This window comes from Alexandromys fortis, unplaced genomic scaffold (assembly GCF_014885135.2).
Source record: "Alexandromys fortis isolate MF-2015 unplaced genomic scaffold, M_Fortis_MF-2015_v1.1 scaffold_263, whole genome shotgun sequence".
In the NCBI taxonomy this organism is placed as follows: domain Eukaryota; kingdom Metazoa; phylum Chordata; class Mammalia; order Rodentia; family Cricetidae; genus Alexandromys; species Alexandromys fortis.
Window position 1 is genome coordinate 695,372 of NW_026068165.1, and position 123,315 is coordinate 818,686.

General features: G+C 47.9%; 6 protein-coding genes across 22 annotated transcripts; 5 read left to right on the forward strand and 1 right to left on the reverse strand.

The window, feature by feature from the left end:
• The first annotated feature begins 2,083 nt into the window (after positions 1–2,083).
• On the forward strand, positions 2,084–29,650 carry Dgka (diacylglycerol kinase alpha). Of its 5 annotated transcripts, XM_050128078.1 has the most exons (25): positions 2,089–2,621; positions 11,684–11,817; positions 12,739–12,880; positions 13,412–13,485; positions 13,770–13,902; positions 14,129–14,206; positions 15,091–15,140; positions 15,565–15,639; positions 15,946–16,065; positions 16,167–16,281; positions 17,418–17,506; positions 17,618–17,737; positions 17,937–18,035; positions 18,532–18,600; positions 18,838–18,911; positions 19,081–19,152; positions 20,696–20,781; positions 20,876–20,965; positions 26,245–26,402; positions 26,673–26,737; positions 27,300–27,390; positions 28,496–28,694; positions 28,790–28,910; positions 29,085–29,145; positions 29,347–29,650. In XM_050128078.1, the coding sequence occupies exons 3-25, from the start codon at positions 12,817–12,819 to the stop codon at positions 29,428–29,430; spliced, it is 2,187 nt and encodes a 728-aa protein (XP_049984035.1). In that variant the 5' UTR covers positions 2,089–2,621; positions 11,684–11,817; positions 12,739–12,816; the 3' UTR covers positions 29,431–29,650. The 5 variants fall into 5 exon arrangements, with proteins under 5 accessions (XP_049984034.1, XP_049984033.1, XP_049984035.1 ...); XM_050128077.1 differs by having other exon boundaries at positions 2,084–2,621; positions 11,663–11,817; positions 17,418–17,737; XM_050128076.1 differs by having other exon boundaries at positions 2,084–2,621; positions 17,418–17,737.
• A 182-nt stretch (positions 29,651–29,832) lies between these two features.
• Pmel (premelanosome protein) lies at positions 29,833–39,875 on the reverse strand. 3 transcript variants are annotated; one of them, XM_050128082.1, is made up of 11 exons: positions 38,721–39,875; positions 35,256–35,366; positions 34,969–35,115; positions 33,901–34,035; positions 33,582–33,743; positions 32,703–33,368; positions 31,642–31,758; positions 31,359–31,443; positions 31,057–31,262; positions 30,875–30,962; positions 29,833–29,993 (listed from the first exon to the last, which is right to left on the reverse strand). In XM_050128082.1, the coding sequence occupies exons 1-11, from the start codon at positions 38,866–38,868 to the stop codon at positions 29,852–29,854; spliced, it is 2,007 nt and encodes a 668-aa protein (XP_049984039.1). In that variant the 5' UTR covers positions 38,869–39,875; the 3' UTR covers positions 29,833–29,851. The 3 variants fall into 3 exon arrangements, with proteins under 3 accessions (XP_049984039.1, XP_049984040.1, XP_049984038.1); XM_050128083.1 differs by having other exon boundaries at positions 30,875–31,262; positions 34,969–35,035; XM_050128081.1 differs by having other exon boundaries at positions 30,875–31,262.
• A 186-nt stretch (positions 39,876–40,061) lies between these two features.
• Positions 40,062–46,605, forward strand: Cdk2 (cyclin dependent kinase 2). Of its 2 annotated transcripts, XM_050128084.1 has the most exons (8): positions 40,062–40,369; positions 41,077–41,154; positions 41,233–41,353; positions 42,342–42,512; positions 43,124–43,225; positions 44,492–44,635; positions 44,936–45,139; positions 45,359–46,605. In XM_050128084.1, the coding sequence occupies exons 1-8, from the start codon at positions 40,254–40,256 to the stop codon at positions 45,461–45,463; spliced, it is 1,041 nt and encodes a 346-aa protein (XP_049984041.1). In that variant the 5' UTR covers positions 40,062–40,253; the 3' UTR covers positions 45,464–46,605. The 2 variants fall into 2 exon arrangements, with proteins under 2 accessions (XP_049984041.1, XP_049984042.1); XM_050128085.1 differs by lacking the exon at positions 44,492–44,635 and having other exon boundaries at positions 40,064–40,369.
• A 1,607-nt stretch (positions 46,606–48,212) lies between these two features.
• On the forward strand, positions 48,213–68,549 carry Rab5b (RAB5B, member RAS oncogene family). Its single transcript, XM_050128065.1, has 6 exons — positions 48,213–48,329; positions 59,034–59,292; positions 62,755–62,906; positions 63,152–63,274; positions 64,430–64,523; positions 66,148–68,549. The coding sequence occupies exons 2-6, from the start codon at positions 59,130–59,132 to the stop codon at positions 66,261–66,263; spliced, it is 648 nt and encodes a 215-aa protein (XP_049984022.1). The 5' UTR covers positions 48,213–48,329; positions 59,034–59,129; the 3' UTR covers positions 66,264–68,549.
• Positions 68,550–70,985: 2,436 nt separating this feature from the next.
• On the forward strand, positions 70,986–74,762 carry Suox (sulfite oxidase). 2 transcript variants are annotated; one of them, XM_050128062.1, is made up of 4 exons: positions 70,986–71,135; positions 72,319–72,381; positions 72,638–72,815; positions 72,962–74,762. In XM_050128062.1, exons 1-4 carry the CDS (start codon positions 71,095–71,097, stop codon positions 74,369–74,371), a joined length of 1,692 nt encoding a protein of 563 aa, XP_049984019.1. In that variant the 5' UTR covers positions 70,986–71,094; the 3' UTR covers positions 74,372–74,762. The 2 variants fall into 2 exon arrangements, with proteins under 2 accessions (XP_049984019.1, XP_049984021.1); XM_050128064.1 differs by having other exon boundaries at positions 71,127–71,193.
• Positions 74,763–74,992: 230 nt separating this feature from the next.
• On the forward strand, positions 74,993–120,764 carry Ikzf4 (IKAROS family zinc finger 4). Of its 9 annotated transcripts, XM_050128067.1 has the most exons (10): positions 74,995–75,491; positions 100,903–100,954; positions 104,713–104,862; positions 106,613–106,706; positions 107,875–107,979; positions 109,314–109,574; positions 110,780–110,947; positions 114,515–114,664; positions 115,268–115,399; positions 117,119–120,764. In XM_050128067.1, exons 3-10 carry the CDS (start codon positions 104,776–104,778, stop codon positions 117,880–117,882), a joined length of 1,761 nt encoding a protein of 586 aa, XP_049984024.1. In that variant the 5' UTR covers positions 74,995–75,491; positions 100,903–100,954; positions 104,713–104,775; the 3' UTR covers positions 117,883–120,764. The 9 variants fall into 9 exon arrangements, with proteins under 9 accessions (XP_049984025.1, XP_049984024.1, XP_049984023.1 ...); XM_050128068.1 differs by having other exon boundaries at positions 74,993–75,491; positions 100,903–104,862; positions 114,530–114,664; XM_050128066.1 differs by having other exon boundaries at positions 100,903–104,862.
• The last annotated feature ends 2,551 nt before the right edge of the window (positions 120,765–123,315 follow it).

The window sequence follows — 123,315 nt, forward strand, 5'->3', positions numbered from 1 at the left end:
CCCCCACCCAGAGAAGGAAGAAGAGGCTGGGAAAACAGGCTTGTTTTTTCCTTTCCCTTTGTTCTTTGTGGTCTCTTTCTTTCTGACTTTTATGATGTGGTTGATTAAAGACCTGAGCACCTGGAACTGTAGGCATTAGACGTCTCCGTGGCGCTGTTCTGTGCCCGCTCTCCCACCTCCAGCAAGAGCTGACTTGGGCTATGATGATGATGAAGCAAAGATCCTAAAGGTACAGGATGGCTGGAATAAGACTGATATCCTCTTACTCTGCATTAGAGAAGCCATATTCCAACGGATGTTTTTTAAATATAGGAGTATTTTTATGTAAGGACTGACTGGGAGAGTAGTCTGGGACATTGTACCTTTTAAGCAGACTTTGTTTAGAGTGACCAAGAGTTGGAGAGTTTCACATATGTCTATCTGCTTGGTTCAATCTATGTTTTGTTTTGTTTCCGAGACAGGGTTTCACTGTAGCTTTGGAACCTGCCCTGGCACACTAGCTCTTGTAGACTAGGCTAGCCTCGAGCTCACAGGGATCCACCTGCCTCTGCCTCCCGAGTGCTGGGATTAAAGGCGTGAGCCACCACCCTGGCCAGTCTATGTTTTTGCTTATCCTAACTAAGAATGAAAGTGTTTGTTGACGCCAAGAGGGGTGGCGTACCCCAGTAATTCCCAGTAAACTTGAGAGGCTGATGCAGGATAGCAAATTCAAGGGTAGCCTAGGCTACATACACACTGAAATCTTGTCTCAGAGAAAAAAATAAAATAAAAGTTTGTTGACTGTGAATGAGGGGACTGTAAAATACGGAAGATGAAGCTTTACCAGCAGTGGAGAATTGGGGCATTGGTAGCACAGTCGGGAGACAGAGGCAGGGGGATCTCTGTGAGTTCAAGGCCAGCCTGGCCTACAGAGCGAGTTCCAGGACAGCCAGGGCTACACAGTGTGGCATGGGGGTGTGAGTCATTGGTAGAGCTCTGGGAAAGCATGTTCCAGACACTGAAGTTCATCTGCGGCGTGCTGGTGACAATGACGGTGGAAGACAGAGAAAAGGAAAAGCAGACAATGAAGAACTCGGATGCAAAACAAACAACAACAACAAAAAAAGATCCGGAACAGAGACAGATCATTCTCCAATGCCTGATCTGAAGACCTGGCACAGAGACAGATCTGGTCTAGAGCTACGGTTAAAATTAATAATAGTCACAATAACACAAACCCCATTTACTCTAGAGAGAAGTTGTTTCAACAAGCTTGTCTCCAAATATTTAAGAGCTGCTTAGTTCTCTGTTTCCACTAGAGGGCCCAATGTATTCTTTTTTTTTCCCCCCCTCTGACCCTCACTGGGCCCAAATATTTATATATATGAGGTGTGGGTGTGTACACAACACACTCAGACAGATACACACGGTTCCAACTAGCAGAGTCTCCTCCCACAGCTCTCTACTCCCAGATATGAGGAGGCAGTTCCAAGAACCCAAGGCTGTTGACTTCAGAGAAGGGTAGGAGGGAGTTAGTCAGGATGCCTGGGTCCCCAGTTGCTACCAGTAAATCCCGAGGCCTTGGTCTCTTCTCCCTTACTCTCCCAGTCTCACACCATCCAAGCTGCCCCAAGAATCCTGACAACTCCAGAGTACGGGTAGGAACTGAAAGGCTTCAGAGCCTTCTGTGCCATCTGCCAAGGCCAGAGAGTAATGTGCCAGGCTTGGGTATGGAGAAAAGGTGAACACAGACAATCAATGGTGCTCTAGACATCCAAACGCCCACCCTAGTCTTAAGGGAAGGATATGGATTTTGATAGAAAGAAGTGTGCATAGACAAGCCGGAAAGGTGCTGAGGAACCCGGAGGAATTGTCTCAGACAGAGTCAAACAATGTGGAGCTATGTGGAGAGGCAGATGTACCTAGGCCTTAAGTCGTGAAGTGTGTAGCTCTGGCCTTTCCCCTCAGGGTTCTCCTGAGTGTAGAGTCACTGAGTTGGGCAGGTGCGTCCAGGATGACGTTGTGGACACTGGAGGGCAGACCAATTGCTGACCAGTTGCTGGGTAGCTCCAGTCAGCACCCTGACCCCTACCCTTGGCCACCCAGGGGAGAGATAATGGGAGAGACTGTGAGTAATTAGGGGAAAAAAAGGAGAAAATTCAAAGTAGAGCTGCCCCACGCGTGGGAAGACAGAAGCGTAGGAGTGGAGAAAGTGGCACAGACCGGAGAGCCCTGAGATACTCTGGAGCCCAGGAGAAGGTCGTGTTGGAAAGCTGGCAACAGCGGGTGGTCTAGGGAGCGGCGGGAGGGCAGGCTAGGTGGGGGGCGGGCAGTGTGTCGTCAGGAGCTGGGCGGCCCCGCGGCGGCCGGGCCGCGTCTGCCTAGCCCGTCCCCTCCAGCCCAGCTCGGGCTCCTTCGCTCCAGCTCCGACGGTGAGCTCTCCCGGGGCAAGGTAGAGCCCCGCGAGCCCCGCCCCACTCCGCACACTTTCGCACCCGGGCAGAAGGGCCGCGGAAGGGGCCGCTCCGCCGGCTGGGTGAGGGCTGCGGCGTCCGGAGGAGGAAGCGTTGACAGCTGGAACCGGCTGCTGGAAGGGTTTGCGCTGGATCGCGGGAGCTGCCAGAGGGCTGCGCAAGACCCGGGTAAGCGGCGTTTCCCCCAGACCTTATCCCCCATCCCGCTTGGTTACTCCGAGAGCTGGGGAAACTCAACTCCTGGGAACTCGGAAAAAAGGTCCCTTATGAAAGCCACGGTACCGCCACACGGGTGAAGAAGGGTTCTTCTGTGGCCTCCCACCCTTTCCACACCTGTCGCGGGGAAGTTTCTGAGAAGACTGGGTGGGAATCCTTCTTTTCAGCTTTAAATACGATAAATGAACCTAATTATCGAGGAAGAAAAGCAAATATTATTGGCCATCTCTCCACCTTCAGAAAACACAAGCCCTCATCCCCCCAGCTATGCCAACATCGTAACTTCCTCCTGTACTAGTAGCTACGACACCCTCCGTACAGGAACATAACGTGCCCCCCTCCCAGGCTAACAATCATCCCTGATGTTTGTGGTTGATTTAATGAATTCTGATGCTTCAGCAACAACAAAAATTCCCCTTGGCTAGCACAGGGATGGGGAGGAGAGAATGGACCGTCAACCCTGTGCAACAGGGGGCACCATCCCTGATATGGTTAAGTCCAGCTCATCAGGCCTGGCGCTGAAACTGGGAGTGCGTGCGTGCTTGCTCTGTGAAGTGTCTAGGACATCCTGAATGTCCTAGAGACACCTCTAGTTCTCGACTAATGGTGAACTTGGAAGGGAGCAATGAGGTGAAAAGGAAACTTTAAATGTCAGTGCCGGTGGTGGAAACCTTAGCTCTTTGATCATAACTGCAATTTTAGTATTCGATGTTTAAAGTTAGATCGAGAGAATGAGAGGCACCGAGACTTGGGGGTACTGTCTTTCTGAACCCAGGATGTTGTAGGATTCCTTCCCTCCCTCCAAGTCGATTTCTTCCGGTCTCACCCTAGGTTGGTAGAGGTAGTCGGGAAACCAGGGGAGGGAAGGGACGGGTGAGTCACAAACAGCTGGGGGTAGGGCTACGGTAGGGACCCCACCCTTCCAGCCTTGCAGTGTCTGGACTAGCCCAGGTTGTAGCCTCAGGGTCGTGTTGGAGCGACAAGTTTGGACTTGTTCCGGGTCTTAAGGCCCCAGGATCCAACAGTTTGCTCCAACCGCTTCAAGTCCAGGAGCAAAATGAATAGATTGCCCCAGAAGACCCCATGTCCAGTGTTCCAACCCACAGATGCCCCTGACTCAAATGTTTCTAGCCACCTCCTTGTTTCTCAGAGGCAAATTCATGATCTTGATGCTACTACATGTCTGTACCTGACACAGGTATTTCTACTTTGGGTGGAAGGTACATAACTGCGCTTCACTAACCGTGGAAATCACTAGAATTTGTGAGTTCTTGGCTTAAAAGTATAATTTTTCCCAACATCCAATGTATTTCTTTTTTTCACTTTTTTTTGGGGGGGGGGGTAGGTGGAGGACAGGGTCTCAACAAAATTCCCCATGCTAGCCTTGAACTTACTCTGTAGTCTGAGTAGGGCTTTTAGCTTTTCATCTCAGTCTCCTGAGTAGCTGGAACTGCCTCTCCCACCCGCGTCACCAGACATAAACTTAGTTTCTGAGTATTACTTTATGTGAGCTGATATTACGGAGTTCTTATTCTGTATCATGCAGTTTGCTATGTACACTTGCTTATATAAACTTACTTAAAATCCACTCTGTGATTAGGTACTTATTCATTGATGACGTTGAGCTAGTGTGTATAGCTCAGTAGCTGCCTTGCTTTGAGATCGTTTTGTTTTTGTTTTTCGAGACAGGGTTTCTCTGTAACTTTGGAGCCTGTCCTGGAACTTGCTCTGTAGACCAGGCTGGCCTCGAACTCACAGAGATCCGCCTGCCTCTGCCTCCCGAGCGCTGGGATTAAAGGCGTGCACCACCACTGCCTGGCTCCTGCTTGAGATCTTAAGGCCCTAGGTTCGGTCCCAGCTTTAAAAACACTCATGTGGTTCAATGAATCAAATGACTCACCGGAGAGTTCGGATTCTAACCTGATTCATTCTTGAGCAGGGTGTGGTGGCAGACGCCTGGAATCCCAGCGCTCCAGAGGCTGTGATAACTGCTGTATAGTAAACCCTGGCTCAGAATCAAACAATAAAATAAAATAGGTGTAAGACCTGGGCAGCCAAGGAAGGGACTAGAGAGAAGGGTCGTGGCCTCTCCCCTTCTCATCGTCCCTTGTTTGCTCTCCCTATCCCCCCCCCCCCGTCAGTTCCATCTCCCATATTCCATCCTCAGCAGTAATCAGAGATGCTAATTAGCTTAATTAAGCTATAAGCTCTAATGATCATAAAACTCATATTCCTTAGCTCTGTTGGCAGCAGAGGACGGATTATAGTCCTTGACGAAAGCCAGAAAGGCAAAGTCCTTTCCTGGGATGGGTGTCACCGTCCTAAAAGATGCTTTTCAAGTGTTCTCCGGAGTCTTTGGAACATGGATGTTGTGCTGCACAGGTCATGGGACAAAGGTTTCAGAGGAGACCTGACGTCGTCAGAAAGGAACCGCCTGAGCTATTCTCATAGCCCCCAAGGGCTTCTCCGCCTCCAGACCTACGTTCCCTAAATCAGTGGACAGAGGTCACAGAGGTCAGAGTGTTTTGTTTTAGAGTCGAGGTCTCCTGTAGGCCTCTCTGGCCTGGAAATTCTGATCTTTCTGTCTCCACCACTTCCCAAATGCTGGGACTACAGGCATCGTTGTGACGTATCATCATGCTTGGTTTATGTTGTGTGGGGGATTGAATTTGTGCATGCTGAGCTCATATTCTACCAGCTGAGCTACCCCTCCGGCAGGACCAGAGTGTCCAATGGAAATACCTCAATGAGTGTCTTTTAGCTCCAGTCCCAAATTCAACAACTATTTATTTAGTACCTACTATCTACCCTCCAAATTACCTCATACTTCTCCGGCTGCCAAGTGGACATTCTGTGGTATCCTATTTATCTAAAGTTGGATTAATGGTGCCCCCCCCCAAAAAAAAATGACTACTCGGGTTTACACAACCAATATTGAATGCCTGAGTCCATGCTGAGTCCTGTTTTAGGTACTGAGGACAGGATAGGAAAGAAGACCGACAAGTCCCTGCTTTTGTGAAACCAACGTTTTGGTAGATGATAAACACTTAAAGAGGGAGCCACGGCTGAGATAGAACAAGAACATGAAGAGACAAGGCAGGAGGGTTGGATGAGTTTCAGGCTAGCTTGGGCTAGCGAGACTGTCTCAGAAACTAAACTGGATTGAACATCTGAGAAGTTCTCATGAACTGGTGTTTTAGGGTGATGGCTCTGCCAGGAGTAGGGAAAAGTATCCTAGCCGGGCAGTGGTGGTGCACGCCTTTAATCCCAGCACTTGGGAGGCAGAGGCAGGCGGATCTCTGTGAATTCAAGACCAGCCTGGTCTACAAGAGCTAGTTCCAGGACAGGAACCAAAACCATAGAGAAACCCTGTCTCGAAAAAAAATCAAAAAAAAAAAAAAAGAAAGAAAGAAAAGTATCCTAATCAGGAAGGAGAGTGGATATCATGGTGATAATGAGGCAAACGTTGGCGTCCCGTAGATCCAGAAAGCAGTGTGTGACAGGGAGAGCAAAACAGAGTGAAGACAGAGACCTTACTGTGCTGTTGGGAGCGAGAGCCTCACTCGGCTGCTTCCAGTTCTCCAAGGTTATCCCAGCCCATGACTTCCTTGAGCTTCAGGTGTATCTTCCTTCTCCTCTCTTCCGTTTCTAAGTTCTCTTTATAAAGTTTTGTTTATTTTTAGTGTGTGTGTTTGTGTGCCTGCCTACCTGCCAGTGTGGCATCAGTGTATAGGTCAGAAAACAACTTTGTGGAGTTTCTTCATTTTTCCTTTTACTTTTTCTGTTTCTCCAAAACAGCGTTTCTCTGTAGCTTTGGAGCCTGTCCTGGAACTCAGTCTGTAGACCAGGCTGGCCTCGAACTCACAGAGATCCGCCTGCCTCTGCCTCCCGAGTGCTGGGATTAAAGGCTGCGCCACCATTGCCCAGCTGGACTTTTTTTTTTTAATCAGGAACCTCGGCTCCCTGATAATGACATAGAGATTTATTAATTAGGAAAGCTCAGCTATAGTTTAGGCTTGTTTCTAACTAGCTCTTATAACTTAAATTAATCCATTTCTATTAACTTACATGCTGCTATATGACTCTTGGCTTTTACCTGTCTTCCTGCATGCCTTGCTGCCTCTCTGCTTAGCTGTCGATGACTCCTTCTTCCCAGCGGTCCCTCTGCCCCGGAAATCCTACCTAGCTATTGGCCATTTAGCCTTTTATTAAACCAATCACAGCTATGCATCTTCATACAGTGTAAAGAAATAGTCCACAACCTTTCCCCCTTTGTGTCTAAATAAAAAGCAAAGGTTTTGCCTATAATAAAAATATACAATAAGAACAATTATCAGGTAAGAATAACAGTTACAATGTCCAGTCCATTTGTATTTGACATATTTGGAGAAAATGCTCTGTTATTTATTCTATCCTGATGAATCCAAAGCTCTATACCTAATTTACTTTCTATCATAACCAAGGAAAACTATAACTGTCTAGTCTTGAACTCCATCGAGGACCCCAGAAGGATATCATATTACCTGAATAATAGGTAATAATAATAATAACTGGAAGTGCAGAGCAAACAACTTTCAAAACTTTAGACATGACAGAGACAGCCACTGCCTGGACAGTCACCCAAGGTTCCTCTGTAATAGTGAGCTATTCACTTCAGCCTACAGGCTTGGAATGTCTGACAGACGTTTCTGGGAAGCAGCAATTTTGAAAGATTTTCCTACCTTGTCTTGACAAGGTTTGGCAGATGCTTTCCTTTATGTCCTGCTTATGCAATTTGAACAGCATACTTCAGCAGTTGAGGCAAGGGCAGTTTCTTTGCCCAGCGATAAAGAAAGCAAATTCTTTTTTTTAATATTTATTTATTTATTAAGTATACAGTATTCTGTCTGCGTGTCTGCCTGCAGGCCAGAAGAGGCACCAGATCTCATTACAGATGGTTGTGAGCCACCATGTGGTTGCTGGGAATTGAACTCAGGACCTTTGGAAGAGCAGGCAGTGCTCTTAACCTCTGAGCCATCTCTCAGCCCCAGAAAGCAAATTCCATATGGAGTTTCTTCAATGCCCATTGTCCTTTTTTTTTTTTTTAAAAAAAAAAAAAATTAAATTGGTGCTGCCAGGAGCAGATGTGTCTCATTGTCATGAAAAGCCTTATATTATCAAAACATTTTTAAATGGCATATTCTGTAGATCTCTGACATGTTTGAAGACCACCTGTCTATCTACAATATATGCTTGACCTTAAAAATATACCTAACATGACTCTGTTTGATTGTTATAGGTGACTAACTACTAGTATGAATTTCTTTATTAACCTAAATGGTTTGTATTAATCGCTTTCAAGGACTAGAAATTTACATTATATTGCTAAATGAGCTGTATAGGTATAGTACCTTAAACAAGAGTAGAAACATGGGGCTGAAGAGATGACTCAGCGGTTAAGAGCACTGACTGCTCTTCCAGAGGACCAGGGTTCGATTCCCAGCACCCACATGGCAGCTCACAACTGTCTGTGACTCCAGTTCTATGGGATCCAATACCCTCACACAGACATATATGAAGGCAAAAACACAAATGTGTATAAAATAAATAAAAAAAGAGTAGAAACATATGTACAGTATGTTTTAGCAAAAATAACCTTAAATTTGTATCAATATACAAAAATAACTTAAACAAGAGTAGAAACATTTATACAGTATAGCAAAAATATTCTTTTTTTTTTTTTTTTTTTTGGTTTTTAACTAGCTCTTGTAGACCAGGCTGGTCTCGAACTCACAGAGATCTGCCTGCCTCTGCCTCCCGAGTGCTGGGATTAAAGGCGTGTGCCACCACTGCCCAGCTCAGCAAAAATATTCTTAAATTTATATCAACATACAAAATTCCATACCAATGTAAAATATTTGAAATTAGTGATTGTTCAAAAGTAGACTCAACCATCCACCCTCTTATCCTACCATTTCTATATTATATCCCCCCTTTTTCTCTTCAGAAAAAGATCCTTGAATCGAATCTCCTCTGTTCAGCTTTTTTTTTTCCTGACCATGACCAATACTTAACCCCCTAAACAATGGCAAATATCCATAACCCACTGAATGGCCAAAAACCATCCACCCCATCTCTTGGGAATGTGAGTGTTGTGTTCTCTAGACTGCTTCCTGTTTTCTGGGGGCACTGGTATCTTTTAGGGGACCCTGAGAAAATTGGGATAATGGTCAAGTCCTGGGAGAGCTGCTATTGTCTAGTCTCAGTGTCATGGGAAAATGAAGTTTATATAAAGTTTGACTGGAGTAGTAGTCAGTGAGGTTGTACCACCTGGGCCACCCATTTTCCTTGGTGTCTGGTCCCCTCGCTCTGAAACATACAAACTTTCAAAGGTAACATACATATCTTCTGCGTTAACAGATAAGTGTGGAGTGTGTGTTGTACACAAGCCAGCCAAAGATGATTTTTGTCTTATGTTCAAACAGGTAAAATATACATCACCTGTCTTGTAGTTATTTTAGGTTTAGTTCTTTATGTCTGTAGCCAGGATTTTCAGGGAGTCTTTCCTGATCAACTCTGATCTCCATCAACCTTGAATGAATCCACAGCCTTTCATTTCCTTTGGAAGCAAAAGCATAACCTCTTCCCCAATGTAACATACTTTTTTACTTCCATTTTGAAGTTAAGACATTTTAAAAATATACAGGTTGGTTTAATTTAGTAGGGTTTTTTTTTTAAGATTTATTTATTTATTATGTCCACAGTGTTCAGTCTGTCTATATGCTTGCATGCTAGAAGAGGGCACCAGATCTCATTACAGATGGCTGTGAGCCACCATGTGGGTGCTGGAAATTGAACTTAGGACTTCTCGAAGAGCAGTCAGTGCTCTTAACCTCTGAGCCATCTCTCCAGCCCTAATTTAGTAGTTTTTATATTACAATGTCTCTCAGCAGCTATTCTTTGCTCATCAACAATCAAAACATTTAAAGATAACAATCAATCAGGATCCAGACTCCCTGTGTATTTCCTGTCTCTACATGACTTATCCTTTTTATGTTATTTTATTTTCTTTTTAAGGACTTTGTCTTATGATTTATAAGACTATTTTTTCTATGACCATCTATACCCATTCTTTTCTTTTTAAGCCTACAAATTTTTTTTAAATATTTATTTATTATGTATACAATATTCTCAGTATTCTGTCTGTGTGTACGTCTACAGGCCAGAAGAGGGCACCAGATCTCATTACAGATGGTTGTGAGCTACCATGTAGTTGCTGGGAATTGAACTCAGGACCTTAGAAGAGCAGGCAATGCTCTTAACCGCTGAGCCATCTCTCCAGCCCCTGAACCTGCTTTTCTGTGTACTGTATACTGTTACCTTTTCTGTCTGCATGAGCTAAATCTTAAACTGCTGTGTGGCTTAGCTCATGGCACTGGCAGCTCAAACCTGCGAGTAGTGGCTGAGAGATGTCTTTGTACTGCAGCCTGCATGAGAGACTGCAGGACTAGGAAGCCACGTTTGTGTATTTGGAACCTTTTTTATAGCTTTCTCAGGGCTTGTGTGGGAAATATGTGCCCCACGTTAGGTACCATTTTCATGGGACCCGTCAGCTCCTCCGTAATGACAAGGAGACTTATTATTAATTATGAAAACTTGGCCGGTAGCTTAGGTTTGTTTCTAATTAGTCCTAATAACTTAAATAAGACCATTTCTATGAATTTATGTGCTGCTACGTGATTCACTATGTAGCTCTGTCTAAAAGTGTATATCCTGAGCAGGCTATTCTCACATTCAGAGATCCACCTGCCCCTTCCCCTGCCCATGTTAGGATTAAAGGCATAGGTCACCAAGATTGATGGATGTTTTTTAACTTATGTGTATATATTTGAGCATTCGCTATGTGTGTGCAGTGCCTATGGAGGCCAGAAGAGGGGCATCAAGTCCCTTAAAGGTAGAACTAATATTAGGCGATTGTAGGCCAACAGTTGTATGTGTGTGCTGGAAATCAAATCAAGTTCTCTGAAAGTGAAGCAAGTAGGTTTTTTCTGTTGTGGTTGTTTGGTTGGTTGGTTTGAGACAGGATCTCTAAGTAGCCCTGGCTGTCCAGGAATTCATTATAGACTAGGTTGGCCTTGAACTTACAGAGATCCTCCTGTTTCTGCTCCAGAGTGCTTCAATTAAAGACGCGTGCCACCTTTCGAAGCTTAGTTGGAATTTTTGACACACAGTCTCACTACTTAGCCCAGACCATCTTCAAGCTCGCCATCCTCCTGCTTCAGCCTCCCCAGGCTTTAGGGATTACAAGCATGAACCACTACACCTGTCTGACACTGGAGTTTTTTTGTTTTGTCTTTTGTTTCTCAAGACAGGGTTTCTTCGTGTAATAGCCCTGACTGTCCTGGAACTTGCTCTGTAGACTAGGCTGGCCTTGAACTCATAGAGCTCCAACTGCCTCTGCCTCCCAAGTGCTGGTATTAAAGGCATGCACTTTTTTTTTAAAAAATACTTTTTGTTTGTCATTTATAGTTTTTGTTTTGTTTGAGACAGGAGAGATGGCTCAGTGGTTAAGAGCATTGACTGCTCTTCCAGAGGTCCTAAGTTCAATTCCCAGCAACCATATGGTGGCTCACAACACCGGTAATAAGATTTGGTGCCAACTTCTGTCTGCAGGGACACGTGCAGGCAGACCATTGTATACATAATAAATAAATAAATTTTTAAAAAATGTTTTCGCTGGGCAGTGGTGGCAAACACCTTTAGCCCCAACACTCGGGAGGCAGAGGCAGGAGGATCTCTGTGAGTTAGAAGCCAGCCTGGTCTACAAGAGTTATTTCTAGGACAGGCTCCAAATCTACAGAGAAACCCTGTCTTGGAAAAAAAAAATGTTTTCATTTAAAATTTTAGCTGTATTAATACAGTGATAGTTGCCATTTCTTGTAGGCTTCACTTATGCCTGTCATTATTTGTGCTATTTTTAATATATTATTTAACTTCTCACCTGTGAACCATAGGTGTCGTTTTCCCTGTTACAGGTGTAATTATTTCAAGCCACAGGCCCGTCACAGCAAAGTGTGGAACCCAGTTAGATCTGACTCCTCAACAGCCCTGAACGACTTACTTCTGTAAAATATGTAATTACTGTTGTTGCTGATATTAAATAATTAAGGTGAGTGTAGCTCGATTGTAAAAACATTTGCCTCGGAGACTCAGGGCCCTGGATACAATAGCTTATCAGGACCAGTGACTCAGGCAGGCTTATTGCTGGACCAGTTGGATGCAGCCTTGGTTATACAGCTAGCTCTAAGACAGCCAGGGCCACATAGTACCGAGACCCTAGCAGACAAACAAAATAAAATCGTCTAGAAATGTCACCCTCTACTACTTAGTCCGTCGGCAGGAGTTAGGACTACGTGATCCCCGCTTGTATCCTGGGATCTGTACCAAAAGGTGGCGTTCCATAAAAGCTGGTAACCTAGCAGGGTGGGGAATCTGGCGTCATAGCGGAACCTGCAGCTCCGCGTTCGGCGCCCAGGAAATCCAGGAAGTCTCCTGTCCAACCTTCCCCAGTCCCACGAGCCAAGTTCCCTCCCGTCCCTAGTAGAGCCCCATGAGATATGAACAGAGCTAGGTCGCTCCCCGCTAGTTCAGAGCCTCGTGTCAGATGCGCTAGAGGTCGTTGTGGGGCGGGGCGGGGGCGTGTGGGGCTCGGGGGGGTGGTTGCTGGAGGGAGAGCAAGATGGGGTCCTGCCATATGAGGTGCCCTAAGGTGAGACTCTCAGGACAGTGGGAGGAGATGGGCAGAGGCCACAGAGCCTGAAGTGAGGGCAGGGGACTGAAAAAGGCCAGGCGCTGTGTGTGTGTGTGTGTGTGTGTGTGTGTGTGTGTGTGTGTGTGTGTGTGTGTGTTTTGAATCAAACAGATGGGAGAAGTCTGAGTGGAAGAAGGACCCAGAAATGTCAGAGATGAGTCAGAGAAAGGAAGACGGAGAACAGTCCTTGTCGGGGAGAGTTAGAGACAGGCACAGGGAAAGCCGGCACAAGATGTAGACAGGTAGCCACTTTCCATGACCGCTCCCTTCTTCCCCCAGGTTTACCCTCAGAAAAACAAACGCAATAAGCTGTACTACCGGGCTCTGTTTGTACTCTACCTTAAAAAGAGAAAAAGGATGGCCAAAGAGAAGGGGCTAATCAGCCCAGAAGACTTTGCTCAGCTGCAGCAATACATGGAATGTGAGTCTTTCTCCCCGCCTCTCAGTTCTGGAGGCTTCCTTCTCGGTACCCTCCACCCGTGTCCCAGCCATCAGGAGCTGATCCCCTTTTCACACAGCCTCAGCTGTGTGAAAGGCCTCAGCTCTTTCCCCACGTTTCCCCTACCTGACTGCTTGCTCCAGGCCTCAGCGGAGAAAACAAGGGCATGGCTGTGGAGAAGCTGAACGGCTCTTCCCTTCTTGCAGTCTCTCCTCTCATTCAAACCTTTGTTCCTGTAGATGGCCAAGTGGAACTCTGGCGGAAGGCCAGGAGAACCAAGCTATGCTCTTTTTTTTTTTTTTTTTTTTTTTTTTTTTTTTTTTTTGGTTTTTCAAGACAGGGCTTCTCTGTGGTTTTGGAGCCTGTCCTGGAACTAGCTTTTGTAGACCAGGCTGGTCTCGAACTCACAAAGATCCACCTGCCTCTGCCTCCCAAGTGCTGGGATTAAAGGTGTGCACCACCACCGCCCGGCTCAAGCTATGCTCTTAATCTTGTCTTACTCTCTTCTTACAGACTCCACCAAAAAGGTCAGTGATGTTCTGAAGCTCTTTGAGGATGGTGACATGAACAGATTTTGCCAAGAAGATGTGAGTGTCATGGGGCGCCCTCTCCTTGACTCCCAGCTTGCGGGGAATTTTCATGGACCCACTTCTTGCTCTCCCACCTCCAAATACCCCATTGTTGAGTGTTACTGGAGCTGTTGCTTTAGAACAAGGCGAGAGATCCTAGTAACTCAAGAGATGGCCCAAGTAACCATCCATCCACCTCTGGTGCCTGGCAGCAGGGCCTCTATTGTATGGCTTCCCGTTCCTCAGTCCTCAGCTTCTCTGTCCTGCAGACTTCCCAGTGTAATGCTCAACTCTTATCATAGGTCATTGGCTACGTGGGATTTGAGCATTTCCTGAAACTCTATCTGGAAGTGGATGAAGTCCCCCATCACCTCTGCTGGTCTCTGTTTTGGTCCTTTCACGCTAGTCAAAGCTTAGAAATGACTAAGTCAAGAGGTACTTTTAAGCAGGTGGAAGCTGGGCTGGGCCTCTGGAAAAACAGCCAAAGTAGTTTGCATCTGGGGATGAGGACCGAAGCAGTCACTTATTGTGGGCAGGTCAAGAGAAAAGGCGCTAGGAGCTAGTGTAAAGAAAGATAAAGGGGAGAGCTGAGGTAAGCGCAAGAGAAAGACCCAAAGTAGAAGGGGCCTGACCTTGGCTCTGTCATGTTTTCATTTTGTAGGCAATGTGATCTGCCTCAGTGATGTCTCCTGCTACTTCTCCCTCCTGGAGGGTGGCCGGCCAGAAGACAAGCTAGAATGTGAGTCGCCTGCCGTTCTGAACAGGGGAAGGGAAGTATTCTCCAGACCCCCTTTCCTCATTCCTTTGGAATTTCTAAAGGCTGACAAGGGTGTGCCAGAGAGCGGGCCTATTTCCTCTGTCCTCCTTGACTGCCTACACGTGCTACCGTGTGTCACACCAGGTCCCACGCCTTAGACATCCCCATGTAGGTGGCCTTGGATGCTCATGGTGCACAGAAGTGTGTGCTGTCTTTATTATATTTACCAGGGCTGGCATACATTGCTGTTGTCCCTACCTTTTTGTTTTAGATGTATGTGACAGGGTCTCACAATGTGTAAGTCGTCCTGGTCTCAAACTCTCTATCTTCCTGCCTCAGCTTCCTAAGTCCTGGTGTATATCTGGGCTTTCAGCTGCCCATCCTGCTCATCTGTTCTATCAAACCTATTCTTTTTTTTTTTTTTCCTTCTTCCCCAAGGCAGGGTTTCTCTGTAGCTTTGGAGCCTGTCCTGGAACTTACGCTATAGACCAGGCTGGCCTTGAACTTACAGAGATCCCCTTGTCTTTGCCTCCTAAGTACTGGGGTTAAAGGTGTGCACCACCACTGCCGGCCTCAGTCCTCTTCTTGGCTTCCGTATCTCTTTATTTTCCTCTGGTTTCTGAGTACTTGGGGGTTTTGTTTTGGTTTGGTTTTGGTTTTGTGGGTTTGTCTGTTTGTTTTGTTTTGTTTTTGAGACAGGGTCTCACCATGTATCCCAAGCTGGCCTGGAGCTCACTAAGTAGATCAGGGTTGAACTCACAGAGATCTTCCAAGTGCTGGGATTACAAGCCCTTTCAATCCTGGCCTTGGAGTGAATTCTTTAGATCTTTCTCACAAACTGACTGGGTTCCTCCAAAACTTCACAGTCACCTTCAAGCTGTATGACTCGGATAGAAACGGGATCCTGGATAGCTCGGTGAGTTGTGAGAACCCGTGTACTGAGCAAGGGACTCTGTCCATCTGCCTGTGCTCTCCCGCCTGGACTTTCCCAGGGTCTTCAGAAGCAGAGCAAAGGTGGGGGGGGGTGCAGCTCAATGGTGTGGTGCTTGCCTAACACGCACGTGGCCTTAAGTTCATCTCCAACACTACCCTCTCACCACCACCACCACCACCACCAAACCCCGCAAAAAAGAGGAGACAATGGTGTCTAGAGGATTCTTAGTCCACTAGGACCAAATATGAAGGGGTTCCTGAGAGCTTGAACTCTGAAGAGAAGGCTGGAGATGGGTACCTGAGAACAAGGGGTGCATCTGGAAGGGGCATCCAGGAGCCCTGGTTTCTAGACTTGAGTAGTGGTGACAGGAGGTGACTAGCTCTGGCTTTTACCCTCTTTGCCCCAGGAAGTAGAAAGAATTATCCACCAGATGATTCGAGTGGCCGAATATCTAGACTGGGATGTGTCCGAGCTGAGGCCGGTAAGACAGTTTGTCCCTTGCCTTTTCGTGCCCTCTTCCCCACGGTCCTGCATCTGCCTTATCCCATCTCTAATGGGCACTTGGGTCCCTCTGCTAGGATGACTGTGCTGCATGTCCTGAGAGACACCTGAGAGAGTGGGGAGGTGTCTGGGGCCACTCTCAGCCAGGGCTCCCTCTGGGTGTCCTGAGAGACAGCGGGGAGGTGTCTGGGGACACTCTCCGCAAGGGCTTCCTCTGGGTGTCCTGAGAGAGCAGGGAGGTGTCTGGGGCCGCTCTTGGCAAGGGCTTCCTCTCTTCTCCATTCAGATCCTCCAGGAGATGATGAAGGAGATCGACTACGATGGCAGTGGCTCTGTCTCCCTAGCTGAGTGGGTCCGGGCTGGCGCCACCACTGTGCCGCTGCTTGTGCTTCTGGGGGTAGATATGGTGAGTGGGAAAGACTGGTAGGGATGGTCAAGAGCTGTCTTGGCTATACTCACCGGAGAACTGGCCTTCTAAGAAGCTGGCATCCTCTGTGACCCCCCTAGACGCTGAAGGATGATGGGGTACACATGTGGAGACCCAAGAGATTCCCCAGACCAGTCTACTGCAACCTATGCGAGCTGAGCATTGGCCTTGGCAAACAGGGCCTGAGCTGTAACCGTGAGTGATGATACCCGGGGTGTGGGAAGAGGGAAGCCCAGCAATTAGTGGGAACATGATGTTATGAACTCAGAGAAACAAGGATTAGAACTGTAGGCTCCGACACTCCCTCTCTATGATCCTGCAAAAGCAACGTAACCTTTATTATTAATTATTATTTGTGTGTTGTGCTTGGACTCAAACCCAAGTCTGTATGTCTTTTTCTCTTTTTTCAAATAATCTTTTTTTTTTTTAAATTATAAGTAAAAAGACAGGCTCTTGCGCTGTAGCTCAGGCTGGCCTGGAACTCACAGAGATTCTCCCGCCTCTTCCTCCTGAGTGCTGGCACTAAAGGTGTACACCACCATATCTAGCTTGCTCAGCTTCCTGAATGTTGGCCTTAAAGGGGTGAGTCAGCATGGCCAGTTTCATGTATTTTCTTTAAGCTTTAGTTTCTTTGACTCAAAAGAGGAAGTAATTGTAAACAGTAGATATGTTCATACAACTAGCCTTTGTAACACATGGTAACACATGGTTACAGCACTCTTCGGCTGCAGGGAGGGGGATCAGGAGTTCAGGGCTGGCCCCAGTTACAGAGGAAGTTTAAGGTCAGCCTTCTGTACAGCCTGGACTACAGAAGACCCTATCATCTCAAAACAAGCAAATAGCGGTTGGGAAGATAATTCAGTGGGCGAAAGCACTTGTTGCCAGACCTGCTGTCCTGAGCTCAATCCCGAGAACCTGTGAAATGAGGAGAAGATGGACTAGAAAGTTGTCTATGACCTCTTCGTGTACACTGTGGTAATGCTACCCACACACACAAATAAATTCAATTAATTAATTAAAGGGAGACATTGCATCAAAGATTCAATTATTTTATTGATACAAGGTTTCGCTGTGTAGCTTTGGCTGGCCAGAACTTGCTATGTCAGTTCCAGCCAGCCATGGGGACAGTGTAGGGACCGATAAGAGGTGGCATCATTTGCCTTTTTAGGAGACTGAGACAAGGCTTGCCCTTGCAAACTTTAATTCTCTACCACAACCTGGCAGCAAGGGTTGCAGGTCTTGCTCCAGCGAGTGACTCTTCTTCACTCCCAAGAAAGAAGAAGAGGGGGAAAGGCCACAATTAAAGCTCTGCCCTTCTTCCCTCTCCCCAGTCTGTAAGTACACTGTTCATGACCACTGTGCCATGAAGGCCCAGCCTTGTGAAGTCAGCACCTATGCCAAGTCTCGGAAAGACATTGGTGTGAGTGACCCCACGCCCGGTTCGTTCCCACGCTGCCAACCCCTGGTCTCTGTCTTCATTCCCTCCCACACAAGACCCCTCCCAGACAAGGCCCTGCCCTTCTCCCCCAAGGTCCAGTCACATGTGTGGGTTCGAGGAGGCTGTGACTCTGGACGATGTGACCGCTGCCAGAAAAAGATCCGCATCTACCACAGCCTCACAGGACTGCATTGTGTGTGGTGCCACCTGGAGGTCGGTGCAGGAGCTGTCTTCTCCCCGCCCCGCCCAGTCCCGCCCCGCCCCGCCCAGCCCCGCCCCAGGCCGAGACCAGAGCACCCCACCTCTCTGTCACAGTCATTCTTGCTCCCAAGGGCTCTCTTTCCTGTCCAGACTCTCAGGTTGAGAACTGATAAAGCCTCCTGCATGATTTGTTCCCGTTTTGTGCTCCTAGATCCATGACGACTGTCTGCAGGCTGTGGGGACCGAGTGTGACTGTGGGCCGCTCCGCGATCATATCCTGCCTCCGTCTTCCATTTATCCCAGAGTTCTGGTGAGACCGTCCACAGCAGCTGGGAAGGGACAGCCTATCCCTGCTTTTCCGTGAACACGTGAACTGCTTTTCCGTGAACATGTGGGATTTTGTTATTGTTTCTCACTATGTAATCCTGGCCTGCCTGAAACTTGCTGTGTAGGCCAAGCTAACCTTGAACTCAGATCTGCCTACCACTCCCTCCCAAGGGATGGGATTATAAGATAGGTGTGAGCCGCCTTACCCAGCCAGAGGGACATTGAGAACAGAGAGCCAGGACATCCATGCATTTGGTTCCTGCATAACCCACCTTTTTTTTTTTTTTTTTTTTTTTTTTTTTGGTTTTTCAAGACAGGGTTTCTCTGTAGTTTTGGAGCCTGTCTTGGAACTAGCTCTTGTAGACCAGGCTGGTCTCGAACTCACAGAGATCCGCCTGCCTCTGCCTCCCGAGTGCTGGGATTAAAGGCGTGCGCCACCACCGCCCGGCTTATAACCCACCTTTTCTTTCCCTTCACAGGCATCTGTACCAGATCGCAAGCTGAAGACCGCAGATGACGCAAGCCTGTCTACCATTGATGCTCTTCGGGTACAGGGATGAGGGGCTTGGGCCTAAAGGTCATGCCAGCTTTTGACTGGAGCCTTCTTGGAAGGAATAGAAAGCAGGGCTGCTGACTAAATGGTTCACCTTGTTCGCGGAGGAGAGGGGAGATGAAACAGGAGAGGGAAAGCGGCTTAGGAAATGCAAGTCATGCCTCTGAAGGCCCCACCTTTAGCTTTGACAAAATCATGCTTTCTTTATTCTTATGTTCTTTGCCCACTGCAGATTGACCCTGTTTCTAACACCCATCCGCTTCTAGTCTTTGTCAATCCTAAGAGTGGAGGGAAGCAGGGGCAGAGGTGAGCAGATGTACACCGTACACCGTTCTTCCTAGTAGGGCAGGGAGAACCGGAGTGTGGAGGGAGGAGGGAATGTGTGCGGAGGGGTCCTTTGGGGGTGCCATGGAAACAGCACAGAGTATCAGTGCTGTCAGCCAGGCCACATTGCCTGTCTTCTCCTTTCACACAGGGTGCTTTGGAAGTTCCAGTATATGCTAAACCCTCGGCAGGTGTACAACCTGAAGAATGGTCCAGAGCAAGGGTGGGTATAGATGAGGGGCTGTATCTCAGGGCGAGAGGTGTGTGTGTGTGTGTGTGTGTGTGTGTGTGTGTGGTGTGGAGAGAGAGAGAGAGAGAGAGAGAGAGAGAGAGAGAGAGAGAGAGAGTCTGTTAGAGGAGACCCAAGAGCTCGGATTCCCAAATGCTGTCTTCCCTTCAAGTCACTATGATCCCATTACTTCCAATTTTCTGATTCTTGGTTAAGCTCTCAAAGGACAGAGAGAATCCTCTCTAACCACTGAATGATTGCGAGAACTTGTTCATTCTCCTTTCTCCACCCTTATTAAAATCTCAAATCTTTTTTTTTTTCTCAATTTTTCACAGTGGTAGGTTTCCAGGAGCCTATGGTCACCCTTGCTCTTTGTATTTTGTTTGTTTGTTTATTGTTTTAGCATGGGTTCTGGGGATCAAAACTCAGATCTTTGTGCTTGATGAGAAGAAATTTTACCTGGCCACCTGCCCAGCTCTTTACAGTTTCATTTAATTTATTATTATTATTTATTATTATATCATCATCATCAATGTGTGTATATGCCACATGAATAGAGGTCACAGGACAACTTTTGAGAATCGAGTCGTGAGGATTGAAGTCGGGTTGTTGAGCTTGCTCGACGAGCCTTTTTATGTACTTTAAAAATGGCATGTGTGCCCACAAGTGTGCATGTGTGTGTGTGTGGGAAGGAAGGGGAGTTGTTGGGGGGCGGGTGTTTGGGTGGATCAAGGCCGTGGAACAGTTTGAGGTGTCACCTTAGGAATGCCATCCTTCTTTTGAGACAAGGCTGGACTGGTTGACCCTCCGGCTTGCTTCCCTGGCAGCACTGTAGTGAGAACACACACCACCATGTCTGGCCTTTTTATGTTGGTTCCGGGGATCAAATTCAGGTCCTGGGGCTTGGAAAGTCAGTGCTTCCCCAGCTCAGTTAGCCTGTCGGCCCCAAGCTGATGTCTTTTGGCAAGGGGGGAACTGTAACTGCTTCCTTTTGGGCCACTAACCAGCTCCCAAATCATGACACGGAGAACTTGTTATTAGCCATGAACGCTCAGTCTTATCTTACGCTTGTCCCACTAGCTCTCACAACTTAAATCAACCTGTTTCTCTTCATCTACATTTTGCCTTGAGTCTTTTTATCTTTCTTTCATTCTATGTGTCCAACTTTCACGGCTTGCTCTGTGTCTGGTGGCTGACTTCTCCCTCCCTTTCTCCCTCATTCTCCTTTCTTATTGCTCAAGCCTAAATCCCTCCTACTTCTCTCTGCCTACCAGCCCCGCCTATCCCTCTACTGCCTAGCTTTTGACTGTTCAGCTTTTCAGTAGACCAATCAGGCGCCTTAGGCAGGCAAGGTAAAACAGCAACACATCTTTACATAATAAAACAAATGCAGCATAAACAAAAGCAACACACCTTTACACAGTTAAAGTCTGTTCCACAACAGGAAACAGGGTCATAGGCATGAGAAGTGACCTATCTGCTCAGGACCTGGTAGGTTCCAGTTTTCCTTCATTTTCTCTCTTTCCTCCTATCTCAGGCTCAAATTTTTCAGAGACGTTCCTCAATTCCGGGTATTGGTGTGTGGTGGAGACGGCACAGTAGGCTGGATTCTAGAAAGCATTGGTCAGTGCAGGGAGAGGTGCCTCTGGGCAGGGGATGGGGAAGTAGTGTTCCAGGGCCAGCCCCCTCCATCTCTTCTCCTCGCCTGCCTTCTCAGATAAAGCCAACTTTCCGGTTGTGCCTCCTGTTGCTGTGCTGCCCCTGGGCACTGGAAATGATCTGGCTCGTTGCCTAAGGTGGGGAAGAGGTAAGTGATAGTGAGGGGTTTGGCTGGAGCATGGGGGGGAGGGCTGGAGAGATGGCTCAGCGTTAAGAGCACTGACTGTTCTTCCAAAGGACTTGGGCATAGTTCCCAACACCCATGTGGTGGCTCACAACCTTCTGCAACCACAGTGCTCAAAGACCTGACACTGTCCTCTGTGGGCACTGCATGTACGTGGTGCAAACACCCTAAGGGTCTGGTATAAAGAGAGGGCTGGGGAAGAACGAAGGAGAGTCAAGGGTGACAGTCCCCTTCCCTAATCACCCCAAGGTCCTAGGGCCCAAAGGATAAGGGAATGCGGTAGGGTAACAAGGCACAGTGTGGGGTGCTGAAGGGTGTGTGACCACTGAGTGAGCATCAGGCAGTCTCTTAGTTGCTTCTCTTTCTAATTATTGAAAATTCCATACAATACACATATGCTTGTGTTACAGTGTGCTTGCAGAGATCAGAGGACACTTTTCTCCTCGTCCTCTCTCCCCCTTCCTTCCTCTTTCCTTTCCTCCCTCCCTCTGTCCCTCGCTCCTTCCTTCCTCCTCCCTTCTTTCTCTCCCTTCCTTCTTTCTCCCTTTCTTTCCCCTTCCTTCCCTCCTTCCTTCCTTCCCTCCTCCCTTCCTTCTTCTTTCCCTCCCTCCCTCCCCCCTTTCCTTCCTTCCTTTCTCTCTTTTTTGAGATGGGCTCTCTGCGTAGGTCTGGCTGCCCCCGAAACGAAACTCTCTCTGTGGATCAGGCTGGCCTTGGCCTTGAACTCTCCAGAGGACAATTTTCAAGTTTTGAGAGTCAGGTCTCTTCTACCACGTGGGTTCCTTAGATTGACGTCAGACTTGGCAACAAGTGCTTTTACCCACTGAGGCAGCTCACTAATTTTTTTGAATGTTTTATTTTATTTTTTAAATTTTTTCTGAGGCAGGGTTTCTCTGTAACTTTGGAGCCTATCCTGGAACTCACTCTGTAGACCAGGCTGGCCTTGACCTCACAGAGATCCACCTGCCTCTGCCTCCTAAGTACCGGGATTAAAGACAGACGTGTGCCACCACCAAGCTCTTCATTGTATTTCTTTTAAAATATTTATTTATTTATTATGTATACAATATTTTGTCTGTGTGTATGCCCGCAGGCCAGAAGAGGGCACCAGACCCCATTACAGATGGTTGTGAGCCACCATGTGGTTGCTGGGAATTGAACTCAGGACCTTTGGAAGAGCAGGCAATGCTCTTAATCACTGAGCCATCTCTCCAGCCCTCTTCATTGTATTTTTAAAACAATTATTACTCTGTGTTTTACCTACATGTATGCCTGTGTACCATGTGCTTGCCTGGCGTCCATGGAGGTCAGATATTCTAATTGTATTCTCTAGCTCACCTCAATCTGTCTGGCTTCCTGCTATGTTGGCAGAGGCTGCTTGTTCCTTTCCAGCAGCTCAGACCCGAAATAATCACACAGAAACTATATTATTTGCAATACTGCCTAGCCAATAGCTTAAGCATATTTTTAGCTAGTTCTTATATCCTAAACTAACCCATCTCTACTAATCTGTGTATTGCCATGTGGCTGTGGCTTCCTGGGTAAAGTTCTGTTGGGCATCTGTCCGGCGGGGTCAAAGGCTTCTCACTCACTCTGCCTACTCTCTCCTCCTCTGTCTACTTGGAACTCCTGCCTTGTCCTGTTCTGCTAAGCCACTGCCTGAGTCAGCTTTATTCATTAACCAATAAAAGCAAAACATGGACAGAAGGACTTCCCACACCTCTGCGGGCTACTCACCACTTTTCCTTTGCAGCCACTGAAATATTTGAATGTGTAAACCTTGAACCACAGATAGTTCTCAAAAAAATTAAGAATAAAAAAAACTTTCTGACTTTATTTTATAATGTAAGACTTTTTTAGTTTTATGGTGTGTGTGTGCGTGTGTGTGTGTGTGTGTGTGTGTGTGTGTGTGTGTGTGTGTTTACATGGGTACAGCAGCATACAGATGAGGCCAGAGCATGACTTTGGGAGTAAACTTTCTCCTATTACCGTGTGAGTGCTGGGATCAGGTTGGCAGACTTGGCAGTGGGCACCTTCATGCACTAAGCTTCTCTCCAGCCCTCACCCAAGCCTCGTGTGTGGGTGACCAGTTTTTATCTGACTTCTCCATTGTTATATCTGGCACTTCGAAATTATACATTTGAGTCCTCATTGTGTTCTGTCAGTGAGACACTCCTAGAGTTCTGTTTACTCAACCTGAATCATGACCACAAGAATATACAGAACTAATGTAAATTTATGTAGATACTAAAAGCTATCAAAAGGTTTGAAGACCAGGAGGTAAAAGGAATATCGCTATGGGAGCTCTGAGGAGGGTGAGTTGCCTGAGGGAGACAGGGACTGGTAAGGTAGAAGCCACAGTGCTTGGTAACTGGTGGAACAGAGATAAAGGAGGTAGCGATAAGTTTCCTGGTTTGTCTGATCCGATGGGGACGCCTGTTATGATGATGGAGATGTAGAGGGAAGTCCATTTCCAGAAACCGTGATTCAGTTTGGTGCTTGTTAAGCTAAGGTATCAGTGGAACAGCCAGATGAAGATGCCGTGGTGGGTGGTTAGAAATACATCAGGAGCCTGGCGATGGTGGCGCACGCCTTTAATCCCAGCACTCGGGAGGCAGAGGCAGGTGGATCTCTGAGTTCAAAACCAGCCTGGTCTACAGAGTGAGTTCCAGGACAGCCAAGGCTGTTACACAGAGAAACCCTGTCACAAAACAACAACAACAGGGTTGGAGAGATGGCTCAGAGGTTAAGAGCACTGGCTGCTCTTCCAGAGGTCCTTCAGTTCCCAGCAACCACATGGTGGCTCACAGCCATCTGTGATGGAAATCTGGTGCCCCCTTCTGGTGTGCAGGCACACACGCAGGCATGCAGGCAGAGCACTGGATACATAATAAATAAATAAATAAATCTTAAAAAAAAAACCACCAACAACAACCAAACAGTTAAATGGAGAACTATATATGAAGTACTGAATTTGGCAAGAGTCCAAGATAATCTTAAACACACAAACAAAAACCCCCTCTGTGTACGCAATAGCACAAGCGTGGAGGTCAGAAAACAACTTTCGGGAGTCTTGGGGATCGGCTCAGGTTGTCAGGCTTTGTGTCAAGTGCCTCCACCTGCTGGGCCAAGAAGCTTCGCTCAGTAGAGCTGGATGAGTGGGAGAAGAGCTATAGGAAATGCTCTTTCCTAATCATCCTCGGTACAAAAATAAGAAACAATAGAAACAAATTAATATAACCATTCCAGATACGCATGCCCAGGAAGTTAGAAGTTCCTTATACTCCCCGAAGTTTTGGGGTCTATCCCTCTGTGTCATTCTGGATACACGGGTGTGTCAACATCTCAGCTTCTGTTTTGCTTTAATTTACGTGTGTTTACTTAGTGGCGGGCAGGATGATGTCCTGCTGTACGTGTGCCTGTCAGACGGCTGCTTGCAGGAGTCGGTTCTTGCCTTCTAACATGTGGGTCTCAGGGATTGAACTCAGGTCCTCAGGCTTGGCAGCACGTGTCGTTACCCACTGAGCCATCTCGCTGGTGCCATGTGTGTATATATGTGCAGGCATGTTTGCCCACACATTTTTATCTTGGCATAGTGTGTGTGTAGAATGCATGGGCGTGCCTTTGTGTGTGTAAGTACAGGCATGTGTGTGCCACAGTGTGTGTGTGTGGAGGTCGGAGGACAACCTCCATGATTGATCCTCACCTCCCATCACCTTTGAGATTCCTGGCATCTTGTCTTTATCCTGATGGATGTCCCAGGCTAGCAGGTGTAAGCTTCCAGGTGTACAGTAGCCAGCCCTCATCTCCCTAAAGAAGCCCTGGGGATATCTTCATGCAACTGTGTCTAGCTTTTCTAGGTTCTGTGTATTCAAACTCTGGTCACCATCCTGTGGGCAAGCATTTTACCCTCTTGAGTCGCTTTACCCCAGCACGCGTGGCATTTTAACAAACGCACAAGGTCATACTATGTCTAGATTGTTCTAGGACTTTCTTCATTAATTATGTGTCTTGATAGTCTTTCCATATTATTCTATTTCACTGTTTCTAATACTTCTATTGCATTTTTGTGGCATAGATTTTTCTTTTGAGAGACAGGATTTCTCTATGTAGCCTTGGAACTCGCTCTGTAGACCAGGCTGGCCTCAAACTCACAGAGATCTACCTGCCTCTGCTTCCCAAGTATTGGGATTAAAGTCATACACCACTACCGCCAGCATTGTGGCATGGCTTTTTTTTTTTTTTCTTTTAGGTTTTACAAGACAGGTTTTCTCTGTGGAACAGCCTTAGCTATCCTGGAACTAGCTATGTAGATCACGCTGGCCTTGAACTCACAGAGATCTGCCTGCCTATGCCTCCCAAGTGCTAGAAATAAAGGTGTGTGCTGCCTGGCAGTGGCATAGGTTTTTATACTGAGGGATACTTAGTTTTTTTTTTCAATTCGTTCCAAGAATACTTCCATATACATGTATTCATGTATGTGTGTGGAAATTTTGTGTCAAAAAAAAGTTTTAAAGGGCTAGAGAGAAGACTCGGTAGTTAAAGATGCTGGCTGTTCTTACAGTGGACCCAAGTTCAATTCCCAGCACACACATGGCAACTTATGTAACCATATGTAACTCCAGTTCCAGATGATCCAATGCCCTCTTCTGGCCTCTGTAGGCATTAGGCATGAATGTGGTATACAGACATATATGCAGGCAAATAGCCTATGCACATAAAATAAACATTAACAATAGTAAAAAGAAATAGCTAACTAAATTTAACGGCACACGTTTAGCTTTTAGCATTTGTTGGATTGGGGCCAGGAAGGATTAGCTAACTGTATTTACTGTGACGGTTCTGAGGTGTCAGCTCAGGCTGACCTTGAACTCCCATGTAGCCTAGGGCGGTCTTTTGACCAGCCTCCCAGGTGCTGGGGTTGCAGACGTGAGCCACCACAACTTGCTGTCACTCGTCTCTCAGCATTTTCCTGGTGTATCTTGCACTATTCAAGACGTATGTGGAATAATGTCTATATGGACACACATTGGGAATGTTCATTTTTCATAGCAGGCAGAGACAGCCAGAAGCTGACTTGCTCACTGGTTCCTGGGGCTTGGGCATCTTGCCATTTCACTGGCAAAGGCCTGGGGGCTGCTATAGAGCCGAGGCAGAGGATCCCTGGGAATCCATGCAGATGGGCTCAGAGTGGGCTCTCAGAGGCCCAGGGATCCATGCAAGCCTGTCTTTTCCTCCCCTAGGTTATGAAGGTGAGAATTTGGGAAAGATCCTCAAGGACATAGAGACAAGTAAGGTGGTATATCTCGACCGGTGGCTCCTGGAAGTAACACTCCAAGGAAATGAGAAGAGTGACCCCGTCCCCTCTCAGATCATCAATAACTACTTCTCCATTGGTGTGGTCAGTGCAGTAGGGTGGGGGAGAAGTGTGGGCAAAGCAGGCAGAAGCTGGAGATCAGAAAGGAAGCAACACGGGGGGGGGGGGACCACTGGGAGTTAGGTACGTAGGGATTGTGTTGCTGAAAGAACTTGGGATGGGCCTTACTCCAGAGGGGAGGAAAGGAGAGGGGAGGGGCGGGGAAAGGGAGAGCAAAGGGGAAGAGAACGTAGCAGAGAAAGAGTTCTGAGCAGGGAGGAGTCTGGTCTCTAAAATATGCTTGTAACCCTCCAGGATGCTTCAATTGCCCACCAGTTCCATGTCATGCGAGAGAAATATCCCGAGAAGTTCAACAGCAGGTGAGGAAAGAAAGAGGGGAGAAGGGTCGCTCAGCGGGTGTCTCCCTCTAAGCCTGAAGACCCACCTGAGTTTCATCCTTGGAACCCACATGGTAGAAAGAGGGGATCTGACTCTTGCAGGTTATCGCCTGGCCTCCATATGCATGAATGAGCGCACACACAAAATGAATAAGATATTTTTAAAAAAAGAGACAGGGAATGGACATTCAGTGTGGAGACTGGATTTGTGCCAGGCACGGTGAGCACACCTTTAATCCCAGCACTTGGGAGGCAGAGACAGGAGGGTCTCTGAGTTCAAGGCCAGCCTGGTCTCAGATGAGTTCCTGGACAGCTGGGCCTGCACAGAGAAATCCTGTCTCGAAGGAAAAAAAAAAAGACTGGACTTGTGAGCAATTTGACACCGAATGGTTAGGTGTAGGCAGAAGCACCTGCTAGCAGCCCCTCACCAAAGCTGCCACTGTCGCCCTGGAGTCGGAAGTTGGCCCCCTTTGTTGTCGCTGTCAGCACTGTGTGTGTGTAACTTTTCTTTTCCCTTTTGGGCCTTCTGTTCGGGTTGATGAAGAATGAAAAACAAGTTGTGGTACTTGGAATTTGCCACATCTGAAACTATCTTCTCAACATGCAAAAAGCTGGAAGAGTCTTTAACAGTTGAGGTGCGTATGATAAAACCAAGGGAGCCACGTGTTTTTTTTTGTTTGTTTTTTTGTTTTTTGTTTTTTTTTTTTTGACGTAGGGTCTCACGCTGTATTCCAGACTGGCCTGGAACTTGCAGCAATTCTCCTGCATCAAATCCCTAAGTTTTGCGATTGCAAGTTTTTCATTTTCTTGTATTCAGGTTTTGTCCTACACAGAAGCCCCTGGGAATGAATGTCACACATGTGTGGACCTATTACTCCAGTTTACTAAGTCCTTAAGATATACTAGTCTCAGGGCTGGTAAGATGGTTCAGCAGATAAAGGGTTTGCTGCCAAGAATAACCAGAGTTCAGTCCCCATAACTCACATGGCATAAGGAGAGAACTAACTCCTATAAACTGTCCTCTTTACTATAAATGCTCATATAATGCCCCCATTCCCTCACATACAGACAAATAATAAATACATTTTTTATTTTTTTTAATACAAGGTCTCTATTATGTAGATCTGACTGTCCTGGAGCTCTATGTGGACCAGGATGGCCTCAAACTCATAGATCTATCTGCCTCTGCCTCCCAAGTACTGGGATTAAAGGCGTGGGCCCATGCTGGGCTACTAAATACATTTCTTAGGTGACACAAGTCTTTAATCCCGGTACTCAGGAGGCAGAGGCAGGTAGAGCTCTGATTCTCAGGCCACTCTGGCTTACAGAGTGAGTTCCAGAACAGCCAGTGCTATAAAGAGGAAAAAAAAAAAAAACCTACTATCTCAAAAAGCAATTACATATATATTAGGTCTTCTTCCTCCTTCCCTCCCTCCCTTCCTTCTTTCCTTCCTCCCTCCCTCCCTTCCTTCTCTCCCTCCCTCCTTCCCTTCCTTCCTCCCTCCTTCCCTTCCTTCCATCCCTCCCTTCTCTCACTCCCTCCCTTCTCTCCCTCCCTTCTCTCCCTCCCTTCTTCCCTCCCTCCCTTCCTCCCTCACCCCTCTCATCCATCCTTCCTCCCTCCCTCCCTTCCTTCTCTAGCACCTCTCAGTCCCAGCAGGAGCAGCCACATTACATGAGGGTGCTATCAGGTGAGACTCCACACCCTCTCCAGCTATGGTTCTGTCCCTCTCCCCTCAGATCTGTGGGAAGCCGCTGGATCTCAGCGACCTATCCCTAGAAGGCATTGCAGTACTGAATATCCCAAGCACACACGGTGGCTCCAACCTCTGGGGTGATATCAGGAGACCTCAGGGGGATACTTCTTCTATCAACCAGGCATTAGGCAGTACCGCCAAAATAATTACAGACCCCGATATCCTGAAAACCTCGGTGCCAGGTGAGACAAGTCTCCTTGGAGCTAACATCGTCAGATCTGAGGAGGTGGTGTGACTTCTTTAGGAGAACCTGTTTCTTTCTACTTTTAACCCCCAGACATGAGTGACAAGCGGCTAGAAGTAGTAGGAATAGAGGGTGCAATTGAGATGGGCCAGATCTATACCAAGCTCAAGAATGCTGGACATCGGCTGGCCAAGTGCTCCGAGATCACATTCCGGTAAGGAGGACTTGGGCCAGGGCTCCTGAGGAAGGGAGGTGGTGGCTCACGGGAAGGGTGGGAATCTCTTTCCTAGGTCTTTCTCCAGGACAGATGGTCTCAAAGCCAACCTGGGAGTGTTAATGTTTTGGTTGGTAAGAAAACCTCAAACCAGTCTTTCTTGAACTCCCACAGGACCACAAAAACCCTCCCCATGCAAATTGATGGGGAACCGTGGATGCAGGCGCCCTGTACAGTGAGTATTCTATGCCTGCAGAAGCTGGGCCTAAGTCTCCATTTTACAGCTGCTGCTTCCTGGCGCCCTAGGTTCCCCTGTGCACCATTATTCCCAAACTCTGGATTCTCAGGACCCCAACAACTTACCCCAGAACCCTAATGTATGTCTCAGCCCTAGGGCACCAGGACAGGCTTTCAAATACGTTTCCTTCCCTTTCAGATCAAGATCACCTATAAGAACCAGATGCCTATGCTTATGGGCCCGGCCCCCAACTCCAACAATTTCTTTGGCTTTTGGAGCTGAGGATACCCTCTGCCTTGAGCCCGCCTCGTTGTTCCTGGAGATTTCCCTCTATGCTCTGTACATTGCTGCCATGCCCTCCTGTCAGCCCAGAAGGATGTGTCTTCATTTCCACAGTATTTATTACCCTGTACCACCTCACTGTTCCCACACGCTCACTCACACAGAACCAAAAGCGCATAACACTGGAAGTGCCTCAACCAATGAAGTATTTTTTCCACCACTGGGATATCTGTCAAATGAGTAATACATCTCTTTATGTCTTCACCCCTTTAGAGGCAGATTTAAGAGCAGACAAAACAAACAAAAACCCTAGTGCAAGGTTCTGAGAATTTATTTCATGTATTGGTAGTCTCCTGAAGACTGCAGGAGTGCAGCGGGCATCGCTGTCAACCCCAGGAAACTCACAACATGGTGAGGGCGCTCAGACCTGCTGCCCGCTGAGGAGCGGACTGTTTTCACCAAGGCGGGAGGTGCGGAAGACTGGGGGCAGGCGCAGCCAGTGGGTGCTACCATGTGGCATTTGGGAAACAGGACGAACCGAGCCCCGCTTCATAAGTCTGTGCCTAGTATGGAGAGAAGAAGGGAGAGTGGTCAGCAGTGGCAGCGGCCTATCCAGGTTTACCTGGCCACGACCACAGCTCTCTCCCCTCTTCTTTACCCTACCTAGCGTTCATCTTCGTTTGACTCTCTAGCCTCTGCCATCCACTCCCCCTTACCCCTATGTTTCTCCACCTTGAGGTCCTTGGCACCGCTAGCTAGCTGGGGAATCTGCCATCTGCTGCACCCCACTTCTGAGACAGCGTCTACTGTGTAGCTCTGGCTGTCCTGGAGCTCACTCTACACCAGGCTCTAGCCTCACAGAGCTCCATCTCCCTCTGCCTCCCAAATGCTGAAAGAAACCAAGGCATGTGCCACCACATCCTGCTGATGGTTCCTTTCTCACAGGCGAATAACTTGCTTCACCCTACTGCCCTGGTTTTTTGTTTTGTTTTGTTTTACACTTTTAAATTTACTTATGAGGAGTGGGGCAGCATGTGCCATGGTTCACATGTGAAGGCCAGAGGGAAATTTTGGGGAATTTGTTCTTTCCTAGCCTGTGGGCATTGGGGATTGATTTCAAGTGGTCAGCCTTTGGCAGCGAGGGCTTCCCCACTGAGCCCAATCACTGACCTCTGACCCACTCCTAATATGTACAACAGCTCCACATCATTGGTTGTTTCTGCCCCAGGAGGCTTGCCCACGTACCTTCTAATACCAATAATCCTCAGAAGCTTCAAACCCTCCCCAAAGGTACCACAAGACGATAGCCCAGGCCTGTCTGACGTCCCCACGGGGGCTCGCCTGGATACCATGCTTCCTCGAAGGGAGTGATGGTTCCTTCACCCCTAAAGGAAGAGTGGTTGGTGGTAATAACGGATGGGGATCAGGATGGCAGGGCTCTTACCGGTATATCAGAGATGCAAGGACTACAGCCATCAACACCAGTAAGACACCTACAAGCAACGGAGCTTGCCCAAGGCCACCTTCTTGACCTGTAAGCAGAATCCCAGGTACTGTTTGAGCATCTCTTCCCTCTCAGCAACCCTCTGTCCATTCCCTTCCTCCTAGTTCTTGTCAAGTACCTACCAGGAACAACAATTTGGGTGCTGGCCACTGCCAGGCTATTGGCATCAGTCAAAGACACATTGAGGCAGTAAGTCCCTGAGCCTCCTTTCAGTACTTGGTGTAGGACCAGCTGGCAGTCTGGGCTTGGTGGCACAGGTTGGCACAGCCTCTGGGCAGGGAGCTGGCACCCTGGCGATGAGACGTCCACGCAGGCTTCCTTGGGGAGCCTGTAAGAGTATCAGTTTGCATCAAGAGATCCGCGAAGGGGCAGGACAACAGAAAGGATGACAGTCACTCCAGAGAGTGACCAGCAGGACACTCACCCGCCTTGGCAGGACACAGTCAGCTCAAATGCATCACCTCTACTGGATGGTACAGCCTGCAGGATCTCAGCATTTTCGATACCCTCTGTGAGGTTGCAACGTTTTAAGTTAGTGTTCCTCTACCAAGACAATACACAAGAAAGCCCAAGGGATGCTCTTTCAATACTATCTCTGCCGTTAGAGTATTCTCAATTATTTTCTCCCAAGATATGCTACTACTGGCCAGCCCTGGCAGCTAGCTTATACCCTCCCTTCCTCGGTCCCCAACATAGGCAAGACTCACGGACAATGTCCAGGGTGAGAGAAAAAGAACCATATCGGTAGAGAACACAATCCAAGGGAACTTGTCTCTTCACAAGCATTAAGGTGTCTGTGCCATCCAGGAGAGGGGTGATGGACCCTGGCAGGAAAAGATTTGAGGGGGCAAAGTCAAGAGATGTAACGCTCTTGGAGACAGACCAAGCAGGCATTGCCCCAAGTACAGCCAAGGCTACAGGCTCCTGGAGCTTTGAATCAGTGAAGAGGTGGTAGGTCTCACTTTATATATAAGAAAGCTGTGTGAGAATGGGAAAAAATGCTGCTTTTACCCCCACACACAGTCAAGGAAGGAGAAAACACACACACATACACAAATCCAGGGCTGAAAAGATGTTTTCTTGTTACTCTTGTAGACACACACAATCCAGGGCTGGGGAGATGCCTCAGTGGTTTAAAGTACTGGTTACTCTTATAGAGAAACTGGGTTTGATTCCCAGCACCTACATAGTGGCTTACAACCACCTGTAACTCCACATCCAGGAAAGGGGATCCAATACCCCCTTCTGATCTCCATGAGCACCAGGCACACAAGTGGTATACATCAATGCAGGCAAAACATCACACACATTAATTTTTTTTATAAAGAAAGTCTCCAAATATTGGTCATGTCCCACACTGGTCAGGTCCTGGACTAGACGGCTAGCCTGTGTTGATCCATTCAGCGTCAGATCTCACTCCTTTGTTTTGCTTTGGGGTAGGAATCCCAGAGTGGGAAATGGAGAACCAGGCTGTCAGAACCTGGGGCATCTCTGCATTTACCCTTCAGCAGAACGCGAGTTTTGTAAATGACCACAGGCTGTTCAGCTCCCCTGGCTTCCTAGCTGTTCTCCTTGGAGGAAGGACCAGCTCATTCCTTTCCTTGTGGCTAGGGAAAAACTCATTTCCTGAACTCCATGTCTCTTGCATGTGGTTGAGACACTCTGGCTTTCGAGCTAGCGAGAATTCCAAGGCAGCCGCAGTGCTACAGAAAGGACTGGTTAGCATCTAGATCTTGGGGGCAAGACCACCTCATTCACGTGTTCTTACCTGTAGAACTTTCTGTAGGCAGAAATGGGCTGGCATCTGGACCCTCAGGTTCAGGAGTGGATAAGTCTTCAGTGGTAGTTTCTACCAGCACCATGGTCGTTACTTGTGCAACCGTGGTTGCAGAGGGCCTTGTGGCTGTGGTACTGATACCCTCTGTAGTTGACATCTCTGCCAGTGTGGTATCTAGGACCGCTGAGGTCAGTGGCTGCTCAGAGGTAGTAGCTGTACCCTCTGTGGTTGGCATTTGTACAACTGTGGTTCCAGAGGGTTCTGTAGTGGGCATCTGGCCAGCTGTCGTACCAACTTCTGAAGTGGTCCCTTGCCTAGATGTGGTTCCGGGTATCTCTGCAGTTGGCATGTTGCCATCTGTGGTACCTGGGACTGGGGAGGAACCACAGGAAACCAGGGGAATGGCAGCCTGCACTACAACCTGGGCAGTGACTGAGCCGGACTCCAGGTAAGTGTGAGTGACCTCAACTGCCCGAGAGATCAGGGTCCCAGTGTTGTCTCCAAAGTCCCAGGTGTAGGAGAGGTCAGCCTCAACCAAATACCCGCTGGGATCATGGAGCTTGACGGCAAAGACGAGAGGCTGATTTCTCAGGAAGTGCTTGTTTCCTCCGTCCAAGGCCTGCAGCTGGGACACACTCACGGAGAAGGGGACCTGATCTGGGGTCAGAGCCAGAGAAGTTAGGAACCACGTTCTCCACACACAAGCTGCCTAGCCAGGCCTTTATCGTCTCTAAACCCCACACTTCTCCGCCCAAGTCTTTCTACCCCTCCCCTTTGTAGGTTTCGGACCACTTCCTCTTTCTAGACCAAACCAGCCTTCCCACATCACACCCCCTGCCTTCCTGGCTGTGTTCCTTTCTGATATCTTACCAGTAATGGTGAAGGTGGAACTGGCGTGAGCAAGGGGCACGTAGCTCTGGGCCCCCCGTCGGTGGTACACAGTCACTTCCATGGTGTGTGTGCCCAGCCTCGCGTGGCCTGTTGCAATGCTCAGCCTGGACACTGGGCCCCCCAGAACTTGCCAGTATCGTCCTGAGAGGTTTCGAGACAAAAGCAGAGGAGAGGAGGCAACGGGGTAAAGAAAACTGGGAAGCAGTTTGAAAAAGGCTGGAGAGACAGGAGGTTGAGAATTTCTTCCTGGGTTCCCTGGGTTGGACTACATTGGGAAGGGGCTACTAGGAGACCTTACCCCAGGTCTTCCAAACATAGACAAAGCTTCTTCTTGGATGCTGAGGACCAGACGGGCAGGGTCCGCCATCAGGGAAGATGCAGGCATCATCAGTTTCCTGTGGATACACGGGCTGTCCTCCCCACACCTGGCTCCCTGGAAAGTAGACAGTCAATCTCAAGCCCCGGCATTCTTTCACGTGTGCTCACACGGCGCTAAAATACTTCCTCGTGGGTGTGGTACCTCGACAGATTATTACAAAGATGAAAACAGTCTCGTCTATACAAAGTACTCCATAGAGTTGCCCGGACCTACAGTAAATATTTAATGTGAGCTGCTGCTGCTGCTTTTAATCTCACGAGGGTCATCGTAAACATTCTATTCTGTGCATAGCCAATCTTTTACTTATGTTCTATATGCAGCTGTATCTCAAGTTGTGGTTTCCGTACACCCCCCACTCTCTAACTGCCGTCCCACACCCACTTCATAGGCAGGAGAACAAACACAAAGACACTTGCCTGTCCACGGTCATATCTAGTTATGGATTTATATCTCAGCCCATGCAACTTGAGGAATCTGCTGTTCTCCAATTTGGAAACTACAATTTTATCTGCATTTTCTAATTTTAGTGCAATAAATATATATTACCTTGTATATATTTACAGGATGTATTGACTATAATGAGTATAAACATAATTTTTTAGAGTCTGTGAGGGATAAAGGCCAATGGAATAGCATTTGAGGCCCTAGGTTTGAACCCAGCACTGTTAAAAAATAGAAGAGGAGCTGGGTGGTGATGGCACACACCTTTAATCCCAGCACTTGGGAGGCAGAGGCAAGGGGATCTCTGAATCTGAGGCCACTATGGTCTATAGAGGAAGTTCCAGGACAGCCAGGACTACACAGAGAAACCCTGCCTTGCAAAGCCAAAAAGAAGAAGAAGAGGAGGAGGAGGAGGAGGAGGAGGAGGAGGAGGAGGAGGAGGAGGAGGAGGAGGAGGAGGAAGGGGGTTTCCCTGGGTTTGCTGGAGATACCTGGGAATCTGAGCCCCGGGAATAAGGTTCAGGAGGTACCGAGAGAGGAACTTACCATTGAGGACGGTGTTGTTGGCCCAGATAACCTGCCCATCTGGCAGTACCTTTTGACTCTCAGGGAACTGCAGGGCAATGGAAAAGGAGGCATTTGCACCAACCAGCGTAGGCCCGTCATTTCTGACCTCCAGAGACACCTGGCCCCCTGGGAAGGAAAGCTGAATTAGCTGGGACTCTGGCTTCTCCTCTCCAAGTCTCTCTGCCAACCTGCTTATATTTAGCCCAGTACTCACTCTCCTCCTATCCCATTCCTACAGGGCCTTTCCAAGGAAATCTAAATCCTACCTCTCCAGCAGTCCGGCCACTGCACCTCCGTCCACTCGGGGTACAGCTGCCTGTTCCAGGCATTAGTTCCAAGTTGCCGTGGGACACCAATCCAGTCCTGGTCCCTGGATCCTAAAAGTGAAGTGTCGTAAAGATCCTGGATCCTTAGTCTCTTCTCAGAAGACGGCACATGCCCCGTGTGATCTCACTACTACATTCGAAGCACTGTGTGTTAATTTGGTGGGATGGAGGGCGACACTGAGACCGAGCACAGGGCCTAACACCTGTAAGCACTCTACCGTTGAGCTGTATTCTCAGCCCTCCTCTTTTCCCTAAATGCTTTGATTAAAAATTTTTAGCTAGGCATGGTGGTGCACACCTTTAATCCCAGCACTCGGGAGACTGAGGCAGGTGGATCTCTGAGAGTTTGGGGCTGGCCCAATCTACAGAGCAATTCCAGTACAGCTAAGGATACAAAGAGACCCCGTCTTAAAAAAAAAACACAGAAACAAATTTTTTTTGTGTGGTTTTTTTTTTTTTTTTTTTTTTTTTTTGAGATAGGGTTTCTCTGTGTAGCTCTGGTCATCCTGGAACTTGCTCTGTAAGACAGGGTTGAACTCGAACTCATAGAGATAGATCCTCCTGTCTCTGCTTCCTGAGTGCTGGGGTCAAAGGTGTGCACCATCATATCCAAAAGGTTTTTTTCTATTAAAAAAAACCCGTTTTATTTATTCATTTCTTTATTTAAATGATTTATTTCTATGTGTGTGCTCACGTATATACAATCACACACACACACACTAAGCCTTGGGATATGTGTGGAGGTTACATAAATTTAATTAAAATTTGAAAAACTTACAGTACTATAGATTGAGCCCAGGGTTATAAGCACACTAGGGAAGCACTTACTTTTGGTGTTTCTTTTTTAAAAATAAGGTATCGTGTAACCCAGGTTGACCTCAAACTCACTGTGAAGCCCTGGCTGTCCTGGAACTTGTTTTGTAGACCTGACTGGCCTCGAACTCACTGAAATCTGCCCGCCTCTGTCTTGTGCCACCACACCCAGCTTCAGATTTTTTTAAAAGATTATTTATTTTTGCCAGGCAGTGGTGGCATGTGCCTTTAATCCGAACACTCAGGAGGTAGAAGGAGGCAAATCTCTGTGAGTTCAAAGCCAGCATGATCTACAAGGCTAGTTTCAGGACAGTCAAGGCCACACAGAGAAACCCTGTCTCAAAAAACTAAATTGTAGGGCTGGAGAGATGGCTCAGTGGTTAAGAGCATTGACTGCTCTTCCAGAGGTCCTGAGTTCAACTCCCAGCAACCACATGGTGGCTTACAACCATCTGTAATGAGATCTGGTGCCCTCTTCTGGCCTGCAGGTATACATGGGAGGAATGCTAAATATATAATAAATAAATCTTTAAAAAAAAAACTAAATTGTATATATATAATGTGTGTGTGTGTGTGTGTGTGTAATTGTTTTCTTGTGTGAGTGACTTGCCTGCATGTACGTCTGTCCACCAAATGCATGCCTGGTGACCCTTGAAGTCAGAGAGGGCATCTGCTTCTTTGGGTCTAGAGTTACAAACAGTTATGAGCTGCCATGTGGATGCTGGGGATTGAACCTGAGTTAGAACATCCACTGAGCTAACTCTCTAGCCCTTCAGAGAATTTTTTAACATGGTGGTATTTGTATTTTAGAAAGGCCACTGTAACATCAGGATATGGTGGTTCACAAACGTAATTTCAGTCAGGACTCAGGAGTCTTTGGCCAAAGGCTCGCCATGAGGTTGAGATCAGCTAATAGGTAGTAAGTTCCAAACTAGCTGGTCTACACAACCGTGTCTCAACAGAAAAAAGAAGGAAGAAAAGAAGAAGAGGAATGAGTAGACCTAGGCACAGGTTGGAGGAGGGGACAAAGCAGACATAACTATTATAATTGAATTGGGTACAGTGTCTCACGTTTGTAATCTCAACACTCAGAAGACAGAGGCAGGAAGATCACTGCAAAGTAGGAGGCTAGCCTGGTCTACACAGCACGTACCAGGCCAGTCAGGGTTACACTGGGAGACCAGAACTAAAACATATAGATCTGACAAGAGGAGAAAGAAATATAATGGGCTTCGACATCCCTTCATCCAAACTCAATGACTAGCAACATTTTGATAAATTTGCTTTATCCTCATTAGTTGTTCTTGTCTAAAATATGTGTTCAGAAGAAAATCTCAGGCAAGTGAGATGGCTTATTTGGCAATGATACTTTCTGCCTAGCCCAACAACCTGAGTTTGATCTCCAGACTCACATGGTAGAAAAAAATAATAACTAAAGTCAGTCTTCAAAATGTAAGCACAGTATCGTAAGAGGCTCAGATGTGTGGGTATGAACAGAACATTTCAAAAAATACATTAAGAAACTTAGAAAAAGAAAAAAAAAAAAACCTGGTAGCACACGCCTCTCTGTGATTCCGTCCCCCAGAAAGTAGAAGCAAAAAGATCTACTACATAGTAAGTCTAAGGCCAGTCTGGGATACAAGAGACTCCCCATCTTAGAAAAGGAATGAAAAGATGAAAAGAACAACAAAAAATTAATAAAAAGCCTGGAAATTGCAGGACATATGAAGACGCCAGAGTGAGGAAATTTCTAGAAGCTGGTGAGGCCAAGGATCCAGAGAGAGAAAGGCGCTGTGATATGATGGGAATCCTCTAACAGAGCAGAAACTGTCCTTATCCTGATTCTAACGCCCATGGCGAAGCCAGAGATTCTGCTGGGGGGTGGTCTGTGGTCATCTCAGAGAGTGTTCGAGCACTGAAGCAAGAGCAATCATAAGATGCGCCATTCTTTTCTGACTGCCCACCCTCCCTCCTCAGCAGCACGCGACATTCCAGACCCTCTCACCACCCTTTCCTCCCTCCCCTTGCTCCTATCACGAGGCCTCAATCCCCCAGAGTCCTTTCATGTGATGCTCAGCTGAGACCCTTCTGCTCAGCCCTCCCAGAACATAAGGCCTGGCCTGTATTCAGCCATACCCAACCCAAGTGCAGAAGGTGGTATCAGCTTGGTCTTATTGAATACCATATTCTTTCTGTCCACCTTAAATCTCCTATCACAAGCTCTTACCCACAGGATCGCCCACGCAGTTTTACTCTTTGGAGGCTCTGTTTCAGCTGACTGTCCTCCAAGGCCTCAGAATCACTGCAGTGCCTTTTGCCCCTTGCGTCAGATAGGAATACTTTCATGCCCAATCCTAAACTTCACTATTTGTTACAACTGATTACATTCGGAATCCTAGTACTTAGGAGGTAGAAGCCTGAGGTTCAGGAGTTCAAGGCCATCCTTGAACAAATGAAAGCAAACGAAACTATGTCCTCACTAAATCGAATAGGACAAGCCTGAAATATTTTGATGTCTCGTGTGAAGGGGAAACCCGGAGCAGGTGTCCAACTGCTAATGGCACTTGCTCTTGCTCACACTTGCACACTCACCTTCTATGGCCCCCACAGCCAGCACAGCACTCAGCACCAACAGAGGGAGGCAGCACCTTGGCACATCCATCCTGTTCTTCCCTTCAGCAGCCAAAGGTGCCAGGGTGGTGGGAAGGAGCCCTTTATAGGAAGGGATGCTCATTTGCATAGCCCTTCCTCCTGATTTCAGCCCCCGGAGGTCCAGGGCAGGTTTTCTGCTTTACTGGGGTCACATTCGTCAAGACACACTATCACTCTGGAAACAGTTGACTGGTGGGCAGCCACAATCCACAGACATCAGTTACAATTCAGCAAGAGAGAGTGAAGCCATGAATTGAGTCAAATCCCTTAAGACAGAAACTGCTTTATCCAAAATCGGTCCAAAGGGGCTGGGAGTGTAGATTTCCAGCAGTGATTCAACAAAACCAATCAACGAACCACGAATCACTAAAACAGTGAGCCGGGATTAAGCTACAACGACTTTGTTACCTAGCCTAAAAATCCTTTACAGTAAGAGCCCTGACTTTCTGAACCGCATGATGCAGGAGGCCAAGCCAGAGGGATCTCTGAGAGTTCGAAGTCAACCTGAATTTTTATTTTTTAAACGCATTCCAGCTGGTCAGGGTTGCATTAAGAGGAACTGTTCAAAAAAGGGATGGGAGAGCAGGAGAGACAGCTCAGCAGTTAAAAGCATATGCTGCTCTTGCAGAAGATCAGAGTTTGCCCCAGCTCCCAAGCCTGACACCTCATAACAGCCTATATCTTCAGCTCCGGACGATCTGCTGTTTCTGTGAAAGCCAACACACATACACATAATTGAAAAAAATATAATATAAACATACTAACATATAATATATAAATTATTTATGGGGGCTGGAGAGATGGCTCAGTGGTTAAGAGCACTGACTGCTCTTCCAAAGGTCCTGAGTTCAATTCCCGGCAACCACACGGTGGCTCACAACCATCTGTAATGAGGTCTGGTGTCCTCTTCTGGCCTGCAGACATATACACAGACAGAATATTGTATACATAATAAATAAATAAATAAATATTTTAAAAAATATTTATATATATTTTTTAAAAGATTCCCAAGTTTCTGCTTTTCAAAGGAGGCTCTCTTGACCAGGTGGAATGTGAAATCCGAAGACCAGAAACCACACCAGTTCCGGCCGGCGGAGCCCGAACCAGGAACTGGAGAAAGTTGCGCGGCCCGCCCTCAGCTCGCCCGCCCACGGCGGGGAAGCCGCGGCCGGAGCGCGGGGTCCCGCCCACTCTCATGACGTCAGCCAATCCGAAGGCTGGAAGGCGGAGCCAGGGAAACGCGGGAAGGAGGGGCGGGGCCTCGGTTGGCCTTCTGGAGAGGTGGGGGAGGCGGCAACATTGTTTCAAGTTGGACAAATTGTCAAGGGCTGAGCTTTCCTTGCGTTCCATCCCGAGCTGGGGTTGCAGTGCTCACCTTGGCCCCCCAGGTCCTCCGCCCCGAGTGTCGGGCCCGCTTTCTTCAGGGTTCCCGGGCCCCGCTCCCGGGAGCCTGAGCCGCCTCGCTAGCGCTCCATGGAGAACTTCCAAAAGGTGGAGAAGATCGGAGAGGGCACGTACGGAGTGGTGTACAAAGCCAAGAACAAGTTGACGGGAGAAGTGGTGGCCCTTAAGAAAATCCGGCTCGACACGTGAGTGGCCTCCGGAGCCGGAACTCCTTTCCCGCGACCTCTCGACTGTCGCCCCCCCCCCAACCCCCTACCCCAACAGGCGGATACCCGGCGGGACCGGAAGGTGGCGGGGAGGCACTCAAGTGAGGGGTGGGTCGGCGGACGGTAGGCGCTCTCTCCGAGGAGACTGTCGGGGGCTGGAATTCAGAGAAAACTTTCTTCTCGGGTGCGCTTCACCCGGTGTGCTCCCAAATCTGTAAGCGGAGAGACTTGGGAAGAGAAAGTGGGGGGCTGGGGGCTGGGGGCCGTGGCAACGTCCAAGAGTGTTCATAGAGTTGGAGTAGGTGGGAACGAGAGAATAGCTCCTTTCTGAATGGAGAGCTCCTCTCACTGCTCCAGCCCCGTACGTAGAACCCTGCCCCTCTTTCAAAAGAATGGCAGTTGAGACTCACTGGCCTCTAGGGAGGCTGGGAGCTACTCTCAACGCCCCCCCCCCCATAACCTTTCCTCTGCTTCACATTCACCTGGAGGTTCTCCTTACCTTCCACTGGAAAAAGAGGAAACAATGACTTTAAATATGTCTAAAAGCCACACCCTGACTACCCAGGAATTAACTCCTGATAGTACCTTTCCTTTCTGACTTCCTAAGGGGTTTGGGGGATGGTGTCTCCCCGAGAGAGCAATGTTTGTAACCATATTCTCACCTCTGTTTTCCCAACCTCTCCAAGTGAGACTGAAGGTGTACCCAGTACTGCCATCCGAGAGATCTCTCTACTCAAGGAACTTAACCACCCTAATATTGTCAAGTAAGTGTAGTCTGGGAGATGATCACCAAGATGGGTTCTGTTTGTTTACTCTCTCAACTCCTGGACCTTCTCTTACAGGCTGCTGGATGTCATCCACACAGAGAATAAGCTTTACCTGGTTTTTGAGTTTCTGCACCAGGACCTCAAGAAGTTTATGGATGCCTCTGCTCTTACTGGCATTCCTCTCCCCCTCATCAAGGTAAACCTCTCCCACCCCAGCTCACATATTCTAGGGGAAGCTAAAGGCAGGTGATTCTGACTGGTGATGATTTGTGTTGCTTTTCCTGTTCATTTTAGTCATCAACCGTAGGACGGACAGAAGAATCAAAATTGAGCTCCTTGGAGCCAACCTAGTAGCTCAGGCAGATCTGATAACACTCAGATAATGGGATTGAGGGTGGTTGGTGGGTTCCTCCAAAAATATTTCCCAGCAGGACGGAGATGGCACACATTTTTTTTAATCCCAGCACTCTGGAGGCAGAGGCAGATGGATCTCTGTGATACACAGTAAAAGCCTGTCTCAAAAAAAAAAAAAAAAAATCCACCTATGATGTGGGAGAAATAACCAGAGCTGATTGGCTGCTGGAACTAATGGATGTATCAGCAGGTACATATTCATTCAGCACATAGTTATTTAACACCTTCAATGTGCTAGGCACAGAGTTGAAAGGGATGCAAAAAGTGAGTAATCTGGTTTTTATCCTTGACAGACTGAAAATCTAATGAAAGAAATAGCTATTAAGTGTGGTTATATTGTAGTTATGTGTGTTGGCTCCTGCTTATAATTCTGACACTCAGGAGGCTGGGGCAGGAGGATGTCTGTAAGTACAAGGACAGCCTAGGCTACACAGTTCCAGGCCAGGAAGACACTTAAAAAACAAACAGGGCCGACAAGATATCTCAGCAGGTAAAGGTGCCTGCCTCCAAGTCTGACGACCTGAACTCTATTCCCAGGTCCCACATGGTGCAAGAAAACCAACTCTTGCAAGTTGTTCTTTGACTTCCTCGTATGCACGATGGCGTGTTCCCCCCATAAATAAATCAGTAAAAATGTAATTAAATAAACTCCCCCAAATACATAGTGACATTATCATCGAAGTTAAGGCTTTGTTGCATCTGGAGGGCAAAGAGCAAGTTGTATCTGTTCACCATGGTGACTGAACAAACCTCCCTCTCTCCTTTGTCAGAGCTATCTATTCCAGCTGCTCCAGGGCCTAGCATTCTGCCATTCTCACCGGGTCCTGCACCGAGACCTCAAGCCCCAGAACCTGCTTATCAATGCAGAGGGGTCCATCAAGTTGGCTGACTTTGGACTAGCAAGAGCCTTTGGAGTCCCTGTTCGTACTTACACTCATGAGGTGAGTCCTTCCACGGTTTTCTTCTTTAAGGATCTTGGAAGATGCTTCTAACAGCATTCACAGATTAGCAAAATCCCAGGATGGGAGTTCCTGGGTAATGGAATCTGACAACCCAAAGAGCTTCACTTATATATTTAAAGTGTATGAGTTTTGCTTGCATGTGTGTCTGTACTGCATGCCTGCCCAGTGCTCACAGAGACCAGAAGAAAGTGTCTGGTCCCCTGGAACTATAGTTATAGATTGTTGTGAGCTGCCATATGGGTGCTGGGAATTGAACCTGGGTCCTCTGCAAAAACAAGTACTCTTAACTGCTGAGCCATCTTTCTAGCCCTTAACCAAAGGGTTTTAGGATATGCGCTAAATTCATACTTCGAGGTTACCTGGACTAAGATATTAAGCCAGGAAAGCTTGTTGGCATACCATTTAAATGTCTCAGAGAGATCCACCTGCCTTTGCCTCCTGAGTACTGGGATTAAAGGTGTGCACCACCACCGCCTGGTTATATACACATTACTAAAGTTAAAAAAAAATCCTTTTAAAAAAGAGCAGCTGGAAGGTAGCAGGGTTTTGTGGAGCGAGGTCTGTGACCATATTGTTCCCTTGCTCCCCAGGTGGTGACCCTGTGGTACCGAGCACCTGAAATCCTTCTAGGCTGCAAGTACTACTCCACAGCTGTGGACATCTGGAGCCTGGGCTGCATCTTCGCTGAGATGGTATGGAGGCTTGCCAGGTTCTATCCAGCCCACCCTTGCCCACAACCAGGAGCAAAACTCTTTTCTTGGCCTAACTATGGCCCTTTATCACAGTGTTCTCTCAAGTGCCAGCACCAGAGAGGGAGCTGCCCTGATACCAACCACAGTTTTAGACTGTCCCTAAATAGATTTAGCTATCTAGTGTATCTCTTATCCCCAAAAGGAACTCCGTCCATTCTGTACCCAGCAGCTGTTTCATTTTATTTTTTTGTCTCTGCTGTTTTGTTTTGAGATCGTCTCACTGTGTAGCCACGACGGGCTTTACATTTTGATCTGCTTCAGCTCCGCTTCCCGCCATTACCAGCTAACCCCTGGGACTGAGCTGACAGGCATGAGCCACCATGCTGGCCCCACTCGTTCAGCTGTTTCAGCTTTAATCCTCAAATATTTGGAAGAATGGATTCCATTTAGTGCAACAGGTGGCCCACAGGCCACATGCTTCCAATGATAGTTACGAATGTGGCCTCAGCACGCAATCATAAACGTATTTAAAGCAGAATGTGGTTTTGTTTCCCTGGTGATGGGGTATTTTTGTTGTTTTGTTTTGTTTGTTTGTTTATTTATTTATGCATCCCGACCAAAGTTTCTCCTCCCTCCCCTCCTCCCAATTCCACCCCTTGTTTGTTTGTTTATTTATTTTTTAAAAAAAACTTGGTTTTATGGTATTTAAGCTTGAGCTTTGTCACATTGTCAAAAGTTTGGACAGGGTCGGGTGGTTGTGGCGCACGCCTTTAATCCCAGCACTTGGGAGGCAGAGGCTGACGAATCTCTGTGAGTTCAAGACCAGCCTGGTCTACAAGAACTAGTTCCAAGACAGGCTCCAAAACCACAGAGAAACCCTGTCTCGAAAAAACCAAAAAAAAAGTTTGGACAGGTCTGGTTTTTGTCCTTTAATTTATACACCTGTCCTTGAAAACGAGGAACGAAGTAAAGCTGAGTGCATCTATCTATCATTTTTGTGGACTTGGTCGTGCCCTGCCCCCTCGACCTCTGGCTTTCCTGATTCAAGGCCCTTGAAACCTAGCTTCCTATGGGAGCTCCCATCCCATTTAATGCAACAGTGAATGAGCAGATTAAATTTTTTTTGGTCTTTTACCTGGGTTGAAACTGGGGCCTTGGAGACCATTAGCCTAGATATAGATAATACATATAGAATGTGAATTTATCCACCAGTACCTTACAATTGCCCATATTCCTCTCTCAATTCATCAAAAAATATTTGTTAAGCACCTAGTGTGTACCCAGCACCATGCTAAGTGCTGTGGGGAGCACAGAAGAAATGGAAGACACAGTCTCTGCCCGCTGTGCTCCTATCTAGAAGTGGCTGCATCACAAGGAGGGGGGATGACCGCAGTGTCTACCCCATACCCCGTGAGTGGCTTGGGATCCCTTTGCTACATATCAGTGGCACCCCAGACATTCACCCCCTCCCAGCCCCACCCAGCCTTGGGGATCTACAAAGCCATGGTTGGGGGAAGGAAGGAGGGGGCGAGGAGACCGATGAAGGGACTTCATTGTCTCAAGCTCTGTATGACCAACCCCATGCAAAGCCCCGGGGAGGGGAGTCATGGGGCCCCGATGACCTTCTAGTGCCTGTGGGAACCTCTGTACAAGGAGCCGTGTTGACTGACGTCAAGTGGGTCTTGGCCTTTCCTCTTTCCCCATTTTCAGGTGACCCGACGGGCCCTGTTTCCTGGAGATTCTGAGATTGATCAACTCTTCCGGATCTTTCGGACTCTGGGGACCCCAGATGAGGTGGTTTGGCCAGGAGTTACTTCTATGCCTGATTACAAGCCAAGTTTCCCCAAGTGGGCTCGGCAAGATTTTAGCAAAGTTGTGCCTCCCCTAGATGAAGATGGACGGAGTTTGTTATCGGTAAGAGCCCGGAGTAGTTGCCTGTATAACCCCCTCTCCCATTCCCTGGAGAAGAGAAGCTGAGCTCCTGAACTCCGTTAGAATTCCCCTAGTCCTTGATTCCTCTCCTCCTCAGTAGGCTGGCTCAGACGTGGGAGGAGGGAAATGAGAGCTAGGTAAAGGATGCCAGTTTCCAGGCCTCTGAGTCCCCCTGAAGTCAGACTGTCTTTCTCCCTCCAGCAAATGCTGCACTATGACCCCAACAAGAGGATTTCCGCCAAAGCAGCCCTGGCTCACCCCTTCTTCCAAGATGTGACTAAGCCAGTACCCCACCTGCGACTGTGATGTCCTTCCCAAAGCCCTCTTCACCCTTGGTCTGATTTGACTCTGGGCCTTTTGGACACAGGTCAGCCTTCTTCTCTTCTCTGGCTGTCTTAGCACTTTCTCTTGACCAGCCAGTTCTGGGGATTCAGAGTGCAGGGAAAGATGAGATGGAAGGAAAAAGTTTTGGTATTAGATGCACTTAACCCAGCTTCCACTACCTTCTCCTTCTTCATTTCTGAGGAGGATTGGTATTCAAAACAAAACTGACCATCCCTGCCCTCCCCCAATGTCAAGTTTTGTCATCCAAATCTTAGACTATCTCATAATTATTATGTCCCATATTTAGGAAAACAGCCCAGACCTCCTGTTTTGTAAAGGCCAACTGATAAGCAGAAATCGAAGTTGGGACATTTCAAAACCAAGCAAAAGGGGTCTGTTGTGATGAATTAGATTTAAAAAATAGATCCAAACAGTTTATACCTTAGTTTTAGTGTTTGGCCTCACCTGACAATCAAGGAGGCCCAGCTGGAAAAGCAGAAATGTTTCCCTTGAGTGCTTCACCTACCTTCTGCAGGCAAGAGTGTTAGGAGGGGACTGGGATCGGTGTGTTCACCGTGGGTCACAGGGCAAGGTGAAAGTCGCTGGGATCTTTCCTGTTAGCAATTTTCTTCTTTTCTGGTGCTGACGACTGAGCCCAGGACCTTTTCCTCACTAAGCAAATGCACCACCAATGCCGGATTTCTAGCCCTCTTTTTGGAACTCTTCAGTTGTCAGAGGTCCCTGTTGCCATTGTCTTCCAAGAGTCACCCCTCACTCCATAGTGGAAGAGAGGCTTTAGATGTCATTTTGAATTGCTAGTACTTCTTAAAGGCTGTGACCTGGTCAGGTCATTGGGGGAAATTTTCTATAAAAAGAGTTAACAATTATATTTATATTTCAAGTTATAGTAGTTTGGATATTTTAGTGTTTTGTTTTTTCTTTTTGTCAGTGTGGATGGATTTGTTACCATGTGCACTTTGGAATTTTGTAATTCAATTGTTCAAAGAAAATATTTCTTTTATGATCTCCCACCACCTACCCCTTGTCCTCCAGTGTTCTGTTAATATTATTTGTAATTTAGTTTGTAATTCATTAAAAGAGAATATTCTCAGTTGTATAGTGAATCTCTTTCATATTTTGTCATTTGTTTATTTCCTGGAAGAATGGTGTGGGGGACAGCCTGGATGTGAGTGGTGATTTCAGAGCCCTCTTCCTGATGGCTGTGTATGCAGAACATCCTCCCATGCATTTGCCGTGGGATGGTTGTAAGGGTGAGCAAACTGGGTGTTGTCCCCACTTGACGGGTAAGGACACCGAAGCTTCCTTCCTACTCTTTCCTACCAACCAGCTAGCTGTGCTTTTCCCTGCTCACTCATTCACGTGAACAGTTGCTAACTCTGGGCAGCACCCTGACTGAGTGGCCTTCAGGAGGACTCACCTCAACACCCCGTTCCTCTGTAAGCTTTTACTGTTTGTGTAGGGTTTGTTGGTTTTGAAATTACGTGGGCATGTGTAGGTATGTAAACGGGAGTGTCAAGTGCTTGCAGAGGCCAGGAGAGGACACTGGATCTCCTAGAGCTAGCGACAGGCAGTTGTGAGCCTTGTGGAGTGAGTACAGGGAGCAGTTTTCTGCAAGAGTGGTATTTGCGGAGCCATCCCTGTAGCCTAGCCTGTCTGACGCCCGAGTTTCAATCCTCCGTACCACAAAATATCCTCAGCAAAGTTGTCCAGCTAGTTTATTCACGTTTACATACAATTCAGAAAATATCAATTCTATGAAAATTTAGGTTTAAAGTGTCTTCAGACTACCACTTTTTTAAATTGTAGTTTTACACACCATAAAAAAAAAAAATAGGCAGTCCACCCAAAAACTCCTGTTCTTTAATCTTCATTAAAACGAATCGAGGAGAGAAGTTTCCCTGGTTTCAGGCCTTAGGGAGGTAGGGTGGCTTTACTTTCTCAATTGACATCGAAGGCAGGACACTGGGATAAGCCCCGCCCAAGTCCAGGCCGAGGGAAGGAAAGGTTAATACCGGTCTCATGTTTTGTTTTGTTATTTAGACACAGTCTCACTACGTAGCTTTGAACTCACTGTGTAGATCAGGCTAGTCTGGAACTCATGAAAACTGCTAGGGTTAAAGGCATGGGCCACTAAGGTCAGGTTTTTGTTTTTCTTTCTTTCTCTTAAACTGAGACCTTGTCTCCAGGAGCCCAGGCTAGCCTTAGACTCCCTAGGTGAAGTAGGATAGCCTAGAACTCCTCATCCTGCCTCCACCTCCCAAAACTGGGATTCGACTGCGTGCGAAACCACACCCGGCCGAAAGCCTTCCTAGGGCTTCTTTCGCGCTCGCTTTGCCTGTCACTCAAATTCGGAAGTTCCCTGGCACTGGTTAAGATTTCCTTTTGACCCGCCTCCTTCACTCACCTGATTAGATGTTTACGAGTCAAGAGGCGGGGGAGGGGTGTCACGGGTGTCGAGGTCTTATTGGATGACACGGATGTCTGTCAATACTGTACCGCCCTCTTTCTCAGGAGCCCTCTCTTTAATGGTTCTTCCTCCCGTCCATCTTCGGGGCTTCTCGCTTAGCTATTGGCCTGCGGCCCCGCCAGTCAAGTCTCTCACTGTACTGGTTGGTGACAGCCCCCAAAGCCCGCCTTTCTCCAGGAGAATGGCGGATAGGCGCGCATATAGCCCACCTTCCCCAGGAGGCGGGCGGTGTTGTGATTGGCTGGAGCCCTCGCCCGGCGAGGAGGAGGCGGAGGAGAAGGGGGCAGGAGGTTTGGTTGAGCAGCCGCTGTTTGTCTGTTCCACACAGGCTCGGGCCCGACGGGGGAGACGGAGCCCCAGGTACCGAGCTGATGGAGCCCACAAGGGCAGAGGCGGAGGTCCGGAGAGGAGCGCAGCCTGGCCGGCAGCAGAGGCGGCTCGGGCCTGGGCCTGGGCTAGCCAGGCCCCTGGAGAGGGCAGCAGGGGCGGCCCCGACAGGCCTGGGGGGGGCGCTGAGGAGGTGATCGGCGGGGCTGGAGCCGAGCCTCCGCTGGGGGAGACGGCTGGCTTCTGGCTGCGGCCGCTCGGGGGGACGGGCGTGGGGACCGGAGCCGGGGAGGACCAGGGCCGGCCTTGGTGCTCTGAGCTCGGCGGTGTGGAGGAAGGAACTGGGTCGGGGACCCGGCAGCCAGGGAGGGGAAGCCCATTTGGCAGGAGGTGTGGAGGGGTCAGTGCTACGCCCAGCCCCGAGGGTAGCTGAGGCTGGGTCCCCAGAGGCGGCCGGTGTCGGGGCTTCTTAGCTGAGCGAGAGGCGATCTTTTCAGGAAAAGGGAACTGAGCGGCTCCGGTGTTGCCGAGAGGGATCCGGTCGCAGTGAAGGAAGATTGTCAGTAAATGAAGAATGCTTTACTGAGCTAGAACGGCAAAGTAAGGGAGTAGAAGCAGGGCCTGGTATCAGTTATGGGAACTTCTGGAATGATGGTGAGGAGAGGCCCTGAATCTTGGAGTTCCTTATTCCTTACTCTTTTGTTCTTTAGATGAGATGATTTGAAGTTTGGGGGTACTTCAGGAGTAGGGATGAAGACAGGTAAAATCCTGTTTTCCTTGGCTCCTGGTAGCTCCAGGTTCACCTCCCCCCAACTTTGGTTTGCCCTGGCCTCATAGCTGATCTTTACTGCATCTGCTGTCCTTTTGGTTTGTTAGGTTGGTTTTTCCTATCGCATGTACTGTGAAAGAACTAAGAATCTGGGGGTGCTTTGCCCAGTCTTTCCCACTTCAGAATGTGGTCTGTGATGACTACTTTCAACTTTGACCTAGAATCGGGGACTCTGTCATCTGCGTGGAAAGGGGTTTAGGGATCCCCGGCCACTAGAAAAATGAACCATGTTTGTTGAAACTTCTTTGAAGTTTCTGTGAAATGCTTGGGCATTTTCTAGACAGTTAATGGAGGTCTCCAGGCCTGGAACTGTGAGGTGATATCCCTAAGGGGATTTGGGGGAAGAGTTGAGAAGCTGCCTCCCAGAAAGTTGGCATCGGAGCTTTTCCTTTGTCCACCTCTTCAGGAGGAACTGTTGTGTGATTAACTAGTGAGGTCAAACCCTGAGGTAGTTAGGAAAGGATTATAGAGAATGAAGATGACTTTAAAATTTAGTGTGTGTGTGTGCGCATGTGTGCGTGTGTGTGTGTGTGCGCGTGTGTGTGTGTGTGGAGAGAGAGAGAGAAGGAGGGAGAGGCCTACCAACCTGTCAGTTTTCCATATATCATCGGACCCTGTTGGTTTCCCCTTAGGGTCCTACCTCCTCTTTCCTTCCTATACTAATGCTTCCTATACTAATGCTGTTTATCACTGCACATCTTTTTATTTTTATGTGTGTGTGTGCGTGCACATATATACACACATACATATATATGTATACGCACACATATACACCTGCATATGTATGTGTGTGTGTACATATATGTATAGAGAGAGAGAGAGAAAGAAAGAGAGAGATTTAATTTTATGTGTATGTATTTGTACCAGAGTGTGTATGAGCACCACATGTGTGCAGGAGCCCTCAGAGGTCAGAAAAGGTATTGGATCCCCTGGAACTGAGTTATGGACAACTGGGAGCTGCCATGTGAGTGCTGGGAACTGAGGTTGCAGGTCCTCTGCAAGAGCAGCCAGTGCCCTTAACCACGGAGCCATTTCTCTAGTTTGTATCACTACATTTCTTAATTACCAAAGTAATATACACATATTTCAAAATGTTTAAGCTGTACAGAAATGTGCAAAATCTGAATCTTTGCACACGTAGCTTATTTCATTGAGGGCAGTTAGAGATATTAAATAAGACTGATCTTCCTACTGAACGATGTCCCACCAAAGACAGGGTTCTTCATGTTCTCCCTAAATTCTCTTCTGTCATTCTTTCCACAGTATTCTCCTTTTGGATGATAACTCTGTTATTTATTGTGTTTCTTCTGCAGCTCATCTTGTCTTCTATCAATTCAGAACAAGTGTAGAGTTGTCCTCTGAGTTATCATTTGCTTTCTTCAGTGCATGCACGGTTGTGCACTGGGTGGCCGGAAAACTGCCCAGATACATGAGCAACACTTTTTATGGGCAGGAAAGCAACATTCGTGGAAAGAGTTTTGTTGGGGACGGTTATCAGCATCTCTGCTAGCGTGAGAACCGAACTCCTCACGCCACGGCACTGGGCTGCCTCTCCCTTGTCAGAGAGGGATGGTGATGGTTTTGGTCAAGGGTCCAAACAGTGTGTTTGGAGACGAGGGCTTTTTCTTGTTGCCCTTGAAATCATGTCCTGTATCTTCTCTTGCTTTGCTTTAGCACAGAGATTACTCCTTTGTGGTTTCCTTGTCAGTGTGTGTTGATAGAAATTTGCTTGCTTCCAAATCCTAAGGCATTTCGGGTGGGAAGGGATCAGTGGTGTAGATCCTCGTATGCGTGAAGCCAAATGTAACTGCAGTGTGGAGCAGTGGACAGTAAGGAAGTGCCGTGGCTGTCTGGGAGGGAGGGTGCTCTGAAGCCACACATGATATCCTACCTCCCAAGAATATCGCAGGAGAGATTCAGCCATTCACTGAACAGTAACTGAAGTGAAAAAGGAGTCTCCCAGACGGGAAAGGTTGATTTCTGGGCTAGAATGTAGTTTTTGTTTAAGGGTTATGGGTACATGGCTGTATGGTGGTATGACTTTTGTTCCTAAATTTGTTTCTCAGGGCCACGGATAAACACAGGTATACTGACTCAAAACTTTAAAAAAAAAAAAAAAAAAAAAAAAAAAAACGGAGAGAGCTTTGTTTTTAGGCACTAGGAGTTGCTTCAGTGTTATAAAGACACACTGGGTGCGATTAGGCCTGTGAGACAGGAAGAGCAGTTAGCCCATGAGAATTACAACAGTACACCTTGTAGGTGGGGTTCCTCTATCCTAAGAAGAAGAGCACTGTTTCTGAAGCCTACCTGCAGTCCCTAAGCTGAACTGCGGTCTCTTCGGGTGGCACTGAGGGTTGGGAAGGATCACTTTGCCCTTGATTTCAGGAGTACTTAGGAACAACTACTACTGCTCTGAAGATTTATGGTGACATAATTTTTTTTTAAATCCGACTTTTTGAGAAGTTAGTGGTTTAGCAGAGCAAATGGATTGTAACTCCATGTGATGGAAATGCAGTATTGCTGGCTGGGAGATAGCTCCGCAAGAAAGGGCATTTGTCCCAGGACCCACACTATGGAAGGAGAACACACAACTCCCAGAAGTCGTCCTCTGACCTCCACAAATGTCCTGTGACATTCAAGCACACACACACACACACACACACATACAACAAATGTTTAAAAGATTTTTAATGAAATACAATTTTATCTTCCTTTTAAAAATATGTGTAAATATATTATTAGATACATATTTATAATGTGTACATGCTATATTACCATATGCACACATGTGTGTATGTGTTCGAACAGTAAAGAGTTAGTATAGTAAAATACAGCATGTTAACCATGCTGTACCACTGAGCTATATTTCCAGCTCTTGGCTTTACTTATTTAAAATTTTTTAAACTTTTTGCTTTGAGATAAGTTGCCCACACTGGTTTTGAATTTACTGCCTAGGGAAGCCTAACTTTTTTAGAAATTCATCTACTTTTATTTTATGTGTATGGGTGTTTTACCTATGTGTACGTATGTTTACTACAAGCCTACCTGGTGCCTCTGAAGGACAAAACAGCTTATATCCCTTATAATTGGAGTTATAGTTGTAATAACCCAAGTTCTGCAAGAGGCAGTGGTGCTACTAATGCTTAGCCATCTCTCCAGCCCCTCAGTCTTGGTCTAAATTAGCTTTTCTTCTTTCTTTTTTGGTTTTTAAGACAGGGTTTTTCTGTGTAACAGAGAAACAGCCCTAGCTCCCCTGGAACTCACTTTGTGGACCAGGCTGGCCTCAAACTCACAGAGATCCACCGCCTCTGCCTTCTGAGTGCCGGGATTAAAGGTGTGCGCCACCACTGCCCAGCTCTTAGCTTTTCCTTGGGACTCTAGAGCAATGATGAATTTTGCTGTAGTCAGAAGATAATGACACAGTGTCACCGGTGACATTTATACTCAACCCTGTAAGTTAAGTGTTTGCTAGGCAGACAAATTAAGGAATGGCATTCCAATCTTTCCCAGGTCAATAATAGGGAGTTAGTACTACCATGCTGATAAGCGATAAGCATGCTTTTTGCCTTTTGGACAAGTACAAGGGGGCGGTTGGAGGAGGTAGAACTCTTGAGCAGTGACTCACTGGATAATGTTGACCCAACAGAATTAAAGAGCTCAGCTAAGTAATGCAAATCTCAGCTCAAGATTTTGGTGATTTGGGTCTGAACCAAGTTGGAAGAGAAATGAGGGTATCTTTTGGCTTCTGTTCCATCATCCTTTAGAAAAGCTCACACTGACCCCAGAGATCACCAGCTCCTACAGATTGCCAGTTTTCCCTTTGCCAACTATCCAGGCAGGGCTTGGTCAAGACCCGGTAACACAGGAGTAGTTCTCGTCCTATAGGTACAGTGTGAGACCAGATCCTAGGGAAAGCCTGCTTTCCTAACTTGTTTTGAGTTCCATTGAGACAGAAGCTTTATCCAGTGTACACTGATATTTGTATTTTGGTACACTCTCCAAAGTTAAGCATTTCCTGATTGCTTGAGAAGTACAGTGGAGGCATGGGGGAGATAGCTCAGTGGGAAGCATGCTTTCGAAGTCTTGATTTTGGTCCCTAACACCCATGTGAAAGCAAAAACAAAACTGGTATACAGTTGTAATCCCAGCACTAGAGAGGTATAGAGATAGGCAGGTTCCTGAGGCTCACTGGCTATCCATCCAGCCTAGCCTAATTGGTAAGCCAGTGAGAAACCCTGTTTGAAAAAGCCAATTGATAGTGCTGGAGAGACATCTCAGATTGTCCTCTGTCACCATATGCATGCATGGTACAGTAGAGGCTGGCGTGGAGGTGACTTTAATCCCAGCACTTGGAAGGCAGAGACAAGCAAGTCTAAGTTTGAAGCCAGCTGGTTCTACAAAGTGATTTCCAGGTCAGCCAAAGCCAAAGAGAAACCCTGTCTTCAACAACAACAGAAAGTTCAGTAGAGCTGGGTAGGTGATTTGCATCTATAATCCCAGCATCTGGGCAGCTGGGACAGGATGATCACAAGAATAAGACTCTTGTCTCCAAAAATGTTTAAAACAAAATACAGTGGAGGAGGCTGAGTGTGGCGGCACATCTCTGTATCCCGGCACATAGAAGGAAACACCCATGGGTGTTTTGCTGGTGTTCTTCCAGACAGGGTTTCTCTATAGCCCTGGCTGTCCTACTCTGTAGACCATACTGACTTCAAACTCAGAGATGAGTTCTGCCTGCCTCTGCCTCCTGAGCGCTGGAGTTAAAGGCAGGTGCCATCGCTGCTGGGCTGTGAATTGAAGACCAGCCTAGGATACACAGCCACAGGCAAACATTATCTCAGAAAAAAAGAAAAAGTAAGAAAGAAAAAAAGGAAGGAAAAAGTGCAGTGGTATAAAGGAAACAAGAATACTGTATAGCTCCTATACTTATTTAGAGTTTAGAGATGGTCTCTCTCTGGTTTTTTTTTTTTTTTACATATTTATTATATATACAATATTCTGTCTGTGTGTCTGCCTGCAGGCCAGAAGAGGGCATCAGATCTCATTACAGATGGTTGTGAGCCACCATGTGGTTGCTGGGAATTGAACTCAGGACCTTTGGAAGAGCAGGCAATGCTCTTAACTGCTGAGCCATCTCTCCAGCCCTAGTTTGTTTTTCAAGACAGGATTTCTGTATTTGGAGCCTATCCTAGAACTAACTCTTGTAGACCGACCAGGTTGGCCTCAAACTCACTGAGATCTGCCTGCTGTCATTAAAGGCATATGCCACCACTGCCTGTCTTGAGATGGTTTCTCTTTATAATAGATCTGGCTGCCCTGGAACTCAGTTTGTAGATCAGGCTGGCCACAGACTCTGTCTGCTTCTGCTTCCTGAATGCTATGATTAAAGAAAGACGTGAGCCACTGCTCCCCAGCCTGGCTGACTATACTTTTTTTTTTTTTTTTTTTTTTTTTTTTTTTTTAATTTTTGAGACAGGGTTTCTCCGTAGCTTTTTGGTTCCTGTCCTGGAACTAGCTCTTGTAGACCAGGCTGGCCTCGAACTCAGAGATCCGCCTGCCTCTGCCTCCCGAGTGCTGGGATTAAAGGTGCACCACCACCTCCCGGCCTAGCTGACTATACTTAATACCTGATAAATTGACTAATTTTATGAGCCTCAATCTCCTTACTTGCAAAGTGGAGATGGACTATCTGATGTATGGATTGGCTCTGACCTGCGTGACTGACTTACAGGGCTGGTATTTTGGACTGAGCAGAGTATGGCGGCCATGTACCGGCAACTCTTGTTTCCTGGTGGTCTTGTCCCTGAGTGCTGGGATTAACTGCTTGACCCAGGAGGCCCCGTCAGCTGCACTGAAAGTGAAAGGGAGGAATGGCCTCAGGCTTGAAGGTGGTAAAGATAACACCTGCTGCTGTGCTTTGGTTTACTTTTTGCCTTGAGACCTTGAGAGCTTGTTTGGAGGTCCTAGCAGGCAGCGCCTCACACCTTGACTGAAACAGTCCTCTCCAGGACTTGTTCTTTTTTTTTTTTTAATATTTATTTATTTATTATGTATACAATATTCTGTCTGTGTGTATGCCTGCAGGCCAGAAGAGGGCACCAGACCTCATTACAGATGGTTGTGAGCCACCATGAGGTTGCTGGGAATTGAACTCAGGATCTTTGGAAAAGCAGGCAATGCCCCCAGGACTTGTTCTTTAAGAGGGACTCCTCACTTTTAACTGTGAAGGAGGAGGATGGAGGTTGGTGGATGACTTGTTACAGCCAAAGCACTCACTTTTTTTCTTTGCCTTTAAGTGGATCATTTTCCCATTGTCAACTCTAGAAAAAACAAAAAACTGGGAATGGTGGTGCAGCGTGAGGCAGGGCAATTTGGGCTACATAATAAGATCCCCACTCAAAATAAATAGGGAAGACAGCTCAGCAGTTGCTAGCAGAGGACCCAGGTTCAGCTCCAAGCTCACAGCTTTATAATTCCAGTTCTGAGGCACTAGGAATACATACGGCATACATACATGCAAGCAAAACACTGAAACACAAACAAAAGCCAGGTGTGGAGGTGCATGTGGTGCACACCTTTAACTCCATCACTGGGGTGCAGGGGAGGGGCTCACACCTGTGGTGCACACCTTTAACTCCATGCTGGAGTGCAGGGGAGGGGCTCACACCTGTGGTGCACACCTTTAACTCCATCACTGGAGTGCAGGGGAGGGGCTCACACATGTGGGATGGGACACAAAGATACTGGGATCTGAGTTTGAGGCTAGCATGGTGTACAAAGAGAGTTTCAGCCCATCTGAGGCTATAATGAGACCTTTTTTTTAAAAAAAATTAGCAGAATAAGCAATCAGTTGAATTGATGATGGGGCCTGGTGCCCTATCTAGAGTCCTTGCACTTGAGAAAATAGAGGATTATGAACTCCAGCCTGGGCTACATTAGGCCCTTACTTTAAAAAACAAACAACTAAAGAAAGAAAAGAAAATCAATTGAATTTTTAAAAATATTTTTTAGTTTATATATATATGTATATATATAAACTAAAACTAAACAAACAACTAAAGAAAGAAAAGAAAATTGAATTTTTAAAAATAGATTTTTTTAGTATATATATATACATATATATATATATATATATATAGTGTGTGTGTGTGTGTGTGTGTGTGTGTGTGTGTTTAGTTCAGTGCAGGTTCCCGTGGAGGATAGGGGCATTGGATCACCTGAAATTGGACTTACAGGTAGTTATGAACCACTCAACATGGGTGCTAAGAACTGAACTTGAATCCTCTTGAAGATCAGCTGAGCCACTTCTCTGGCCCCAAATGTTTGGTTGTTTTAAGTTTTGGTTTTTATTGTTGTTATTTGTTGTTTTGTTTCTGGCTTTTCGAGACAGGGTTTCTCTGTGTAACTTTGGAACCTGTCCCGGCACTTGCCTTGTAGACCAGGCTGGTTTCGAACTCACAGAGATCTACCTGCTTCTGCCTTCTAAGTGCTGGGATTAAAGGCATGTACCACTCTGCCCAGCTGTTTGTTTTTTTTAATTTAAAAAATTTTAACCTTTATTTTTGGCTATATTTCTTGGGTATTCTGTCTGCATGTCTTTGTACCCCGTGTGTACAGTGCCCTCAGAGGCAGGAGGGTGTTGGTTTCCCTAGGATTGGAGTTACAGAGCCACAGTGTAGATGCTGGGAATTAAACCTCAGTCCTCTGGAAGAGCAACCAGTGTTAGCTGCTTAGCCGTCTCCCCATTACACAGGGTCTCATTGTGTAGTCTAGGCGAGCTTCAGTCTCATTCTCGTGCCTCAGACTCACAAATCCTAGGATTATAGGCATATGTGACCATGCTGAACTTGAATCCTACATATCCATTTCAGTTCTACACCTCTGATCTTTAAGTCTAGTTATTGCATTTAAGAATGGTGTTTTTATAATCACGATGAGATTAATGATGGTTTATAGTTTGGGTTGCCCGTCAGTTACAGTGAAGAGCAAAAACGAACAGATGGCTGAGGTCACCTATTGAAGTGAGAGGTGGTCTTTTCTAACTCCATAGTTATTAATTTCCAACAACCCAAGGTTGCTTAGGAGCAAGAAAGTTTGCTGACCTGTTTCTAAGTGAGCTATTGCTTGACTTCGGTCTCTGGGATATTAAGGCTCTGCAACCCAAGCGTTCTTATGACTCTTCTCCCCGCTCCCCCCTATGCTCCAGCTGTTTCCCAGGGCCAGAGTGACGCATCTGTCTGTGGCTATAAGAATTCACCTGTCGCCGGGCGGTGGTGGCGCACGCCTTTAATCCCAGCACTTGGGAGGCAGAGGCAGGCGGATCTCTGTGAGTTCGAGACCAACCTGGTCCACAGAGCTAGTTCCAGGACAGGCTCCAAAGCCACAGAGAAACCCTGTCTCAAAAAAAAAAAAAAAGAATTCACCTGTCTTAGTGCTCGTGTTTTCATATTTAAAAAGGTAACATTGAGGCTTAATGTTCTTCCCCTTGGATCATATACTTTTAAATAGATAAGTATGAGGGAATAACTGGGAACTTTTCCCTGGTGTGTGTGTATGTTGGGGGATATGTCACCTAGACATTGCTGTGGGGATATCTCTGTTGGTGTACAGCCCCCAATTTGAGAAAGACTGCACAGTTGTTTAAGAAGCAAACTAATTCTGATTTGCAGTAATCATTTTCAGATTTCTTGGGACAGTTAATTGTGTGTGCTGTGTGTGTTTTAAGTGTGTACATGTGTATAGGTGTGCACACATACACATGTGAAAACCTGACTAATTTGGAACTTGCTGTGTATACTAGGCTGGCCTCAGACTTAGAGCCACCTGCCTCTGCTCCCAAATGTGCAGCACTGCATCCACCAGAGTGTGAGTCTCTAAAGAGTGGGGTGAGGAGGATAACGAGGCTTCTGTGTGTAACAGCTCTAGCTGTACTGGAACTCTTTATTTGTAGATCAGGCTGGCCTCAAACTCACAGATCCTCCTGCCTCTGTCTCCCGGGCACTGGGATTAAAGGTGTGTGTCACCATGCCTGTTGATTTAAAAAAACGTTAATAATACTGTGTGTCAGGATTAGTAATTGTCATTTCCGTAGATTACTCTCTCAACCCTCTGTATAATTTGTATGATGATGATAGTGGGTTGTGGGGCTGGCCTGGCCTCAGTAATGCTGATTCTCCTGCCTCAGCGCCCTGAATGCCTGGATTCCAGGTCTCCGTCTCCCACACCTACCACTGAATGTCAGCTGTGGAGGACCTTATCAGAAGTGCAACCAGAGCTAGGCTGTAGGAACAGGGAAATGAAGTGACTTCACATACCTGTGATCACAGCACTCAGAGGCAGGGGCAGGGAGGTCACAGTAATGTCAGGGCCAGCCTGGTCTACATAGTGAGTTCCAGGCCAGCCAAGGCTATGCAGTGGATCCTATATCAGAAAACCAAAGTAAGCTGGACATGGGGAGCATGTGGGCCTGCAATTCTCGCACTTAAGGAAGGTAAAGCCAGAAGGATTAGAAAGTCGCCCTGAGCTGTCTAGATACTGTCAGAGAAACCCTGTTGAGTGTGGTGGCTCCTGCCTCTATCCCCAGTGCTTGGGAGACAGGCAGGAAAACTGTCACCAGTTCAAACCCACTTGGGCTATAGGCCAAAGTTTTTAGACCATTTCATAAAACAAAAAAGCTGGGCAGTGCTGGTTCACACCTTTAATCCCAGCACTCAGGAGGCAGAGGCAGGTGGATCTCTGTGAGTTTGAGGCCAGCCTGGTCTACAAGAGTGAATTCTAGGACAGCTAGGGCCATACAGAGAAACCCTGTCTCAACAAAAACAAAAACAAACAAACAATGCTAAGGGGAAAAGAAGTGACTGCAGTTTAAATGATCCTGTGTCTAATTTTATTTACTTTTTTCCTTACAGGATTGTTGAAGCCTGAAGTCCCTCCCCTTCCCCTCCCCCTTTGCCGCTCTGTGGCATCCCCCTCCCTCTACCCTTTCCTGCTTGGACAACCTGGATATGACTAGCAGAAGTACAGCCAGGCCCAATGGGCAGCCCCAGGCCAGCAAAATATGCCAGTTCAAACTGGTCTTGCTGGGAGAGTCTGCAGTGGGGAAATCTAGCCTGGTGTTACGCTTTGTCAAAGGGCAGTTCCATGAGTACCAGGAAAGTACCATTGGAGGTGAGTGTCTAACGAATGTTCAGTACTTAGTGGGGCTTGAAAGGGCCGTTAGGACTTGATTGTGGAATTGGCTCTCAGTACCATTTGGGAATCTCAGAAATGAAAACCCTGTAGAAAGATTAGGTATTCAAGATGATTCTTAGCAGTCTAGAGTTTGAGGCCAGCCTGGCTTACATGAGCCCCTGTGACAATTAAAAAAAAAAAAAAATTAGGCCAAGCATGGTGGCAGATGCCTTTAATCCCAGCACTAAGGAGGCAGAAGTAAGCAGATCTCCGTGTATTTCAGGCCAGTTTGGACTACATAGTGAGTTCCACGATAGTCGAAGCTATGTAAAGAGACCCTGTCTCAAAATAAATAAATAAATTGCAAATAAAAGCTGGGCCTGTAGCTAATGCCTCTAATCATAGTTCTCAAGAGACCCAAGCCAGGAAGGTTGCTGCGAGACGACAAAGGCCAGTGACATTCCTGCCTTCTTACCCTTTCTCTCGCTCTCCTTTATTTAGTTAGTCGGTTGGTTGGTTTTTCTAGATTTCTAGACAAGGTTTCCCTGTGTAGTCCTGTCCTATAACTCTCTTTGTAGACCAGGCTGGCCTCGAACTCAAAGAGATCCTCCTCCCTCTGCCTCCCAAATGCTGGGATTAAAAGTGTGCGCCACCACTGCCCAGCTCAGTGAAGCTCCATTGAGTGACATCACGAGATAGAAATAGAGCAGGCTGACGTGGGAACACTTTGGAAGCTAAGGTGGGGGACTGCTTCAAGTTCCAGATTAGCCTGAGACTACCTAACAAGACCCTATGTCAAAAAAACACCAGGGACTTGAGAGGTGACTGAGAAGTTAAAAGTACACACTTTTCTTGGCCGGGGGGCCGGGGGGGGGGGGGGGGGGGGGGGGGGGGGGGGGGGGGGGGGGGGGGGGGGGGGGGGGGGGGGGAGGTGGGGAATGAACGTGATGGGCAGAGACACACTGTGAACATACCAGGTTTGGTTCTGAACAAGCCTTTCTCAGGTGGCTCACAACCACCTGTCACTCCAGTTCTCCTCAGACACTAGCACTGCCCACACACAATACATGTCATTTATGAAAATGGGTATTTTAGAAACATATACATAATTTGAAATAAAACCCTTATTTTGTTTGTTTTGTTTTTTGAGGCAGGATTTCTCTATGTAACTTTGGAACCTGTCCTGGAACTAGCTCTTGTAGCTCAGGCTGGTCTCGAACTCACAAAGATCCACCTGCTTCTGCCTCACAAGTACTGGGATTAAAGACCACTGCCTGCTTAAAATAAAACCTTTAAGAGCAAAAGACTTAGGCCTATAATCTTAGCTCCCTGGTTGGCTAAAGCGGGAGAATCCAAGTTCAACACTTGTAATAGAGTGAGTTCCAGATCAATCTGCTTTACAAACAAGACCCTGACTGCAAAGAAGAAGGACTAAGATTACAGCATGCACAGCCTCAGTACCATCCCATCAAAATTTATTTTTCTGTTTTGGAACAGTAATTCGTGATCAAATATGTAATCAGATGAATCTTTTGATAAACCCAACATGCTCTTCAACAACACCACTCTTACTTAGTAACCTTGCAAAATCTGTATTAAAACCCCTTCTAAAAAATATTCTTTTTTTTTTTAAATATTTATTTATTATGTATACAATATTCTGTATGTCTGCAGGCCAGAAGAGGGCACCACACCTCATTACAGATGGTTGTGAGCCACCATGTGGTTGCCAGGAATTGAACTCAGGACCTTTGGAAGAGCAGGCGGTGCTCTTAACCACTGAGCCATCCCTCCAGCCCCCCTAAAAAATATTCTTGGGAAGCCGGAGATGGCTCAGTGGTTAGGTGAGCTTGTGGTTCTTTCAGAGGACCTGAATCCCCAGTGTCCACATCAGGTGGGCAGCTCACACCGCTGTAATTCTAGCCTGGGGTCTCCCATGCTTCTGATTCATGTAGGTGTCTGCATTCAAATGCACACACCCGTCATAGACACACAAATAAGTGGTAAACTATTTTAGAAAAGAAAAATTTCCAGCCGGGCAGTGGTGGTGCACGCCTTTAATCCCAGCAGTCGGGAGGCAGAGGCAGGCAGATCTTTGTGAGTTTGAGGCCAGCCTGGTCTACAAGAGCAAGTTCCAGGAGAGGCTCCAAAGCTACAGAGAAACCCTGTCTCAAAAAAGAAAAATTGACATTTTTACTGGGGGGGGGCGGGGAGGGGAGAGAATATGGGCCAATGAGATGGCTTAGAAGCTAAAGGTACTTACTTTGCTTAAGCTGAGGACAGTTCAGTCCCTAGAACCCCTGTAAAGGTGAAGGAAAGGACTGTCCTAGCACCTGCCCTCAAGCTTTAAAGTGTTGTGGGCTTTGTTTGTTTGGGACAGGGACTCATGTAGCCTAGACTGGTGTAGCACGAATGCTGTTGTTTTCCTGGTCCTCCTCCCTCCACCTCCCAAGTGCTGGAACAAGTGTGTCATGCCCTGAAAATATTCTCACTCTTCTTAAGTTATTACTTTTATTATAGGGTTTCTTTATATAGCCCTGACTGTCCTGGAACTCAGAGATCTGCTTGCCTCTGCCTCCTGAGTGCTGGACCACCCTCCGCCTAGCACTTCATTATTTCTTAGCCCCTTAAGGCTAGAACAGCTGGGCGCCGGTGGTGCACACCTTAATCCCAGCACTCAGGAGGGAGAGGCAGGTGGATCTCTGTGAGTTTGAGACCAGCCTGGTCTACAGAGTGAGTTCCAAGACTGCCAGAGCTACAGAAAAACCCTGTCTCAAAAAAACAAATAAACAACAAAAGGGTAGAATATGGATGACTATGCAAGTGCGAAACGTATTCTCTATCCCTCACAGCTGGCCATATTCTCCATTTCTTAGCTAGAAAACTTTTTTTAGGATTTATATTTATGTGTATGAGTGTTTCACCTGTATACCACGTGCATACAGTGTCTGTGGAGACAGAAGAGAATCAGATCCCTTGGACTAGAGTCAGAGACAGTTGTGAGCCATGTGGTTGCTGGGATTGAACCTCAGGTCCTCTGGAAGAATAGCGGTGTTCTCTACTACTAAGCTCTACTACTAATCCCAGCATTCAGGAAGCAGAAGCAGGCAAATCTCTTTGACTTCAAGGCCAGCCTTAATCAGTTCCAAGAGCCAGTGCTACACACTGAGACCCTTGCTTAAATGAATAAACAAACACAAGGTCTCACTTGGCCCAGACTGACCTCACACTTGTTAAATACCCCAGTATAACCTGAACTCCTGACACTCCTGCCTTTGCCAACAAATGTTGAGAGGCCATCTTAGTCCTGTTCCAATACACACACACACACACACACACACACACACACACACACACACACACAGAACACTAGGCCTATAATTGACGAACCTGGGTGGGAGCTGTAGGGTCTTCCCATCCATCCTCCCACTTACAGCTTCTTTATTTTCTTCTTCATAGCGGCCTTCCTTACCCAGTCTGTGTGTCTAGATGACACAACAGTCAAGTTTGAGATCTGGGACACGGCTGGGCAGGAGCGATACCACAGCCTAGCCCCCATGTACTACAGGGGTGCCCAGGCTGCAATTGTGGTTTATGATATTACTAATCAGGTAAGTGGACTGAGAAGATTGTTTATCAAGAAGACTTACTTATAGAAATTAAATTAGGTGGGGGAGAAGAAACGGGTTCTTGAAATAGCACAATAAAAGTACTGAGTATGTTTCCAGGTAGTCAACTAGAGGAGGTGAGCGAGAGCGGGAAGGGCACCTGGGGAGAGTAGTGAGACTGGGTTTTGAAGGTGGCAGTTGTGGATTAGCACTCATTCCAGCCCATTCTCTCTCTCATGTTTTCCTAGGAAACTTTTGCCCGGGCAAAGACATGGGTAAAGGAACTGCAGCGGCAAGCCAGCCCTAGCATTGTTATTGCCTTGGCAGGGAACAAAGCTGACCTTGCCAACAAGCGCATGGTGGAGTATGAAGTAAGATGGTCTACAGAGCCCCTCCCTAACACACACCACTCTTGAAAAGTCACATGAGGCACTCATTGTTCCGCTTCCTAGTTGTGCACCACATTACATATAGCAACACTGTGGCCATAACGGCAGCCAGAAGATTTTAGAAGAGTTAGAAGATTGCAGATCAGAGGGGTAAGGAAATTTCACTTGTAGTGACCAGGGTAAAAACAGGAAGAAGGGAGCAGTTAAATTTGCGGTAAGGAGGTATTGACATGCCATAACCCACAGATTCCTATCAGTTCACCCTTCTCCATAACGAGAACTCCTTACACTGGGGAGGTGGTTCCAGTTGTACAGTGCTTGTGTGGCCCAGCTGAGGACTTGGGGATCCCAGCACCCACATGAAAAAGGCTTGGTAAGGTAGCACATGCCTGCAGTCTCAGTGCTGGCGATGTGGAGAGTGGAGTATCACAGGGGCTTGCTGGCAGCTACTCGAGCCAAAACAGTCAGTTTCTAGTTCAGTGAGAGATGTGTCTTAAACACTAATAAAGTCCTGGGCGGTGGTGGCTCACACCTTTAATCCCAGCTCTGGGGAGGCAGAGGCAGGTGGATATCTTGAGTCTGAGGCCAGCCTGTTCTACAGAGTAAGTTCCAGGACAGCCAAGGCTGTTACACAGAGAAACCCTGCATCAAAAACCAAAAACAGTATAATAAGGTGGGAACTGGCAAGAAGTCTATCGGGTAAAGTTGCAAGCCTGGAGGCCTCAATTCGATCCCTGGAATCCACATGAAGGTGGAAGGAGAGAACCAACTCCATTGTTGACTCTGACCTTCACTAGTACAGCATGGCATTCAGGCCTGTATGTACAAACACATGCACACATGTACTACATGCATAGAAACAGTAAACTGAAAAAACAAGATGAAAAGCAATTGAGGAACATGTCCAAAGTTAACCTCTGACCTATACATGTGAACACATCTGAACGTTATCTACACACACAGGTTCCTGACATCTCTTTGTTGAACTTAGTGGGTTTATGTTGAGGGAAATCATTATGATATTATGGGCTGGGGCCAACTAGTAGAAAAGGGCTTTAAGTGGAGAAATGAAAAGTATTCCCTCACTCTAGAGTGCTGCATGCGAATGAGAAAGCAATACTACTTTTGTCCTTTTAGGAGGCTCAGGCATATGCAGATGACAACAGCTTATTATTTATGGAGACTTCAGCTAAGACTGCTATGAACGTGAATGATCTCTTCCTGGCAATAGGTAAGGGCAGAGTGACCCGAAGTCTTCCGTCTCTCCTTGTCTATTATGTAAAGCTGCCCTTAACCAGACCAAGGCTAGGGGGTTGTATAGATCACTGTAGGTGCGGGGCTGGAGATTAGCACGGTGGTGTATACCAGCTTGGCCTATGTAATTAATTCCAGGACAGCCAGAGAGACCATATCTCAGGAAATAAAAAGAAAGAAAAAAATACTAGGCCAGCCAGGCTAGCTATGTGTTTAAACTTTTCTCAAAAGAAAAAAAAAAATCCGGGCAGTGGTGGTACATGCCTATCCCAGCACTCAGGAGGCAGAAGCAGGCAGATCTCAATGAGTGCCTGGTCTACAGAGCAAGTTCTAAGAAAGCCAGGGCAACACAGACTCTGACTCAACAACCCTGACTCAAAAAAACAAAAGAAAAGAGGGGGAAAAGGTAAATCAAAACCCTTCAAGCTGGCATGGTAGTGGATGCACGCAGTCTCATTTGGGGCAGTGGGCTGGAGCAGAAAGATTGCAGCCTAAGCTGTTTGTGAAGACGGGGTGAAGCACACCCATAATCATAATTCTTGGAAATGGAGACAAGGGATCAAGGGCATCCTTGGATGTTTAGCAAGTTTGAGGCCAATCTGGCTACATGAGACCTTGCTTAAAAAACAGAAAGTGGGTCAGAGAGATGACTCAGTGGTTAAGAATACATTCTCTGTTTTTTTATTTGCTTGTTTTTGTTTTTTTAAGATGGGGTTTCTCTCTGTAGCTTTGGAGCCTCTCCTGGAACTTGTTCTGTAGACCAGGCTGGCCTCAAACTCAGCATGTATGCTGCAGGCCAGAAGAGGGCACCAGGTCTCATTATAGATGGTTGTGAGCCACCATGTGGTTGCTGGGAATCGAACTCAGGACCTCTGGAAGAACAGCCAGTGCTCTTAACCTCTGAGCCATCTCTCCAGCCTTTGCTCTTGTATTCATAATGATGTGGGTTTGTAAGCACCAAAACCAGGTGGCCAAAATCACCTGTAATTCAAACTTCAGGGGGTACAACAGCTCTGATTTCTGAGGGCACCTGCTCATACACATAGTTTAAAACATAATAAAAAGAAACCAAAGCCAGTGGTGATGGTGCATGCCTTTAATCCCAGCCCTTGGGTGGCAGAGGCAGGTGGATCTCTGAGTTCAGGGCCAGTCTGGTCTGTAAGAGCTAGTTCCAGGGCAGGCTCCAAAGCTACAGAGAAACCCTGTCTTGGGGCCGGTGGGGGGGGGGGGACCCAAAATTAAAAGTGGTGTGGTGGTGTATGCCTGTAATCCTGCCATCTGGGAGGCTAAAACAGGATCAAAAGTTTGAAGCTAGTCTGGACTACAGAGTGAGAGAAGCCAAGGTCAGAGACAGCAGTGGGTTCGCACCCCAGCACCATCAAGCAAGAAAATCTCCAGCTGTAGAAACAGCTTCGTTTCCTCTAGTAACTTCCATCCTCTGCAGCTTTAGCTCCCTGTGTTAGTGAGGTCTGCAAGTACTTGCGTCCTTTTCGGGTGATTATTTGATCTTACTTTGCCCCTACTCAGTAGTCTTTTTGTTTAGGGCAGGAAGTAGCTGAGAGTAAAATCTACCATGCTTTGTTCCATTCTCTTATTTTTAGCAAAGAAGTTGCCAAAGAGTGAACCCCAGAATCTGGGGGGTGCAGCAGGCCGGAGTCGAGGCGTGGATCTCCATGAGCAGTCCCAGCAGAACAAGAGCCAGTGTTGTAGCAACTGAGGGTGGCTAGCAGCAAACACGTGTGGAGTTAGCACGAGAGCTAAGACATAACCTCCATCCCCACCCCTCAGCACACAGCCCCACGGTAACAGCACACTGAGCCCTGGCTCCCAAGGGCTGCACCTGACAGCTCTGTCATGGCACTTTTTAATGCTTCAGCAACCAACACCAGGCAGCTGTTGCCACCACTATGCCCTACTCTGGGGTTTGGGGGTCAAATCTCCCCAGGACCTTCCTTCCAAAACAAACTTTCTTCACTTTGTATTCTAGGTGCAAGACAGTGGCCTCCTCATTGTTACTCCCCCACTGTGTTCTTCCCATGTTTCAGGGAAGACTTTTGTCTCCTGCCTCTTCCCTCTCCCACTTCTCATCACTCCCTGTTCTTGATCCTGTTTCCTCCTCTTCCCAAGATGATGAAAGGTAAACCAGGGACTGAGAAGGGAGACAGTGTAATTTTAGTTACATTAAGGGCCCTGCAAGGACGGTAAGGCTCAGAGCAGGAAGGAGTAAGGAAATACTTGTTTGTTTTATTTATCTGGTAGGAGTTTCTTGTCTGTGAGACACTGCAGCACCCATCATTTGGACTGGTGGACAGTGTTCCTAGGTAGGAGTGAGATAGGGAGGGAAGCCTGCAGGCCCCATCTGGGAGTTGAATTAGCTGACTGGATAAAGGTTGAGGTGCAGTGTCATCTGTGGCTCTGGAACTCATCCCAAAGCTGTTTTCCCTCACCCACTCACCCCCACTCCAGTGTGGGGATTGGACCTCCGAGTGCTCCAAAGAATCTTCACTGGTTGCCTGCACCCTTAGCTCTGCTGTGAGTAATTGGGGGAGGTACCAGTTTCTGGTACCCATCCTCTGGTTATACATAGGCATTTCCCTACCCTGGCCTTGACATGGCCTTCGCCCCAGACGCCATGCCCCTGCAGTTTGCACTTTAATTGATGGTAGTTCAGTCAGCATACATGTTTTACGGGGGTTTTGATTGATTTACCTATCCTTCAACCTTTTTAATTAAATGGAATGTACAATGTATGAGGTTTGGGGGGCACTATGGAAAACTCGAGCCCAGTCTCCACTGCTAGCCTCCTCTGACCGATTCATGCCTCTGTCTGAGCAACTGTGGAGTGGCCTCAGACAGCATGGGCCATGGTAGTGGAGTGAAGGAGGGTCAGGCAAAGGGAGTGTCTTATCTTCCCAGGGTTCACATTCACCTTGCTATATCTCACCGTGTCTTTTCTACTTCCCTGTAAATACTTAGTCTTTATTCCCACTGTACAGGCCGTTCTGTCCCGTTGCCCCTTTTTTCTTAGTATCTTGAGTTAGTTCCTCCTTCACCCACCCCCCCACTCTTACTCAATCCATGCACCACTAGAGGCTCCTGCCACAGAGGCCACTTGTCCTATGACAGGCGCAGCTAGAACTGAAGGTGCCTCATAGCTGCCTTGTGTCATCAGAGGGCGTGGTCCTTCTGAAGTCTCTGGCCTCTACATCCTTCCTTAGGTGTTTTAGGGTGTCTGTGGGAAGCCATCAAGGCAAGAGGGAACTCAGTTGTTTTGTGTGTTAGCCAGAATTTTTGGGAAATTTGCAGAAGGAAGGAAAGACCACAGTAACCTAGAGTTAGAGCCTTTCTGTCCCTTTGGCTGACAGACTACCTTTTGTTCCAGAGAGCTGAGGAATCCATGAAGCCAAGATTCTCAAGGACCCTGCTCAGGGTCTTCCGCTTAGGCTTCAATTCTCTTCCTTTTCCAAGGGCAGCCTTAGTTCTCACAGCCCTGAAACACACATAAGTCTCCAACTTTTCCTAGAACCCGTGAGTCCTCCAAAGCACCAGGTGCATCTGGAGACTCTGGGGTGGCTAAATCTTCTCTGCAGTCTCTATGGGACAAGAGTGAAGGTGTTTCATTGCCTAGGGGCTGGGAGAACAATTCCCTGGGCTTTTCTCCTCCTCCCTCCCTTAGGAACAGTGTTGGCCTTAGCTCCCGGGCCTGGCTGCTGCCTCCCCTCTATCTACTCCTACCAGCTCTTCTGCCTTCTTTTGAGCCCTGTTGGGCTTGAGGGTTCTTGTTGTTCTCTGCCCGCCCTCCTGTTATCTTTTTTCTTTTGATCAATTTTTTGGGGGGAGGAGTCCTTTTTTTTTTTTTTTTTTTTGCCTTCATTTTTTTTCCTAAGAAAGCATTTGCCTTTCTTTCCCTCTCCTTCTAACATAACAATCGTGGTAACAGAATGCAACTGCTGATTTATCGATGTATTTAATGTAAGTAAAAAAAGGAAAAAAAGAAAGTGCACTGGACTCTTGCTTTGTTTTTACCTCTGCCTGAAACAAAATCGGGAAGGAAGCCGGGCAGTGGTGGGCACCGGCACGTTTAATCCCAGCACTCAGGAGGCAGGCGGATCTCTTGAGTTCGAGGATAACCTGGTCTGCAGAGCAAGTTCCAGGAAGCCAGGGCTACACAGAGATACCCTATCTTGCAAACAAACAAACAACTGGGAAGAAAGAACCCAGTGAGATACTATGGAACCTCTGACATACCTTCCTCCCCATCTTATTAATGGCACCTCATTATTTTCTCTAACCTTTTCTTGGACACTTGAAGAACCAATTTGGAAAATAACCTTTGTTTTGTGAACTGTTCCCACTCAAAGACATGATAACCTATCACATCTGACTTCTATCGTTCCTGTGTGCACTGGGGTGGTCTGAGGATCTCTCTTGGAGTTTCTTGAGACTGGAAGAGGAATGGCATAGCTGAGCTGTTGGAAATGCTATGCAATATTTTTTGCGTTTTCCTAGGACTCGTTTGCATATTAGTTTCTGAATTGGAGCTGTAACCTAAACATGAAAAGTAAAGAGAGTGGAGAGATGGCTCAGCAGTGTAAAGCACTTGTTGCTCTTGCAGAGGACCTGGTTCAATAACCAGCACACAGGGTGGCTCACAGCCGTCCACAACTCCAGTTCCAGAGGATCTGATGTCTTCTGGCCTCCACAGGCACCAGGTACACACGTGGGACACATCTGTAAGACAAGACAGCTGTGTATGGTAACCTGTACCTGCTGTAAAAAGAGTGAGTTTGAGGGGATCCTCCTATTAGTTTAGCAAGACCCTATCTCCAAAAAGGAAGAAAAATGACTGAATTAGCTTAGCTTCAGCCCCAACACCCTCCCCAAAAAATCTTGCCTGGATCTGTTTCTTATTTCTGCTTGAAGTCCTTCCATTCGTCACAGGCTAAAGGAAGCTGAAACAGAAAGCAGTGAAATAGGAGAATGGGTAGAGTTACAGGAATCTCAGGTTAGAATGTTCAGAGCACTGGGGTCAGGCAGCCCTTTCTTTCCAAGCCGTCTCTCCATCTGTGAGATGAGTGTGAAGGTTGAGCCAGGTGTGTGGATCCTCAGGCACATCCCGAGTCTGAGACAGCTGAGCTACAGGAGATGCTAGCTTCATCAAGTAAAACTGGGTGGCGTTTGTAGATGGGGGGAGAAACTATACCAAGTAGCATTTACTTGTTTGACAGGGTCTTGGTATGTACATCGTCCAGGATGACCTTAGCCTCCCAAAGCTTACAACACCAGCTGAAACTTGAGCAGCCGTTAGGATGACCTCACAAAAGCTGGAACCTTTCCGTTCCAGAAACTTTAGAGCCAATATCACCTTTTCACCATCATGTCCCCTCTTAAGTACACTCCCTGCTCTGGGTCCCTGATTCCACTCAAAAATCCTGTTTGGAAAACTAAAGGAAAAAAATCTGGAATGTTTGCTTTAAATTGATGTCTGTAGCTCAACCTCTGATCTCTAGAGGGCAGTCTAAGAATGTTTGTACCGGGTGCACGGGCTAAGCGTCAAGTTTTCAGTCTCTAGTAACTGGTTAAGAGTAAAGGAATTTTTTCTATTAGTGTCCTTCACTTTGATATACAAGACCATAATGTTCATACTTTCGTTAAACTGTCATTTTTTTTGTTAAAGTGCGTATTTGTTTTTTGGTTTTTCAAGATAGGGTTTCTCTGTGTAACAGCCTTGACTGTCCCTGAACTCACTCTGTAGACCAGGCTGGCCTCAAACTCACAGAGATCCTTCTGCCTCTGCCTCCGAGAGCTGGGATTAAAGGCGTGCGCTACCACGCCTGCACCCACCCCCCAATACACACTGAAAAATTTAAAAGATGGTTTTAAGGATTGGGAATAGTGGTGCACACTTTTAAGCCCATCACTCAAGAATTCTGGGCCAGCCTGGTCTACAAAATCAGTTCCACGCTAGCAAAGAGCACAGAAAAACCTTGTCTCAAAATAAATAAAAGACGGATTTTCAGTGCTGTTGGTTTCGCACTTCAGAAATTCACTATGGGAGCCTTCGAGTCACCATTTTAAGGCGTCATTTCTTCTGTTATTCTTGGCCCTAAAACAAGCAGGGCTCAACAGTTGCAACGCTAAACAACTGCAGAGGCGAGGGACATACCCACAGACCTGGAGGCCTCCCGGGGAAACTAGCTTTGGTCCCCATCGTCTCGGTCGCCTTCGGGACCTTCATCACCTTCATCAGTGAGGTCTCTCATTGCCCTGCGTAGCTGCGGTCGGCTCTGGTCATCTGTGTGTTCACTGCCCTAGGAGGGAGAGGCCTACACCAACCAGGAGCCGGCGGCGCACCGCCCCCCCCTCCCCGCCCCGCCCCGTAACCGGCGACCCCGTGACAGCTGCCAATCCTTCTCAGGAGCAGCCGCGAAGCTAGGGGCCAATGGCTGCGGCGCGGGCGAGGGGCGTGAGGACGCCTGCACAACCGTGCACGTCACGGCCAGGCCCCGCCCCGCCCCGCCCAGCCGCGCGGGGAGCTCTTGCCCCGCATGGGGCGGGTGAAATTGTTCCGCTGCGGACACCGAGCCAGGTAAGGGGACCCTGCCACCGGGAGAGACAGGAGGGAGAGCAACGGTGGGACCAAGACGGTCAGTGAAGCTCCTAATCTTAGGAGTAGCAAAAGGACCAGTACCTCCTTTTATGTTGTCTGGGTGCTCCTGGGGTCGCAGGGCTACCTTCCAGGTCGAATTCTGGACAGACACACCCTCCCACTTAAAGTATTCCGGAAAGTAAGGAGCTTACACCAAAGAGTGGCATTTCAGTATTTAGCAGGCCACCGCTCCCAAGCCTCGGACCGAGCTGGTAAAATCGGGTTGCAGAAAGAGTACAGGTCCCCAGGACCCAGACATGAAGAGCAGTAGAATTCGCTTCTATTGCCATCTTCCTGACTTCCCCATCCGTAACAACCCCACCCCTAGCATCCCAGCAATCCACAGCTTCCTACCCCTCTCCTCTTTGACCCTCCTGGGTCAGAGAGGCACTGGGCTGTGAAGAAGACACTGTTGCCGGACAGAGAGCAGAAAAATTAACTTCCTCCTCTAGCCCATCCCCTGACACCCTAGCCATTGGCTTCTCTCAGTTCGTTGCGGACACTACCAGGTTAGGGTGGAGATGCTGCATTGGGGTTCAGTTCCTAGACGGGGTATTTATTTTAGAGGGGGTGGAGGGAGAGAACTGCGAATGAATGTTATTACTTGTTTACTCTTCATATCAGGTCCTCTGGGTAGAGATGATACAAGTTCAGAGAGGCCTGCTGTGTAGCCCGGGGAGCCAGTTAACAAGGCCTGGTTGTATAACCCCAAGGCAGTTTGCTTCAAAGAGTTGAACTCCTTCACCCCTTAGGTTCCTGCTGCCTCTCATCTCTGTTTTCATCAGCCACACTTTAGAATAATCACAACCTGGGGGCTAGAAGTACAGAAGCTCAGTGGTAGGGCACTTGTCTAACTAACATTCTCAAGGCCTTGGGTTCAATACCCAGTATCATTTCCTTTTTTTTTTTAATAATTGGCAAACTTTCATCTGTCCTTAGGTGCATTGGCCTGGGGCATTGTTCTAGAAACCGGTGTACTTTCCCCACCCCATTCCACCCCCACTAGCCCTGAAGTGCTCCAAGTTTACTCCCAGAACCCACTGGGACCCCGGATTCTCGGGTCTCCCAAATGTCCCCTCACAGGGATTTTCTTGTTTTGAAACCCAGAATCTTCTTCCTATAGGTCTGCCACGATGCTGCTGCGGCTGTGCAGAACGGTGGTGGTGGGATTTCCGCGGGCTGTCAGGTAGGCTGTCCCAGCCCAGCACTATCACCCAACCTATCTTTTAGTTACCTTATCTGGTAGATATTTATCTTATCTGGAAGATAAGGCAGTACAGAGATGACCCTGAAGGAACCAGAAAGCCGTGATTCACTGGTCCTACCCATCCGGAAGAAACTAAACCCCAACTGAAAACCAGTGACTAAGGAGGGAGAGGCAGCCGCAGACTTTCACTGGTTTTCACTGGACTTTCCTGAGGCTAAAGATCTCTTTCTTCCAGAGTCAAGCCAACCCCCTCGAGGCTCTGCATCCCAGCGTGCTCCACGAATGATTCATTTAAACCGCAGCACCCCAGCCTCACCTGTCCTGATGAGAACTCGCAAACACGGGGATGGAAAGTGGTGGGGGCCCTGCTAGGTCTGGGTGCAGCGCTGGCCTACCATGACCATCGTTGCAGGGTAAGCGGGAAAGGGGCTCTGACTTCGTACACTGCAGAGATACTATCTGCTCCCTCCATTTCCCGGGCTCAGGTGTGGAGGGGGTCAGAATGGCCTAGAGTGATTTCACGTCTCTTCCTTTTGCCTTCTCCCACCCCTGTCTGTAGGCTGCTCAGGAATCACCCCGGGTGTATACCAGAGAGGAAGTGAGGTCCCACAACAGCCTTGAAACTGGAGTCTGGGTCACTCTAGGCTCTGAGGTCTTTGATGTCACAAAATTTGTGGACCTGCATCCAGGAGGCCCGTCCAAACTGATGCTAGCAGCTGGAGGTCCCATAGAACCTTTCTGGGCCCTCTATGCGTCTCACAACCAGCCCCATGTACGGGAGTTACTGGCTGAGTATAAGATTGGGGAACTGAACCCTGAAGATAATGTTTCCCCCACCTTGGAGGCCTCTGACCCTTATGCCGATGATCCTAGCCGTCATCCAGCCCTGAGGATTAATAGCCAGCGCCCCTTTAATGCAGAGCCTCCCCCTGAACTGCTAACAGAAAACTACATCACACCAAACCCTATTTTCTTCACGCGGAACCACCTGCCTGTACCTAATGTGGACCCAGACACCTATCGCTTGCATATAGTAGGGGCTCCTGGAGGTCAGTCGCTGTCCCTGTCCTTGGATGATTTGTATAAGTTTCCCAAACATGAGGTCACTGTCACTATGCAGTGTGCTGGCAACCGGCGCGCGGAGATGAATAAGGTTAAGGCGGTGAAGGGTCTGGAGTGGCGGACAGGAGCCATCAGCACCGCACGCTGGGCTGGGGCACGACTCTGTGATGTGTTAGCCCAGGCTGGCCACCGACCCCGTGAGACTGAGGCCCACGTCTGTTTTGAGGGACTGGACTCAGACCCCACTGGGACTGCCTATGGAGCCTCTATCCCTCTGGCTCGGGCCTTGGATCCTGAAGCCGAGGTCCTCCTGGCGTATGAAATGAACGGTCAGCCTCTGCCTCGTGACCATGGTTTCCCTGTGCGGGTGGTGGTTCCCGGTGTGGTAGGTGCCCGCCAGGTCAAATGGCTCGGCAGGGTAAGTGTGGAGTCGGAGGAGAGCCACAGCCACTGGCAGCGGCGGGATTACAAAGGCTTCTCCCCATCCGTGGACTGGGACACGGTAGACTTCGATCAAGCTCCAGCGATCCAGGAGCTGCCTGTCCAGTCAGCTATCACAGAACCTCAAGACGGGGCAACTGTAGAATCGGGAGAGGTGACTATCAAGGGTTACGCGTGGAGCGGCGGCGGCAGGGCCGTGATTCGGGTGGATGTGTCTATAGATGGTGGACTAACCTGGCAGGAAGCCCAGCTAGAGGGAGAGAAGCAGTGTCCCCGGAAGGCCTGGGCTTGGCGAATATGGCATTTGACAGCTCAGGTGCCGGCAGAGCAGAAGGAATTGGAGGTTGTTTGTAAAGCTGTGGATGACAGTTACAACGTGCAGCCAGACACTGTGGCCCCCATCTGGAACCTGAGAGGCGTCCTCAGCAATGCCTGGCACCGTGTCCGTGTCCGTGTCGTCCCATGAAAGCATCGAGCAGAGCCACCTGTACCCAGAGAACCACCTAAACTTCTTTCTAACCCATCTTTAATCGTCGTCATAGAAAAACATTTCCTTCCGCCTCTTGGGTCACAACCCTGTGTTTGCTGTGTCTTAAGCTGTGCCCAAGCACACGCGCTCCTGGCCTCTGACCCTGTGCCAGGAGAGAGAGCTGTTGGAGACTCTGGAGGTAACAGCAGTTCTGAAGACATGTTTTCTCACCCAACGGCACCTTGGCTTCTGAGGCCTCCCCAGCCAAGTGTGTGGGAATGTGGAACAAGCGCACTTTCCTATCTTCTGCTGCCTGTGGGATGCCAGGGGTTCCCCCTTAGGGCTCTACTTTGAGAAAATACACCAATAAAGTGCCTGTTTAAGATTATGCCTGGGACCTCTTGAGTGCAGTCTCTGGAAATGAAGGAGCGGGTCTCAACCTAGCTGGTTGACCTGGCGATACCTCCGAAGAGAGGTGCGATTGTTTTCAAATGTTTGGTACCCTCAAACCGTTTCGAAGGTTCCTGCTCTCCCAGCAGGATTGACAAATAATGCCAAGAGGTTGAAATCAATATTATCTTGGGGAGGGCAGGGGCAAACCTTGGAACGAGGAGCGGACGTGCCGGGGCACATGGGGCTCCCGTGTGCACCTAGTTTGCAAATTAGATGCAGATGAAGAGATAGCTTTGGCTTAACCTCTGCACGGCAGGGCCTTTTGGACTTAAATCTTTCGGCGCTCGGCTATTCTCCCCTAGCTCCTCTCCCTTTTTTTTCCCTCAGCAGTCTCCCTGGCTTGGGGGCGCTCGGTGTTTGGCCCAGTCGCCTGTCGCCTGGTAGTGGGACCGGAAGTTATTCCGGAGGGGGGGAATGGCCGTAAGAAAGGGGGCTCTGTGGGGGGGCCGGTCCCTCCTCAGGTGAAGCCCCTGATGGAGATGGAGCCGCCACCCCTGAGCGCCCAGATCCCGGCTTCGGCCTGGCTGCCGCCGCCTCAGTGACCCCATCCCCCCCGCGCTGGGCCACCTGGGCCAGAGTGGGGGACTCGCCACCCCTCTTCCCACCCGACACCGCCCTTCTCCCCCAACCCCCAACAGCCTGCGCGCGCGCGGAGACGCCTCAGGTGAGTGAGGGGCGGGGCCCGCGAGGGGCGGGGGCGGGGCCTGGCCTTCGGGGCGGGGCTTTAGCTTGGAGTCGAGGGGGGAGTCGCAGCCTGGGGGAGGGGCGGGCTGGGTTCTGAGGGGATGGAACAGAGGGACCAGAGGGACAAAACAAAGCGACCGAGAACCAGAAAAAGCAAGGTGCCCGGGGGCTTCATTGAGAATGTTGGAGGAAAAGGCCAAGGCCTGCCTAGGACTATCTCCTGGAGGCCGTGACAGGGGGAGAAACAACAGAATGGAGCCTGTCTGTCCTACTGTTTGGGTGAGAAGCATAGGGAACCTGAGAAACAAGGCTGGGAAGGAAAAAAAATCCACAGACGAAGCCCTATGGTATGGCTTCCCAACCTCTGGATGGGAGCTACATAAACGGGTGGCAAAATGCCTCTTTCTAAATATTAAAACCATCCTCATACAGATCTATCTCGGCTTTTTACCCTTTATCTGCTAGAGTTGTTTAGTGGTTTGCTAGGTTGGTTGGTTGGTTGGTTGGTGAAGTAGCGTGTCTGTGTGTGTCTCTGTGTGTGTGTGTGTGTGTGTACAACTGTGTGCCAGCGCCAGGACAACTTTGAAGCTAGTTCTCTCTTCCCATCTTTATGTGAGTTCCAGGGATTGAAGTGATGTCTCCAGGCTCTCAAGGCAAGTGAACTGTGGTTGATTTTTTGAGACAGGGTCTCATGTAACCCGGGCTGGGCCTGAAGCATGAAACTCATGATGGCCTCTAACCCCGGAACTTGTGGTGATTCCCCTACCTTGGCTTCTGAATGCTACAGCTGCAGCTGTGATGTTTTTCTGTGGGGTTTTGTTTATTTGGTTGGTTAATCGGCTGGTTGGGGCTTTGGCTGGTTGATTTGTTTGAGACAGTCTCACTATATAGCCCTCACTGTCCGGAAACTCATGCTGTAGACCAGGCGAGCCTTAAACTCACAGAGATCCATTCATCTGCCTCTGCCTCCTGATTGCAGGAATTAAAGGCAAGTGCCACCATGCTCAGCTGTTGGGTTTTAGGCCAGGATCTCATATTTTCTAAGAAGGCTTCATTTTTGCTATAGCTAAGGATGGTTTTGAACTTCTGAGCCTTATGCCTCCATTTCCCAAGTGTTGGGATTACAGGCCCTCAGCATGTGAGTCTTGCTATTTGTCTTATTTAAATCATGACTAGTAGCCCTTTCGTGGGATAAGTGGAACACTCAATGGAATGTGGACTTTTTTTACGGGGGGAGTATTATTCTTTTAAAAGGCGGGTGAGGTGTGTAGACGAACACAGGATAGACGAGACACGCGGCTCCCACGTGGGTGCACTTTAATGGGGGGGAGGGGGACACGATAAGGGATGGGTGTATGAGACACACAAGGGTAAAAAGGGCCAGAGAGAGCGAGACCTCGTGGAAGCTCGCTTTTTAATGGGAAGCGCAAGGTTATCTGGGAGAAACGACCTGCACCTGTGCACGCCCGAGTGCGCAGGTATTCGTATCCAGGAGGAGTCTGGGAGCTGTAGTTTCCAAAGGAACAACAGGGAGGGGGCTCGAGACAGGGTTTCTCTGTTGCTTTGGTTCCTGTCCTGGAACTAGCTCTGTAGACCAGGCTGGCCTCGAACTCACAGAAATCCGCCTGCCTCTGCCTCCCTAGCGCTGGGATTAAAGGCGTGTGTCACCACCGCCCCACGGAATGTGGACTTTTTGATAAGAAATAAGGTACCCCACCTGCTCATCCGAGCTTGAGAATCTTCCAAGTGCTTCTAGGAAGGTTTGGAGGATCGCCAACTAGTGCCTGCAAAGTTTTGCCCCCCTTCTCTCGGCACACGCGTTTTTCTCAGGAGTGGTAGGGACTGAGACACGGCTCTGCACTGTTGCACACAGCAGCCCGAACAGTTCTTTAATCTCCGGGAAGCTTAAATTCTGGTAAAAAAAAAAAAAAAAAAAAAAAAAAAGAAAGAAAACCTTTTTTTGGTTTCAAGACAGAATTTCCAGATGAGCCAGTATGAAGAGAATTAATGACTGGCAACCAAACTTTTTTCTTTGCTTGATTTTTGGTGTTTTAGCTTTTTTTGAAAACAGGGTTTCTCTGTGTAGCCCTGGCTATCCTGGTGGCTGCTTTGTAGACCAGGCTGGCCTCGAACTCAGATCTGCTGCCTCTGCCTCCCAAGTGCTGGGATTAAAGGTGTGCACCACCACCCGGCTGCTATTACCAAGCTTTCATGACCTAGCTCGAGTTCAATCCCCGGGACTCACAGGGTAGAAGGTAGAGCCAACCCTGAAAGTTGTCCTCTAATCTCCAGATCCATGCTGTGATACACACATGTGCTGTGACCCACACACATGCTGTGATATAGACATGTGCTCTGACACACACATGCTGTGATACACACGTGCTGTTATATACACGTGCTTTGACACACACACATGCTCTGATACACACACACACCTGTTTGCCCTGTGTTTGCCCTGTAAGCCCAAGGACCTGAGTTTGAATCTCCAGCATCCGTGTAAACACCAAAGTCACAACACACCTCTGTAATCTCATTGTGCGGGCGGGGCACAGACCAGAGACAGGTGGATTCGTGGGTTTATTAGCCAGCCAGCCTAACCTCCAGGTTCAGTGAGAGACTCTGTCCCAAAAAATAGGGTGGAAGCTGGAGAGATGGCTCCGCGGTTGAGCGCACCTGCTGCTCTTCTAGAAACATAGGCTCAATTCTTAGCACCCACGTGGTGGCTGGTAACAGGTTGTAATTCCAGTTCCGGGAGTACTGATGCTCTCTCCAGGCCTTTTCAGGCAGTAGGCATGTACTTGGTGTACCGACATCCATCAGGAAAACACCCTGCCTTAGTCACTGTTCTACCGCTGTGAAAAGACGCCATGGCCAAGGCAACTTCTGCAAGAGAAAAGCACCTAACTAGGGTCTTCACTGGGTTTCTGAGGTTTAGTCTACTATCGTGGCGGGAAGCATAGCGGCATGCGGGCAAACCCTGGAGCAGCAGCTGAGAACTGCATCCAAATCCACAGGCAGAAAGAGAAAAACTGGGTTTGGCATGGGCTTTCGAAATCTCAAAGCCCAGCTGGGCAGTGGTGGTGCACGCCTTTAATCCCAGCACTCGGGAAGCAGAGGCAGGCGGATCTCTGGGAGTTCAAGGCCTGGTTTACAAAGTTCCAGGACAGCCAGGACTGTTTCACAGACAAACCATGTCACAAACAAACAAAGAATAGGAAGAGGATGGGCGCCTCAAACCAAAATTGTCCTAGGAGAAACTGAGTTTTCCAGAAGAAGCAGGGGAGGCCTCTCTGGAGCTTCTGCAGTGAACTCATAGGGTGATCAGAGCTGCCTTTGTGCGAGCAGCTTCAGAACTTCATCTTGCCCCTGTCAATAGAAATTGGTGCCACAAACACGCTGATGTCTGAGGGCAGTGAGTTCAAACGCAGCTTCTAAGCAACCCCCTTCATCTCAGAAAATTAAGAGTAATGCATATTTCAAGACGTGACCTTTTTTCCAAACTCATCACTTTTGAAGCCAAAGATTATCTCTTTCAGGTATTTGAAATTATGTAGAAGTCTGGACTAGGGTAGGGTGGCAGGAAATTGGGGGATACAGAAAATACTGTCTTCGGTGGCAATACCAGACAGAAATCCCTGATACATGCTGGTCCAAAGAGTCCACTGTTGTTGTGTTTGCAACTGAATTTTTCTTCTTATTTCCTCTTAGTTTGAAATCTGTGAACTTATACTTTCTTTTCAGCATGGGAGAAACTTACCCCATGTTTCCCCGCCCCCCATGTCCCACCCACAATCCACAAAAGAATTCTTCTCTCTCAAAGTGTCATACAGTTTATCTGCCTTACTTCCACTCCCTCTTTACATACAGTGTGTGGGTGTGCACATCCATGCTGCTCGCTAAGGACGCTAACGAAGGATTAGCCTTGTTGGCAGGTGCATCTAGCCTCGATTCATTCATTTTGCCTGTATAACAAATACGGTGTCAGAGGCTGGGGAGCCTCCCTTTCCCTATGGGTCTTATGCTTCTGCCGGCTGGAGACTCTGCTGGCTTTGAGTGCCAGGCTGTTGATTTGCCCCTTCTTCTCAGAAGCATCGTAGACTTTGTCCTGGAAACGGAGAGACAGGGTCAAAGTTTGCCAGACGAAAACATCTAAGAACGTGTGAGATGGACGTGAACCTGGTCCCTAGGAAAGACAGACCTTGTCGGTACTCGTCGGCACCCACCTTACGCTGGCTGGTGCTGATGTTAGCATAAGAAGATCCAGTGAGTACCGGTTTGTCATTGTTCTCGAGCCCACAGTTTCTGAAAAGACACAAGAAGACTAAGGGGGATTATTCTTTATAAATCTTGTGTTTCCAGTTCAAGGATTTAAGTCCCTGATCAGAGACCTAAAAACCGTCCACCGGCTAAGTGTGAGACTGAAGTTCCGCTCTCCAGTTGCCACAGAAACGCCAGCAGAGGCAGCTCACGCATAGTCCAGCACACGACACAGACGTGGGAACCCCAGGACAAATTGGCTCACACATTGGCTAAATTAGAGAGCTCTGAGTTTGACTGAGAGACCCTGACCCAGTACACATATGGGGGAGAAAGAAAGACACCCAACAACACTCTGGGCTCCATGCGCACGGTACTCACACGCATGCACCCGCAGGAATGTGAATGCGCATACATTCACACATACTGAGAAACAAAACAGAGCTCCCCAAGCTTTCCAGCTGGGACAAGATTAAACGCCACGGCAGAAACCTCTGCTCCATTTCTGCTACTTGTTAACCAGATAAGTGGCTTTGGGCTTGGTTTGGTCTCCAAAAGATTAGGGATCAACTTTCAGCTCTGTTCCCATCTCTAAGCTCTGGAGGCCTCTGCCTTGGGCCTGGTTCAGGAAGTAAAGAGGCTTACCAAAGTAGCTTACCCCAAGCAAGAATCTTCATTACCCAAGAAGCCTGGAAACGTCTTTTCTGGCCCAAGCTACAGTGAGCTCTTCGGAGCAGCACGCACTGAAGACGACGTTTTCCACCTTTTCTAAGCTCTACCACCCTGCTCCAATCAAGGCATCTATGTGATTCCAGCCACCTACTTGCGAAATCTTTGTAGCACAAATCAATGCCAGCCTACTGACACACAGCTATAACCCATCCGAATACTCAGGAGGCTGAGGCAGGACAATTGCTGTGATTTACAGGCCAGTGTAGGCTGTAAATCCCAGACTAGGTTGGACTCCATATCAAGACTCTGTTGAGCAGGTGAGACGGCTCCGCAGGTCAAAGCACATGCTGCCAAGCCTGACGACTTGCGTTCTGTCCTGGAGCCTGCACAGTGGAATGAGAAAACCAACTCCGCCAGTTGTCTTCCGACCTCCACACGTACTCATATACAGTCACAAAAGTAAAAATAAGAACAACGTAATTTAGGAGCTAAGAGAGATGGCTCTGCGCTTAACAGCACAGGCTGCTCCTCCAAAGAACCGGGGTTCAATTCCCAGCTCTGATGTTGTGTGGCTCATCTTCTGTAACTTCAGTTCCAGGAGATCTGACACCATCTTCTGCCCTCCTTGGACACCAGGCACATGTGTGGTGCACAGACGTACATGTATTCAAAAAACACATACACATAAAATAATAATTGAAAAAAATCTTACTGTAATTTAAAAAAAAAAGAGAGAATTCTGCCGCGGACCGTCCCTCTAGGAGACCACCACCCACGGGAGACCAGGGTGTAGGATAGGATAGTCAGGATACGACGCAAGGGAATGACAGACAGACACACTGGTAGTGAAAATCTGCTGCAATTTTACTTCTGCAAAGCTTCAGTTTATGTACAAAACAGATCAAAGAACTTGGCAGGCTCACTGCATCACCCCATTCAGGGTTCCAGACATAAATCAAGGCTAAGCATAATCAAAATAGAACTCCTTCTACGTGCTCAAGGTGTTGGCAAGGACTTTTAGTTTTGTCTCTTAGAATTCTGTCTCACACCACTAACCATATTCTACCGTGGGGGACTAGTTCTCAGAGTCCTGGGTCTAGCTTTTGTCTATATAGTCTTTTATTCTTCTGTTTTATTATTAATAAAGTTTCCAAGGCTCATGTGGCGTGGGGCATGCTTCAGTTCCTCAAGGACTGCTTAAAGAACGGTGGGGCCGAGCCAAGGACATACTTTGATTTCTTGGTGAGCGGTCAGCTGAAAACAGGAAAGATAAGAAATACAGAGAAAGATCATGCAGGGTGCCAGGAGGGCTCGCTCTCAAGGCCATTTCCAGATACGAGATCTGCCTAAGGCATCAGGTCCTATCTTGACCACTGATTGCCAGGGGACCACCTGGGGCTTCGCTCCAGGAAGCTCTAACCCCAATCCTTCAGCAGGCGAAAGCCAGCGCAGAGGCATTTTGTCACTACACGGCAGTCACTGCTGTGGACGTGGCAAGTCTCCCTTTTTTATTTTTAAAATGAAGCTCGAACACCTCCTGTTTCACTGCCTGTAATGAAGAAAATAAGCACTTTAAGAGACAGGGGAATAAAAAGATGACCAATACTATCAAGAGTATAATTACTCCAATGAATACAAAGTACTGCACCCAATCTAAGGGATTAAGGCTCTTAAGTCCACGTTCCAATTGCGAAGCCAAATCTTGCAGTCCCCCTAATTGTAAATGAGATTGACTCATAGCAGAAATATCCTTTTGTAATGCGGCTAGATCATGAGTAATATCGTTATCCCGCCACAATCCCTGTAGGTGAGCCTTAACTTTATCCCATGGCTGTGAAGTGTTATAAGGTAGTGGTGTGACACAGATTGATTTAAAATCATCGTGACAACGTGTTGATAGAGTTGTTTTTAAATTAGCAATGTCCTGACCAAGAACGAGCACTACTTCCTCTAGCACATTTAATTTTGCTTCCAACTTCTTATCTATAGCTTCTTGTTCTAATAATGCTGAAGTAATATTTTTATTCAAAGCATTCACATAATGGGCAGTATGAATTTCCTGCACCAGGGCTGTAGTAGCCATAGCAAAGGTGGTTAATATAGAAATTAATGTTGTAATTCCCAAAATTAATACTGCTACAAATCGCTTTGGCCTAATCAACTCATTTAGAGTGTTTAAAACCTGCATAGCAGAATTATCATACCAGGGATCATTCCCCAAATCTACAGGCAACATCACAAAAGGAGGGCGTCTAACAATGATCATAGTACCTAACTCTTTTTGTTCTGCCGATGTTATACAATTGGTCAATTTACAGGAATGACAAACTATTTTATACGACTTCCCTTCCTGAGAAATATTCACAAAAGTTGCCTGAGCTAACAGCAATGCATTAGGATATGCTATACAGGCTTTCAGTCCGACAGGTTCAGATTTTGTATGATTGGGCTTCTTTTCCAGAAACATATTGGCTGCAGCAACCAGTCTAAAAAGATCAGTATGTTTCCTTGTCTTATTTTCATGTTTTGCAAACCAGTAGGGTTCTACAAATCCTGGAGAAAACCATCGCCTAAGTGGCTCTCCTAATCCAGTCCACGCATAATTGTGGTACTTGTCTTTATGGGTATCAATGTAATCTTCATAAAGTCCTTTGCCATTGCTCCTTTTAACCCCTGAATTAGAATTTGAATAGTCCCATATCTCATAATCATAATCAACAGGCCTAACCCACATCGCAGAATCCGAAAAGCCACAAGCTAGCCATGTAGGAAACTTAGACAAAGAAGAGTCCCAAAATTGATTCTTGTCTCTATATTTTCCTATACAGGGATCTATAGGTAGATCATGAACTTTCGTAAAGTTGTCATGATAATTAGGATTTCCCAAGGTCTGCATCTGAATCTCCCACATCCATCTCCTACCTGCATTCTCTTTGTCTGGCCCGTCAGTGAGAAAAGTACTGTAGCGTGTACTCAGGCAACCCGAAGGCACTCTCCCTTGAAGCGAAATGCAGATCGGAAGCGAGTCTGCCCTTCCCTCAAAGGTTATAAGAGAGGACAAACCAGTTCGTGCGTCAGAATCCTGAGCACCACCCATTCTCACTGAATCATTGGTTAACACTTTCAAAGGCTCAGGATCTAACCACCCCACGGGTTGCAAGATAGGGGGATTCGGGACATACGCCCAGTAGGAAACTCCCTCCACCCTTTGGGGAGCAGAGATAATGGCCAAAAAGGCGAGGAAATACATAGACGCTGTCAGGGATTTTCCTTGTTCAGTGAGCAGCTGTTTCGCTTCTCGTGTCAGATGACGAATCTTCGTCCATGTTATTTCTGCCGTGGGCCGGCTTAGTTTCATTTTCTTCATTTGCTGCTGGAGCTGCTTTTTCTGCTTCCGCCACCGTCTTTTCCTTCTTCTGCTTTGCAACAGCAGGTCGGATGAGGCGATCTGGGATCCAGATGGGGGAGTCGGCATTCTGTGGAAACACACAAGCATACCCTCGTCCCGAGGTGATTAGAACATCCGGCCCCTTCCAGAGGCCGGAAAGGAGATCTTTCCACATTACTAGTGGCAATGGAGATTGTCTTCTATCCTTGTTCCAGTGCCTTATTGCAGCACTATTTTGTTGATCATTTATATTTAAATGATTTAATGTAAATAAACTGTGTGACAACACATGATGAGGAGTATAATACTTGTTGGCTTGCTGTAGCCTCTGTATTTGCATCTTCAAGGTTTGATGGGCCCTTTCAATAATCCCTTGTCCTTGTGGATTGTAAGGGATTCCTGTGACATGTTGAATATGCCACTGCATACAAAACTGCTCAAATGCTTTGGCAGTATATGCTGGCCCATTATCTGTCTTGATCTGTGAGGGAATACCCATTACTTGAAAACTCTGAATAAGATGCTGAATCACATCTTTTACAGCTTCCCCTGTTCGGGCTGAAGCATGTATGAAATGAGAATAAGTGTCTATGACCACATGGACATAACACAATTTTCCAAAGGATGGAACATGAGTCACATCCATTTGCCAAATAACATTAGCCTTTAAACCTCTAGGGTTCACTCCCATTTTTAAGGGATGGTAGGCAACTGGGCAATGCTGGCATTGCTTTACTATTTGCCTAGCTTGTTCTCTGGTAATATGAAACATTTGTTTCAAAGCCTTTGCATTCTGATGATGTAAGGCATGACTCTCTTGTGCTTCTTGCATTGAAAAGACACCTTGAGACCGAGTTAATAAATCAGCCATAGTATTTCCCTGTGCTAGAGGGCCTGGAAGACCTGAATGACCACGTATGTGGCCTATGAAAAACTTCTCTTTCCTTTGGTGTACAAGCATTTGTAATCTTTGTAACAAAGGTAATATAGGTGATTTCCCTGACAAAAGGGCAGTTTCCAATGCTGGAAACAAATTAACTACATATTTAGAATCTGTGTATAAATTAAAAGGCTGCTGAAATGTCATGAAGGCTAAAATTACTGCTCTTATTTCAGTCTGCTGGGCAGAAGTCTGCTCTCCTTCTTCCCAGTATGAGCCATGATGATATGTATAAACTGCAGCCCTTCCAGTGGAAGAACCATCTGTGAAGATTAATATCGCTTGATCTAGAGGTTCTGATGAATACCAGATAGGAAACACAATTTCCACGGTCTTAGCAAATTCTATGAGAGGATGTTTGGGGTAGTGATATTCTATCTGACCTGTATAATTTTGTAAAGCCAAAATCCAATCTTCATTATTTTGTAATAATAAGTCTACTTGAGCCTTCTTATAAGGAGTTATTATAAAATGTGGCTCTCGTCCAAATAGTTCTCTAGATCTAATTCTACCTTTTATAATTAAAAGGGAGCACAAATAAGGAAAGTCAGCCAACATTTTTGCCTGAGTATGTGGTAAATGTAACCATTCCAATACTCCGTGTTGCCACAAACAGGCAGTGGGAGTATAAGCGGTTGGAAACACCAGCAGGCCCCATCTATCTTGATAATTTATTTGGTGAACCCTGGCACAGGCAATGGCTTCCTCAACAATATGTAATGCATTTAATGCTTCTTGGGTTAATTGCCTAGGCGACTTAGGATTTGCGTCCCCATGAAGTATAGAATAAAGAGGGCTTAAAGTCCCAGTGGTAATTTTTAAATAAGGTCTTAGCCAATTGATATCTCCTAACAGCCTTTGAAAATCATTTAATGTTTTCAATTTATCTCTTCGAATTGACAATTTTTGTGAACTAATATAATTAGTGCCTATAGTTTGTCCTAAGTAGCTCAATGGTCTGTCACGCTGAACTTTATCAGGGGCAATAACAAGTCCATACTGGGTTAATTTATAAATGGCTTGTGTTAAAATTTTTTCAACTGTCCTTTGTTCTGGATGAGCCAGAAGGATATCATCCATGTAATGCATTATATAGGCTTCCTTAAATTCCTGCCTGACCTCCTGCAGGGCCTGAGCTACGAATTTCTGACACAATGTTGGAGAATTCTTCATCCCTTGAGGCAAGGTGACCCATTGATATCTTTTAAAAGGCTGCCTAAAATTCACTGAAGGTACACTAAAGGCAAAACGTTCACTATCTTCAGGATGCAAGGAAATGGTAAAAAAGCAATCCTGCAAATCTATAATAATAATCTTCCATTCTTGAGGTATGGCTACTGGTGATGGAAGCCCAGGTTGCAAGGGCCCCATATCCTTCATGACTGCATTTACGGCTCGGAGATCCTGTAACAATCTCCATTTTCCCGACTTTTTCTTTATAACAAATACAGGAGTATTCCAGGGACTGTTGGATTCTACTATATGACCCTTGTTTAGTTGTTCTTGCACCAGCTGCTCAAGAGCCTGTATTTTTTCTTCTGTTAGGGGCCACTGACTCACCCAAACCGGCTCTTGAGTCAGCCATTCTATTTTATCTGCATATAATTTTTCCGCAGTGGCCCCTATGTAAAATACTGCTCATTAAGGTTATCTGAAGTAACCAGTTTAACATTCATGGAATCCAGCAAATCTCTCCCCCAGAGTGTGAATGGTAAGGAGGGTAAAACATATGGTTGGATATGTCCTGTTTTTCCTTCATCTTCCCACTTAAGAATCATGGAACTTTGCATAACTCCTGAGGCTGATCCCAATCCAAGCAAAGATGATCCCGTCTTATGTATCGGCCAAGAGTTTGGCCAGTCCCTGCTAGAAATACATGTCCTGTCAGCCCCAGTATCCATGAGACCCCTTATCTTTTTACCATTTATTTTAATAGTTTTAAATGGTCTCTCATTGAGTTCCTTAACCCAGAAGATCCCTTCAGTAGATCCAAACTGCCCTTCACCTCTTTGTTCTTTTAATATTTTATTGGGTAAATTAATGTATGGTAATAGCAATAACTGTGCTATACGTTGTCCTTTGTGTATTTGTATAGTTTCAGCCAAGGGCCGAAGCATCACTTTAATGTCATTTTGGGTATCTGCATCAATTATTCCTGGAAGAACCTCAAAGTTCTTCTGGTAGTTAGAGCTTCGCCCTATGATTAGTCCCACTGTCTGAGGGAGGAGTGTCCCAGAAACCTTAGTAGGAACTAAGGCCACTCCATCCCATTTGGAGAGGAGCAAGTCCTCTGAGCTTGCTAGATCTAGTCCAGCACTTCCTGGAGTAGCTCTAGGCAAATCATGAATAGTGAATTCTGATGCCTCAGGGTTTAACATGCCCTGGGACGGAGAACCTTCTTCTCCCTTGGGTGTCGGGTTAGGAGAACACCCCTGTTCTAGTTTTTTGACTCTTTAGGTTCTTCCTCTCCTTCTTTAGTGAGAGGTGAACCATCTTTATGATATTTTGAGTTACACTCATTACTCCAATGTTTTCCCTTTTTGCACCGAGGACATATGCCCGGTAAACTTTTTCGTCCTGAGCTTTTGGATTTCTTGCAATCCCTTTGAATGTGCCCAGGTTTTCCACAATTATAACAAGTAGGAGTGGTGATGCCTTTTGCACCCCCTCCATATGTCTTTTTTACATAGGCGCTAAATCTTTGTCCTTTCATTGCAGCTGCATAGGCCATTCCTTGAACGACCGCTGGTGAGGCATCCATACATGCTTTGATATAATCACTTAATGTCCCTGTCTGTCTTAGAGGTCGAATAAGATCTTGACAAAGAGCATTGGCATTTTCCCATGCTAATTGTTTCAATAGCATATCTGTTCCTTCCGAAGGAGGCAGCATTCTGGTGACTGCCTCCTCTAACCTGGAAATAAAGTCCTGATAGGATTCTTCATTCTTTTGCCTAATGCTAGCCAATGCTCCACCCTTGGTTCCGGGAGGTGGGAGCTTGCGCCATGCCAAAACGGCATTACCAGTTATTATTGTCAATATATCACGTGGGATTTTTACCTGATCTTGGGGAAGAGCATAGTCATCTGTGCCCATCAACATGGACATTGTTGGCTTAGGGCCTCTCTTCTTTATAGATTGAACTATAGAATCTTTACATTTATCTTCATATTCAGTACGCCAGAGAATGTAATCTCCTGGACTTAATGTGGCTTTGGCAGTTTGCATCCAGTCATGAGGAGTGAGCCAAAGGCTTGCGACCATATCCAAAACCTGTAAGGTATAGGGGGCAGAAGGCCCCAGACTTTTAACAGCACTTTGCAATTCTTTAAGAGTTTTAAGGGGCATAGGCTCCCATATGGGCTCATCGTTATCTCCAATTTCTGTAACAGGAAATATCCCCAAGGAAGTATCACCTGTTTTACGTGCCTCAGCCAGCGCTCCCTGAAAACCTACAGGAGGTAGGGGGCGGCTGCGTGGCTTTGGAACAGGTTTTCCTTTTGTGATATTCCCAATTGCTGCCCTTACTGGAGGATCAGTGTGGTCTCTAAAATCATCCTCCCATTCTGTTTCCTCCTGCTGATCATCCAGACCCCAGTCGCCATCAAGATCATTCCTTGCTAAGGGCTGATGAGATGAGGCGAAGGGGGGAGCAGAAGGTTTTAATGGTCTCTTTTCTTCCACGTCCCCCTCCTCTTCCCCAACTTCACTATAGATAGGAGAAGCAGCTCCCGTTTCAGAGGCAGTGTCACGACACAAGCCTTCAAAGGGGGAAATTTCCGACAGCAGTTCTCGGATCTGAAACCATATTTGATAAGCATAGGTAGGTAAAGTTTTTTCCCCATTCTCACGCACATAGCGCCTCATTTCCTTACCCACACGCTTCCATTCATCTAGCGATAAGGTCCCTTCCTCCGTGAACCAAGGGCTGACCTTTTTCAGGAACTTGGTAAAAGTTACCATGTCGTCTTCTGCGACCTGAAATCCTGCTTTGGCTAACTGTCGCCGCAGCATAATTACCATCATTTTATCGCTCTTAGTCATATGTTGCCCCATGGTTCCCTTATACTTAGATTACTCACACTTAACCGGTGATCCTTTACCGGCGAACCTGCAGCGTCCTGGTGAGAGTCGTTCCTGACTATTGGAAAGAAAAAGAGAAGGGGGAAAAGCTTACCTATCCTTCACGTCCCTGTTCCGAGCGCCACCTGCCGCGGACCGTCCCTCTTGGAGACCACTATCCACGGGAGAACAGGGTGAAGGATAGGATAGCCAGGATACGACGCAAGGGAATGACAGACAGACACACTGGTAGTGAAAATCTGCTGCAATTTTACTTCTGCAAAGCTTCAGTTTATGTACAAAACAGATCAAAGAACTTGGCAGGCTCACTGCATCACCCCATTCAGGGTTCCAGACATAAATCAAGGCTAAGCATAATCAAAATAGAACTCCTTCTACGTGCTCAAGGTGTTGGCAAGGACTTTTAGTTTTGTCTCTTAGAATTCTGTCTCACACCACTAACCATATTCTACCGTGGGGGACTAGTTCTCAGAGTCCTGGGTCTAGCTTTTGTCTATATAGTCTTTTATTCTTCTGTTTTATTATTAATAAAGTTTCCAAGGCTCATGTGGCGTGGGGCATGCTTCAGTTCCTCAAGGACTGCTTAAAGAACGGTGGGGCCGAGCCAAGGACATACTTTGATTTCTTGGTGAGCAGTCAGCTGAAAACAGGAAAGATAAGAAATACAGAGAAAGATCATGCAGGGTGCCAGGAGGGCTCGCTCTCAAGGCCATTTCCAGATACGAGATCTGCCTAAGGCATCAGGTCCTATCTTGACCACTGATTGCCAGGGGACCACCTGGGGCTTCGCTCCAGGAAGCTCTAACCCCAATCCTTCAGCAGGCGAAAGCCAGCGCAGAGGCATTTTGTCACTACACGGCAGTCACTGCTGTGGACGTGGCAGAATTCTATCAGGGGACACCTGCAAGCCGGCTCAGCAGGTAGAAGTGTTTGCCGCTAAGCCTGACGCCCTGAGTTCAAGCCCTGGAGCCTACATGGTAGGAGGAGAAAACTGACTCTTAGGAGTCAGCTTACAGCATCCCCTCTTGTGCTGTGGCAGAAATGCCCGTGCACATACACACAAAACAAAAAATTTTAAAATAAAAAGATGAAAAACTGTAAAGATAGTCTCAGGGCTGGAGAGATGACTTAGCTGTTCTGAGCTCTGTCAGCTCTTCCTGATGACCTAAGTTTAGGTCCCAGCACCCACAGAGAGAGTTAACAGCCACCTGTCACTCCAGCTGCAGGGGGATATAACACCTCTGGTCTCAGGCACTGACACATAAGTAGACACATACATGTTTTTCTGAATTGTGTGAGGGTGTGGTATATGCATGTGAGTGCAGGCATGTGCGAAGGCCAGACGAGTTGGGTTTCCTGGAATTGTGGTTGCAGGTGGCTGGGATCTGTCTGATATGGGTGCTAGACACTCAGGTTTCTGCTTACCCATCTCTCCAGCCCCTCATATATATAATTTAAAATAAAAAATGGTCTTTTTAAAAATGAATTTATTTATTTTATCTTACGGGTGTTTTGCCTGCATGTCTGTGTGGTGTGTGCATGCAGTGCCTGAATAATCCAGAAGAGGGCAGCAGGTCCCCTGGAAGCGGAGTCAGCTGAGTGCTGGGAATCAAACCTAGGTCCTGTGGAAGAGTAGCCTGTGCTCTTGATCACTGAGCCATCTCTCCAGCCCCTAGAACATAACATATTCTTAAGAGGCTTACTTGGGACTGGAGTGAGTACTTGCATTCAAACCCCTAGGATCTATGTTTTAAAAAATTTAGAATAAACAAATCACCAGGTGAGATGGCTCAGTCCTAACCCCACCACTGGGAGACAGGGACAAGAGGATTCCCGAGGCTCATTGGCCAGCTACCCTAACTTCTTGCCCAGCTCCAGATCAACGAGAGGCACTGTCTCAAAAATCAGGGTACAGCTGAATCAAGGGGTGAAGGCACTTGCTGTCAAGCCAACATCATTTCACTTTTAGGGATCCTGCATAGAAGAAGGAATGGGCCAACTCCTTCAAGTTGTCCTCTGACCTCTACATGTGCCCCCACAACACACACACACACACACATGCACAGATAAATAGGAATGACAGCCAAAGTTGTCCTCGGCCTACCCAAGCAAGCACACATGCCCATGCCCAAGCGTACATACATGCCTAAGTGAGCACACATGCTCATGCCCAAGCGAGCACACATGCCCATGTCCAAACAAGCACACATGCCCATGCCCAAGCAAACACACATTCCCATGCCCAAGAGAGCACACATGCCCATGCCCAAGAGAGCACACATGCACATTCACCACACACATAAATAAGAATTAAAAAGGATTCTGCCATTGGGCAGTGGTGGCACACACCTTTAATCCCAGCACTTGGGAGGCAGAGGCAGACAGATCCCTCTAAGTTTGAGGCCAGCCTGGTTGACAAGAGTAGGTTCCAGGACAGCCAGGGCTGCTTCACAGAGAAACCCTGTCTTGAAAAACCAAAAGAAACAAACAAGCAAACAAAGGACTCTGTCTTGAAAACAAAAAATAAATAAATAAGAGGGCTGGAGAGATGGCTCAGTGGTTAAGAGCATTGCCTGCTCTTCCAAAGGTCCTGAGTTCAATTCCCAGCAACCACATGGTGGCTCACAACCATCTGTAAAGAGGTCTGATGCCCTCTTCTGGCCTGCAGACATACACACAGACAGAATATTGTATACAAAATAAATAAATAAATAAATAAATATTTTTAAAAAATTATTTGTTTGTGATTTATAAAAAAAAAAAGAAATAAGAACTAATCAAGCTCACATTGAGTTCCCCTGCTCTACTTTCTCTACCCCTCCAGGCTTACAGCTGAACAGTAGTGACCCTAAAGGGTTGTTCCATAAACATAGAGGCTGGATACTCAGAGGCATAGCCACAAGACTCAAAAGCGTCATGTCTTGTGCCCTTTACCCTGTGATTTTTTTTTATTTATTTTTTATTATATATACAATATTCTATCTGGCATGTGTGCCTGCAGGCCAGAAGAGGGCACCAGACCTCATTACAGATGGTTGTGAGCCACCATGTGGTTGCTGGGAATTGAACTCAGGACCTTTGGAAGAGCAGGCAATGCTCTTAACCACTGAGCCATCTCTCCAGCCCCTACCCTGTGATTTAAAGTAACTAGTTTGGCCTTTTTCCTTCGTTTCTTAAATTCCGAAATGAGATATGGATTGGGGGGGAGTTACAGTGGGAAGATTCCGTTCCTTCCAGTAAACCTGAGCTCTCTCTTCTGCAGTCTCCATGGCGAGGATAGGGAAGCAGAAGGAATGAGAGGCAAGATGCAGCCATCTGAGATCTAAAAGGAGACAGTGGGTGACAAGTCCCCCTGCCCTGGTGGTGTTTTTACACCCTCTGCTTCTTATTTTAAAGACTGGCTATTCCTAGCATGACCTGGGACTTTGCCCCTGCTGGCCTGCTCCTAAAGCGCTTGGATCCCGACTCGGAACTTCTTTACTGGTTTATACATAAACACACAGGAAGAGCCTGTTGAAGCTGGCTTTGCTCAGCCTGGAAAGGGGTGTGTGCAGTGATATTTCCTGTGTGCAGCCAACAACACAATACATTTGTCTACTTTTATCTCTGTCCTGTTCCGCTCCAGCCCGGTTCTGTGGAGCCCCCGTGGGAAGCAGAGCTAGCTTCAGCCTGTCTTTGCTCACAGTTCATTCTGTTGGGGAGGCACACACAGGGGAGGACAATGCTGTATGTCTGGTCTACTCAAGACTCTGGAAACTTGGTTTGAACTTGTTGAGAGCTACCAAACTCCACCGCAAACTCAGGTCCCAAGGGGAACCACAGAAAAGCCTCCACATCTCCCTGCTGCCCTTTGGAAGAAATAACCCAAAGTATAGCCTGTGGCCATCCCACCTGCCTGCCTTCCTGGTCCTTCCAGCTGCTTTTCTGCCCGTTAGACCACAAGGAGTGTGATTCAAATCCCCAAATTTTGATATCATTCCTTTAAACTGGATTCTCTGGCAGATTTGCTCATTGAAGATAACCTTACTATTTCAGCCTATTAAAGCTAGTCCATTGCAGGACAAAGTGGTTCATGCCTGTAAAATCCCAGAATTGGGATATGTTTGAGGCCAGCCTAGTCTTCATAGTGAGTCCTGGGATAGCCGTGGCTATAGAGTGAACCTCATCTGTAAACAAACAAACAAATAGGACCTGGTGACACACAGCCTGTATGTAACACCAGCATTTAGGAGGTGAGGGGGGGGATTAAGACTTCAAGCCTCCAGGCCAGCCGAGGGTACACAAAACCTTATCTCAAAAGTTTAACGAAAGACCACCAAAAAACCAGCCAGGTGGTTGCATTTAATCCTAACTCAGAAGCAGAAGGATCCCTGGGTTTGAGACCAGCCTGGTCTACAGAGCGAGTTCCAGGACAGCCAGGGCTACACAGAGAAATCCTGTCTCGAAAACCAAACAAGAACAACAATGTCAAGTTTGTTATTCCATGGAGAAAATTTTGTTTTCCCATATTGTTTTTCCTAAATAGTTAGAGCCATCGAGTATTTGGGGAACAGGAATGGTAGGGTGGACCTGCCCTAGGAAGTCAGACCTGGACTGACCTCACTGCCCCTTATTAGGAGTCAGTAGGGAGTTCTCTCTCGAAAGGATACCACTGTCAGCTGTTCCTGCTCACAGGTGGGAGGAAGTCAGTGCCGTGGAGGGCTTTGGTTATGTTGGCAAGTAATTCAGAACACGGTGAGAGGGCCCGTGAGATGCCTCTGTGGGTAAAAATGCTTACTGTCGAAGTTTGATGCCTGAGACCCACATGGTGGAAAGGGAGCCAGCTCCTACTGGCTATCCCTCTGACCCACATAGGCTCACCGCGGCCTCTCTCTCTCTCTCTCTCTCTCTCTCTCTCTCTCTCTCTCTCTCTCTCTCTCTCTCTCTCTCTGTCTCTCTCTGACACACACACACTCACCATACACAACACACTCCATACATGACGGGGGGCCAGGGAGGCTTGCCTGGCATGTCCGAAGACCAGGCTTTAGTCCGTAGCGTGGGGGGAGGGTTCCTCTCTTTCACCCTGAGATCACAGGACTGATATTCATCCCTTACAGAAGTACTTCCTTCTTAGCGGGGAGGAGGTGGGGAGACTGGCTCTTTCTAGTTGCTGCTCTGTATTCTAGTTGCACTGCAATTCACTGAGATGAACAATAATACACTACGCGCATCTCTCTCCATTGCAGCAATGAATTCTAATTGGTCTTAATAAAAACTCGGAGTCAGCTATCGGGGTGAAAGTGAAGGATCAGAGAAGCAGAGCGGCAGCCACTAGAGTTCTTGTCTCTACCAAGCCTGTCCTCAGGCTGACGGCCTAGACTGCAGCCTCAGACTGTTGCTCAGACTGCACTGAGCTCCTGTCTCCTCCCAATTTATATTCCTCTCTCTGCCCAGCCTTACCAGTCCTGTCTCCACCTCCCTACTGCTGGGATTAAAGGCATGTGAGTCCAAGTGCTGGGGTCTCCTTTGTGTGAGCTTTGTTCATCTTTTAGACAGGTTCAGTCTCCAAAGGTCCAGGGTAGCCTTGAACTAACAGACATCCCTCTGCCTCTGTCACCAGAATTCTGGGACCAGAGGTGTGTGCTGTTACTCCCTGGCCCCTAGTGGCTTAGCTCTGCACTCTGATCTTCAGACAAACTTTATCTGTTAAAACACAAACAGAAGGTCACTTCACTCCATCACTGTGTGGCATTGTGATTTTGCTTTGGTTTTGAATCAAGGTCTTGCTATGTAGCTCAGGCTGGCCCCCAGACTCATAGCACTTCTTTTGTCTCAGCCTTTCAAGTGTTGGAAACTCAGGGGTGTGCTGATGTGTGTGTACACGAGCGCACGTGTGTGCGTGTGTGTGCACGTGCGTGCGTGCGTGCGTGTGTGTGTGTGTGTGTGTGTGTGCGCGCGTGTATGGACAAGGCTTGCTTTGTAGTCCTAGTAATCACTATATTGTCCAGGCTGACCTAGACTCATGGCAATACTCTTGCCTCAGTCTCTCCCAAATGATGGATTACAGGTGTGTACCAGCAGGCCCAATGTATTCATGTTGCTTTAAACCATTTTCCTTCCCATTTGAGGTCTTTGAGCCAAGTTTATATTGGATTGCTATCTTCTCTTTCCATATACTACCTATAGCAGTACCTGGCAGGGTGTCTCAGGCAGGCTCTGCCTAAATTCACCCAGTTTCTCTAAGGAGACAGTTGCTTGCCTGCTGGCGTGGGGAGGAGGAGCTTTGAGGGGTGGCGAGTGGGAAAGCAGAGAGTCATGTGATGTGGGAGCTTTGGGCAAAGAGTAAAGTCCATCTACTGTTTGGCTCCTAGCTTTCGGAAAACAAATACCGAGTGCTGGGTGGTCGTGGCGCTCGCCTTTATCCCAGCACTCAGGAGGCAGAGGCAGACGGATCTCTGTGAGTCTGAGGCCAGCTTGGTCTACAAAGCAAATTCCAGGACAGGCTCCAAAGCTACAGAGAAACTCTGTGTTAAAAAAACAAAAACCAGGCCGGGCGGTGGTGGCGCACGCCTTTATCCCAGCACTGGGGAGGCAGAGGCAGGCAGATCTCTGTGAGTTCGAGACCAGCCTGGTCTACAAGAGCTAGTTCCAGGACAGGCTCCAAAACCAGAGAGAAACCCTGTCTCGGGGGAAAAGAAAAAAAAACAACAACAACAAAAAGAGAGAGAGAGAGAGAGAGAGAGAGAGAGAGAGAGAGAGAGAGAGAGAGAGAGAAATAGAGAGAAGAAAAGAGAAACCCTCTCTTACAAGGGTTTTTCTAAAAAAAAAATTATTTTTTTATTATTTTATTTATTTATTTTTGGTTTTTTTGAGACAGGGTTTCTCTGTAGCTTTGGAGCCTGTCCTGGAACTAGCTCTTGTAGACCAGGTTGGCCTCAAACTCACAGAGCTCTGCCTGCCTCTGCCTCCTGAGTGCTGGGATTATAGGCATGTGCCAGCACCGCTTGGCAAGAAAAAATTTTTTTAATGTATTTAATTATTTATTTGCTTACTTATTTATTTTGCTTTGCTTTGTTTTATATTGTTTGAGACAAAGTCTTCTGGAGCCCAGGGTGGCTGGCCTTAAACTCAGTGTTGTATCTGAGAATGACTTTAAACTTCCATCCTCCTGCCTCCATCTCCTGAGCGCTAGCTAAAATCACAGGTGAGCCACTGTGTCAGGAATTCAGCTCACAGCTTTGTGCAGGCTAGGCAAGCACTTCATCAACTGAGCTGTAGCCCCAGCCCTGGCCTAGCTTCTCAAAGGAAGCCATCCAGTGTAAAGGAAAGAGCGCACCTCAGGGACGCGGAGTGGTGAGTGTCTCCGTGGCTGTACTTGCAGAGGACCCAGCGCCTGCATTGGGTAGCACGCAATTGTAACTCCAGCTCCAGGAGAGTCCAGTGCTTCTGGCCTCCCAGGACACCTGCACTCACGTGCACGCGTGTGCACACACACTTTAAAAATAATAAAAACAAATAAATCTTTAAAGGAAGAGCGTGCCTCAGAGAACAGGAGAGTTGTGTTCTAACTCTAGTTTCAGTGTTGACGGACAAGCCTTGGGGCATCGGCTTAACTGCTTTAAGGCTCAGTTTTTCCAGACAGAAAACGGGAACAGCCTCTCCCTTCTGCACCAGGGAGGGGACATTTGAGGACAGTCATGCGTAACACTTTGATCTTTGTAGTTGTTTTTGAAAGAGATCCCAAAGGCCATTGGTGGAGTTGATGGTTTCTGAGCAGAGCCTGGTCTCCTGTGCCTTGGGATCTCTGACCACCTCGAGATTTGTGGTAGTTCCAAAGGGTGTGAGTTGTCTGACCGTGCACACTCCGATTCTTCTAATCATTGCCCCCTGGGGAAGTTTCAGCAACCACTTAGACTCGTGGTGGCTCGTTGGAACTGGAAACGCAGCTCAGAACCGTGGCTTGTTTTAAAATTCTGGTTCCAAAGTTCAGACCATCCCAGGAGGTCAAGACAAGAGGAGTTGGAAATAATCTTAGAATTGTTCCCACACCGCCAGGATCCCTAAGGTTGATGCTAGGAACCTCTGGTGAGATGAAAGGGAGAATTGCTTTGCAAGAGTAAACACAGCCTGCATTTCGTGCTTTAGCAGAAGGTAGGGGCAGGAAAGCAGACGCTTCTCCCTGTGAGCCCGACCGCGTTCCCTTAAGATAACATGACTAACCCACGCCGTCATCTACCTGTGCTCGTGAAACCTTTCCCCGACCCTGGTGCATCGCAGGTTGTTTCCAAGCTTCGGTTCACTTTCATTTCTACAGAGCTGCCCCTGAGGCTTTTATCTCTACTAGGAGAGTGGCAAAGCAATTTGGGATGTATATAAATTTCCTGGGGCTGGAGAGGTGGCCCAGTGGTTAGAGTACTGACTGCTCTTCCAGAAGATATGAGTTCGATTCCCAGCACCCACATAACAGCTCACAACTGTCTGTGACTCCAAGATCTAACGCCCTCACACAGACATACATATAGGCAAAAGAACAATACACATAAAATAAAGATAAATAAATTATATTTAAAAATAAAGTTCCACCACATAGATTATTTTAAAGATGCATTTATTTCATTATATGCATATGTGTGCTTACGTGTATGTAAAGTACACCGTGTGTGTGCAGTGCCCCTGGAGTTCCAAGGAGGACATCTGGGTTTTCTTTGGGGATTTTATTTTTATTTTATATGTAAGAGTGTTTGCCTAGATGAATGTCTGCGCTCCGTGTGTGCAGTGCCCACAGAGGCTGGAGGAGAGCATGCGATTCATGGGACTAGAATCACAGACAGCTTTGAGCAGCTATGCAAACACTGGGGATTAAGCCCAGGTCCTCTGGAAGAGCAACCAGGGCTCTTAACCACAGAGCCATCTCTCCAGCCCCAAGATCTTTTTCTATAGCATTTCTCTGTGTAGCACTGGCTGTCCTGGAACTCCAATTGTAGACCAGGCTGGCCTCAAACTCACAGAGATCTGCCTGCCTCTGTCTCTTGAGTGCTGGGATTAAAGGTATGTGCTACCACCTCCCAGTTTTCTCTCTCTCTCTCTCTCTCTCTCTCTCTCTCTCTCTCTCTCTCTCTCTTTCTCTTCCCCCCCCCCCCAACAGGGTCTTACTATATAGCCTAGAACTAGATTTCATACACCAGGCTAGCCTTGAAATAAGAGACCCATTTATTTTTGTCTCCCAAGTGCTGGGATCACAGGCATAAACCACCATGCCTACCTCTAAATATAATTTTTTCTTGTCCTCCTCCCAAGGACTCCACTGCAATAAATTATCACCTTGATTGTTTAATACTCTGCTATTTAATTTCTCAAAAACAAACTAGCATGCATTTTAAAATTCTCTCTCACCAGGCGGTGGTGGCCCACACCTTTAATCCCAGGACCCAGAAGACAAAGGCAGGCAGATCTCTGTGAGTTCAAAGCTAGCCTGGTCTACGTCTTGAGTTCTAAGACAGCTAGGGCTACACAGAAAAAAACAAAATCAAATCAAAACAAAAACCAACTCTTTCTTTCTTAATTATTTATTTTTTGAGACAGGATTTCATGTAGCCCAAGCTGGCCTCATACTCACTATGTAGCTGAGGTTAGTCTTGAACCCCTGATCCTCCTCCTTCTTCTTCCTAAGTGTTAACAGATGTATGCACTTTTTTTTCTTTAAAATAAACATAGTGGGGCTGGAGAAATGGTTCAGAGGTTAAGAGCAATTATTGTGTTCAGTCCCAAAGCCCACATGTTGGCTCATAAACATCTGTAACTCCGGTTTTGGGTGATTCACTGCCCTCTTCTGGCCTTCTCAGATACTGCACCCATGTGGTGCAAATACATACATACTGGCATAACACTCATACACACCAAATCAAAATTTAAACATATTTTTAAAAATTAAAAAGAGCCAGGCAGTGGTGGTGCACACTTTTAATCCCAGCACTCAGGAGGCAGAGGCAGGTGGATCTCTGTGAGTTCGAGACCAGCCTGGTCTACAGAGCTAGTTCCAGGACAGGCTTGAAAGTTATAGAGAAACCCTGTCTCAAAAAACAAGACAAAAAGAAAGAAAGAGAGAAAGAAAGAAAGAGAGAGAGAGAGAAGTTAAAAAGAAGCCAGGAGGCAGTGGTAGAGGGGTAGATGCTTTTAATCCCAGCACTTGGTAGGAAGAGACGGGTGAGGTGGGGGTTCTCTGTGAATTCGAGCCAACCTGATCTACAGCTCAAGTTCCAGGACAGCTAGGGCTACACAAAGAAATTTTATCTTGAAAAACAAACAAACAAAAATAAATGAATAATTTAAAAATAAAATAAATTGGGCGGTGGTAGTGCATGCCTTTAAACCCAGCACTTGGGAGGCAGGGACAGGTGAAGCTCTGTGAGTTTGAGACCAGCCTGGTCTACAGAGCTAGTTCCAGGACAGGCTCCAAAGCCACAGAGAAACCCTGTCTCAAAAAACCAAAAAAATAAATAAATAAATAAATAAATAAAAGCTGGGCGATGGTGGCGCACGCCTTTAATCCCAGCACTCGGGAGGCAGAGGCAGGCGGATCTCTGTGGGTTCAAGACCAGCCTGGTCTACAGAGCTAGTTCCAGGACAGGCTCCAAAGCCACAGAGAAACCCTGTCTCGAAAAACCAAAAAAATAAAAAAAAAGAAACCCTGTCTTGAAAAACAAAAACAAACAAAAAAAATAGAATAAACATCAACCGGAGGTGGGGGGGCTGGAGAGATGGCTCAAAGGTTAAGAGCATTGCCTGCTCTTCCAAAGGTCCTGAGTTCAATTCCCAGCAACCACATGGTGGCTCACAACCATCTGTAATGAGGTCTGGTGCCCTCTTCTGGCCTGCAACACACAGACAGAATATTGTATACATAATAAATAAATAAATATGAATAGGAAAACCTCTTACTCTGTATGAGACAATAGCAAAGGGGCCTGAGGTGTACGATCTCACACACCACAGTCTCCACACTGTGAAAACACACACACACACAAAAAAAACCCATCAACCAGGGAAAGCCTAGGCATGGGAGTCAGGTGTGGTGATGCAGGACTTTAATTCAGCTCTTGGGAGACAGAGACAGGCAGATCTCTATGAGTTTGAGGCCAGCCTGAAGCCTGGTCTATATAGAAAGTTCCAGGACAGCCAGAGTTATATCGAAAGCCTGTAAGTTTAGGCATGGGGCATAGAGGTGGTACAGCGTTTGCCTAGCATGGGTGAGGCCATGGATTTGATCTTCAGTACACGTAGATAAAATGTTTATTATACCTTCAACAGAGTTGTCAGTGAATCTTGAGGGGGGCTTCTCTCCTGTCCCCTACCTTCTGCTACACACACCCCAAAAGAAAAATACCTATAAATAACTGAGTTTGGCTTTTTCCCCCTACCTAAATCTCATTACATAGTCCAGGCTGACCTGGAACCCAGGATCCTGTAGCCCTCGCCTCCTAGTGTAGGCATTGCAGGCACCCATGGTCCATCCGACTCAGCTTCTTTTCCCTCCTACCCTTTAGCTGAAGTCTGCCCCTTCTGCCACGCTGTTTCTTTGCTTCTCTAGGGCAGAACTGTAACCCACTGAAGAGCAAGGGCACACCCCAAAATCCAGAGCCACTCAGCTAACATGACTGTGTCTATCTCAGAGGCTTAAGAGTCCTAAAGAACTTACAAGGCAGAGACAGGCATGCATACAGTGAGCTCCAGGCCAGCCAGGGCTGCGAGTCTCAGCGAATAGATAGATAGATAGATCGATCGATCGATCGATCGATAGATAGATAGATAGATAGATAGATAGATAGATAGATAGATAGATAAAACGTGAGCTGAAGGAAATCTCTGCGTTTATAAGTCAGGATGCATTGTCTACTTCCCAGGACCAAAAAAAAAAAAAAAAACCCAACCAAAAAAAAAACAGTTTTTGTTCTGTCCCTTTAGATTTATTTATTCCGAAATGTAAAAAACAAAAACAAACAAGCAAAAAAAGCACCTCATCCTTCCCCATCTATGGCTCTAACAGCCAGTCTCTCCTCTTTCAACAGGATCTTTTTAGGATGGACATAGAAGACTGCAATGGCCGCTCCTATATGTCTGGTATGCCTACTGTGTGTTCCGTTCGGATGGGCGTGGGAGCAGACACTGTCCTGTGGATGAAGGCAGAGAGCCTTCAGCCCCCGCACACGACTTCTCCTTGACTAAATGTCAGTCGCAGCTGCCCCTCAGGGCGGCCGTGCTTGGAGGTAGTGTGCAATCCCCTGTGGTCTTATATTCCTAATGGTGGTTCTTTTCTGTACCGTGGAGAGGGAACGGAATAAAGATGGGGACTATAAAATGGACGATCCAGAGCAATTGGGTGGGAGGAAAATGTGGTTCTTTCTCCTGTGTTATAAGGTCACCAGAACAGAATTCTGTCCCATCCAAGTAGAGTGGACCATCTTCAAAAGCCTTAAAGTGGGCTGGGCAGTGGTGGCGCTTGCCTTTAATCCCAGCACTCAGGAGGCAGAGGTAGATGTATCTCTCTGTGAGTTCGAGGCCAGCCTGGCCTACAGAGCAAGTTCCAGGACAGGCTCCAAAGCTATACAGAGAAACCCTGTCTCAAAAAACCAAAGAAAGAAAAGAAAAAAGAAAAATATTGGCGAGGCAGTGATGGCACCACACTCCTTTAATCCCAGCATTTGGGAGGCAGAGGCAGGCGAATCTCTGTGAGTTCAAGCCAGCTTGGCCTACAAAGCGAGTTCCAGGACAGTCAAGGCTACACTGAGAAACCCTGTCTCAAAAAACCACCATAATATTTGTATGGGTGTGTGTATACACATATATATGTGTATATGTACTATCACATATATATATGTCTTATATACATATATATTAACTTTTAGAGTCTCAGGATCAAAGAAACAGGTATGGTATGATATGGTATCATGCAGCTATAATTCTAGTATTTGGTTAACACAAGATCATGAGTTCTGAATCATCCAGAATTGTGAGCCAAGATCCTAACTAAAGTTAAAAATAAAATGGCTGAGCCTGGCAAGGTGGAGCAGAAGCAGGCAGATATCTATAAGTTCAAGGCCAGCCTGGTCTGCACAAGCAGTTCCAGGCCAGCCAAGGGTGTATCACAGCCCTTACCTGAAAGCATCAGCAACCAGCGACTGTGGTAGCCATGATCTCAGCACCCAGGAGCTAGACGTAGGAGGTTCATGAACTCAAGGCTTACACTGCATATTAAGAGCAGGTCTCAGCCGGGCGGTGGTGGCGCACGCCTTTAATCCCAGGAGTCAGAACACAGAGTCAGGCGGATTCTGTGAGTTCGAGGCCAGTCTGGTCTACAGAATGAGTTCCAGGATAGGCTCCAAAGCTTCACAGAGAAACCTTGTCTTGAAAAACCAAAGCAAACTAAACAAACAAACAAAAATCTGTCTCAATAAAAGAAGTCCAGATACTACTGTGGAAATGAACTATAAGGTGTTTTTACTAATTTTGTTTAAAGTGGAACCAATGGAGGGATTGTTGACCTGCACTGATGGAAATAGCAAAGTCAGTCAGACACACCTAAGACCCATGGTCCTCATCTGGGCAATCACAGAGTCAGTCAGACACACCTAAGACCCATGGTCCTCATCTGGGCAATCACAGAGCCAGTCAGACACACCTAAAACCCATGGTCCTCATCTGGGCAATCACAGAAAGATGCTGATTCCTGGATGTAAACTGGATTAGGTACAGGCATGCAGTGCTTGCCGCATGCTGGGCAGAATGACACAGTTCAGATGGGCTGATTCAATTGAAAGAGGCCCTTCAGACCTGGTGGTGTTAGCTTATCACAGCACTTGGGAGGCAGAGGCAGGCGGATCTCTGTGAGTTTGAGGCCATCCTGGTCTACAGAGCTAGTTCCTGGACAAGTAGGGCTACAGAGAAACCTGTCTCAAAACCAAAAAAAAAAAAGGAAGGAAAGAAGAAAGGCCCTTCTGAGGAACTAGCAAATTCTCCCACCTCTGGTTTGGTCAAGTCTATACTACTGAGCAAAAAGAGCATGGAGCATTTAGCGATGAATGGTTACCATCAGATGGATAAAACCCAATTCCTGCCGTATGGTAGGCAATGAGAAGCTGGGGAGCAGGCAGGGGACATGCCCCATGGGCTCTGCCCAGTGAGCAGTGTTTCTGGAGAACGGTGGACACCAGCAGGGAATTGTGGGATCATTTGCTTCGCTGCACCAGGAAACCTAGCTTTCCTTGCTTAAGGTGGTTGACATTGCTTAGCTGAGAAGTGGCCTCTGCACAGAAGGTTTGTGAGTAAGAAGCCCAAACCATGGCGCCTGTGTGTTTTGAGAACTCTAGATGTCAGTAGCTACCCTCTGAAAAGTCAGGGCAGGACTGACATTAAGTCTAAAGAGTGCCCCCTTCAGGGCTAGACAGGGCCAAGATGGAGCAACTGAGGTATCTAAGAACCCATTACTGATCCCCACCCCTCCCAGGCTGATCCAGAAACAGAGGGCTGCCTCCCCCCCCCCCCCATGTCTAGCCTTTAACCGACCCCTTCTTGGGTCATCATAGCTCTGCCTGCGGGTAGATGGATTTCCTTACTGGCCACCCTGATAAACGGGGAGTTCTCCTGTTCTTCAGGGATTTTTATCACCTCACAGAACCTACTGAAAGCCCCTGCCCCCTTCCTTTCTAAAGGTACAGATAATTCCCATGGGGAGGAGGGGGAGGAAAGCAAGATTTACTGCACAGATTCCCACCCTACCCCCACAACCCCCAAACCAGAAACTGAGTTGCCGAAATCAAGCAAGCAGCTGAGGTCTGAGGGAACAGTACTTGCCCTGAGTATCTTGGTGCTGGACAACATTTCAGGAGAACCTGAGGAGGGAAGGATGCAAGGATTGGTAACCCAAAGTTTCATGGCCCCTCCCACCCCCAGATTCTTGGAATCAGAAAATCCAGTCTTCCAAAGTAGGTCAGTTCAGTAGTGAGCAGTTTCTCTGGAAGGGAAGGGAGCAAGGACTTTATCCTGAAAGAGGACAGATTCATCCAGGACTCCAGCGGCTGGAGCCCCAGGGGCACAGGAGGGAGGAGAGGCAGGGAGACGGAACCAGGGAACCAGCGATCAAAAAGAGCTCAGGGTCACAGATCTCCACTAGCCAGGCTAGACTGTGATGCTGAGGGCGGAGGGGGGCCCGGGTGGGATTGTCAAGAGGAGGAGGAGATGGACAGGAGACTGAGTTTGCTGTTGGGGGTGGGAGGGGTGGAGTTTTCTGCCACTTCTAGAGCCTGGAGGCTGCCCCTGTGTCCTGGGCCCCATGACCTCTGGGGCCTTGGCTTCCCTAGCTGGCAGAGGATTGGGCCTTCCCTGGGACACCCCCCCCCCTTCCTCGTCCCCACAAGCCTGCCTCTTCTCTCTCTCTCTCTCTCTCTCTCTCTCTCTCTCTCTCTCTCTCTCACACACACACACACACACACACACACACACTTGCCTCCCTCTCAAGCATTTGTTGTGCAGTCCCTCTTTGTCTCCTGGGCAGGAGGGCAAACACATCTGCCTCCCCTCCTTGTGTGCCTCCACTCCCGCCCCTCCACTGTCTTAGAAAAGAAATGTTGTAGCCTAGCATCCCCACCACCACCACACACACTTGTACATTTTCTCCTGCCCCCTCCCCAAGCACATCCACGCCTCTCTCTCTCCAACACACACACACACACACACACACACACACACACACACACACACACGCCAGGCTCTTAGCACATACACCCTGGGCTGAGCGGTTCTTGCCGGCTGCAGCCGTGGGCCCCTGCTCACCGTGCGGCTGCCACTGCCTGCGAAATGACGGCGGTTCCCCTCACTTCCAGGAATCCACGCTTCCTGGAAGGTGAGTGGCTGGGCTCACCCCTGCCTGCCACCGAGACGCAGACATGCACACACCACCCGCACTCCCTCGCCGTTTCCAAGGCGGCGGCCGCGTTCGCACCCCAGGGTCTCACCGGCAAGGGAAGGATAATGTAAGTTCAGGCAGAAGGCGGCTAGCGGAGGGGGGAGGGGGGTGATGGGGCTAGGGAGCCAATTCAGTAACAACTCCCAAGCCTGAGGAGAGGGAAAGGATGGGAGCTGTGTGTGTAGCGGGGGAGGGGGCGTTCCTCCTTGCACTTGGGGAGGATGGGAAAGGGTGTTTGGTGTTGCTAAGCGAAGACGGTGACTTGGACAGTGGGAGCTTGTGGTGACATCTTGGCTAGGCCTTGGGGACAGAGGTAGAGCAGTCAGGGGTGGAATGCCGAAACAGGCCTGGGTGGGAACGGAGAGTAGAAAGACCTGAGGTGAGGAAGAGGAGCTTTGACAGCAGATGCTTCATCCTGGAACAGAGGTGTGAGGGGCCTCAGCCTCCTGCCCACAATAGAGCCGAGGATGGATGTCTTTCTTTGCTCATGTCCTCACTGGTCCCTGAGAGCAGGCTAGCATCCTGCCACCTGGAGCCCATGGTCAAGAAGAGAAAGCAGGAAGATGAGGTCCCTTCCAGAGAGGTGCCGAGGCTTGCCAGGCTCCAGGCTATTCCCCAGGGGCAACCACTCAAGGGATGCAGAAGAGGGCTGGTCTCCTTCGGTGTGTGAGATGCATTTAGCTGGTAGACTGCTTCCCGATCCCTTCCCTCCCTCTTTTCTGCCCTTTCCCCACCTCCTAGCTGCTCTGATGTGAACCTCACAATTTAGCTTTGCTCCCTGGGGGTTTCACCAATCCATGATGGCTTTGACCAAGAAAATGTCTCTGATACCTGAGAGCAGCCTCAATTCTTGGCTTTGACAGTCTGAGATTTCTTGGAAGTCCCAGGCATTTGAAATTCCCTCACTGGGGTTTCTGGGGCTGAGAGGTTTGGGAACTGATGAGTTTCCCAAATCTGACTTTTGTCCCTGTCAACCCTCAGGCTAAAAATCTAAATCCCTGGAGCCCCACAAAGACCTTCTGGCCTTTGACACAGATTCCAATTCTGTCTTAGATTTTAGTGCCTTGAAAATAGACTTGAGTCTCTCTCCCCTCTCACCTTTATCCTAGGGATGACACCAGCATCAAAGAGCCTCTGTGATTACTGGTGCGCCTCGAGGCTCCTGCATTCCCTCCTGTTTCCAGCCCTTCACTGGGAGGGCCACAAAGAATGCTTTCCTCTCAGTCCCCAAGTATCCCCCAGCTAGCTAGCCCCTAGGCTCAGAGGCAACCTCAGCTCCAGGAGGAGGCGGGGACCAATATGGATCTCCAAGAGGCTCCCTCATCACTTAGGACCAAGGTTTTAACAGGTCCCTCCTTACCCATGTTGAGTGATCTGGAGCAAGCCAGCACCAGCCTTTGGAAAGGAGTGAGAGGCCGGGTGTGGTGCATGTCTGTCATCCCAGCGCTTCGGGGGAGGCCGAGGCAGGAGGACCGTGACTTAGCCGTTTCCAGCCTGTCTAGCCTTCCAACAGCAGTAAACTCAGTTGAAAGGGCACGTGTTAAAACTGGGCCTGAATTGACAATGGTTCGGGGCTGCTCACATCATGGTTTATGTCTGGTGCTGGCTTCAGGCAACTTTTAAAGAAAACCATTATTCGCCTAAGGAGCCTCAGCTGGGGAAAGTCGGACTCAAGCCATACGGCTTTTTCTGTGGCTGGTGAACAGGGTTCCTCGGGCTTCCGTGGGCTAGAATGGGGAAGGGGACTTTAGGAAAAGATGTGAATGGGGAAATGGTCCCAAAGTCCTGAGTGGTTGTTTTCTTCCCACTAACCAAAGCTGGAGAGGGATCCCTCAGGAGGGTGTGTTCCGGATTTCTTGCCTCAGGCCCAGGACTCCAACCATTTTATAATGGAATCTTTATTTTGTGAAAGTAAGTATGGGCATAGTCGGGAAGCGGGGTAAAGCGCTAACCTAGGTGGATTTTAGGGATGAATTTTAGGGTCTCTCTCTCTCTCTTTCTCTCTCTCTTCCATGTTTAGGCCTTTGTGCATATACCCATGCATGTTTATATTAGCAGATAATATAGACGGCTGTGATGTTTGCCCCAGTAGGTATGTTCTCTTTATGTGTATCTACCTATGTGATCTGTGTTTGTGTGTTTCTCTACATGTGTTTTTATTTCACGCACATATTTGTGCAGAGAATTGTGGGGAGGGGGTAGTTTTGAAGACAGTCATGTTTTCCAGGTATGTTATCAGATGTTTAAAAGACGTTAATTGCAAAAGGCATTTTTATAAAGTATTTGGTCAACAAGTTGAAATGGATGCATTTAGGATCATCAGTATTTAGTTGTCAAGAGAACATGAAATGGTAAAGATGGGATCAGTCTCTGATCAGCTAGAAAACTTTCTAGATTCCTCAAAGTTGATCCTGACTCACCCCCAGTAGGTAGGAGCTGGCCAAGCCTTGGCCAAGGACTCAGCACTCTTGTCAGTGGCTCCACCCCAACTTAGGCAGGTAGTGAACTTCTTCTGCATGTCCTAATCCAAAGAATTAAAGCGATACTATGGCCCCTGTTTCATCAGGTGGTCACAAAACATGAAGGAGAACGTGCGTTCTGAGCTCACAGACTAAGCCTGGCATAAGGATATACTCACTAGGTTAACGAGCGTTATCCTCAGGTTCTAGATAGTTCTAGATGCCCCCTGCAGGTTCCAAAGCTGCTACTGGGAGCCTCAGAGAGAGCAATAGGAAAGAATGTCCCATGCCGCCTTCTCGTCGGGTTCCTGTTCTCTGTTCTGCCCTGGCCCGCCCAGCCCTGGCCCCGCTTCCTGCAGAGTTAGGGCAGCGGGTGATGCTCTTCCCCCTCAGGCACAGATAAAGGTAGGGTAGGCCAGACTGCTGAGTTCACGGAAGTCACGGGCACCACTGGGCACCAGGCCTCTGGGGCACAAGGTAGGGTACTCCTGTTCGGCCTACCTTGTACGTGGCTATATAATAAATGCTTGCGATAGTTAACTGGAGCTTTTTAAAGATTAGTTCGTAGACTGTAACGGCTCCAGCCCAAACTTTACCTGAGATCTGTTCTCTCCTCCAAGGTAGCGGGGACTCATCTCTGGAGAAGGAGTTCCTCGGGGCCCCAGTGGGGCCCTCGGTGAGCACCCCAAACAGCCAGCACTCTTCGCCCAGCCGCTCACTCAGTGGTAAGTGTGACCCTCTCTCCACTCCTGGCACTGGGTGGCTGCAGTTTTGTTTGGCCCTCAACTTGCCTTCTCCTGGCCACTGTTTCCCCATCATCTCCTGCTTCCGTGCGCGGGGACTCAAGTGGGAAGGAGCCCGGTGCCTGCTGTTCTCCTAGCTTCTGAAAGAGTAAACGGCTAATGTCAGACCGGGGTGAAACTAAAAGACGCATGGGTAACATTAAGATAAAGGTTCCAGCAGGCACGGAGGCTCACGCCTTTAGTCCCTGCCCTTGGCAGGCAGAGGCAGGTGGCTCTCTGAGTTCAAGGCTAGCCTTGTCTACAGAGCGCTTTCCAGGACAGTCAAGGATACACAGAGAAACACTGGGGGGGGGGCAGGGGTGTGGAGGGGGGAATAATGGTTCCAAAGAAAAATTCTGGAACTGGAGACAGAAGTGGCCATTGGGTAGGGAGAGGTAGAAAATGAACCGTACCAAGATTCCCCCCCCTCCTATCCCTCTCCTGCCAAGCAAGATCCCCCCCCAATGCCCCTCCCCAGCTGGCCCTAGATCTGTGACATTCTCTAAATGGTTGAAATAGCCAAGAATGTAGGTCAGAGCGAGTGCCAAAGCTCTTCCCGCGTCCCCTGTCCCCTCAGGTTCCTAGGGAGAGGCATGGAGGTATGGAGTTCGGTCTCATAGGGGACGATAAGCCACAGCCGTCTTCAGTTCTGCTCAGGTGGCCTGCTGTCCCCTCAGCCTCCCCAGGGCCACTTTCCCGCCACTGTCACTCGCTGGCTTCCTGCCCGAGGCCAACCCAGGCATCTTTCTTTCTTTCTTTCTTTCTTTCTCTTTTCTTTTCTTTTTTCTCCTTTTTCTTTTTCAGACAGGGTCTTGCCATGTAGCCCTGGCTGACCTGGAACTCACTATGTAGACCAGGCTGGCCTTAAATTTACACAGATCCACCCGGCTCTGCCTCCCGAGTGCTGGGACTAAAGGCATGTGCCACCACCACCCAACCAAACATCTTTCTTAATGACAAGAGAATGCAGGCAGAGTTCCTCTAAGTCATCTCTTCTGCCCGCTGACAGAGATACCCTGTGTATTCCTCTCTCTCTCTCTCTTTTTTTTTTCTTTTAAACTCTAGTTGCCTGGTGGGTGGTAGGTGGGGAAGACTGTTTCCAGTTCAGGTGAGTTCTGGAACGACACCTGACATAATAAATAGGCAAGTGCCCTTCCTAACACTGTAAGTCTCTGAGTCTGCAGTCTCCCTGTTGACCTGTCAAAGTGTCATTCTGCCCTGGAAGTGGCTGTCCCTCTGCCTGTCCCTATTCTAAACGTCAGTCCCCTGACCCCCAGCCAACTCCATCAAGGTGGAGATGTACAGCGATGAGGAGTCGAGCCGACTGCTGGGGCCAGACGAGCGGCTCCTGGATAAGGATGACAGCGTGATTGTGGAGGACTCCTTGTCAGAGCCCCTGGGCTACTGCGATGGAAGTGGACCAGAGCCTCACTCCCCTGGTGGCATCCGGCTGCCCAATGGCAAGCTCAAGTGTGATGTCTGTGGCATGGTCTGTATCGGCCCCAACGTGCTCATGGTTCACAAGCGCAGCCACACGGGTGAGTGAGCGGGAGGGTGAGGCCGGGGCTACGAGGCAGAGGGGCGCAAAGGGGCACTAGGACATTGGTAGGGAGGAGTTGAAGAGACCAGACCGGCCGCAGGGGTGGGGGTGACTCAGGAGCATGTTTTCTAGATGACAAAGGAGAGAAAGGGATGTGAACCCTTCAGAACATCTGTACCTTCCTGGCCCTTCCCTTCAGCCGTTGTGACAAAGAAGCTACTCCTCTGCTCAGGATGGAGAGACAGTGGGCATTGGGCCTCTAGAAGGATTCCTGACGCTTCAGTATAGATCAGGGGTGGGGGGGCGCATGTTTAAGGCCTTGTGATTGATCAAAAAATGTTTGTAGACGTCGGGGAGAACTGCCCATAGTCAGTCCAAGAGGGACAGAGTTCCAGGGCCTTCTCATCTCATGATTTAAAAGGCGGTGTCGCAGGGAGCCTCTGCTTACCCTCCTCAGACTGTGAACTCCCTGGACAACTGGACTCTGAACTGATAAGCTTAAATAATTGTTTTTTATCAGTAAAAGATGAGGAGTCGGATATTGGGGTAACAACCTGAAGGATCAGAGAAGCTGTGGAAAAGCCACCAACCAGTCCCTAGTCACCTCCTAGCAATGTCTGACTCCCCATCTTTTTTCTTCCTTCTTTTTTTTTAACTGATTTTTATCGAACTCTACATTTTTCTCTGGACTCCTGATCTTTTACCGATAAAGAATCATTAGTTGGCCAGGCGGTGATGGTCAGGAGGCAGAGGCAGGCAGATCTCTGGGAGTTCAAGGCCAGTCTGGTCTGCAGAGCAAGTTCCAGGACAACTAGGGCTGTTACACAGAGAAACCCTGTCTTGAAAAACCAAAAGAGAAAGAGAGAGCGAGAGCGAGAGCGAGAGCGAGAGCGAGAGCGAGAGCGAGAGCGAGAGAGAGAGAGAGAGAGAGAGAGAGAGAGAGAAAGAATAATTACTTAAATGCTTCGCGGAGTATTTGGGTACCAGTCTTTCGGCAGGTCTTCTAGACTCTGCTCTGCTTTCACACCACACACCTGTAATCCACACCTTTCCAGGGTAAGAGGGCCCCAGGTACCTGACCTCTGTACAGTAGGCCTGGTTTGTGTGACACTCACTGCCCTCCACAGTGTGCTCAGAGAACTTTCCCTTCTCCCTTGGACACACCTCAAGCCAGTCCCCTGGAACCTGTTCTTCCCCCTGCAGGGGAAAGGCCTTTCCACTGTAACCAGTGCGGGGCCTCCTTCACACAGAAGGGGAATCTGCTGCGCCACATCAAGCTGCACTCCGGCGAGAAGCCTTTCAAATGTCCCTTCTGCAACTACGCCTGCCGCCGGCGTGATGCACTCACCGGCCACCTCCGCACACACTCAGGTCAGTGGCTTTCCAGCCGGAGCAAAGAGAGGGGCACCCAGCATGCTCAGAAAAGAGCTTCAAGCCCGCTCTGCCCTGGAGAAGGACAATGTCTTTCACTGAGGGCTGGGAGCACTCACGGAGCACTGCCAGCGCAGATAGCTGACTCAGGAGGAATTTGTGGGGCTCTTCACTGGTTTTTTTTGTTTGTTTATTTGTTTTGTTTTGTTTTTCCAGACAGGGTTTCTCTGTATAGCCCTAGCTGAGCTGGCCTTGAACTCACTGAGACCCTCCTGCCTCTGCGGTTCTGAGTGCTGGGTTTAAAGGCGCACGCCCCCCCCACAGCCTGGCATTCACTGGGGTATTTTACTGCCACATTCTGTGACGAGCATGGCTAATGTCCCTGGCTTGTCCCTGACCTTTGGTTTCTAAACATTTTAGTTTAGTTTAGTTTAGTTTCTAAACATTTAGTTGCTAACACCGTATGTGTCCCCCTCGCCCTAACTCTGAGCCCCTGGGCGGCTCCTTCCCACTCTCATTTGTGCCAGGACCCACTCTGGGACTATCTTTCCTCCCCCGTTACTTCCAGGAAACCGGAGGCCCTCCCCTCCACTTCCTAGTGCTCCCCATGAATATCCACGGGCCCCCAAACTGGAAGGAAGGGAGCTGCGACCTCCAGATAGGAAAGAACTGTCCCTTTTCTGCTCTGCATCCCAAGAAGTGGTGGTTTTCTCATAGACAAAAGCAAATCCAGAGGGAACCCAGGGGCCAGTACTGGAGAGGCAGAGGCAGGAAGGTCAGCCATTCAATCAGTTTGGGCTCTGTGAGACCCTTTCTCAAAATAATGAAATAAATGGAAGACTTTGAATTGGAATATTTTGGAAGGAACTGGAGAAACAGGGCTTTCTGGGTGTTTTTTTAAATAACTTATTTATTTTTACTTTTATGTAAAAATATGTACATATATATCTTGTGAGAGTGTCAATCTTGGAGCTACAGACAGTTGTGAGCTGCCATGTGGGTGCTGGGAATTGAGTCCTCCAGGAGAACAGCCAGTTCTCTTAACCACTGAGCCATCATCTCTCCAGACCCTCTTTCTGGGTGTTTTACTAAGTTTTGGACTCCTGGTTGGATTGAACTGGCAAGGAGAAGGGAGCTGAGGGTTGAGGAGAAGAAAGAGGGTAAAGAATTAATTGTTGGATCCAGGTGGTGGTGGCGCACACCTTTAATCCCAGCACTTGGGAGGCAGAGGCAGGTGGATCTCTGTGAGTTTGAGGCCAGCCTGGTCTACAAGAGCAAGTTTCAGGACAGGCTCCAAAGCTACACAGAGCAAACCTTCTCAGAAAACAAAACAAAACAATAATTAATTGTCTGGCCTCAGAATCTTCCACGGGCTTTTCTCTTTTCCTAAGCCCTCTTGAGTAGGACTTAAAGGGACAGAGAGGCACTGAAGCAACTTCTCTTTCCTTCTCCTTCCTCCATCCTGCCTCGCTTCCGATTCTCCCACGTAATGGGGACCTCTCTGTCTCTGCATGTGGAAGAAGAGGTCTGCGACGTCATAACTTATGCTCATCATAAGAATTTCAGATACAGGCAGGGGAGTGAGAAATGAATTCCAGGTGAAAATGCCCCACTTCCGGCACTCTGCTTGGTGAACTGGGGTCTCATGTATCCAAGCTGACCTCAAACCCCCTGTTTAGCCAAGGACCTTCACTTTTGACCCCGGTCTTCCTGCCTCTGCCTCTTGAGTACTGGGATTGCAGGGCACACCACCATTCCTGTGATTCACTGGAGATGGAACCTAAGGTTTCCCACACGCTAGGCAAGTGCACTATCAACCGAGCTTCAGCCTCAGCCCTAAAGCTCCCCCCTCTGCCCTGCCCATTTGTTTAACAAGGAAACCGTTGCCATGGAGAAGAAAAATCAGTGTTGTGGACTATAGCCTCGCCTGTTTCCATCAAGACCCCATGGCCAAACATGTGCTTCTTTTTCTAGGGGTCTCACTGTGTAGCTCTGGATAGCCTAGAACTTGCCATGTAGACCAGACTGGCTTCAAACCACAGAGATCCAACTACATCTCCCTCCCATGTGCTGGGATTAAAGATATGTACCACCATGTCCTGCAGTCCCCCAAACTCTTGACAACGTCAACTGACCATATGCCAAATGTTGTTCCGTAGGAGACTAGGGGGAGAGCAGACGTATGTGTATGTCCCATCTCTGTGAGATGCTTCTTGTTACAAATCACAGGGTAAGGAAGGAGGGTTAGAGGGCCAGTCCCCTCCTGACATGTCAAACCATTTCCCCCAGGGTCTCAGAGGAGAGGCCCTGTGCTCACTTCATCCCTTAAGCAGGCACTCCGCACTCCGTCTAGAGTTGAAGAGCAGCTGACCAAGGCTAACTGAGTTGTAGCTGTAGACGTCTGTAGGCGAGTGATAGTCACCAGCTTCCTAACGATGCCTCTGCCTCCCTCATCAATGATAGCAATAAACACAGATACACAGTACCTTGTTCCTCTTCGAGGTTTTCCTCTACACACACACACACACACACACAAAAGTGCCTCCTAAGAGTTGTGTTTAGCCAGGCGGTGGTGGCACACGTCTTAAATCCCAGCACTCAGGAGGCAGAGGCAGGTGGATCTCTGTGAGTTCGAGGCCAGCCTGGTCTACAAGAACTAGTCCCAGGACAGATAGGGCTGTAACACAGAGAAACCCTGTCTCAGAGAGAGAGAGGGAGAGAGGGAGAGAGAGAGAGAGAGAGAGAGAGAGAGAGAGAGAGAGAGAGAGAGAGAGGTGTTTAAACAAAGCTGCAGTCTGAGTTTCCCCATTTTTCCTTCAGAGCTTTATGACGCGTTCTTCTTAAAGCAGGAATTAGAACAGGGTCGTTCTCCTTGTCCTCTTCCGTCACCTCTGCCCTTTTGCTCTCGTCTCTTTCTCTCATCAGTGTTAGACTCTGGGGGCTCTCTCGGTGTCTCAGTATAGGGCCAGGAAGAGAAAACGAGGGTAAAAAAGCACAAGTCAAGGCCAGCAACCGCTCGCTGCCCCTCCCGCGCGGGCAGATCGAAGGGCTCTCATTTCTGCATCGCCTCAGCCCACCAATTTTCCTCCAGCCAAAGCGGAGCGCTTGCGAGCAGAAAGTCCCCTTGTCTGATAAACAGCTATTACACCCGCCTGCAGCATGGAAAGGTTAAACCGCAGTCTGAGCCCCAGACTCTGAGATCCTGGGGTGGGGCCTGCTGTGCTTACTTACAGGGAAGATCCCCTGCTAAGTCCCCAGGTCGTCACTTCCTTTCAGAAGCAGCCAGAGCATCTAGACTCCCACCACCAGTGTGAAGCTGTGTGCCATGGGTCCCCTCCTTCAGCTGTACCTTGTCACCCTTCCTCACATTTGGTTCACCTCTTCTTCGCTGTAGGTAGAGTTGGGGAAGGGATCACAACCCCACTCCCCCATCCCCCCCCCAAAAAAAAAGCTAACAAGATTCTTTCCTCTGCATGCCAGCATGCAGCTGCTCCTGCATGCTGCAAACTTCTGAGCCAGGTGCAGGCAGCAGTTACTCTCACGTTGCCTGTGCTCTCTCCTCCACAGTCTCTTCTCCCACAGTGGGCAAACCCTACAAGTGCAACTACTGCGGCCGGAGCTACAAACAGCAGAGCACCTTGGAGGAGCACAAGGAGCGGTGCCACAACTACCTGCAGAGTCTCAGCACTGAAGCCCAGGCTTTGGCCGGCCAGCCAGGTGGGGCTGTGGCGAGGACCTCACGGCAGCGGAGGGCGGGGCCGGGGGCGCAGGCGAGGGTGACTCTGGCCCCTCAGCCAACACAGGTTGCACTCATTAGACCTTCCAGGCACCCATTCCTAAGCACCCCCATGAATGCCCAGCTCTGGGGCAGTCTATAAGGGAGATCCAGACACAGAGGAAATCTGGATTCATATCTTCAGTCTAATGGGAAAGAAAGCACAAAGAACAAGGGGTAGGTGTGCATCAGTCTTCAAATGGTCTGAAGGGTTATCAGAGTGAGCTTTAGGTAGGGCAAAGAGCCCATAGTGGCCGGCGCCTTTAGTTGTAGCACTCAGAACACAGAGGCAGGTGGGTCCTTGTGGGTTCATTGCCAGCCTGGTCTACAGAGTGAGTTCAAGGCCAGCCAGGGCTGAATAGTGAGATCCTATCTCAAAAGAGAGAGAGAAAGAGAGAGAGAGAGAGAGAGAGAGAGAGAGAGAGAGAGAGAGAGAGCCCGGTTTCACAGGTGTGGCCTTCCTTGAGTGGCCGGCTTTCTCCAGGCAAAGGCCGCTGGGCCGGTGCCCTCATGCTCACCGGCTACCACCTGCCCCTCCCCTCCAGGTGACGAAATGCGTGACCTGGAGATGGTGCCTGACTCGATGCTGCACTCATCGTCCGAGCGGCCAACTTTCATCGATCGCCTGGCCAACAGCCTCACCAAACGCAAGCGCTCCACGCCACAGAAGTTTGTAGGTGAGCTGGGCGATGGTGGCGCACGCCTTTAATCCCAGCACTCGGGAGGCAGAGACAGGCGGATCTCTGTGAGTTCGAGGCCAGCCTGGTCTACAACAGCTAGTTCCAGGACAGGCTCCAAAGCTACAGAGAAACCCTGTCTCAAAAAAACAAAACAAAACAAAACAAAACAAAACAAAACAAAACAAAAAGTGAGAAGTTTGTAGGTGAGAAGAGCCCTGTTGGAAAGGAGACCCCAGCTTTAAGCCATGGCTCCAGTCAGTCACAGCGTTGATTGCTATCAGACCAGAGGCTTGGGTCTGGTGATTGGATTTAGCGGGGAGAAGCAGCCTAGTGGTCTCTGTGGTGCTCAAGAGGGATGGCACACTTCTCAGATGCCCCCTCAGATGGGAGATCACTCAGTCTGTGACATGTGTACCTTGCAAGTATGAGCACTGGAGTTTTCAATCCCCAAAACCTACATAAGAATGCAGACATGGGGCTGGAGAGGTGGCTCAGCGGTTAAGAGCATTGCCTGCTCTTCCAAAGGTCCTGAGTTCAATTCCCAGAAACCCCATGGTGGCTCACAACCGTCTGTAATGAGGTCTGGTGCCCTCTTCAGGCATACATGCGGACAGAATATTGTATACATAATAAATAAATAAATATTTAAAAAAAAGAATGCAGGGGCTGGAGAGATGGCTCAGTGGTTAAGAGCACTGTCTGCTCTTCCAGAGGTCCTGGGTTCAATTCCCAGCAACCACATGGTGGCTCACAACCATCTGTAATGAGGTCTGGTGCCCTCTTCTGGCCTGCAGACATACACACAGGCAGAATATTGTATACATAATAAATAAATAAATATTTAAAAAAAAGAATGCAGGGGCTGGAGAGATGGCTCAGTGGTTAAGAGCATTGCCTGCTCTTCCAAAGGTTCTGAGTTCAATTCCCAGCAACCGCATGGTGGCTCACAACCATCTGTAATGAGGTCTGGTGCCCTCTTCTGGCCTGCAGACATACACACAGGCAGAATATTGTATACATAATAAATAAATAAATATTTAAAAAAAAAAAAAAAAAAGAATGCAGACATGGTGGCATGTGCTGTATTCCTAGTCCTGGGGAGCCAGAGCCAGAAGGATGCCCTGGGGTCACTGGCCAGGCCAGCTAGCCTAATTGGTGAGCTCCAGGTCAATGACAGATCCTGTTTCAAAGGAGGTGGAAGGCCGCGCTCCTGAGGCTGACACCCAAGCTTGTCCTCTGACCCCACATTCATGCACACATAAATACACGTCTTCCAGCACAGAGATGAATATGCAGTCATGCACACACATATAAAAGACAGAGTAGAGAGTGGTCGGTATTGAGGACTCACAGGAAAGGCAAGCTTTTCCATCTTTTGAAAACGACGAGGATCAGCCTGTGTGGGATGGCCTTAGAGCCGGTGAGAGGAAGCGAACATGTGGTTCTCTGACCTGCAAACGGCAAGCTCTCGCTGAAGATCTGAAACTTCATAGAGACACCTTGCCCTAGACGCCAGTTTGCCTCGGACCTGACCCTCTGGGAAGTAAATGAGGTGTGGTAAACCATGTTACCTAGGACTACTGGTATAGCTCCCTGGTAGAATGTGTGCTTAGCATCTGTGATGTCGGCCCCATGGTTAGAAAACAAAGAAGGAATTCTGGGCATAACTTGGGGGCTTAGTCAAACCTAGTCCTGACGAGATCTTACTCTCCCCAGGCGAAAAGCAGATGCGCTTCAGCCTCTCCGACCTCCCCTATGATGTGAACCCTGGCGGTGGCTATGAAAAGGATGTGGAGTTGGTGGCGCACCATGGCCTAGAGCCTGGTTTTGGAGGTTCTCTAGCCTTCGTGGGTACAGAGCATCTGCGTCCCCTCCGCCTCCCACCCACCAACTGCATCTCGGAACTCACGCCGGTCATCAGCTCTGTGTACACCCAGATGCAGCCCCTCCCCAGCCGACTGGAGCTTCCAGGGTCCCGAGAAGCAGGTGAGGGACCCGAGGACCTGGGAGACGGAGGTCCCCTTCTCTATCGGGCCCGAGGCTCTCTGACTGACCCTGGGGCATCCCCCAGCAATGGCTGCCAGGACTCCACAGACACAGAGAGCAACCACGAAGATCGGATTGGCGGGGTGGTGTCCCTCCCTCAGGGTCCCCCACCTCAACCTCCCCCCACCATCGTGGTGGGCCGGCACAGTCCCGCCTATGCCAAAGAGGACCCCAAACCACAGGAGGGGTTATTGCGGGGCACCCCAGGCCCCTCCAAGGAAGTGCTTCGGGTGGTGGGTGAGAGCGGCGAGCCTGTGAAGGCGTTTAAGTGTGAACACTGCCGCATCCTCTTCCTGGACCACGTCATGTTCACCATCCACATGGGCTGCCATGGCTTCAGAGACCCTTTCGAGTGTAACATCTGTGGTTACCACAGCCAGGACCGGTATGAGTTCTCTTCCCACATTGTCCGGGGGGAACATAAGGTGGGCTAGCGAGCTCTTTCCCCTCACCTGCCCGCAGCCTGCCATCCACTGCCCCACTACAGGTTTCTAGCCCGATTCCTATTACACCCCGAGGAGTTTCGCGTTGTCGCCCCGCCCACTGGCCACCTCACTTCTCACCTGACTCTGACCCTCTTCGCCGGTTCCCTTCTTCCCTGACTGAGTTAAGCATTGCGACGAGACCAGTCTTTTGCTTATATTTCTCCTTCTGAACCCCTCTCTTCCCGGCATATTTGCTGTTTGTTAATGACTTTCCCATGGCCTTTGAAGACTTACTGCGACCTCTGGCCACTCCTTCACTCTCCCTTCTGCTCTAAGCCTTGTTTTCTTGTCGACCCCACATACTCCGACAGCCCCAGGGCCTGGAAGCTCCTCTTTGTACTAAGGGACTCCGAGCTTCTTGCTTTAATCCGCTCCCTTACTTATCCGACTCTTTGGATGTTGATACCTCCCAGCGGCCCCACCTGAGCTCTGTGGCATTATTATCTCCTCTCTGGGACCCTCCGACCTGGTACTTCATACCTCTTGTGCCCTCTCACTTTAGGCAGCTTGCACTATTCTTACACGAACGAAGAATTTCCTCATGGGAAGTAGGAGGGCTGTAGAAACTCTCCAGGAACTGTGGACTGAGGGTCCTCTTGACCTCACCTGGGAATGCAAGCTCCTTAAGCCTCCATTCAGGATCTCCCTCTCTCTGGCTCACTCCTCCACACCACTCTGGTCTCAACCTGCCAGGTCCCTCACTGGTGGCTTTTCCCTTCTTGGAACGCCCCCATTTTCTACTCTCAGGGGCTAAAGCTAGGTCCGCAACCCTGCCTGACACGGGGAGCCTAGCTGAGAACCAGGGCATGGGAAAGGGGGTGGGTAGAAGTCTCTCCTCCACCCTTCAAACTTGCTCACTCCAGTGACCTTCCTCGGCTCTCAGGGACCCCTGCTGTCCCCGCTGTGTGAGAAACTGGTGGGTTACTGCCCAGTGACCAGGGGCTCAGCCCCATCTGTCATGCTGCCTTTTCCTCTCCCTCCCAGCAGGATCCACCGTCTCATTCCCAGGCTCCGGGCCCTCTTATTATCAGTGGCAAGGAGAAAGGAATGTGTCTCTTCTCCCTGCTAATTTTCAGTGTAACCAAAAATTGTCCCAGGATGAATGGCATGTATGTGCCCGTCGACCAATCCGCCCTTGTTCTAGCAAGGATGGGATGGACTCAGCTAACTGGGAGCCACCCTTCACTGCCCCTCTCTGGTGGTTGCAGAGCCCCTGGTTCTGGATAATCGAGGATTCATGAGACCGTGCAGGAGAAGTCATAGCCCCACTGCACGGCTCTCTCTATAAAGAGTTCCCTGCCAAGGCCACAGCCATCCCACTCTCTGCTTCTTTGAGATTCAAACCAAAGGCTGTTTTTTCTATGTTTAAAGAAAATAAGAAAAAAAAAGTAGAAACCAAACACAGCACCTCATAAGTTATAAGTCTTGGTCTTCTCTTCTCTCTCTCCCTTTCCCTCCATCTTTCTTTCCACGTGCCCTTCCTCGGTTGGCTCTTTTGCCTCTCTCCTTTTCTCATTCCCTATTAGGGACATGGAGAGGCATGAGAGGGTTGGCTAGATCAGGATCCTGGGACTGGGGCTCTTAGCCTTCTGGAGACGCTACTCTCCCCATCATGAGAAGGGTGGGGTGGAAAAGCTTTCTTTTTCTTCCCTTCTTCTCCTGTGTTACCATGGCTTCCCAGAAGGGCCAGACTGGCAGGGAGGAGCTTGGTGGGGTGGTTCTTCCTCCTTGACAAAGTAGCAATAAACAGGTGCTGCCAAAGGTGGAGCCTGGGGTGCGAGCTCCCAAGGGAGTGGTCCCGAGAGAAGGGAAGGGTCTTTGCAACCAACCTTGGGACTGCAGCAGAGCCGAGGTTAGTATCTGTGCTTCTCCTGTGCTGTTCTGGCTCCTGAGCCTCTTCCTGCTCCCACCACTTGTGTGTCTGCCGTGTACCTGGGGATACCTCAGAAGAACTAGTTCCTCTGGGGCATCAGAGCCTTTGAGTACCCCATTTCCTCCCTTCCTCAGTCAGCCTTAGCACCTGTAACCCCCAGAAACCTGAAGGTTTCCGAGGCTATACTCTGTGCCCCCAAGACCAGGTGCTAGGGAGGAGAGGGACACCCCGTTTCTCTCCAGCCCATCACTGCACTTTAACCAGGGTCTTCGGTACAAAATCCTACTTTCCAGAGCCTTCCAGCTCTGGAACCTCAAACATCCTCATGCTCTCTCCCAGCTCCTTTTGCATAAAAAAAAAAAAGTAAAGAAAAAGAAGAAAAATCAACAACAAAACACCAAAACCCACACAGAGAAAAGAGGTGTTTTCTTTTTTAATTACTAATCGAAAAAACAACACCACAAAAAAGTAGGGGGGAGGGAGAGAATTTCTAAACAGACACTTTTCCAGACCTTTGTGTATGTGTGTGTCGGTGTCTAAGCTGCAGGTGGAATTTTGTAATACTTCTGGCAGCTTCTTTCCTTGTGTAAATAACATATATATATTTTTAATCAGAAATTATGAAGATCAAAAATAGGATAAACACAGAAGCAAGTGCAATACCACCTCTCCTCCTCCCCCAGGTTCCTTTGCAGCCTGTTTGGTGTCCCTTTTGACCCTCGCCCCTTCACCTCTTCTCTCTTTGTCCGGTTCCTTACCTACCCTCCCCCTTCCCTCTTTTTAAAGAGTTTTCTCCTTCCTCAAAGGGAGTTAAACCAGCTTTTGAGACTTCCTGCAAAGCATTTTATATATGTAATATACTGTAAGTAAATATTTGTGTAATGGAGAAATACTACTGTAAGTTTTGTACTGTACTGGCTGAAGGTCTGTTATAAATAAACACGAGTAATTTAACAGCTCTCTTTCTTCCTGGAGACTCCCTTCGCCTTGTTTTCCTTCTGGGACAGGCTTCATATGGCTATTTCTCTGTTCAAGGTACAGACAAATCTAAGATGGAGGGGGAGCCAGACAATACCACTTAAGTTGCTGGTCTAGCAAAGCAGAAGTTTATTTTTGAGACAGAGTCTATGTAGCCTGGCTGAGCTGGAACTCACTGAGATCTGCCTGCCTCTGCTTCCCAAATTAAAGGTGTGGGCCACAATGGGAGGCCTGGATTATTAATTTTTTGTGTGTGGTTTTTCGAAACAGGGTTTCTCTATAGCTTTAGAGCCTGTCCTGGAACTTGCTCTGTAGACCAGGCTGACCTTCAACTCACAGAGATCTGCCTGTCTCTGCCTCCCAAGTGCAGGAATTAAAGGCGTGCGCCACCACCACCCAGCAATTATTATTTTTTAAGATTATAATTTGATTACAACATTTCTCCTTCCCCTTTCTTTTTTTTTTAAATATTTATTTATTTATTATGTATACAATATTCAGTATGTGGATGCCTACAGTCAGGAAGAGGGCACCAGACCCCATTACAGATGGTTGTGAGCCACCATGTGGTTGCTGGGAACCGAACTCAGGACCTTTGGAAGAGCAGGCAATGCTCTTAACCTCTGAGCCATTCCTCCAGCTCCCCCCTTTCTTTTTTTTTAAGATGTTTTTATTAATAATGTATACAGTGTTCTACCTGCATGTATGCTTACAGGCCAGAAGAGGGTACCAGACCTCATTACAGATGTTTGTGAACTACCGTGTGGTTGCTGGGAATTGAACTCAGGACCTCTGTAAGAATAGTCAGTGCTCTTAACCTCTGAACCATCTCTCCAGCCCTCTCTTTTCTCTTTCTTTTCTCCAAATCCTCCCTGATTTCTTCCAAATTCAGAGTCTCCCTTTTTTTCTTATCATTTTCGTATGCACATATGTATTTCTGGATAATATATATGTATAGATACATATACATAGTCCTAGATATAGCCTGGTCAGTCTGTATAATGTTACACGTATGTATGGTTCAGGGCTGACCATTTGGCACTGGATAACCCATTGGTGTGCTCTTCCCTGGGGAGGACCACCTCTCTTGCTCCCAGTTTCTGATGTGGTTCATAGGCATCACAGCTTGTAAGGACTCTTAGTTGACTTCCTCCTTGAGAAGCATGCCTAGTGCCTTCTTGTCCCATGAGAGCTGGTCCTCAGGGAGGAGCTTTCAGGGCAGCTCCAGCACAGGGGTCTCTGGGCCCTTTCCGAAGTACATGCCGTCTTCAGCAATAATAAGGACTTACCCTCCAATGGGAATGAGCTGCATGTTTGGGAATGTTGAATGTCCAACAATTCAAAAGAGGGGTTCTCAGCCGGGCGGTGGTGGTGCACACTTTTAATCCCAGCTCTCAGGAGGCAGAGGCTGGTGGATCTATGTGAGTTCAAGGCAAGCCTGGTCTACAAGAGCTAGTTCCAGGACAGGCTCCAAAGCTAAAGAGAAACCCTGTCTTGGAAAAAAAAAAAAGAAAAAGAAAAAGAAAAACCATACACATGCAAAAGAGGGGTTCTCTTCTTGTCATTGTTTAGTATTGGGGTTTTTGCTAGGTGGTTTTCGAGGGAGCAGCATCTCTGATGAGAGACCCCATGTCCTGGCAAGGGTTCTGTTGCACCTTCCTGATCTCTGCACTTGCTCTAGGGTATGCGCTCACACCTGAGATTAGAGCTAGGAGCTTTCTACGTGGGTGAACTTTCAGGGTCTGTGATATCTCATTCAACAGGGCCTTTTCTAGTTTCATCCCTTTACCTGCAAAGTTCATGGTTTCCGTTTGTTTGCTTGCTTGCTTGCTTGTTTTTTTTTTTTTTTTTTTTTTTTTTTTTAACAACCGAATAGTATTCCATAGTGTATATGGACCACATTTTTGTTGTCCTCCTTTATAGGACATCTAGGATGTTTCCATTTTCTGGCTATTGTGACTAGAGCAGCAAGAAGCAAGGCTGAGCAAGCATCGTCAGAGTAGAATGTTGAGTCCTTTTGGTATACGCCAGGGAGTGGTAGCTGAGTCGTATGATTTCCATGGTGGCTGTACCAGTTTGCAGTCCCACCAACCATGAATGAGAGCTCCCCATCTCCTTAACATTTATTGTCCATTGGTCTTTGCTGTTCTGACTGGGGTAAGATAAAAATCTCACAAAAAAAAAAAAGAAAAAAAAAGAAAAAAGAAAAGCCGGGCGGTGGTGGTGCACGCCTTTAATCCCAGCACTTGGGAGGCAGAGGCAGGCAGATCACTGTGAGTTCGAGACCAGCCTGGTCTACAAGAGCTAGTTCCAGGACAGGCTCCAAAACCACAGAGAAACCCTGTCTTGAAAAACCAAAAAAAAAAAAAAAGATAAAAATCTCAAAGGTATTTTGATTTGTATTTCCCTGATTGCTAGGAATGATGAACTTTTTTGTTGTTTGTTTTGACTTTTGGGGTTTTTGGGTTTTTTGTTTTTCGAAGCAGGTTTTTCTATAGCTTTGGAGTCTGTCCTGGAACTAGCTCTTGTAG

Coding starts and splice junctions, on each gene's coding strand:
- Rab5b (XM_050128065.1), top strand. CDS start 59,130: ATGACTAGCAGAAGTACAGCCAGGCCCAATGGGCAGCCCCAGGCCAGC. Junction 63,275..64,429: donor AGCGCATGGTGGAGTATGAA/GTAAGATGGTCT, acceptor TTGTCCTTTTAG/GAGGCTCAGGCATATGCAGA. Junction 64,524..66,147: donor TGATCTCTTCCTGGCAATAG/GTAAGGGCAGAG, acceptor TCTTATTTTTAG/CAAAGAAGTTGCCAAAGAGT.
- Dgka (XM_050128077.1), top strand. CDS start 12,817: ATGGCCAAAGAGAAGGGGCTAATCAGCCCAGAAGACTTTGCTCAGCTG. Junction 14,207..15,090: donor GCCAGAAGACAAGCTAGAAT/GTGAGTCGCCTG, acceptor AAAACTTCACAG/TCACCTTCAAGCTGTATGAC. Junction 15,141..15,564: donor ACGGGATCCTGGATAGCTCG/GTGAGTTGTGAG, acceptor TCTTTGCCCCAG/GAAGTAGAAAGAATTATCCA.
- Cdk2 (XM_050128084.1), top strand. CDS start 40,254: ATGGAGAACTTCCAAAAGGTGGAGAAGATCGGAGAGGGCACGTACGGA. Junction 40,370..41,076: donor AAGAAAATCCGGCTCGACAC/GTGAGTGGCCTC, acceptor AACCTCTCCAAG/TGAGACTGAAGGTGTACCCA. Junction 45,140..45,358: donor ATGGACGGAGTTTGTTATCG/GTAAGAGCCCGG, acceptor TTCTCCCTCCAG/CAAATGCTGCACTATGACCC.
- Pmel (XM_050128081.1), bottom strand. CDS start 38,868: ATGCAAATGAGCATCCCTTCCTATAAAGGGCTCCTTCCCACCACCCTG. Junction 31,759..32,702: donor GCCTACAGAAAGTTCTACAG/GTAAGAACACGT, acceptor TTTTCCTGCCAG/GGTCCATCACCCCTCTCCTG. Junction 31,263..31,358: donor ACTGTGTCCTGCCAAGGCGG/GTGAGTGTCCTG, acceptor ATACTCTTACAG/GCTCCCCAAGGAAGCCTGCG.
- Suox (XM_050128062.1), top strand. CDS start 71,095: ATGGGGCGGGTGAAATTGTTCCGCTGCGGACACCGAGCCAG. Junction 72,382..72,637: donor GGATTTCCGCGGGCTGTCAG/GTAGGCTGTCCC, acceptor TCTTTCTTCCAG/AGTCAAGCCAACCCCCTCGA. Junction 72,816..72,961: donor ACCATGACCATCGTTGCAGG/GTAAGCGGGAAA, acceptor CCCTGTCTGTAG/GCTGCTCAGGAATCACCCCG.
- Ikzf4 (XM_050128066.1), top strand. CDS start 104,776: ATGCACACACCACCCGCACTCCCTCGCCGTTTCCAAGGCGGCGGCCGC. Junction 104,863..106,612: donor ACCGGCAAGGGAAGGATAAT/GTAAGTTCAGGC, acceptor CACTAACCAAAG/CTGGAGAGGGATCCCTCAGG. Junction 107,980..109,313: donor GCCCAGCCGCTCACTCAGTG/GTAAGTGTGACC, acceptor CCTGACCCCCAG/CCAACTCCATCAAGGTGGAG.